This window comes from Engystomops pustulosus, chromosome 11 (genome assembly GCF_040894005.1).
Source record: "Engystomops pustulosus chromosome 11, aEngPut4.maternal, whole genome shotgun sequence".
Lineage (NCBI taxonomy): Eukaryota > Metazoa > Chordata > Amphibia > Anura > Leptodactylidae > Engystomops > Engystomops pustulosus.
This window is the reverse complement of record NC_092421.1, coordinates 46,198,975-46,343,153: the sequence shown is the minus strand read 5'-3', so window position 1 is coordinate 46,343,153 and position 144,179 is coordinate 46,198,975. Positions and strand designations below refer to the sequence as shown.

The window sequence follows — 144,179 nt, the reverse complement described above, 5'->3', positions numbered from 1 at the left end:
ATGGTTTACTTTAATATTAGGATTTTCTGCAATGGAGCGCTAGTGTGTCCTTGTATACATCCTGTTTCATATAGAAGGTCTCATTCTGTTTGATTTCATACACATTGGCCCACATTTATCAATTGTGAGACAAACAAGCGTAGATTACCTCACTAATAAAACACTAGGACCAAAAAGGATGAATTCCACCAAAACATGTATACACAATAAAACAATATTTATTTATTGTAACCGATCATAAGAACACATTTAAATTAGACACCAGAAGGATAGCCTGGCACAGTACAGTGTGGGCACAAAAGATATAAGCACGAAATATATACAAGTCATGCAAAAACAAAGGGTCTGCTAAAATTACAACAGATATATATTAATACACCTACTGGGTAGATAGATGTTTCTTATATACAGGATGTAACTCAATCAAAAGTAAAAGTATATGGACCATACTGAGACATCGTGTGGGAAATATGACTTATAAAACCTCATAGTATTCATAGTAACAATGTCACAAAGCACATATTTCCTTACCCATAGGAAAAGTCCACACACGGCCCCCAACGCACGTTTCAGCTGTCAAGCCTTCATCTGGGGGTGATGCAAGGCTGACCTGGTAGTAATATATAAACACATCAAGAGCCAATGATAAAATACATATCAGGTGGTGTACAAGGCTCAAAAATATAAAGAAAGCCTGCGACTGCGCAACAGGACAAGATCCGGCTCCGAGAGACGGAAGTGTCGCACGCAACCGACATCTCGCGAGCATGGGGCTGAATTTGAACATATGTCTCATAAGATCAAACATGATAATCTGACAAAGATTGAAAGACAGGGTCTACTTTATTTGAAGGGCCTGAAGGATGTTCTATATAAGCTGGCTGATAAGGGGGGCAATGTGGTTGTATGGTCTTCTTAGATATGTATGAAAAAGAGGCTAATCGGCAACTACGTGATCCATCTTGTTATAAGAAGCTAACATACAACCCATGGTCCTCCTTCAGCAGATTTTGAAGAGCAGTATGGATGAGGCCATTATTACTAAGAAAGTTGTGGATGCTTTATGGATACAGGAACTTACGATCTCAACTCTGTACTTATTACCCAAAATCCACAAGAATGGGTCTAACTCATGGGGTAGACCGATAGTATCGGGGTGTGGCAACTTAACCGACAATGTATGCAAATACATAGATTCTTTTCTTAGACCAATGGTGGAATCTTTGCCCTCATACCTATGGGACTCGGCAGACTTACTCCTGAAACTCGAGGGCATCCATGTGGCTGAAGACATGTTATTGGCCACCTGTGATGTTGAGTTCTAATATACAAGTATTCGACATGTCGATGGTTTAAGGGCCGTAAACTTTTTCTTTGGAATGGCTAATATGGACAATGATTTGGCTTGCTTTTTGTGTACATTGTTTGAATTTGTTCTAACCTGGAATTTTTTCACATTTAAAGGGTCCTTCTTCCTGCAGCTGCAGGGGACAGCTATGGGAGTGGCTTGCGCGACCTCGTATGCTAATCTGTTTCTGCGGCTGTGGGAGAGGGACCTTTTCCTGTCGAATCGTCTGCCATCAGTGAATCGTGTCCTGTTTTGGCCATGGTTCATCAATGACATATTCTTGATATGGCAGGGCTCCAAATTCGAGTTGGATGAGTTCATCCTTGAATAATAATGATGTCAATATCAAATTGACTTGGAAATCTGATCCACATCAGATAGAATTTTTGGTTATCCTAATTAAAAAAGATGATCAGGGTTTAATACAAACTGATTTATTTTGTAAGGAAACATCTGTAAATTCTCTTTTACTAGCATCCTCCTCTCACCCGTAGTAATTGAAGAATGCGATACCAATAGGTAAATTTTTGAGGACCAAGAGGATTTGCTCTATGAACTCGGATTTTAGAAACAATTGGGAGATCTTATGAACCGGTTTTATGAAAGAAGTTATTCAAAACGATGTGTTATTAAAGCATATTAAAGAGCCCAGGATACTCCTCGTGATGTACTCTTGCGACCCCAACCCAAAAAAACGGGTGACACTACAACAAGGTACGTGACAACCTATCACAGTAACTGGTCCACTATGTATAAGTGCTTAGAAAAGTTCTGGCCAATTTTATTGTCTAATCCCATTATTTCTCAAATTGTACCCCCATATCCGTCCTTATCAGTGAGGAGAGCCAAAAACATTCGAGATCATCTTGTCTATAGTTTTTATCCCCCTAACCGGGGTCAACCAATTTTTGGTGCATCTAGACCCAAATAAAAGTAAGTAAATACTGGTAAGTGTGTAGCGTGCACCAATGTGGAGAAAAGTACCACCTTCTCAAACTCTCAGGGGACAAAAGTGTTTGACATTACTTGGCCAATCACATGCTCTACAAGGGGAGTGATCTACTACGCAGTGTGCCCGTGCCCTAAGATCTACATTGGACTTACAACCCGTGAATTCAAAGTACGGGTGAGTGAACATGTCATTGGGATAAATAACGCTAGGAATGTCACAGAGGACCAAATTGAATCTAAAGACTATCCCTTGACATTTCTTTGAATGTCATTATTGTGATTCCAGCTTGCTGTGTTTTTGTGGTATCGATCATGTTGAAACAACCCTTCGTGGAGGCTCTCTCATGAAAAAAACTACAACAGCATGAAAATAAATGGATCTGGTGTCTTAAAACCATGCAACCTTTCGGATTAAATGAGTGTCTGTCCTTTGCAGCGATTCTGTGATTTCCGGTAGGTCACCTGGATATGGGGCTTGGGGGATAGGTTGGTCCCCGAGACCCTGTTTTAATTTCTGTTTTATATTAACTGTTCTACTTTTCAATTTTTCCTTTCCCTGCAGAGTCCTGTGGGGTTGAATATGTGAATGGGTGTATAATGTCCATCTTCTTTGTTACCCAGCATATAGTGTCAAGACTAAAGAACGACAATATTACAACATTGTTAAGACGTGGAGACCTCTACTAATATCATATGGATACAAAAATCTGTCTATAGTTTTTTGACATAATCTGATTTGATGTATCCTCTGACATTTTTTGCATAATTGCACTTCTTACTACATATTCCATATTTAGTATGTATTGAACATATGTGTTTAGGCGTTTACTTTGTCACTTGTATGTAGGTGCTTTTTGTATATATATATATATATATATATATATATATATATAGTATGAGTATATGTGTATGTATGTTTTCTACACATTTTTTTACATATATCATTGCTCACTTTTTTCTCGCCTGTGGGGTCTGCCAGATAATGGTGAACTTATTTGCACAATTGCACGTTTTTATCATCTAGTATACATATAACATATAACATTTGTGCAAACGCCATGTAATCGTAACTGGCGCAAACGCTGCATAATCGTAACTGGCGCAAACGGCGCATAATCACAACTGGCGCAAACGGTGCGTAATCGCAACTAGCGCAAACGGCGCGTAATCGCAACTGGCGCAAACGGCGCGTAATCGCAACTGGCGCAAACTGCGCGTAATCGCAACTGGCGCAAACGGTGCGTAATCGCAACTGGCGCAAACGGCGCGTAATCGCAACTGCTCCTCCTCTCTGACCAAACACTGATTACAACGGTCAAACACTGGGAATGTTATCTCCGCAACCGTGGGGGCTAGAAGGAAAATTCCAAGTGCACCTGAATCTGTGTAGCAGCCCCTACAGGATGGTATGATAATCTTCACATGTGTGAGCGGGTGAAAGGTCCTCTTTAACCCCTTAGCGCTCTGCGCTGCGCTGAGTCCCGCGAATAGCGCTCAGCGCAGTACAGCTACTGCACAGCAGCCGAACCGACATCGTTAGCCGCGGGATTTCAGCGGTAATTTACCGCTGACATCCCCGGCTAACACCCGCGGTCGGAGTGGGCTCCAATCGCGGGGTGTTTAACCCGTTAAATGCTGCGGTCAACGCGACCGCGGCATTTAACATGCCTTCTGGGGGTCTTTACCCCACGATCGCCCCCCCCAGCACCATTTTCGGGGTGGGGGGCCATTGCTGTTTTGGCACCTCTGGGGTCCGATCGGGACCCCAGAGAAGTCTGGAGGGATTGCCTTTAAGATGGCGTCTGTGACGTCATCTTAAAGGCAATGTGTCAGCCTATGCATCTGCATAGGCTGGCACTGCTAATACCCTGCAATACATTAGTTATTTTTCAATAAAAAATAACTTTATAAATCACTAAAAATGCCCATAAGCCCCAAAACATATAAAGAGACATATAACGCTCAAAAAAGTCTAAATCATAACACAAACCCCACATATATAGTATCACGATTGAACCCATATGATGAACGCCGTAAAAAAAAACGTTAAAAACCCGCCAAAAATTATGATTTTTACCTATTATATCCCACTAAAAATGCAATAAAAAGTGATCAACAAAACATATGTACTCCAGGATGATACTGTTGCAAAGAACAACATGTCCCACAAAAAAAAAAAAGCCATCAACCAGCTCTGTAGCCAAAAACGTAACAATGTTATGCCACTTGGAAGACGAAGATGCAAAAATGATAGATTTTTCCCCACATTAGGGTTTTATTTGGCAAATTTAGTAAAACATAAGAAAAAATATTCATGTCTGGTATCCCCGTAATCGTATCGACCCATAGAATAAAGGTAACATGATTATTAGGCTATACGGTGAACACAAAAAAAAAAGTAAAAAATCCAGTACAGAATTGATGCTTTTCTACTCATGACCTCAAAAAAAGTTCCTAAATTTTTAACAATAGGTGATACCAACCCCAAAATGGCAACACTGGAAAAAGCATCTCGTCCCGCAAAAAAATGCCATCACATGGCCCAAATAACGGAAAAGCGAAAATTTTATAGCCTTCAAAAGGGGGCAACGAGAAAACTAAAATCCTGGCAGCTGCAGGGTGCTCCTTCCCTTCTGCGCCTCGCTGTGCCCCCATAACACAAGTTACGGCCACGTGGGGGGGGGTCGCTGCACTCAGGAGAAATTGTAGAACAAATTTTATGGTGACTTTTCTCTTTTTTATCTTTTGGAAATGTGTAAATTTGGTGCTAACGCTAACATATAAACGACAAAATTTGACCATTCTAAATTTCACCGCCATTTTGATTCAATTACTATGAAGATCTCAAGGGGTTAACAATCTTTGTAAATGCTGTTTCTGATAGTTTGAGGGGTGCAGATTTGAAAAAATGGGTTGGTTATATAGGGGGTTTTTGTTGCTAAATATGTAAAATTTGATTTCAAACAGTATTTATCCCCAAAATAGTCAATTCTGAAAATACGGAAAATCGCTATTCGATTTGTAGGCCGCGTGACGTCAAAATAAATTATCCAAACATTTCAAAAATTATGAAAATGTAAAGTAGACAAATGGGAAATATTATTCTGCAAGTTATTTAGGTGGTAAATCGATCTGCCTGAAAACGCGGTGATTTTGAATTTCGAAAATGGCAAATTTTTCTAAAAATTCATAATTTTTTTCTTTTTTTTTAAATAAACGCAAAACTTATCAGCCAAAATTTACCACTAAAACGAAGTACAACATGTGGGGAAAAAACAATCTCAGAATCGCTTTGATAAGTAACAGTGTTCAAAAGTTATAACCATATAACTCGCAGGTCAGAATCTAAAAAATGGGACTGAGCCTTAAGCTGTAAAATGGCTGCGTTCTTAAGGGGTTAAGGGTACACACATGCATTTTTCCTTGTATATGTATCATCCAATAGGTTTTTAATAAAAAAATAAATTTTTATATTTCTCACTTTAATTTCATTTCATCTTTGCTGTTTCTCACTTTTTTGCACCATTTTGTTTCACTAATATTAGGTGGAGATCACATTCACTTTTTATCACAGAGTAATATACTCTATAAGTATATACATTGTTTTGTGATATGTAGTTTGGGTAGATGTTTGTGAATAAGTGTTTTATCTTGTGTTGGGTAAAACGACGTCTATGCCAGTTTAAAATGGCCATTCACGACTATTATATAATAACAGTATTCAGTTTTAACATAGGGCTCTGCAGGGTACATGTTTTTATACTTACCCATACAGTGTGGTGTTCTTTAAAGGTGATTATGCGTGCTGCATGCACAGGCTGAATGGCGAACAAACCGGAGGTGCTGCCGATCGTCTGGCATCTCGTAACTATGGAGATGCTCCATGCTTGTGAGATGTCGGCCGCGTTCGACACTCCCGTCTCTTGGAGCCGGATCTTGTCTGTTGCGCATGCGCCACTAATCAGTCGCAGGCTTTCTTTATATTTCGAACCTTGTACACCACCTGATTTTATCATTGGCTCTTGATGTGTTTATATACTACTACCGGGATCACCCCCAGGTGAAGGCTTGACAGCTGAAACATGCGTTGGGGACGGTGTGTGGACTGGGTAAGAAAATATGTGCTTTGTGACATTGTTACTATGAATACTAGGAGGTTTTATAAGTCATATTTCCCACAGGATGTCTCAGTATGGTCCATGTACTTTTACTTTTGATTGAGTTACATCTAGAGATGAGCGAACACACTCGTCCGAGCTTGATGCTCGTTGGAGCATTAGCGTACTTGAAACTGCTTGTTGCTCGGTCGAGTATTTCGCTAGCTCGAGAAAATGCCATCTCCCGCCGTTGTGATTTTTGGCGGCCGGAAACAGAGCCAATCACAAGCCAGGAGACTCTGCACTCCACCCAGCATGACGTGGTACCCTTACACGTCAATAGCAGTGGTTGGCTGGCCTGATAAGGTGACCCTGGAATAGACTAGCTCCTGCCCGCGCTGCTCGGATCATTCTCTGTCTGGATGCCGCTAGGGAGAGAGCTAATGCTGGTCAGGGAAAGCGTTAGGGTGTTCTATTAGAATAGTGTTAGGCAGGAGTGATTCTGCAAGAACCCAACAGCCCTTCTTAGGGCTACAATAACGTTATATTTTTTTTTAATTATTTGCTTGTGGCTGGGCTTGTTGGCACTAGTAGTGCAGCTAGTACCATATTGTGAGGAATTTGCAGGGAGACTTGCGACCGTTGTGTTTAGCTCTTAGTGACACACATATCCATCTCAAACACCTAAGTGGGACAATTTATTAGGGGTTTGATTTGAATTAGGCACAGTCTGCTGATTTATTTTTTTTTACATTTATTTTTTTTTAGAACTCAAAATAATCTGGCAAAGCAGTGTGCTTTCAGTGTAGGCTAGAAAATAGCCATAGGAGAACCCCAACGGCTTACTTAGGCCTACAATAGCGTTATATTTTACTTTTTTTGGTTTGCTTGTGGCTGGGCTTGCTGGCACTAGTAGTGCAGCTAGTACCATATTGTGAGGAATTTGCAGGGAGACTTGCGACCGTTGTGTTTAGCTCTTAGTGACACACATATCCATCTCAAACACCTAAGTGGGACAATTTATTAGGGGTTTGATTTGAATTAGGCGCAGTCTGCTGATTTATTTTCTTTTACGTTTATTTTTTTTTATAACTCAAAGTAATCTGGCAAAGCAGTGTGCTTTCAGTGTAGGCTAGAAAATAGCCATAGGAGAACCCCAACGGCTTACTCAGGCCTACAATAGTGTTATAATTTACTTTTTTGTGGTTTGCTTGTGGCTGGGCTTGCTGGCACTAGTAGTGCAGCTAGTACCATATTGTGAGGAATTTGCAGGGAGACTTGCGACCGTTGTGTTTAGCTCTTAGTGACACACATATCCATCTCAAACACCTAAGTGGGACAATTTATTAGGGGTTTGATTTGAATTAGGCACAGTCTGCTGATTTATTTTTTTTTACATTTATGTTTTTTTAGAACTCAAAATAATCTGGCAAAGCAGTGTGCTTTCAGTGTAGGCTAGAAAATAGCCATAGGAGAACCCCAACGGCTTACTTAGGCCCACAATAGCGTTATATTTTACTTTTTTTGGTTTGCTTGTGGCTGGGCTTGCTGGCACTAGTAGTGCAGCTAGTACCATATTGTGAGGAATTTGCAGGGAGACTTGCGACCGTTGTGTTTAGCTCTTAGTGACACACATATCCACCTCAAACACCGAAGTGGGACAATTTATTAGGGGTTTGATTTGAATTAGCCACAGTCTGCTGATTTATTTTTTTTTACGTTTATTTACTTTTATAACTCAAAGTCATCAGGCACAGCACAAAATCCAGTTGTGTGCTGTCAGTGTAGGTTAGAAACTAGCCATAGCAATAGGATAGCATCGTTTTGTTTAAAAAAAAAAAAAAAGCACAAAAAAACAAACAAAAAAAAAAAAATGTACAGTTTACACTTTAATTTTGAAAATGTTTAACCCGAGGGCTAGGGGTTGAGGACGAGGGCGTGGACGTGGGCGTCCAACTACTGCAGGGGTCAGAGGTCGTGGTCCTGGGCGAAGTGAGACACCACCTGCTGATGAGGGAGCAGGGGAACGCCGCAGAGCTACACTCCCTAGGTTCATCATGTCTCAAGTTACTGGGACTCGTGGTAGAGCACTGTTGAGGCCAGAACAGTGCGAACAGGTGATGTCGTGGATTGCGGACAATGCTTCTAGCCATTTGTACACCAGTCAGTCTTCCACGCAGTCCACCCATGTCACCGAAATCAGCACTCCCCCAGCTCCTCCACCTCAGCCTCCTTCCCCCCAGTCTGCCCCCTCCCAGGAAAATTTGGCATTTGAACCGGCATACTCTGAGGAACTTTTTTCTGGATCCTTCCCAGAGTCACAAACCACTTGTCCTAGTTGCTGCTGAGCTATTTTCCGATGCCCAGGTTTTCCACTGGTCGCAGTCTGTGGGTGATGATGACATTATTGACGTAGTGGAAGAAGTGTGTAAAGAGGTGTCGGACGATGAGGAGACACGGTTGTCAGACAGTGGTGAAGTTGTTGTCAGGGCAGGAAGTCTAAGGGGGGAGCAGACTGAGGGATCGGAGGATGATGAGGTGACAGACTCAAGCTGGGTTGATAGGCCGGGTGAACACAGTGCTTCTGAGTCCTATACCAGGACAGGTTGGAAGAGGCAGTGGTGGGGCCAGACGGAGAGGCAGGGCCAGAGCTGGTGCATTAGCGCCAAATGTTTCCCGTAGTCAATCTCCCGTGGCGAGGGCTAGATTTTCAGAAGTCTGGAGGTTCTTTAAAGAAACACCGGATGACCGAGGGGCTGTGGTGTGCAACCTGTGCCAAACCAGGATCAGCAGGGGTTCCACCACTACTATATATACAAAAAGTCCTCCAGCTCACCTGAATCATGCGGCAACTTAGTCCGCTAGCACGGATCCACCCCGCTGCTGGGCGATGTAGTCCACAAAAAAGAAATTTCCGGATCCCGCTAGGTGTAGATTAAAATCGCCTTTATTCCATTTTCAGGGCATCCATCAGATAAAATAAAGGTGGCATGGTATAATCGTCAACGCGTTTCTAGCACATACAAGTGCTCTTAAACATGACTGAGGAGTGTGGTAGACCTGTTTGTTAAATAACCCATCGGCCACTCCTCCCCCTTCAGATTCCACCAATCACATGTGATAACAATAAAACATGTCAATCTTTGCAAAACTTAGTACAAAATTCCAATTCAAGGCATTATAGGTGCAAGAATTATACATAATAATCATGTTTGTTATAAAAATTAACCCCTACGGGACACAGCATCTTTTGGCCTAAAGGACGCGGACCCATTTTTCAAATCTGCCCTGTGTCACTATAAGTGGTTATAGCGTGGGAACGCTATGAGAAATCCAGGGGATTTTGAGATTGTTTTCTCGTGACACATTGTACTTCAAATTAGTTTAAAAATTTGGATGAAATCTTTTGCGTTTAGTTATGAAAAAAAACAAAATTTGGCAAAAAATTGGAAAAATTCTATATTTTCAACGTTCTAAATTCTCTACTTTTGATGCAGATAGTCATAGCACCCAAATAAATTCATAACTTACATTTCCCAAATGTCTGCTTTATGTTGGCATGGTTTTTTAAGATTCCACATATTTTACTAGAATGTTATGAGGCTCAGAATTTAGGTATCATTTTTCAAATTTTTTGTAAAATCACCAAAACCTGTATTTAGATGGACCTGCTCAACTTCTAATTGACACTGAGAGGCCTAAATAATAGCTAGACTCATAAATTACCCCATTGTGGAAACTACACACCTCAACGTATGAAAAACCACTTTTAAGAAGTTTGTTAACCCTTTAGGTGTTTTATAGGGGTTAAAACAAAACGGAGGTGCAGTCTGAAAATTGTAATATTTTTTCACAATACACTCATTTTGGGTGGAAAATTAAACATTTACAATGGATTAAATTAAAAAAGGCTCCACAAAGTTTGATACCCAATTTCTCCCGAGTACACCGATACCCTATATGTGGTGGTAACCTGCTGTATGGGCGCACGGCTGGGCATAGGAGGGAAGGAGGCGCCATCCAGATCCGATTTGCTATGTCACATTGTACAGGCTATAATTTTTTTCTTTTTTTATTGAGGACCTATAGGGGCTTATTTCTTTTGCCACATGAGATGCACTTTTCTGGTACATAATTTTGGGGCATCTATAGCTAATTGGTGAGATTTAATTAAAGCTTTGTTGGTGGAGGAAATGAAAATCGTCAATTTTTAGGAACATTTTTATGTGTTTTTTTTTTGGCCGTTAACCATACCATAAAAATAGTATATTATTTTTATTCTATGGGTCGCCACGATTACAAAAATACTTCATTTATATAGATTTTTTATTTTTTCCCATTTTTACTGAATAAAAAGTAATTTGGCAAAATTGTTGTTAATTTTAGCATCACCGTCTTTCATATGCATAACTTTTTTATTTTTCACCTCACAAATCTGTTTAAGGGCTTATTTTTTGCGAGAAGGATTGTTCTTTTTAGTGGTCTTATTTTAGATTGCGTAACTTTTTTAAATCACTTTTTAGAGCATTTTTAAAGGGCATTAATAAAAAATCATCTTTTTTTCAGAGAGAGTTTTTTGAGGTTGTTTTTTACGGGGTTCACTTTGCGGATCTAATAACGATTCTGTTTTATTATGCAGATTGTTTACGGACGCAGCAATACCAAATATGTGGGGGTTTTGTGTATTTTATTCAATTGTACTGAATAAAAACTAATTTGGAGAAAATCTTATTCATTTTAGTATCACCATCTTTTCATATGCAGAACTTTTTTATTTTTTGGCTGACAAATCTGGTTAGGGGCTTATTTTTTGCGAGAACAGTTGTTCTTTTTAGTGGGCTTATTTTAGAGTGCATAAAATTTTTTAAATCACTTTTTAGAGCATTTTTTATAGGGTATTAATTAAAAATTATCTTTTTTTCGGAACGTTTTTTGCGTTTTTTTCCTCCGGCGTTTACCGTGCGGGTCCAGTAATGATTCTGTTTTATTATGCAGATTGTTACGGACGCGGCAATACCAAACATGCGGGGGTTTTTTGTGTTTTTATGTTTTTTATACTTTATTAAGTGTTTTTATGGGACAGTGACATTTTAGGGGCTTATATTTTTATGTATTTATTTTTTATTTATTATAATATGTAGTGTTAAGTGTTTTTGCATAATTTTACTTCTACATACTTGAACTTAAACCAGTGATACTCTGATCACTGGTTTAAGTTCAATACACTGCTCTACAATACTATTTTATTGTAGAGCAGTGTAAACTGTCTAAGCATGCTTGCGCATGCTCAGACAGTTTGCAGTCAGACCCGGAAGGGTTCTGGCTGCCATGGAAACCGGGCAGCTCCGGGGCACATGCCAGTCCTCGGAGCTGCCCAGGAGAGGATCGGATCCCCCGGTAAGCGGCACGGGGGATCCGATCCATAGGGGGAAGACCCTTACACGCCGCGGTCATGCTTGACCGCGGCGTGTAAGGGGTTAACACCCGCGATCGGAGTCGGCTCCGATCGCGAGTGTTAGCGCAGGCTGTCAGCTGTACTAGACAGCTGACAGCCGCTGCTTCTGGTACCGGCTCCGTTCGTGAGCCGGTGCCAGAAGCAGGACGTTATAGTGCGTCCTGGTGCGCTAAGTATCTAGCCACCGGGACGTACTATAACGTCCTGGTGCGCCTAGGGGTTAAACTTAAATAATACAGAGGCAATGTTTTTCTTTGTGTTCCGTGGTTCCTTTCAGCTGTTACCAAGGGAACTCCACACTGATCTGGTATCTGCGGTCATGTGACTTGTCACCTGGTACAGCAACCGGTGAACAGCCGGAATACATTCAATAGCAAGACATTCAGTGGCGCCTTGAATTCATAAAGGTAAGTGTATATACCGGTGCATCGAGGACCAACCAGCCTGGCATATCTCACGGTCGTTGGGGAACACTTTGTGTTAATAATATTATCCACAAGGTACCATCGGTTGGTCGGTCGATCGATGGATACCGATTAGCCCAGTAACTAAATACAAAGAGTAAGACACAAATATTAAAATATTATATTTTTTTAAAAAAAACAATGAGTAAATATAAAACCACATAAGTAGTGACTGTAAACATGCATTAATATGTAAACATGTAAACATTAGACTTGTGAACATTAGACATGTAAAGATATGTTAACATGTAAACATGTAAACTGTAAAGTGTTAACATGTAAACTTTTTATGTTGGCATATGTTAACAAGTAAACGTGTAAACATTAAACATGTAAACATGCATTAAGCAAATTAAGTGGGATATGCAATGGATTTCTTTCCATCCCTAAAAAGTGTGTACGGAAGTGTCTGGGCATTCGATCCGAGTAACACATCCTTGTACACACTTGTTACTACACACCTAAGAAAAAAAAAAAATTAAAAAAGGGAGAAAAAACCCAAAAACTGAGTTTTGGCTATTAAACACATAGAAAGGCATAACACAACACTATCTAGCAGATGACACTCAGCACATTCAGTAGTGGTGCATAAATTCGTTCTTATAGTTCATCTCTGATGGAAACATTGTTTTGAGCTTAAATTGCCAATAGGCTTCCCTGTTTTTTAATAAAGTGCTTATATTGCCCCCTCGTATAGGTAGCCTGATCTTCTCAAATGCATGTGCTCTCAGACTGGCAGTTTTTCCCTCATGTACCATCACAAAGTGTCTAGATATCCCTGACAAATTTTTCCCTGCTGGATTTTTGATATCTTTTAGATGTTCCAAGAGTCTAGTCTTGAACTTTCTGCTTGTTTGGCCTATATACTGTAAATGGCATTCATCACAATACACAGTATATATTACATTGGTACTGTTGCAATTTAGGAAACTATCTATGGTGAATTTGATGTCACCGGTATTGTTTGTGATCGTTTTTGTATTCCTTACGTAATTACATGTTTTACAAGGGAAAGTGCCACATTTAAAAAATCCAGTTGTGTTCAACCATGTTTTATTTGTATTGTTGGATGAACTTGTTATCAGGGAGGGGGATAGAGTGTTCCCTATGGTTTTATTTCTACGGGATACTATTCCATATCCCCCCTTCAGTATTTGCTCTAAAATCGGATTCTCATTGAGGAGAGGTAAATGTTTCAGAACAATATTTTTAATGGTTTGGAATTGGGGACTATAATTAACCCCTAGGCGCACCAGGACGTTATAGTACGTCCCCGGGGCTAGATGCTTAGCGCACGGGGACGTTCTATAACGTCCTGCTTCTGGCACCGGCTCACGAACGGAGCCGGTACCAGAAGCAGCGGCTGTCAGCTGTCTAGTACAGCTGACAGCCTGCGCTAACACCCGCGATCGGAGCCGGCTCCGATCGCGGGTGTTAACCCCTTACACGCCGCGGTCAAACATGACTGCGGCGTGTAAGTGTGTTTGAGCTGTGGATCGGATCCCCCGTGCCGCTTACCGGGGGATCCGATCCACTTCTGGGCAGCTCCGAGGACTGGCATGTGCCCCGGAGCTGCCCGGTCTCCATGGCAGCCAGACCCCTTCCGGGTCTGGCTGTAAACTGTCTGAGCATGCGCAAGCTTGCTCAGACAGTTTACACTGCTCTACAATAAAATAGTATTGTAGAGCAGTGTATTGAACTTAAACCAGTGATCAGAGCATCACTGGTTTAAGTTCAAGTATATATGCAAGTAAAAATATGCAAAAACACTTAACACTACACATTATAATACATAAAAAATAAATACATAAAAATATAAGCCCCTAAAATGTCACTTTCCCATAAAAAAACTTAATAAAGTATAAAAAACATAAAAACACAAAAAAACCCTGCATATTTGGTATTGCCGCGTCCGTAACAATCTGCATAATAAAACAGAATTGTTACTGGACCCGCACGGTAAACGCCGGAGGAAAAAAACGCAAAAAACATTCCGAAAAAAGATAATTTTTAATTAATACCCTATAAAAAATGCTCTAAAAAGTGATGAAAAAATGTTATGCACTCCAAAATAAGCCCACTAAAAAGAACAACTGTTCTTGCAAAAAATAAGCCCCTAACAAGATTTATCTGCCAAAAAATAAAAAAGTTATGCATATAAAAAGATGGTGATGCTAAAATGAATAAGACTTTCTCCAAATTAGTTTTTATTCAGTACAATTGAATAAAATACACAAAACCCCCACATATTTGGTATCCCTGCGTCCGTAACAATCTGCATAATAAAACAGAATCGTTATTAGATCCGCAAAGTTAACCCCGTAAAAAACAAAACAAAAAAAAGCTCCAGAAAAAAGATCATTTTCAATTAATACCCTATAAAAATGCTCTAAAAAGGGATTTAAAAAATGTTATGCACTCTAAAATAAGACCACTAAAAAGAACAATCCTTCTCGTAAAAAAATAAGCCCTTAAACAGATTTGTGAGGCGAAAAATAAAAAAGTTATGCATATGAAAGACGGTGATGCTAAAAGTAACAACATTTTTGCCAAATTACTTTTTATGCACTAAAAATGGGAAAAAAATAAAAAATCTATATAAATGAGGTCTTTTTGTAATCGTGGCGACCCATAGAATAAAAATAATATACTATTTTTATGGTATGGTAAACAGCCAAAAAAAAAACCCCATAAAAATCTTCCTGAAAAGTGATGATTTTCATTTCCTCCACCAACAAAGAGTTAATAAAATCTCACCAATTAGCCTATAGATTCCCCCAAATTACGTACCAGAAAAGTGCATCTCATGTGGCAAAAGAAATAAGCCCTTATAGGTCCACATTAAAAAAAGAAAAAAATTATAGCCTGTACAATGTGACATAGCAAATCTGATCTGGATGGCGCCTCCTTCCCTTCTATGCCCGGCCGTGTGCCCATACAGCAGGTTACCACCACATATAGAGTATCCGTGTACTCGGGAGAAATTGGGTAACAAACTTTGTGGAGCCTTTATTCATTTAATCCATTGTAAATGTTTAATTTTCCACCCAAAATGAGTGTATTGTGAAAAAATATTACAATTTGCAGACTGCACCTCCATTTTGTTTTAACCCCTATAAAACACGTAAAGCGTTAACAAACTTCTTAAAAGTGGTTTTTCATACGTTGAGGGGTGTAGTTTCCATAATGGGGTAATTTATGAGTCTCGCTATTATTTAGGCCTCTCAGTGTCAATTAGAAGTTGAGCAGGTCCATCTAAATACAGGTTTTGGTGATTTTACAAAAAATTTGAAAAATGATACCTAAATTCTGAGCCTCATAACATTCTAGTAAAATATGTGGAATCTTAAAAAACCATGCCAACATAAAGCAGACATTTGGGAAATGTAAGTTATGAATTTATTTGGGAGCTATGACTATCTGCATCAAAAGTAGAGAATTTAGAACATTGAAAATAAAGAATTTTTCCAAATTTTTGCCAAATTTAGTTTTTTTTCATAACTAAACACAAATAGATTTGGATATCATCCAAATTTTTAAACTAATTTGAAGTACAATGTGTCATGAGAAAACAATCTCAAAATCCCCTGGATATCTCATAGCGTTCCAAAACTATAACCACTTATAGTGACACAGGTCAGATTTGAAGAATGGGGCCGCGTCCTTAAGGCCAAAATAGGCTGTGTCCCCTAGGGGTTAAAGGAAACCTACCATTTCAAATGGTAGGTTTAAGCTGTAAACACCGAGCACCAGCTCACGGTGAGCTGGTGCCGGTGCTTAGTTTCGTTAGTGTTAAAACCGCGGTATCGCGGTTTTAACACTTTTTTAACTTTATAGCAGAAGCCGCTTCGGCGCTGCGCGCGACCGTGCGCGCGCAACGCCTGCGGCATTTCCTATGTAGGCGTGCGCACGCAGCGCCGAAGCAGTTTATGCTATAAAGTTTAAAAAGTGTTAAAACCGCGATACCGCGGTTTTAACACTAACGAAACTAAGCACCGGCACCAGCTCACCCTGAGCTGGTGCTCGGTGTTTACAGCTTTAACCTACCATTTGAAATGGTAGGTTTCCTTTAAGTACCAATGTTGGTTTTTGTTACTGTCGGTTTTTGATGTTATATTCCTATTACCCGTATTCCGATTTGTGGGCAGCAATGCCTCTCTCGATTTTTTGTCTGTAATACTTTTTTAATCTACCCGAAATCTTCCTCACCTCATCCTCATAATCCAGATCTGTACTACAATTACGTCGGGCTCTTGTCATTTCTCCCACAGGGATTGATTTGACTGTATGTTGTGGATGTTGGCTACTGGCCAACAGAATAGTATTACCCGCCGTAGGTTTCCTGTAAGTACTTGTTTTAATGATATTCCCCGGTGTGCCTTCCTGGCTCAGATCAAGGAACACCATAGTTTTGGGATCAACACAATGGGTAAATTGTAACCCACATTCGTTGCTGTTCAAGTAATCCACGAAGAGTGGTATGGCAGACACATCGGCTCCCCATATAATGAGCAGGTCGTCGGATCCATCAATGAGAACCTCTGTGGATGGTTAGACCACCACCTTCAACCATTGACAATTATACCATGCCACCTGTATTTTATCTGATGGATGCCCTGAAAATCGAATAAAGGCGATTTTAATCTGCACCTAGCTGGATCCGGAAATTTCTTTTTTGTGTTCCACCACTACTAGCTTAACTACCACCAGTATGCGCAGGCATATGAATGCTAAACACCCCACTCAATGGCACCAAGCCCATTCACCTCCGGCCGGGCACACCACTGCTCCTTCCCCTGTGTCATCTGCTAGTCAGCCCCCTGCCCAGGACCCCGGCCCAAACACCTCCCGTGCGAAAACCCCATCTTCGCCTCCACGATCCTCCACAGCATCCACCAGCGTTCAGCTCTCCATACCCCAGACGCTGGAGCGCAAAAGGAAGTATAGTGCAACCCACCCACACGCCCAAGCCCTCAACATCCACATCTCCAAACTGCTTAGCCTGGAGATGCTGCCCTATAGGCTGGTAGGGACCGAGGCCTCATAGCCGCCCCTCGGTATTTGGTCCCCAGCCACCACTACTTTTCCCGATGTGCCGTCCCAGCCCTGCACAAGCACGTGTCAGACAACATCATCCATGCCCTGACCAATGCCGTTTCTGACAAGGTCCACCCCATTCGACCCAGGTGCTTTTAAATTAGCAGGAGACTGCATATAGGGGCTGCCTTCTTCTTCTCAGCTAGCCCCTGACACTACATGGAACAGTGAGTATTCAACACCTGTTCACACTGGTGAGCCCTTTTCCTGTTCACATGGTGCAGTGTTGCATGGAGTCCGCTGCTTCTGTGGTACGGTGCTGGTGGGGGCCCAGGCCCGGAGCCATGGGGGCTATGCCTGCCAGTATGGGTACTGGGGGGCAACCGGGTCTTGGTCCCTGCCGGCGCTGTGCTGCGGCGGTGGTGGACGCCATGTGATGCTGCACATAATAGCAAACCCACCATAAAGAGGTCACCGTGAAGTGGTTGGTGGGCTTATACAATTTGATCAAAATGTAACTAAGAACCTCGAGTTCATTGTATAATGTAGCCTAGCGGCAGTAGATCATTGTGTGATGTGTGGATGTGCGGTCCAGTTCTTTTTCTCTACCCATGTTGGTTTAGTATATTCTATCCCTTCATTTATTTAGTTTTTCCTGGTACCAGCACTCCGCCCCATTCGACCCAGGTGTTTTTAAAATTAGCAGGAGACTGCATATAGGGGCCGCCTACTTCCTCTCAGCCAGTGTCTGAGACCACATGGAACAGTGAGTATTCAACACCTGTTCACGCATGGTGAGCCTTTTCTCCTGTTCACATGGTGCGGTGTTGCATGGCGTCCGCCACTTCTGTGGTGGGGGCCCGGGCCCGGAGCCATGGGGGCTATGCCTGCCAGGATGGGTACTGGGGGGCAACCGGGTCTTGGTCCCTGCCGGCACTATGCTGCGGCGGTGGTGGACGCCATGTGATGCTGCACATAATAGCAAACCCACCATAAAGAGGTCACCGTGAAGTCGTTGGTGGACTTATACAGTTTGATCAAAATGTAACTAAGAACCTCGAGTTTGTTATATAATGTAGCCTAGCGGCAGTAGATCATTGTGTGATGTGTGGATGTGCGGTCCAGTTCTTTTTCTCTCCCCATGTTGATCCCGCTGCTTTGCCTGTGGAAAAACTCTCTGGTCAGCATGAAGTCGGAAGCTTTGCGCTCGTCACAAGAGACGGGGGAAGAAGATTCCCTTGTTGATAGCCAAAGCACCCTCAGGTCTGTTTCTCAGCGCATATCGGAGGAGGAGGATGAGGAGGAAGAGGAGGAGAATGTTGGCGAGACAGAAGAGGGGAGCATTGTTCAGTCCTTCACTGTTCAGTGTTTATGGGCAGAAGAAGAGGAGTTGGAGGAGGAGGAAATGGAGAGTCAGGCCAGTGAGGGGAGTGAATTCTTGCGGATTGGTACTCTGGCGCATATGGCAGATTTCATGCTAGGCTGCCTATCCCGTGACCCTCGCGTTCAAAGAATTTATTCCAGCACCGATTACTGGGTATTCACTCTCCTGGACCCACGCAGGGGCGCACCTGCCATGAGGCGAGTTGAGATTCTCGCCTCAGGCGGCGCGCTTCCTGCTACACTAGGGGGCGGCGTTGGGCTCCCGCCCGCCGGAATGTGTTCCGGACGGTACATCACCCCGACCCGCCGCACATTCCGCCGCCCATCACATCCACCCGCCCGCGGCCGGCACATGTAGCTGCGCGCCGGCCGTCACTTCCCCCCACAGCCCACCCATCCATTCGATGCGCGCACGCGGCTGGCACTTCCCCCTGCGCGCCCACTGACACTTCCCCCTGCGCGCCCTCTGACACTTCCCCCTGCGCGCCCTCTGACACTTCCCCCTGCGCGCCCTCTGACACTTCCCCCTGCGCGCCCTCTGACATTTCCCCCTGCGCGCCCACTGACACTTCCCCCTGCGCGCCCTCTGTCACTTCCCCCCCCCCCCCTGCAGCCCGCCTATCTCATCCACCTGCCCAGCACAAGTAGCACTCCCCACCCCAATGTCTGCGCTGGTCCCCCCCTTCACGCTCCGATTCCGCCCCCACACTCCGTTTTCGCACCCCCCTCGGTCCGTCACTGCCTCCGTAGCACCCGATCCCCCCCCCCCCGCTCTGACATCCCCGGTAACAACCCCCCCCCACCAGAGGACAAGGCCAAAGAGAAAAGAAGAAAAGAGTAAAGGTAACTTCTATGTATGTATGTATGTATATGTGTGTGTGTGTATGTATAGATGTGTCTGTGGTATTTGTATGTGTATATATATATATCTGTATATTTGCTGTATATACTGTATGTATATGTATGTATTATATGGTATATGGTTATATGGTAAATATATGTATGTATTATATGGTATATGGAGGCACGCTGTATGTATTATATGGCATATGGGGGCACGCTGTATGTATTATATGGTATATGGCGGCACGCTGTATGTATTATATGGTATATGGGGCACACTGTATGTATTATATGGTATATGGCGGCACACTGTATGTATTATATGGTATATGGAGGCACGCTGTATGTATTATATGGTATATGGCGGCACACTGTATGTATTATATGGTATATGGCGGCACACTGTATGTATTATATGGTAAATGGAGGCACGCTGTATGTATTATATGGCATATGGCGGCACACTGTATGTATTATATGGTATATGGCGGCACACTGTATGTATTATATGGTATATGGCGGCACACTGTATGTATTATATGGTATATGGAGGCACGCTGTATGTATTATATGGCATATGGGGGCACGCTGTATGTATTATATGGTATATGGCGGCACGCTGTATGTATTATATGGTATATGGCGGCACGCTGTATGTATTATATGGTATATGGCGACACACTGTATGTATTATATGGTATATGGCGGCACGCTGTATGTATTATATGGTATATGGGGGCACGCTATGTATTATATGGTATATGGCGGCACGCTGTATGTATTATATGGTATATGGCGGCACACTGTATGTATTATATGGTATATGGCGGCACGCTGTATGTATTATATGGTATATGGCGGCACGCTGTATGTATTATATGGTATATGGCGGCATGCTGTATGTATTATATGGTATATGGGGGCACGCTGTATGTATTATATGGTATATGGTGGCACGCTGTATGTAATATATGGTATATGGCGGCATGCTGTATGTATTATATGGTATATGGCGGCATGCTGTATGTATTATATGGTATATGGTGGCACGCTGTATGTATTATATGGTATATGGGGGCACGCTGTATGTATTATATGGTATATGGCGGCACGCTGTATGTATTATATGGTATATGGCGGCACGTTGTATGTATTATATGGTATATGGCGGCACGCTGTATGTATTATATGGTATATGGAGGCACGGTGTATGTATTATATGGCGGCACACTGTATGTATTATATGGTAAATGGAGGCACGCTGTATGTATTATATGGTATATGGCGGCACACTGTATGTATTATATGGTATATGGCGGCACACTGTATGTATTATATGGTATATGGAGGCACGCTGTATGTATTATATGGCATATGGGGGCACGCTGTATGTATTATATGGTATATGGCGGCACGCTGTATGTATTATATGGTATATGGCGGCACGCTGTATGTATTATATGGTATATGGCGACACACTGTATGTATTATATGGTATATGGCGGCATGCTGTATGTATTATATGGTATATGGGGGCACGCTGTATGTATTATATGGTATATGGTGGCACGCTGTATGTAATATATGGTATATGGCGGCATGCTGTATGTATTATATGGTATATGGCGGCATGCTGTATGTATTATATGGTATATGGTGGCACGCTGTATGTATTATATGGTATATGGGGGCACGCTGTATGTATTATATGGTATATGGCGGCACGCTGTATGTATTATATGGTATATGGCGGCACGTTGTATGTATTATATGGTATATGGCGGCACGCTGTATGTATTATATGGTATATGGCGGCACGCTGTATGTATTATATGGCGGCACACTGTATGTATTATATGGTAAATGGAGGCACGCTGTATGTATTATATGGTATATGGCGGCACACTGTATGTATTATATGGTATATGGCGGCACACTGTATGTATTATATGGTATATGGAGGCACGCTGTATGTATTATATGGCATATGGGGGCACGCTGTATGTATTATATGGTATATGGCGGCACGCTGTATGTATTATATGGTATATGGCGGCACGCTGTATGTATTATATGGTATATGGCGACACACTGTATGTATTATATGGTATATGGCGGCACGCTGTATGTATTATATGGTATATGGGGGCGCGCTATGTATTATATGGTATATGGCGGCACGCTGTATGTATTATATGGTATACCATATACGCATATATGGCATATATGGTATGCCATATACCATATAATACATACAGCGTGCCGCCATATACCAATATGGCGGCACGCTGTATGTATTATATGGTATATGGCGGCACGCTGTATGTATTATATGGTATATGGCGGCATGCTGTATGTATTATATGGTATATGGGGGCACGCTGTATGTATTATATGGTATATGGTGGCACGCTGTATGTATTATATGGTATATGGCGGCATGCTGTATGTATTATATGGTATATGGCGGCATGCTGTATGTATTATATGGTATATGGTGGCACGCTGTATGTATTATATGGTATATGGGGGCACGCTGTATGTATTATATGGTATATGGCGGCACGCTGTATGTATTATATGGTATATGGCGGCACGTTGTATGTATTATATGGTATATGGCGGCACGCTGTATGTATTATATGGTATATGGAGGCACGGTGTATGTATTATATGGTATATGGGGGCACGCTGTATGTATTATATGGTATATGGCGGTACGCTGTATGTATTATATGGTATATGGCGGCACGCTGTATGTATTATATGGTATATGGCGGCACGCTGTATGTATTGTATGGTATATGGAGGCACGCTGTATGTATTGTATGGTATATGGAGGCACGCTGTATGTATTATATGGTATATGGAGGCACGCTGTATGTATTATATGGTATATGGCGGCACGCTGTATGTATTATATGGTGGCACACTGTATGTATTATATGGTATGTGGCGGCACGCTGTATGTATTATATGGTATATGGTGGCACACTGTATGTATTATATGGTATATGGGGCACACTGTATGTATTATATGGTATATGGCGGCACACTGTATGTATTATATGGTATATGGCGGCATGCTGTACTGATTTTATATTATATGGCGGATTGTGTTATGTATATTGTTCTTTGTGGTAGCTCGCTGTGTGTATTATATAGTTCATGGAGGGAAGCTTTATGTATTTTGCATTGCTTTATTTTCACATTTTACCAATATGATTGGGTCTGGTCCTGACACTCCTTGATATTTTACATGTATAGAGGGGGGGGGGGGCGTTTTTCTAAAGTTCGCCTCAGGCAGCAGAAAGGCTAGGTGCACCCCTGGACCCACGGTACAAGCAAAATCCTTCCACTCTCATCCCTGGAGAGGAAAGGAGTGTGAGAATGCATGAATACCAGCAGGCCCTGGTGCACAAGCTGAAACAGTATTTCCCTTCTGACAGCGCTAGCGGCAGAGGGCTTACTTCTGCGGGACAAGTAGCGAGGGAGAGTAGGCGAGCAGGCAGCTTGTCCAGCACTGGCAGGGGTACGCTTTACAAGGCCTTTGCCAGTTTTATGTCACCCCAGCAAGACACTGTCACCTGTCCCCAGTCTCGGCAGAGTAGGGCTGATATTTACAGAAAGATGGTGAGGGAGTACGTAGCTGACCATACCATTGTCCTAAATGATCACACAGCTCCCTACAACTACTGGGTTTCAAAGCTGGACATGTGGCACAAACTGGCGCTGTACGCCTTGGAGGTTCTTGCCTGCCCTGCCGCTAGCGTGTTGTCCGAGCGGGTTTTCAGTCCAGCTGGTGGCATCATCACCGATAAGCGTACACGCCTGTCGACTGACAGCGCTGACAGGTTGACGCTTATCAAGATGAATAAAGCCTGGATTTCTCAGGATTTCCATTCTCCACCAGGTGAAGGAAGCTCAACCTGAATAATTTATGCACTCCTCCTCCTCATTTTCCTCCTTCTCCTCCTCTTTGTACACTGAAGCAGAAGAAACTGGCTATTTTTTGCCAGGGCCAACTGGCTCTAGCTATAGTACTCTGTATTTAATTTTTCTGGAGGGCCACCTACCCGGTCCTCTGTTTTAAACAATTTTTGGGAGTGCCACATACAGGCACTATCCAAATTAAATTGTCTCCATAGCAGCCTCCACACGTCATCTTTTTAGCTGCCTCCACATGTTGTCTCCATTGCTACCTCCACATGTCATCGCCATAGCTGCCTCCAAAAGTCGTCCATATAGCTGCCTCTATACATCGTCCCCTTATCAAACGAGCTGTGTCAGGCAGAATTTTGGGTTGTTTTCATGGCTTACACATCAAACTTGTTAACTTTGTCGCCACCCTGCTGTGATATCCACAAAATATACTGGCAAACTTTTATCATTTACCGATATTATTTCAGCGCTTCTTGCGCATCAGTTTACATTCCCCTCACCCGCCATAACCCAAACTTATAAGAACACTACTACACTTGATCTTATACAAAAGGTTCTTAGAAGTGCTGTTTGGGGAGTAGCCGAGAGACAGGGGCTTGGATAGGCGAAAGCTCGCCTGGCAGCGGAGCGCCAGCTCGATCCCAAGATCCAACTAACATAGTTTTCCGTATAATACTTTTTATTGAACATTTTTTCAAAATTACAATAACAAGCGCTTCAAATACTTTACGAATGCATAGGTACATGTATACAGCCTTGATTTTGTTGCAATATATATCACTTTCTTAATACATTTTCCATTATATAGTTTGGTTATCTATCAAGGTCTACAGTAGCTGTATTCCCTCTTGCTTTCTTCTATTAGTTGCTCTATCATCAAAAACAATATAACAAGAAGAACAAAAAGAACAACAAATTAAATAACATTTGTCACAGGTTTCAGTTGCTCCTTTTCCTTATTCCGGTTTTGCTAGTATTACAGATTATCCAAAATTCAATCCTCCTGTCAGGCATTTTCTAAAGTTGTCATAAGGGTGTTTTAAGAATAAGAGTGTTTTAGGATTAAAGTTACAAAGGTGTGCAGTATTCCTGCCATGGTTGCCAGATTTTTTCAATTGGTTGGTGTTTCAAAAAACCGTACGCTAGTGCTTTTTCAAAGTTATATACCTTGGAGATCTCCCCCTCTACTTCTTTTATTGTGGGGCAGGTGGGAGACTTCCAATATCTAGCTATTACTATCCGAGTTATTGTGCATATCTTTACTATTAGTGTTTTCTGTTTTGGAGGTATGCCAGTCATATCAAGGTGTAATAAGGCTTGCGCTGGACCTTTGTTAGGGACAGGTCCTATCAAATTACCTAACAGCTCATACACTTTGCGCCATATGGGTTCTATTATTGGACATTCCCACAGAATGTGACTTAAGTTGCCTCTTGCCCCGCACTCTCTCCAACACATGGGTGAGGATGTAGGGTATGCCTTGTGTATACGGTCTGGTGTGTAGTACCATCTTAGCATTACTTTTATTGTATTTTCGATGTGTGCTGTGCTTTTTAGGGCCTTATATGTAGTTTTTATTGCTTTTCCCCAATCTGATGGTAGTATTGTTCTATTAAGGTCCCTCTCCCATTGTTTTAATGCATAGTTTTTCTCGAATTGCATACATTCAGTTAGGTGCCTATATATCAGACTTAGTCCTTTCCTCTTGGAGTACACTAATCTCTTTAGCTGTGTGTCATGATATTGCGGAGTTTTTATTTTCTCTTCAATAAAATGTTTTAGTCGCAGATACGTGAAAATTTCAGAGCTGGGAACCTGGAACTTCTCTCTAATACAGGTATAAGGGAGTACCTTACCCCCTATCATTATTTGCGATATTTGTTTAATTCCTGCATCTGTCCATTTTTTCAAATTTAAATCCGCTGTGATGTTCTCAACCATGTTCAATTGCAATTCAGCTATTTGTACCTCTTTCATGTGTGTATTTATTTTGGAATGTCCCGATATCCACACTTTTATGAGGTTGTGGGTTAGCGGCAACATGTGTTTATGTATTAATGGCCCATATAGGCTGGATTTCAGTAGAGAGTCTAAAGAAGAGATAGAGGCTATCTTTTCCTCTATTTCCATCCAAGGGAGCTTATTTTTAGTGTTAAGCCACTGGGAGGCTTGTTGTAGAACTGATGCTTGATAGTATCCCTTTAGGTTTGGCACACCCAACCCTCCTGACGATTTATGTTTGATAAGTTGTTTCTGCGCTAATCTCGGCTTATTACGTTTCCATATATATAAATTGAGCAATTGGTTTACTTTAGCGAAAAATTTCTCTGGCAACTCTATTGGCAAAGTACGGTATAGATAGAGCAGTCTGGGTAGCAGTAGCATTTTGAAGGCTGCTACTCTTCCCATCCAAGAGACTTCCCTGTGTTCCATATTATTGATTTCTTTCCTCAATGTAGCTATAAGAGCTTCATAGTTTAAAGAGTATAATTTAGAAGCTGTTTTTGGTATTTGCACCCCTAAATATTGTATGCTCAATGAGCACCAGTCAAATGGGTATTTGGCTTGCAAAAATGAAGTAGTTTCTGGTTTGATATTTATGGGCATAGCCTGAGTTTTAGTTGTATTCAGTTTATAGTATGCTACATTCCCAAAATTCCTTATTACCTCCATGGCAATTTCTACGGAGTCCTCTGGGTCTGACAATGTGAGAATTATATCATCAGCGTAAAGCGAGATGATATGTTCAGTTGATCCTATTTTTATGCCTCTTATCCCCTCTTTATTTAGTAATGCGCATGTAAGAGGTTCTAGTGATAAAATAAATATTAGCGGAGACAAGGGGCACCCTTGGCGGGTTCCGTTGGTTATTTGGAAAGGGTCTGATAAGGTATTATTGGAGTACACTTTTGCCGATGGTGCCGAGTATAGTGCTCGAATCGCTTGTAGTATTTCCCCCTGAAAACCCATTTTTTCCAGGGCCGAGAAGGCATACAACCAATGGATTCGGTCGAACGCCTTCTCGGCATCCAACGCTAGCATGATCGCCTCCATTTTTTTGGAGTCTATGTAGTGGAGTAAGTCCACTACCTTTCTAGTGTTATCTGATGCTTGTCGGCTTTTTACAAATCCAACTTGGTTAGTGCTAATAAGTTCTGGCAAAATCTCCATTATTCTTGTCGCCAATACTTTGGCATATATTTTAGTGTCTACGTTTAATAACGAGATTGGCCTAAAATTTTGCGGTGTATCAGCTGGCTTTCCGGGTTTAGGTAGTGTAATTATTAGGGCTTCTTGATTTTCTTCTGGCATGTTACCCTTCACCATAGCCTGGTTTAACATATTCATTAAGTATGGGACCAGTTCCTCTGTATGTGTTTTGTAGTACTCCCCTATGATTCCATCTGGTCCCGGGGCTTTATGTGATGGAAGCGTTTTAATAGCTTTAGATACCTCTTCTATGGTTATAGGTTGGTTAAGATTTTTAAGCTGGGTCTGAGAAAGACTTTTCAATTCAAGGCTTTCCAAGAAGTCATCAATTTCCTTTATGGAAGGTTGATATGTAAAGGGATCACTATTTAGATTATATAGGGAGGCATAGTATTCTTTAAATCTATTTGCTATGCTGACCGGTGTAATAAGTTTGCCAGACTTATCTGCGTTGTATAGAAATGGGATTTTAGCCCTTAATTGTCTGTTTTTGAAGCGGTTAGCTAGGATCTTCCCCGCCTTATCTCCTTGTGAATAAAATCTAGCCCCTGTTTTAAGTAGCCTTTTTTCATACGTATGGATCAGCAGAAGTCTAAGTTTTTCCCTTAGTTGGTTTAACGCTTCTAAGTTTGTTCTAGAGGGGTTTGTTTTGTTTGATACTTCTATATGTTGTATCTTGTCCATTACTTCTGTTATCTCTACTAGGCGTTGCTTTTTATCTCTAATTCCCAGTTGGATGAAGATGCCTCTTATAAATACTTTATGTGCGTTCCATAAAAGTGATGGGTCAGTTACTGAATGGGGGTTAAAACGGAAATAATCCTTTATGTCTCTCAACAGAATTTCCTTATATTTAGGTTGTTGAAGAATATATTCATTACATCTCCAAATATAGGTTGGAGATTGATCATATATGTCGGATATTTCCATTTTAATTGCCGCATGATCTGACCATGTGATCATTTCGATAGTAGACGACCCTATGCGATTGAGTAGTGGTCTGTTAACCAAAAATAAATCTATCCTAGTGTACGTGTTATGCACTAGTGAATGGAAGGTATAGTCCCTCTCTGTATTGTGTTGAGCCCTCCACACATCATATAGGTCATTCCGCCAAAATTCTTCTCCCAGTCCCTTTTGGTGTCTATTGCTGCTTGCCGAGCAATCTATTGCTGGGTCAGGGGTAATGTTAAAATCTCCTCCCAATATGATATTGCCCTGAGCGTGTTTTTTAACCAGTCTGAATATTTTCCTAGCGAAATGAATTTGTCTCTTATTAGGTGCATATATCGTACCTAAGGTATAAGTTTCATTATTAATCTCACATATCAGTAATACATAACGGCCCATTGGATCTCGTATCACTTTAGTCTCCTGGAAAGCACAGGTGCTCCTAATTGCCAAAAGCACGCCTCTACTTTTTGTTTTAGTGTGCTTGATACACATTTGGGTAGGCTGGGTGGCTCATTCGTGGTGCATCCACTTCTTTCAAATGTGTCTCCTGTACATATAAGACGTCACATGATGCTGAGCATGCGTCTTGCCACACCTGTGATCTCTTATAAGGATTATTTAATCCTTTAGCATTAATGGAAAGTAATTTTACACTCATTTTGATCAGTATTAAATATATAGCCTGATCTCACCCTCTTTCTCTCTCCTTTCGCCCTCCAGGATACTCGTGGACCAGATCCTTTGGTTGTTATGGAATGAACCTGTGACAATAAGAACAATAACACTAAACCAAACATTAAACCTTTTTGTTGCAGTCATAGCTGCCAATAAAGAAAACATTGCAGTGTGTCTAATACACTGCCCTGTGGGGGTGAAATACCAGTTCAGATAAAGGATACCAGTCCTGTGGGTATACCCTTCAATATTACCGGCTATTCGCCTCAGCTCTCATCTATGATGGTTGCCCTTGGACCCGACGGTTTGCCATTCTTTTTCCATTCTGCTGGGGCCTTGGTTGTCTCGTGGCTGAATTTCTGAGATAGGAATCCCCCATCTCTTTAATACCTGCAGGCCTTCCTCCGGACTTCTTATCAGAGTAGTAGTGCCATTTCTCGCCACTATCAACTTCATTGGGAAACCCCACTTGTATGGAATTTGTTTCTCTCTTAGCTTGGAGGTGATTGGAATGAGTTGTCTCCTCAGACGTAGAGTCGTCGCCGATAGATCCGCATAGATTGAAATGCCTTCATATGGGGCTGGAAGAGCTCCTTTCTTTCTGGATGTGTCCATTAGTCTTTCTTTAATTGTGTAGAAATGTATCCTCGCTAAAACATCTCTTGGCACTGTCTCCTCTAGGTGTCTCGGTCTTGGTAAGCGATGTGCTCTGTCTATGATTAATTCTTGCTCGTTGCATTCTGGGAGTAAAGCCTTGATCAATCTTTGTAGGTATTTGGTCAGCTCTCCTTGAGTTACTATTTCCAGAATCCCTCTGAATTTCACGTTATTACGTCTTGATCTGTCTTCTATATCCGCAAGCTTTACTTGCATATTTTTAACCTCTTCCTCTAAAACGTAATGTGCATCAATCAATTCGTTGTGCGAGGGGACCAATTCCCCCATTTTTTGCTCCACGTGGTGTATTCGATCATCCATAGCATGTATCTCTGCTTTCACTGGTTTGAGCATAGTAGATATGTCCCCTTGGAATGATCGGCGCCATACTGTCATCATGTGTTTCATAGTCGCTTCTGTTAACCCTTTGTCTGTGGCGGGAAGGAGCTCAAATGGGTCTGACTGTTCTGTATCATTTGTTAGCCCATTATCTATCAAATCCCCGATACTTTCTGCAGAAAGTCTCGGCCTTTGTTTGGCTGGGCTCTGGCTCTGTGAGTGAGTTAGTGGCGGCCATGTTGCCGAGTTACTACGTCTCATAGGCTCTGCCTGTTTGATTACGCTCCCCTCCGGGGATCTCTCACCTCTGCTCCTTAAGTCCTGTCGGCTTACAGAGTTTGGAGTGGACGGCGCTGAGCACGATCTTCGGCTGATGGGTGAGCTTGCACCACTCTCTTCCTCTCTCAAAGCCTGTTGTGCGCGTTCAGCTCGCGTGTCTGTGTGTTCGGCGCCATCTTGGCTTTGCTCCGTGCCCGCTCTTGTATAAAAGTCTGTTAATTTGCGGGGACGGGAGACGTTTTTCCGCCTCTTAGTCATCCCTCTGGACTTCTCCGTGCTGTCTGGGCTACGGATGGTCGGGTCTGTGCTGTGTAACGTCGCTGATGTTGGAGCTGTCAGCGGAGACGGTTTAGCGTGCGACTGTCTCGCTCGGCATCCAGGCCACGCCCCCTTACAACTAACATAGTTTTAACTGCAGCACCTTTAATCTACTACTACTTCACTGCCTCCATACATCGTCCCCTTATCAAACGAGCTTTGTCAGGAAGAATTTTCAGGTGTTTCACCAGATACATAGTGGAACTCGGCCCATCTCTCGCCGCCATGCTGGAGACCTGAAGTTGCAATCATAGCAGCGCAATATGGATGCCCCATACTGTCGCTCTTAATCATGGAACCATTTCTGAAAAAACAATTAAAAATAGAACCACTATGCTATTCCATTATTCCTAGGTGAAATATTCAAACGACCTGGCCTGCTTTGAAAATTATACTTTTTTCAAAGTAAACGCTTCTGGCCCCCAGGCCCATTTTGGGTGGGGAGGAGCCAAGAGACAGGGGCTTGGACAGGCAAAAGCTCGCCTGGCAGCGGACCGCCAGCTCCATCCCAAGATTAGGCAGCCTCAGAGGCATCCATGCATGCTGCCCCTGCTAGTTCCTGTCCATTTTGCCTCCACGATCCTCCACAGCGTCCACCAATATCTCCATGCGCAACTTTCAACTCTCTATACCCCAGACGCTGGAGCACGAGAGGATATGCAGCACATCATCCCCTTATCAAATGAGCTGTGTCAGGCAGAATTTTCAGGTGTTTCACCAGATACATAGTGGAACTCGGCCCATCTGCTGGAGACCTGAAGTTGCAATCATAGCAGCGTAATATGGATGCCCCATACTGTCGCTCTTAATCATGGAAGTCGTCTCCATGGCTGCCTCCACATGTCGTCCCCTTAGCAAACGAGCTGTGTCAGGCTAATTTTTCGGGTGTTTCACCAGATACGTTATGGAACTTGGTCACTATGTCGCCACCATGCTGTGTTATCGACTAAATATACCGTCAAGCTTTTGTTGACATAGGAAATCATTTCAGCGCTTCTTACTCACCTCCTTTGGTTCCTCTCTGCCACCCATTGTTTTAAAGCCTGAGTCCATTTAGGGTATGTCGCCATGACACTCTCTAGCCTGCCGCTGCCTCTGCATGCCATCCCCTATAGTGTCAGGGTCAATTATTGCATGTTTTAGATGCTATCTAGCCTCATTCGGTCACTCTGTCATGGCCATGCTGTTGCCCATAATTTTGACATAATGGTGCGATTAAGCAGCCTCAGAGGCATCCATGCATGCTGCCCCTGCTGTTTCCTGTCCATTTCCGTGGTGTTTGCATTCTTTTCTGAGGTTCCCAGGTGTTTGGCCAAGCTTCCCTGTGCAGAGCCTTGGTCCCCTTGAAAAATGCTCGAGTCTCCCATTGACTTCAATGGGGCTCATTATTCGAGACGAGCACTCGAGCATCGGGAAAAGTTCATCTCGAATAACGAGCACCCGAGCATTTTAGTGCTCGCTCATCTCTAGTTACATCCTGTATATAAGAAACATCTATCTACCCAGTAGGTGTATTAATATATATCTGTATCTATATAGCAGACCTTTCGTCTTTGCATGAGTTGTATATATTTCGTGCTTATATCTTTTGTGCCCACACTGTACTGTGCCAGGCTATCCTTCCTGTGCACTGGTGTCTAATTTAAATTTGTTCTTATGATTGGTTACAATTAGAGATGAGCGAACATACTCGTCCGAGCTTGATGCTCGTTCGAGCATTAGCGTACTCGAAACTGCTCGTTGCTCGGATGAATACTTCGCCCGCTCGAGAAAATGGCAGCTCCCGCCGTTTTGCTTTTTGGCGGCCAGAAACAGAGCCAATCACAAGCCAGGAGACTCTGCACTCCACCCAGCATGACGTGGTACCCTTACACATCGATAGCAGTGGTTGGCTGGCCAGATCAGGTGACCCTGGGATAGACTAGCCGCTGCCCGCGCTGCTCGGATCATTCTGTGTCTGGATGCCGCTAGGGAGAGAGCTGCTGCTGGTCAGGGAAAGCGTTAGGGTGTTCTATTAGAATAGTGTTAGGCAGGAGTGATTCAACAAGAACCCAACAGCCCTTCTTAGGGCTACAATAACGTTATACTTTTTTTTTTTTTTTGTTTGCTTGTGGCTGGGCTTGCTGGCACTAGTAGTGCAGCTAGTACCATATTGTGAGGAATTTGCAGGGGGACTTGCTACCGTTGTGTTTAGCTCTTAGTGACACACATATCCACCTCAAACACCAAAGTGGGAAAATTTATTAGGGGTTTGATTTCAATTAGGCACAGTCTGGCAGTTTCTTTTTATTTTACGTTTATTTTTTCATAACTCAGCGTCATCTCATCAGTGTGCTTTCATACTTGGCTAGAAAATAGCCAAAGGAGAATCCAAATGGCTTACTTACGCCTACAATAGCGTTATATATATTTTATTTCTGGTTGATCTGCTGGTGGCTGTCCTTGCTGCAGTGCATATACTAGCCAATTGTGAGGAATTTGGAGTGAGACTTGCGACCGCTGTGTTTAGCGCTTAGTGACGCACATATCCATCGCAAAGACCGAAGTGGGAAAATTTATTAGGGGTTGGATTTCAATTAGGCACAGTCTGGCAGTTTCTTTTTATTTTACGTTTATTTTTTCATAACTCAGCGTCATCTCATCTGGCATAGCAGTGTGCTTTCATACTTGGCTAGAAAATAGCCATAGCAATAGGATAGCATCGTTTGGTTTTAAAAACTAAAAAACACAAAAAAAACCTAAAAAACACAAAAAAAAGTTATAAAAAAAATTAAAGTTATAACTTTCATTTTCAAAACGTTTAACCCGAGGGCTAGGGGTAGAGGACGAGGACGAGGGCGGGGACGTGGGCGTCCAACTACTGCAGGGGTCAGAGGCCGTGGTCCTGGGTGGGGTGAGACACCACCTGCTGATGAGGGAGCAGGGGAACGCCGCAGAGCTACACTCCCTAGGTTCATGTCTGAAGTTACTGGGACTCGTGGTAGAGCACTGTTGAGGCCAGAACAGTGTGAACAGGTGATGTCGTGGATTGCCGACAATGCTTCGAGCAATTTGTCCACCAGTCAGTCTTCCACGCAGTCCACCCATGTCACCGAAATCGGCACTCCTCCAGCTCCTGCACCTCAGCCTCCTCCCCCCAGTCTGCCCCCTCCCATGAAAATTTGGCATTTGAACCAGCATACTCTGAGGAACTGTTTTCTGGACCCTTCCCACAGTCACAAACCACTTGTCCGGTTGCTGCTGAGCAATTTTCCGATGCCCAGGTTTTCCACCAGTCGCAGTCTGTGGGTGATGATGACCTTCTTGACGTAGTGGAAGAAGTGTGTAAAGAGGTGTCCGACGATGAGGAGACACGGTTGTCAGACAGTGGTGAAGTTGTTGTCAGGGCAGGAAGTCCGAGGGGGGAGCAGACTGAGGGATCGGAGGATGATGAGGTGACAGACCCAAGCTGGGTTGAGAGGCCGGGTGAACACAGTGCTTCTGAGACGGAGGAGAGTCCTCGACCAGAACAGGTTGGAAGAGGCAGTGGTGGGGCCAGACGGAGAGGCAGGGCCAGAGCAGGTGCATCAGCGCCAAATGTGTCACGTAGTGAAGCTCCCGTGGCGAGGGCTCCCGCGGCGAGGGCTAGATTTTCAGAAGTCTGGAGGTTCTTTAAGGAAACACCGGATGACCGACGGACTGTGGTGTGCAACCTTTGCCAAACCAGGATCAGCAGGGGTTCCACCACTACTAGCTTAACTACCACCAGTATGCGCAGGCATATGAATGCTAAACACCCCACTCAGTGGCACCAAGCCCGTTCACCTCCGGCCGTGCACACCACTGCTCCTTCCCCTGTTTCAGCTGATAGTCAGCCCCCTGCCCAGGACCCTGGCACAAAAACCCCATCGTCGCCTCCACGATCCTCCACAGCATCCACCAGCGTTCAGCTCTCCATACCCCAGACGCTGGAGCGGAAACGGAAATATAGTGCAACCCACCCGCACGCCCAAGCCCTTAATGTCCACATCTCCAGATTGCTTAGCCTGGAGATGCTGCCCTATAGGCTAGTAGAGATCGAGGCCTTTCGCAACCTCATGGCGGCCGCCGCCCCTCGGTATTCGGTCCCCAGCCGCCACTACTTTTCCCGATGTGCCGTCCCAGCCCTGCACCAGCACGTGTCAGACAACATCATCCGTGCCCTGACCAACGCCGTTTCTGACAAGGTCCACCTGACCACGGACACGTGGACGAGTGCTGCCGGGCAGGGCCACTACATATCGCTGACGGCACATTGGGTTAACTTGGTGGAGGCTGGGACCGAGTCTGACCCTGCGGCTGGTCATATACTGCCGACGCCGAGGATTGCGGGGCCTACCTCGGTCCAGGTATTTCAGGCCTACTATGCCTCCTCCTCCTCCCACCCCTCCTCCACCTCCTCCTCCGAACTACCATCCGTGGGCATGGCACCATCAGTCGGTAGCTCTAGCCACAGGAGCAGTGCCGTCGCTAAGCGACAGCAGGCGGTGCTCAAACTGCTGAGCCTAGGCGATAAAAGGCACACCGCCCAAGTGCTATTACAGGGCATCACGGTGCAGACTGATCTGTGGCTGGCACCGCTGAACCTGAAGCCAGGCATGGTTGTGTGTGACAACGGCCGTAACCTGGTGGCGGCTCTGCAACTCGGCAGACTGACACATGTGCCATGCCGGGCCCATGTGTTAAATCTGATAGTTCAGCGTTTCCTCAAGACATACCCCAATCTGTCTGATTTGCTCACGAAGGTGCGCCGCATCTGTGCGCATTTCAGGAAGTCCAGCACAGATGCTGCCACTCTCAGGGCAGCGCAGCGCTGCCTCCAACTGCCCGCTCACCAACTGTTGTGCGACGTGCCCACGAGGTGGAATTTAACATTAACCATGTTATCCAGAGTTTACCAGCAGCGCAGAGCGATTGTAGACTGCCAGATGTCAACTTCCACCAGAACTGGTAGTCAGGTCAGTCAGCTTCCTCAAGTCCACAATGAGGAGTGGACGTGGATGTCTGATATCTGTCAGGTGCTGAGTAACTTTGAGGAGTCAACACAGATGGTCAGTGGCGATGCCGCCATCATCAGCCTCACCATCCCGCTGCTTGGCCTGTTGAAAAACTCTCTGATCAGCATGAAGTCGGAAGCTTTGCGCTCGTCACAAGAGACGGGGGAAGAAGATTCCCTTGTTGATAGCCAAAGATCCCTTAGGTCTGTTTCTCAGCGCATATCGGAGGAGGTGGAGGAGGATGAGGAGGAGAATGTTGGCGAGACACAAGAGGGGACCATTGTTGAGTCCTTCACTGTTCAGCGTGTATGGGCAGAAGAAGAGGAGTTGGAGGAGTTGGAGGAGGAGGAAATGGACAGTCAGGCCAGTGAGGGGAGTGAATTCTTACGGATTGGTACTCTGGCGCATATGGCAGATTTCATGCTAGGCTGCCTATCCCGTGACCCTCGCGTTCAAAGAATTTATTCCAGCACCGATTACTGGGTATTCACTCTCCTGGACCCACGGTACAAGCAAAATCTTTCCACTCTCATCCCTGGAGAGGAAAGGAGTGTGAGAATGCATGAATACCAGCTGGCCCTGGTGCACAAGCTGAAACACTATTTCCCTTCTGACAGCGCTAGCGGCAGAGTGCGTAGTTCTGCGGGACAAGTAGCGAGGGAGAGTAGGCGAGCAGGCAGCTTGTCCAGCACTGGCAAGGGTACGCTTTACAAGGCTTTTGCCAGCTTTATGTCACCCCAGCAAGACACTGTCACCTGTCCCCAGTCTCGGCAGAGTAGGGCTGATCTTTACAGAAAGATGGTGAGGGAGTATGTAGCTGACCATACCATCGTCCTAAATGATCACACAGCTCCCTACAACTACTGGGTTTCAAAGCTGGACATGTGGCACGAACTGGCGCTGTACGCCTTGGAGGTTCTTGCCTGCCCTGCCGCTAGCGTGTTGTCCGAGCGGGTTTTCAGTGCAGCTGGTGGCATCATCACCGATAAGCGTACACGCCTGTTGACTGACAGCGCTGACAGGCTGACGCTTATTAAGATGAATAAAGCCTGGATTTCTCATAATTTCCAATCTCCACCAGCTGAAGGAAGCTCAACCTGAATAATTTATCCACTCCTCCTCCTCCTCCTCCTCATTTTCCTCCTTCTCCTCCTCTTTGTACACTAAAGCAGAGGAAACTGGCTATTTTTTGACAGGGCCCACTGGCTCTAGCTATAGTACTTTATGCATTTAATTTTTCTGGAGGGCCACCTACCCGGTCCTCTGTTTTAAACAATTTTTGGGAGTGCCACATACAGGCACTCAATCTATTCAATTTTTCTGGAGGGCCACCTACCTGCTCCTCTGGTTTGAAAACTTTTTTGGACTGCCACATACAGGCACTATCCAAATTAAATTGTCTCCATAGCAGCCTCCACACGTTGTCTCCATTGCTACCTCCAAAAGTCGTCCATATAGCTGCCTCCATACATCGTCCCCTTTTTAAACGAGGTGTGTCAGGCAGAAATTTGGGTTGTTTTCATGGATTCCACATCAAAGTTGTTAACTTTGTCGCCACCCTGCTGTGTTATCCACAAAATATACTGGCAAACTTTTACCATTTACGGATATTATTTCAGCGCTTCTTGCGCATCTGTTTACATTCCCCTCACCCGCCATATCCCAAACTTATAAGAACGCTACTACACTTAACTTGGTGCAGGCTGGGACCGAGTCTGACCCTGGGGCTGGTCATATACTGCCGACGCAGAGGATTGCGGGGCCTACCTCGGTCCAGGTCTCAAAGGCCTACTATACCTCCTCCTCCTCCCACCCCTCCTCCACCTCCTCCTCCTCCGAATTACCATCCGTGGGCATGGCGCCATCAGTCGGTAGCTCTAGGCACAGCAGCAGTGCCGTCGCTAAGCGACAGCAGGCGGTGCTCAAACTGCTGAGCCTAGGCGATAAAAGGCACACCGCCCAAGAGCTATTACAGGCCATTCCACATCAAACTTGTTAACTTTGTCGCCACCCTGCTGTGTAATCCACAAAATATACTGGCAAACTTTTATCATGTACCGATATTATTTGAGCGCTTCTTGCTCACCTCCTTTGGTTCCTCTCTGCCACCCATTGGTTTGAAGCCTGAGTCCATTTAGGGTATGTCGCCATGCCACTCTCTAGCCTGCCGCTGCTGCCGCTGCCTCTGCATGAAGTCCCCTATAGTGTCAGGGTCAATTATTGGATGTTTTAGATGCTATCTAGCTTCATTCTGTCACTCTGTCATGGCCATGCTGTTGCCCATAATTTTGGCATAATGGTGCGATTAAGCAGCCTCAGAGGCATCCATGCATGCTGCCCCTGCTGTTTCCTGTCCATTTCCGTGGTGTTTCCATCCTTTTCTGAGGTTCCCAGGTGTTTGGCCAAGCTTCCCTGTGCAGAGCCTTGGTCCCCTTGAAAAATGCTCGAGTCTCCCATTGACTTCAATGGGGCTCGTTATTCGAGACGAGCACTCGAGCATCGGGAAAAGTTTGTCTCGAATAACGAGTACCCGAGCATTTTAGTGCTCGCTCATCTCTAGTTACAATAAATAAATATTATTTTATTGTGTATACATGTTTTGGTGGAATTCATCCTTTTGGTCCTAGTGTTTTGTGCGCATTCCACATGCTTTGGATACCTTTGTTTTGACTACAAGCATTCAGCAATTGTCTCTTTTTTTGGTTTGCTTACCTCACTAATGTAAAGAGTGGGACAGATTATTGAACAATCTGGTGCTCTCTGCATGAGTCAATAGTCTATAAATTGAGTGCAGCAGTTTTTATCTGGTAAGTCTTGCCGACATAAACGTGGAGGCTGGTGCAAATGCGCACCAGAACGCTCCTTAAGGTGCACAGTATCGTGTTGCGGAGGACACATTGCAGCAGTGATACTGGCTCACAAGCTTCATAAGTATATTTGCAAGCAGTTTGCACATGTATTAATGTGGAAAGACTGTCAGAATACTGGTGCCGAGCATTTAATAAATGTGGCCAAATTGTGTGCTTTTTTATTCTAAAAACATTTACCATTATAAGTTATACAATTTACCTGTGTTAGCTGTAATTTAGTTGGCTTATTAAAAATTCACAAAAACTTTCTAACAATTATGTTTAATGAAAAATAGTGTTGTTGTCTTGGTCCTTTGACACTGGTCACAACAGGTTCCCGGTTATTGTTTAGCTCAATGACATGTAGATTATAATTGGGTTGGAAAATAAGCTGTACCGGTTATAATATATATTTTTTCACATTCACTTTATATCTATATGCTATCTTGTAGTTTTACAGGCTCGTGAAGTTGAATGGAGCATTTTCAACACTATAGTGGAACCCACAGCCAACAAAGTCACTAAAATTTCCAACGAATTAATCAATTTACATGAGGCCATTACTGGACTTTGGTGGAACATTCGTACTTTAGAGGAATATGTAAAGCTCAAGATTAGAGATGAGCGAACTGCTCATTGCTCGGACGAATATTTCGCCAGCTCGAGAAAATGGTATCTCCCGCCTTTTTGATTTTTGGCCGCCATAAACAGAGCCAATCACAAGCCAGGAGACTCTGCAGTACACCCAGCATCATGTGGTAAACTTACATGCCTATAGCAGTGGTTGGCTGGCCTGATCAGGTGACCCTGGAATATACTAGCCACTGCCCGTGTTGCTCGGATCATTCTCTGCCTGGATGCCGTTAAGGATAGAGCTGCAGCTGGTCAGGGATTGCGTTAGGGTGTTCTATTAGATTAGTGTTAGGCAGGAGTTATTCTACAAGAACCCAACAGCCCTTGTTAGGGCTACAATAGTACTTTTTTATTTATTTTTTATTTGCTTGTGACTGGGCTTGCTGGCACTACTAGTGCAGCTACTACCATATTGTGACGAATTTGCAAGGTGACTTGCGAACATTATTTTTGGCTCTTAGTGACACACATATCCATATCTGACAGCTAAGTGGGACAATTTATTGGGGGTTTGATTGAATTAGGCACAGTCTGACGATTTTTTTTTTTTCAAAAGTGAAAGTGAAAGTCACAGCACAAAATCCTTTTGTGTGCTGTCAGTGGTGCAAATGCAATTTCATCTAGCTTAGTCGGCCTGCTACTGTTTAGCAAGCTAGTCTCCAGAAATCCCAATCCACATTCTCTCTGCCGGTGAAGCATACTGTATGTCACGTGTGGCGTAATCTAATACGGTTTTTTGTTCACATTAGTACCGGGACATTCAGCAATCCACATTTCAGTTTGCTTTCTGATTTCATTCATAAAGAAATTTAAAAGAATCCAAAAAAAGTTATAAAAAAGAAAAAAACAAAAAAAAACATTTCTCTTTTAATTTTTTTTGGGGGTGGGAAATCTCCGTTATAGCAAACAAATTTTGTCTACTATAGTTGAACGGTTGTGCCTGCTACTGTTTAGCGAGCTAGTCTCCAGAAATCCCAATCCACATTCTCTTTGCCGGTGAAGCGTACTGTACGCGTAATGAAATACGGTCACATCAATACCGGGACATTTAAAAAAAAATTGTCTGTGTTGTTTAGAAACTAGCCATAGCAATCATCTTCTGAGGTTGCTGTCTGGTTACTTCTGCACGTTTTGTTCTTCTATAAATCCAAAAAAAAAAACAAACATAAAAAAAAATTAACAAAAAAAATTTACAGTTTATATTTCTCTACTGTCTATAAAATAGACTTTTATTTGGAAAATGTTGAACCCGAGGGCTAAGAGTAGAGGACAAGGGCCTCGCCATGGGCATCGAATTACTGCAGGGGTCACATGCCGTGGTCCTAGGCTGGGTGAGACACTACCTGCTGATGAGGGAGCAGGGGAACGCCGCAGAGCTTCATGTCTCAACTTACTGATAAAGCACTGTTGACGCCACAACAGTGCGAACAGGTGATGTCGTGGATTGCGGACAATGCTTCAAGTAATTTTTCCACCAGTCAGTCTTCCACATAGTCCACCCATGTTACCCAAGTGAGCACTCCTCCACCTCAACCTCCTTCCCCCCAGTCTGCCCCCTCACAGGAAAATTTGGAATTTGATCCAGGATACTCTGAGGAACTGTTTTCTGGACCCTTTCCAAAGTCACAAACCACTTGTCAGGTTGCTGCTGAGCTCTATCCTGATGCCCAGGTTTTCCAACAGTCGCAGTCTGTGGGTGATGATAACATTGTTAACGTAGTGGAAGAAATGTGTGGGACGATGTGAAGACCCGGTTGTCAGACAGTGGTGAAGTTGTTGTCAGGGCAGGAAGTCCTAGGGAGGAGCAGACTGAGGGATCGGAGGATGATGAGGTGACAGACCCAAGTTGGGTTGATAGGCCGGGTGAAGACAGTGCTTCTGAGACGGAGGCGAGTCCTATACCAGAACAACTTGGAAGAGGCAGTGGTGGGGCGAGACGGATAGGCAGGGCCAGAGCTGGTGCATCAGCGCCAAATGTTTCACGTAGTGAAGCTCCCGTGGCGAAGGCTAGATGTTCTCAAGTCTGGAGGTTCTTTAAAGAAACAGTGGATGACCGACGGACTGTGGTGTGCAACCTGTGCCACACCAGGATCAGCAGGGGTTCCACCAGTATGCGCAGGCATATGAGTGCTACACACCCCACTCAATGGAACCAAGGCCATTCAACTCTGGCCGGGCCCACCACTACTCCTTCCCAGGTGTCATTTGCTGCCTTTGCTAGTCAGCCCCCTGCCCAGGACCCCGGCACAAACACCTCCTGCTCGAAAACCACAGCTTCGCCTCTGAGATCCTCCACAGCATCCACCAATGTCTCCATGCGCACCGTTCAGCTGTCTATACCCCAGACGCTGGAGCGCATGAGGAAATACAGTTCCACCCACCCACATGCCCAAACCCTCAACGTCCACATCTCCAAATTGCTGAGCCTGGAGATGCTGCACTGTAGGTTGGTAGAGACCAAGGCCTTTCACAACCTCATGGCGGCGGCCACCCCTCGGTATTCGGTCCCCAGCTGCCACTACTTTTCCTGATGTGTTGTGCCAGCCCTGCACCAGCAAGTGTCAGACAACATCATCCGTGCCCTGACCAACGCCGTTTCTGACAAGGTCCACCTAACCACGGACACGTGGACGAGTGCTGCCAGGCAGGGCCACTATGTATTGCTGACGGCACATTGGGTTAACTTGGTGGAGGCTGGGACCGAGTCTGACCCTGGGGTTGCTCATATACTGCCGACGCTAGGATTGCGGGGCCTACCTCGGTCACAGTCTCTCAGGCCTACTATGCCTCCTCCTCCTCCCACCCCTTCTCCACCTCCTCCTCCGAATTACCATCCATGGTCATGGCGCCATCAGTTGGTAGCTCTAGGCGCAGCAGTGCCATCGCTAAGCAACAGCAGGTGGAGCTCAAACTGCTGAGCCTAGGCGATAAAAGGCACACCGCCCAAGAGCTATTACAGGGCATCACGGCGCAGACCAATCTGTGGCTGGCACCGCTGAACCTGAAGCCAGGCATGGTTGTGTGTGTGAACGGCCGTAACCTGGTGGCAGCTCTGCAACTCGGCAGACTGACACATGTGCCATGCTTGGCCCATGTGTTAAGAGCGGTTCCTCAAGACTTACCCCAATTTGTCTGAATTGCTCACGAAGGTGCGCCGCATCTGTGCGCATTTCAGAAAGTCGACCACAGATGCTGCCACTCTCAGAGCAGCGCAGCGCCGCCTCCAACTGCCCGTTTACCGACTGTTGTGCGAGGTGGAATTCCACATTAACCATGTTATCCAGAGTTTACCAGCAGCGCAGAGCCATTGTAGACTGACAGATGTCAACTTCCACCAGAACTGGTACTCAGGTCAGTCAGCTTCCTCAAGTCTACAATGAGGAGTGGACATGGATGTCTGATATCTGTCAGGTGCTGAGTAACTTTGAGGAGTCAACACAGATGGTCAGTGGCGATACCGCCATCATCAGCCTCGCCATCCCGCTGCTCGGCATGTTGTATAACTCTCTGGTCAGCATGAAGTGGGAAGCTTTGAGCTCATCACAAGAGACGGGGGAAGAAGATTCCCTTGTTGATAGCTAGAGCACCCTCCGGTCTGTTTCTCAGCACGTATCAGAGGAGGTGGAGGAGGAGAATGTCGGCGAGACAGAAAAGGGGACCATTGCTTAGTCTTTATTAACTGTTCAGGGTGTATGGGCAGAAGAAGAGGAGTTGGAGGAGGAGGAGGAAATGGAGAGTCAGGCCAGTGATGGGAGTGAATTCTTGCGCGTTGGGACTCTGGCGCATATGGCAGATTTCATGCTAGGCTGTTTATCCCGTGACCCTCGCTTTCAAAGAATTTTTTCCAGCACTGATTACTGGGTATTCACTCTCCTGGACCCACGGTACAAGCAAAATCTTTCCACTCTCATCCCTGTAGAGGAAAGGATTGTGAGAATGCATGAATACCAGCAGGCCCTGGTGCACAAGCTGAAACAGTCTTTCCCATCTGACACCGCTAGTGGCAAGGGAGAGTAGGTGAGCAGGCAGCTTGTCCAGCACTTGCAGGGGTACGCTTTACAAGGCCTTTGCCAGTTTTGCCATCAAGACACTGTCACCTGTCCCCAGTCTCTGCAGAGTAGTGTTGATCTTTACAGAAAGATGGTGAGGGATTACGTATCTGACCATACCATCGTCTTAAAATGATCACACAGCTCCCTACAACTACTGGGTTTCATAGCTCGACATCTGGCCCCAATTGGTGCTGTACGCCTTGGAGGTTTTTGCCTGCACTGCCGCTAGCGTGTTCTCAGAGCGGGGTTTCAGTGCAGCTGGTGGCATCATCACCAATAAGCGTACACGCCTGTCGACTGACAGTGCTGACAGGCTGACGCTTATCAAGCTGAATAAAGCATGGATTTCTTATGATTTCCATTCTCCACCAGGTGAAAGCAGCTCAACCGGAATAATTTTCATGCATGCACTCCTCCTCCTCATTCTCCTCCTTCTCCTCCTCTTTGTACACTAAAGCAGAGGCAACTGGCAATTTTTTGCCAGGGCCAACTGGCTTTAGCTATAGTACTGTATGTATTACAGTTTTATGGAGGTTCACATTCACGGTCCTCAGTATTGCAAATGTTTTGGGATTGCCACATACAGGTACTCTATGTATTTCATTTTTCAGGATGGCCACCTACCCGGTCCTCAGTTTTGAAAACTTTTTTTGGACTGCCACATACAGGCACTATCCAAATTTAATTGCCTCCATAGCAGCCTCCACACGCCTGTCGTCTGTATAGCTGCCTCCACACGTCATCCTATTAGGAAATGAGCTGTGTCAGGCTACTTTTTTGGGAGGTTTTACCGGTTGTGATTTTCTGGCGCTTTATGTGGGTCACTCATTTTCACAATGCATGCAAAGCTGGATGACTGAGTGCGCTTCTTTCCCCCACATGCCTCCACACATCATCCCCATAGCTGCCTCCAAACGTCATCCCCTTAGCAAACGAGCTGTGTCCGGCAAAATTTTGGGTTGTTTTAACGGCTTCCACATCAAACTTGTTAACTTTGTCGCCACCCTGCTGTGTTATCCACAAAATATATATGAAAGATATTTTTTCAGCGCTACTTGCGCATCTCTTTACATTCCCCTCCGCCATAACCAGGCCAAGTTCTTATAAGAACAGTGTTACACTTGATCGTACACAAAAGGTTTTTAGAATTGCTGTTTGCTGCCTCCACACGTTGTCCATATAGCTACCTCCATACATCGTCGCCTTAGCAAACGAGCTGTGTCAGGCAGAAATTTTCGGGTGTTTCACCAGATAGGATAAGAACTCGGCCCATCTGTCGCCGCCATGCTGGAGACCTGAAGTTTCAATCATAGCGGCGCAATATGGATGCCCCATACTGTCTCTCTTAATCATGGAAACATTTCCGAAAAAAAATATAAAATAGAACCGCAATGCTATTCCATTATTCAAACGACCCCACCTGATTTGAAAATGAGAATTTTTTCAAAGTAAATGCTCCGGGCCCCCAGGTCCATTTTGGGTGGGGAGGAGCCGAGAGGCAGGGGCTTGGACAGGCGAAAGCTCACCTGGCAGTGGACCGTCAGTTTCATCCCAAGATCCAACTAACATCGTTTTAACTGCAGCAACTTTAATCTAGTACTATAACCTTTTACCTCTAAAATCTATCTTTTCACTCCTCTTTTCTCACCTCTTTACGTTCACCTCGGGTGCCATAACCGCCCCCACTGCCTCTACACGTCGTCTTCATAGCAGCATCCACACATCGTCTCGATAGCTCCCATCACACGTCGTATGGATAGCTGCCTCCACACTTCGTCCCCTTAGCAACGAGCTGTGTCAGGCTACATTTTCGGGTGTTTTACTGGCTGTGATTTTCTGGTGTTTTATATGGGTCACTCATTTTGACAATGGATGCAAAGCTGTATGACTGAGTGCGCGTCCCCCCCTTACATGCCTCCACATGTCATCTCCACAGCAGCCTCCACATGCCGTATCCATAGCTGCCTCCAAAAGTCGTCTCCATAGCTGCTTCCACATGTCGTCCCCTTAGCAAACGAGCTGTGTCAGGCTAATTTTTTGCGTGTTTCACCAGATACGTTATGGAACTTGGTCCCTCTGTCGCCGCCATGCTGTGTTATCGACTGAATATACCGTCAACCTTTTGTTCACATAGGAAATCATTTCAGTGCTTCTTGCTCACCTCCTTTGGTTCCTCTCTGCCGCCATAACCAGGCCAAATACTGTGCTACACGTTATCCTCGCCAAAAGGAATTTTTTAATTTGGTTTGAAGCCTGGGTCCATATGGGGTATGTCGCAATGCCACTCTCTAGACTGCCGCTGCTTCCTCATGCTGTCCCCAATAGTGTCAGAGTCAATTATTGGGTGTTTTAGATGCTATCTCACCTCACTCTGTCATTGCCATGCTGTTGCCCATAATTTTGTCAAAATGCCTCAGAGGCATCCATGCATGCTTCCCCTGCTGTTTCCTGTCCATTTCCGTGGTGTTTCCAGGTTTTTGGCCAAGCTTCCCTGTGCAGAGCCTTGGTCCCCTTGAAAAATGCTTGAGTCTCCCATTGACTTCAATGGGGTTCGTTATTCGAAACGAGCACTCAAGCATCGAAAACAGTTTGACTCGAATAACGAGCACTCAAGCATTTTAGTGCTCGCTCATCTCTACTCAAGATGTTTCCACGAAGCTTGAGGGTACAAATCTTCCCATCATGGGAGGTAGATTCTGATGAAAGGACCAACTGTAAGAAAGGTCTATCTCAATGTTCATTAGTATTGGTTGACATGCTTTTGAATCGTGATTTCGGAATATGCTACAAGAAATGATTGAGGAGTATGAAAAAAATATAATACAAAATAAACAAAACAAGTTCAAGAGAGAAAAAAAAAGACTACGAGAGAGGTAAGGCCATTGGACCCACAGGGACAACAGACAACGTTTTCACTCTAAAATCACACAGAAGAAACCTTTAGATTTCAGTGAATCCGAAAATTCTCAAGATGACCCAACTCCTATCCAACGGAATACCATAAAACGAGGTCCGAAACATCGTGATTGGTCTCCAAGCTATAAACTGGGTGAATCCAATAGGAGGAAAAAGGCCTCGACTAACTGTAATTCTTCTGATTTAAAAATTATCAATCTGTCGTCTTACTAATTAACAAATGCTGAATTATGTGCTTTAAAGAAGGGTCTCTCATTCTCTTCCATGAATAGACTTGACAAGTTTGAACTTACCAAGGACTTGTATTTATTTTGCAGTCTATTAGCCTTTAAATTGCTTTATCATCAACCTTCCTTACTTGACTCAATCCCTGATGAAGACAGACAGACATTCAGGGATCTTTTGGACCCCCTAAATGAAAATTCAACGAAACAAGGTAGGGGAAAATTTACCTTTCCAAGGCACACCCAGTTTCAGACTATTTCCTGCCCTACAGATTTTCTATGAGTCCACCTTGAGGGACATAAGGGCCTTGAAGGGGGACAATAATAAAATGGAAAATCTTTCCTTTTAAGGAAGCGTACAAGGGTGGCAATATTGTGATATGGCCCCTTGAACTTTATTTGGAAGAGGCGAAAAGACAGTTTGGTAATTCCCAGTTTTACACTATCTTGCCCTCAGACCTTACATCAATATTTAAAGAAAAGATCGATAGACTACTCACAGCAGCACTACGCATTAGCATTCTGGACAAGGGTGAAGCTAAATTGTTTACATCATAAAAACCGACAATCCCTACTTTCTACATGTTACCAAAGGTACATAAGTATTTGGAAAGACCACCCCGGACGCCCGGGATAGGAGGTCTAAATGAGAATCTCTGTACTTACTTGGATTTTTTCCTCCAACCTGTGGTCCTTTACTGACATCCTATGTTTGTGACACCACACATCTCATTCAGAGGATAGAAGAATTTGAATCTTCCACCACAATTCTACTAGTGACCCTAGACGTTGAGGCCCTGTATACCATCATAGAGCACAAGGTAGGCATTAAAGCCATCTCTTATTTTCTTGACAAGGAATGGTCGTTAGACAGGAGAAATGACTCCTTCTTATTGGATCTGTTATATTTGGTGTTACATCAATACTACTTTGTATTTGTCTTTTACAAACAAGTCTCCGGCACAGCCATGGGGGCAAAGTGTGCACCTTCTTATGCAAACCTTTTTTTGGGAGGAGAATGTGGATTACCGATTAGACACCTTTAAGAACTGAGTGGCAGGATGGTTTCGATATAGTGATGACATTCTCCTCCTGTGGACAGGTACTGTCAGAACCTCATTGACTACTTAAACAATAACCCTTGGCACATCAAGTTGACTTCACACTTCATACTGGACGTCAGTATCAGGTATGTATTTCCCAACCTTAACACTTGTCTTCTTCATAAAGAGACAGCCACCAACAATCTCTTGAATTTTTTCAGCTTCCACCCCTCTAACCTCAAAAATGGAATACTGACGGGACAGTTCTTACGGGTCAAACGCAATTCCAGCAATGAACTTCAAAAAACATGCACGGGAATTCACCGCCCGATTCAAAAATAGGGGGTACCCACATGGGATTATCTCCAAAGCATTTATTCATGCCAACAAAAGTGAACCACATAATCTACTCCAAGCAAAAACTTGCCCTGTAGATACAAGACCTAGGCTAATTACAACCTTCAATAACCAATGACCGACATACAGATGATCTTGGAAAGACCATAGACTTACTACTTTTCTTATAGAAAGACCTCTCATAACAGCCAGACGGGCCAAGAATCTAAAGGATGTTCTTACCAGCAGCCATTTTCAGCGACCTACCCTTTTTCTTGGACATGGGACCCGCCTACAGGGTTCTTTTCCCTGTGGCGACTGTTCTATTTGCCACCATGTACTACTCACCATGGAATTCAAAGACCCAGTGCACCGTGGCAACTATAAGATCAGGGACTACATCCATTGCAAAACCAAAGGCATTTATTTATGTTCTCATCTGTCCCTGCCCGAAAGTATATGTAGGACAAACCACACCGGAACTACGAAAGAGATGCCAGCAACAAATATCCACAATACGTACAGCCGCTGTCGACCAACAAAAAGGTAGTGCAGAACATGGGGGGGGCATTCTCCCCCAATTGCTTCGTATCAAATCCATATGGATCTATACACTGGACAGTATTGCGCCCAAGGGGCTCAATAAAGAACTTTTATTTACGGGCCACTACAACAAATGATTAACATGGAAGGATTAAACCTGACGCATTCTTTCTGATTTCATCTTTATTTCTCTACCTCCCGTTCTATGTTTTTTTCCCCTCATTTTTCTCTTTTCACTTTCCATTTTTTGGAATTTTAGCACTCTAATCCAAGATATTCTTGTGCATTCTTAATTAACTTTCTAACTTTACCTTCAAAGATTTTCTTTTAGGACGCCTTACAGTGTATTTATCTGGGTCATGAGTCCCCTATAACTTCAAAAAGTTTTTTAGACATTTTTTTGCACTCCTTAATTGTTGTCTGTTAAGTCCTAGATATCACTATGCCCTGCCTGCGGGAGGATTTGAGGATCATCATGAATTTCCGCTCACCTAAGAATAGACCGTATGGCTTTATGCTACATACTTACTATTTCATTTTTAACTACATTTTCATCCATCTCTGCACATCCTGCATGAATTCCTCCTGTCCCTCAGTGCTTGGACCTGCCATTCGGATGGTTTAAACCTTGTGTTTGATTGCTTCAATGATGGCTCATTCTTGTCCGACCGTGAAGTGAACATGAATTCCTTGTATGAAATTTCTTGTGATCATGAATTTATAGCTGTTACATTGCATTACCCTTTTTACATTTTTACATTTTTACCCTTTTTTTCATTGTTTTGGTGTTATATTAATTATGAATTTTTGACACTTTGGTGGGACGCAGCCTCCCATTGTGGGCCGTAATCGCCTGGTTTATTTATTATTACTCTCCACTCTGTGTTTTATATCTTGCTTTCCCATATTTTCCCTTTTCAATTTGGGTATGATCTAGCACTCAGCACTTTTTTACCACAGTCCCCTGTCGTTGTCTTCACTTTTTATAGTGGTGTAATAATGCTCTACTTTTTACACAGTTGGACACATTGGATAGTATAGATATAAAAATCCATAAGGCCTTTTGGGCAAAGATACAGACACCCTTTATATCCTATTGAATTACTAATTGTTTATGGACATCGTTATCTCTTTTGGTTCAACTATATATTTCACAGTATAAGCAGTTTTAACTCAGATGCATCTATTATTATTGTTGTCGGGTTCATCCACTCTAATTATTTCTATTTTTAATTTTGTTTGGGCAATCTTTACCATTTTTTAGGGCTTACTTTGTTTTTGGAACATATGTGCGGTATGTTACAAAATTAATTATTCACCCTTCTTTGCGCTAACTTATTATAATGAACCCTATGGTTATAGCTTTAGGGCGTAGCTCCAGTTTGCTGCAATATCGTCTATATCATTACTCTTATTGGCTTATATTTGTCATAGTTGTGTGTTTTCCGACATAATTAAAAAGTCCAATGAATCGTATGTATATATATTTTTTTTTTTACATTCTGTGCAATAGTTATGTAATATTTAAGATCTGAGACGTGATACTACATCTGGTCTATATTGTGGGTTTTGGACTGATTCTTTGCCTTAACATTGTCACTCAGCCATGTTCTCCATTAGTTTATCTTGTAGCAATATCCATACACACTTGTGTTCTCCAATTTCTGCGCCAACCCATGAATTTTACTTTTTGTACTCACTTTATATTGGTTTATCTTGCTATGTTTATTTATTTATCTATTATGGACTAGTTATAACTTATAAAATCGAGATCAATTATTTACCATGTTTGCACCGACTTATGATAATGAATTTTATGTTTGCAGCTTCAGGATATATATCTAGTTTTCCTCAATTTCGTTAATATTATCATGTCTATTGGTCTATATATTTACCACAGCCTTGGTGTCCTCCTACACTATTCATTGGATTTCTTTATTTAATTTTTTAGCTCTCTTTCTATATACAATATTTGTGCAATTTCAGGTTCTTTATTTTAGCGAAGCTACACTTCACCAATTTTAGGTTTTGGACAGACTTTTTGCATTAACGTGGCACTCAGCCATGTTCTCCATTTGCTCATTTCATAGCAACATCTATATGCACTTTTGCTTTCTCCTTTTTGTACCGATTTATGAATTTTTAGTCTTTGTATTCATGTTATAATAGAACTGTCTTTCATTTTGTCATTTGTATATATTTACTTACTGTTGATAAGCTAAAACTTATGTTTTTGAGTGCTCTCAAGGATGGTTCCTGGTTTTGGATCGCACACACACTTCATTCCCTGGTTATACCCTGGGTTGTGACATACTTCCAGTCTCCGGACCGGAAGTCTTGGCCGGAGTCGACAGCATGACGGGGGATGCGTCTCATCAGAGCGGCTTTAGGTATTTAAGGTCTGCACACACAGTGTACTGATACTCATGGGGCTTTGTGTCCTCCCCTACCAAAACCATTTGGCTAACATTTACCTTTCTCTCTATTTTTCACGTATTGTGACCTTCAGCTATCCCGGTCATAATATATATTTTTTTCACATTCACTTTATATCTATATGCTATCTTGTGGTCTCGATTAGGGAAGACTTTGTTAAGTTTTTAACGATTGTCTGTATATTTAACCCCTTCACGCTCCGTGACGGATATATCCGCCATGGAGCTATGAAGGGTGTATGAAGAGGGCTCACGGGCTGAACCCTCTTCATACAGAGATGGGCTTTGCTGCGTATCGCAGCAAAGACCCTTCGCTAACACCCTCAGTCGGTGCTTGTACCGATCGCGGGTGTTAACCTGTTTTTTGCCGCCGGCAAATTCGCCGCCGGCACTTCAATTGTGGGGGCGCCGCCATCTTAACTCTGATTGTCGATTGTGAACCTCCGATCATCGTTCCCCCGAATGTCATGGGGGGGGCGATGCTCGGTTGCCATGGTAGCCTCTGGTCTTGGTCAGAGCCAAGGCTGCATGGCTTTTGAGGATTCATTACAATGAGCCAGCGGCTTTAACATATCCAAGTGATTTTGAAATTGTTTTCTCGTGACACATTGTACTTCATGTTAGTTTAAAAATGTTGTTGGTATGTTTTGCATTTATTTATTAGAAAATAAGATATTTGGTGAAAATTTGGAAAAATTTGGGAAATTCAAAATGTTCTACTTTTTACACACATAGCCATAACAGCAAAAAACTTAATAAATAACATTCACCGAATGTGTACTTTATGCCTCTGTGGTTTTTTTACACTCTCATTTTTGTAAGATGTTATGGGATTTTCAAAACGCAAAGTACTGCTATTGAGGAACCTGCTCAGGTTTGAAGTCACTTTGAGAGGCCTTAATAAAAGTAAAACCCCATAAATTACCCCATTATAGAAACTGTACCCCTCAACGTAAGTAAAACAACTTTTATAAAGCTTGTTAACCCTTTTACAGGGGTTAAAACAAAATCAGATGCAATTTAAAAATTTTTTTTTTTTTGGCTAAATGAATGTGTTTTTCATAAAATGTACAAATTCTCAGTGGATAAAATACCAAAATGCTCCACAAAGATTGATATCCAATCTCTCCCGCGTATAACAATCCCCCATATGTGGGGGTAACCTGCTGTATGGGCACACGCCAGGACATCTATCTGCGCCATTCAGAGCAGATTATTCATTGTCACTTTATTATGGCTATACAATCTTTATTTTTTGGAAATTTGGACACATAAGGGCTTATTTTTTGTGACTTAAAATGCAGTTTACAAACACTTCATTTTAGCGGGTCTGTAGCTTTTTGATGAGATTTTATTAACTCTTTAATTTATGGAGGAAAAGAAAATTGTCAATTTCGGGTTTCTTTTTTCTTTTTTTTGTATCTTTTTGGGGTCATACCCTAAAAATACTATAATATATTTATTCTATAGGTCACTACAATTAAGGTGATACCTCATTTATATAGTTTTTTATATATTTTTACAATTTTCCTGGAAAAAAATGAAAATCTCATTTGTTTTTGCATCGCCATATTTTTAGAGATATAACTTTAATAGTTTTTGATTGACAGAGCTGGTTTAGGGCTTATTTTTGACGTGTTGAGTTGTTCTGTCAATGGTACCATTTTGGTGCACATAACTTTTTTTGATCACTTTTTGGAACATTTTTGTTAAGGGATTTTATGAAAAATTTACATTTTTGGCTAGTTTTTCAGGTTTTGTTTTTACAGCCTTCACCATACGGGTCCAATAATGTTTCTGACTTATTGTACAGATTGTTATGAACGCGGCGATACCAAATATGTGGGGGGTTTTGGTGATTTTCAGGTTTTTTTTTAACTTTATTAGATGTGTAGGGAATGTTTGTGTTTAGGGGACTTTAACTTCTTTTTATTAAAAAAATTGTTTAATTAGTGTTTTTAACTTTTTTCTTTGCTTTCACAGGTTGGCTTGAACAAGCGATCCTCTGATTGCTTGTTCAAGCTATTCTTCACCTAATACAGTGTAATACCGATGTATTACACTGTATTATGTGACACACTGAGCATGCTGCACTCCGGTAAGCGTCGTAGGGCGGTCCGTTCCCAGTTAAATGCCCCTGACACTCCACGGTCAGCGCGACTGTTGCGTGTTAGGGGTTAACACCTACGATCGGAGAAATGTCCAATAGCGGGTGTTTAGAGGCGGGTGTCAGCTATAATACCGCCATGCAGTAATACTACGTCAAATGTCAGGAAATGGGTTATTATTGTATTCATGAATAGTACTTAGCAGGGCAATTGCTCATGAACAGTTAGAAATCACATGACCCTCGCACTGGAGAGAGCACCTTCGGCATCAAAACACATCGGACAGTTGTGATCAAGTTAAGTTATCCTTTATTTTATTCTTTAACAGAATAGAACAATAGACCCCACTACCACCACTACCTACTTCTAGCCTAAAATAATGGAAGAAAAATGATTCTGCTCACAGAATACCAGTCAGGTAGAACACAGAAAGAGTTAAAACTCAATGGGGGACATTTACATAAATTGTTGGTGTCTGCATTGGCTTGGTTACCGACTTGCTCATGGAAAGGAGATACATATTTATTATTGTGGAGTGTGCACATACATTTCTGGCACCAAGATCAGTTTCTGTCCCTGGGACCAAAATCTGTCCAGAGCTCCACAAATGTGTCTAGAAGTGGGTGCTGCACAATGCATTGGTGGCTGACCTCATCTGACACCTTGTCCAGTCTGAATTGGATGCCAGAAGGACAGGCAGCAGACACCCTAATGGGGTGAGTGTTTTTCCAGGTACACTTGTGTAATATGAGTGCAGTAGCACCGTTTTGTGTCCCTGCTAGACCAAATCTCTTTTGGTCTACTTTGCAGCAGCCAAAAATGGCTACAACACATATTAATTGGAAGACAAAGGTCCACATTTATCAGTAGTGACTACATGCAGTTTCCAGAGTGTGCTAGATTACTGAAGACTGACCTATGGTCAGGACCGGATTATTAGGGGGGGGGGGGGGGGAGGTTAAGCGCCCCCACCACTTTGCCCTGAAAGGGGCCCCCACCAAATGTGGGTGATGCAGGTGGTCATGTGAATTGCCCATAATGTATTTAAGTCTTTGCTCCTCGGGCCGGGCACCAACTTCAGTCTATGGCAGAGCGAGTGAACAATAAGTTCCCTGCTCTGACATAGACGATCAGAGGTATACAAAGAGGGCGCCAGTATCTTGAAATACCTTCGATACCCACTAGTATCTTGACACTGCAAGGGAAGGGAAGGAGGTTGGCACGTATCGGGGAAGCAATGGAAGGTGAGTACAATTTTATTATTTTATATAGTTATAAAATATGTATATAGTTATAAAAATACATCTGTATATAGTTATTATAAAGGGACTGTATATATTAATTATAGGAAGGCTGTATATAGTTATTATAGGGGGTTATATATAGATAATGCTGTGGGACTGAATATGGGTAATGTTGGAGGGGATGTATATAGTGATTACTGGGGGAGCTGTATATACTGATTGCTGGGGCAGCTGTGTATAGTGATTGTGGGGGAGCTATATATAGTAATTGCTGTGGGAGCTGATTGCTGGGGTAGATGTATATAGTTATAGGGGGGCTGTATATAGTTATTATTGGAGGCTGTATATAGTTGTTATAGGGGCTGTATATAGTTAATGCTGTGGGACTGTATATGGGTAATTTTGGGGGGCTGTATATATTTATTACTGGGGGCTTTATATATTTATTACTGCGGGATGTATACAGTGATTACAGCTGTATATAGTGATTGCTGAGGAGCTGTATATAGTGACTATTGGAAGTTTGTATATAATGATTGCTAGTGGAGCTGTATATAGTGATTGCTGGGAGAGCTTTATATAGTGATTACTGGGGAGGCTGCATATAGCGAATGCTGTTCCCTGTATGGACCACATTCAATGGGGGCCCCCACCAACCTTAATCTGGCCCTGCGCATGGTCTTCAATAATCTGTTACACCCTGCATGCACGTGATCGTGCAAAAAATGCACGTGAAAAAACTGTGAAAAAATGTGGGCAAATATCTGTTACTATGGAATGCACCTTACAAACTAAGCAGTTTTTCTTCATAAAGTGTAATAGAAAAATGTTCAAAACAATCAGACACCACATAAAAATTTAACTTGGTTAGGCTTGAATATTTCAAATTTGTTGTTAGATTTAGTAAATAACTTCATAGTATCATAGTCTATAGGGTTGAAAAAAGACAAAAAGTTCAACCAAGGAAGGGATACTTGATTTGTATTTTTAGCAAAACAGTAGATTTGGTTATCCAACATGTTAATGTTTACTGGTCCTTTTGAAGTTCATTACACAAGGTTTTTCTATTGCATAATGACACACAAAATATGTTATCTAAACACACATATTGATGATGGATTTTTGGATTTTGCACCAGAAACAGTTTCACCTATATTAATGATTAATGAAATACCAAATTATTTCAATTATTTTACTCAATACATGCACCTTTTAAATGTACAATTTGTTTTTGTCTAGTCCTGCTTTGTGAGCCATAACTTTTTAATTTTTTTTTCTGTCATGTAATAGCTGTTGTAGTTTTTTATGTCATTTGAAGTACATGACATTTATATTCTATTTTTTAAGACACTGCGGCTGCCTTCCAAAGCATGAAAAGGTCACAATCTCTGGCACACACAGAAAGGAAATTGCAACTTTTTGGCCTTTTGCGCCGCACACATCACCTGAAAAAAATTGGTGAAAATGGGCATTAGAGCAAGGCGATCAAGTACAGTAATGAAGGACAGGTTTTAATAAATTGGCAAAATGTTTTGTTTTTAATATCCTTGCGGTGTATTTCATTTATTAACTTTATACTGTAGACCAGTGATGGCTAACCTATGGCACTGGTGCCAGAGGTGGCACTCAGAGCCCTTTCTGTGGGCACCCAGGCCATCACCAGAGATGACTCCAGATATCTTCCTGCAGTCACAGACAGCCCAGGACTTCCTGTGCACAGAGCTATTTTAAAGTGACAGCTCTACCTGTGACTATTTTCTGCTTTATTGGTGTCCTCAGGTGCTGGTATCAATGAAAGCTGTGACAGAGAAGGGAGTATAAATCACAAATTAAATTTCTGTGTTGGCACTTTGCGATAAATAAGCGGGTCTTTGTTGTAGTTTGGGCACTCGGTCTCTAAAAGGTTTGCCATCACTGCTGTAGACTATAAAATCTACAATTAGACCTTATTTACATATTATTTGTTTTATTTTGTATCCTTGACACTATGTGGATTATTTTTTTTTTACAATAAAGCTGTAAATTATTTTGTGCTATAATCTTAATAATCATTTATGCAAAAGTTTCCACTTTTACCTTGACTTCAGTCTCATATCTCAAGATATGTGGAGCCAAAGGAATGTGAAAATACAAAGAAAAACTATGACTTCTATTATTTTTTCTTATATTTCGCTTTTAATAACTGTATGTATTACCTTAAAGGACATTTACCATCAGTTTTAGTGATGGTAGATGTGTCCTACTAAGATATTTCTGAGGAACTATGTTCCCCAGGACTGCTTTTATATTATTCTACACACTGTGATTGCTGCAATTTAGAGTTATAACAATGATTCAAATTTGCCTCATCATTGAATTTACCCACATTCTGTCCTGCCCGGTCCTGTCTGCCACCTCCTCTATGCACGGACAGGAACGGGTGGGACTTGTATAGGAAATGGAGGATGAATAAACAAAAAGACTAGGTGACAAAGCTGGAGCGCCTCAGGCTAAAAGAGTTATAATAAAATAAGTCCTGTAGAACATCGAACATCTTAATAGGACACATTTACCATCAGTAACTGATAGTACAGGTAGATGTTCTTTAAGGCATTTACTGTGTAAGGTGAATAAAAGTAGGTTGAATAACTGGTAACTGGTCAACTAATAATACTGGTCACTAGAGACGTGGTGATAGCATTTTTATAAGTTTTAGAATTTTTTCATCTTTACATAAAGCAGGCTACCCACAAGCGAGTTTGGTATGATTTCCTAGACGGAACCTTGTGTCACTGTACCAGACTCAGAATGTCAGTTCAGTCAGTTATACATGGTTCATTCAAGGTAGGCTAATTTGACATTACGTTTTACATATACGCTTAGCATATACATTGTGAAAGCTCCTGAGGATGACGCTGACCACTATATGTTGGATTTGCCAAGAGGTCTGCTCTCTCCTGCAGAGCGGAGTATGCGCTAAGCAGAGGTAATAGAAGGCTATAGGGATATGCCACTCACCAGGAGTGGAGATATGATGATGTCACTGCTCATATTAGGACAGTGACGTCACTGGGGAAACACCCCATATTTTGGCAGCAGCCAATCACCAGCTGCTGCCAAAGTAGTCTCCTCCCCCTGCATTCATTGGGGGAGAAGGGGTCCAGGGCAACTTATCCCACTGTATAAGCTTATACAGTGGAATACGCCTGTCTTATACATTAGTAAGTATGATATATGGCCAAAGGTACAACATATGGCTAAACATGATGTGAACCCAGCCTTAGACCCACTTTTAGCACTTTATTGCTTGTATGATACAATGCAAACCTGTTGTAGCAATACCATGACAGGTAAAATGTTAGGCCCTTTTGCTTCTGTTTGTTCCAGATAAATGTAGTAAGGGCAAATTCACATGGCCGTCTGCGGGGATGTACATGCGGGCGCACATTTGCGGCTGCATGTACATCCCCATAGACGGCAATAGCGGCGCGGCACAGATACGGTGCCACACTGTGTGTGCGGCCGTGCGCCGCTATTCTCTATGGAGGGAGGAGGGGCCGCCTCCTCCTCCTCTCCAGCACACGGCGGTATGTCCGCACGGCGGGCATACTGCTGTGTGAATGTACCCTAAGATGAAAAAATCAGTGGCAATTATTAAGCTCTCAGATGCTAAAGAACGAATTAGCGCTACACAAGGGCCTCACACGGGGAAAAGGGGCATAGGAAGAACTCCCTACCTTCTGTAAACAGATTAGCTAAAGTCAGTATTGACATGGCAGTAAAGGTAGTAAAGTTGTATAAGCATTATAACCTATCCCAGCCTGGGGCAGATTAAGAATGGGTTCTGGGCTGAATGAATATTATAGCCCCTACAAGTCATGACTTCACTTTCTACACATGGTACCAGAAACAAGTTTCTTGGAGAATGGAGAATGAAAACATGCAGTAGGGAAACAATTTGTGATTTCAGGAAGGTCTTCCAAGGGTCCTAAATGGCTCTTGTGCACATGTGTATTGAGAGCAGGAGCAGATGTATGAGGTTTTCATGGTGAAAGCCCCTTCATGTATAAAATTTGCATGGTGGTTTGGGTGGCTTTGTGCTCCCTAGAATCCTTGGGCCCAAACCGCCTATATTATAAGTCACTACTAGAGATGAGCGAACATGCTCGTCCGAGCTTGATGCTCGGTCGAGCATTAGGGTACTCGAAACTGCTCGTTGCTCGGACGAATACTTCGCCCGCTCGAGAAAATGGCAGCTCCCGCCGTTTTGCTTTTTGGCGGCCAGAAACAGAGCCAATCACAAGCCAGGAGACTCTGCACTCCACCCAGCATGACGTGGTACCCTTACACGTCGATAGCAGTGGTTGGCTGGCCTGATCAGGTGACCCTGGGATAGACTAGCCGCTGCCCGCGCTGCTCGGATCATTCTGTGTCTGGATGCCGCTAGGGAGAGAGCTGCTGCTGGTCAGGGAAAGCGTTAGGGTGTTCTATTAGCTTACTGTTAGGCAGGAGTGATTCTCAAAGAACCCAACAGCCCTTCTTAGGGCTACAATAACGTTCTACTTTTTTTATTTTAATTTGCATCTAGTACCATTTTGTGAGGAATTAGCAGGGGGACTTGCTACCGTTGTGTTTAGCTCTTAGTGGCACACATATCCATAGCAAAGACCGAAGTGGGAAAATTTAGTAGGGGTTGGATTTCAATTAGGCACTAACTCAGTGTCATCTCATCTGACAGTAGTGTGCTTTGATACTTGGCTAGAAAATAGCCATAGGAGAATACAAAGAGCTTACTTACGCATACAGTAGCGTTCTATATATTTGATTTCTGGTTGATCTGCTGGTGGCTGTACTTTCTGCAGTGCATGTACTAGCCAATTCTGAGCAATTTGTAGTGAGACTTGCGACCGCTGTGTTCTGCGCTTAGTGACGCACATATCCATAGCAAAGACCGAAGTGGGAAAATTTAGTAGGGGTTGGATTTCAATTAGGCACTAACTCAGTGTCATCTCATCTGACAGTAGTGTGCTTTGATACTTGGCTAGAAAATAGCCATAGGAGAATACAAAGAGCTTACTTACGCATACAGTAGCGTTCTATATATTTGATTTCTGGTTGATCTGCTGGTGGCTGTACTTTCTGCAGTGCATGTACTAGCCAATTCTGAGCAATTTGTAGTGAGACTTGCGACCGCTGTGTTCTGCGCTTAGTGACGCACATATCCATAGCAAAGACCGAAGTGGGAAAATTTAGTAGGGGTTGGATTTCAATTAGGCACTAACTCAGTGTCATCTCATCTGACAGTAGTGTGCTTTGATACTTGGCTAGAAAATAGCCATAGGAGAATACAAAGAGCTTACTTACGCATACAGTAGCGTTCTATATATTTGATTTCTGGTTGATCTGCTGGTGGCTGTACTTTCTGCAGTGCATGTACTAGCCAATTCTGAGCAATTTGTAGTGAGACTTGCAACCGCTGTGTTCTGCGCTTAGTGACACACATATCCATAGCAAAGACCGAAGTGGGAAAATTTAGTAGGGGTTGGATTTCAATTAGGCACTAACTCAGTGTCATCTCATCTGACAGTAGTGTGCTTTGATACTTGGCTAGAAAATAGCCATAGGAGAATACAAAGAGCTTACTTACGCATACAGTAGCGTTCTATATATTTGATTTCTGGTTGATCTGCTGGTGGCTGTACTTTCTGCAGTGCATGTACTAGCCAATTCTGAGCAATTTGTAGTGAGACTTGCGACCGCTGTGTTCTGCGCTTAGTGACGCACATATCCATAGCAAAGACCGAAGTGGGAAAATTTAGTAGGGGTTGGATTTCAATTAGGCACTAACTCAGTGTCATCTCATCTGGCATAGTAGTGTGCTTTGATACTTGGCTAGAAAATAGCCATAGGAGAATACAAAGAGCTTACTTACGCATACAGTAGCGTTCTATATATTTGATTTCTGGTTGATCTGCTGGTGGCTGTACTTTCTGCAGTGCATGTACTAGCCAATTCTGAGCAATTTGTAGTGAGACTTGCGACCGCTGTGTTCTGCGCTTAGTGACGCACATATCCATAGCAAAGACCGAAGTGGGAAAATTTAGTAGGGGTTGGATTTCAATTAGGCACTAACTCAGTGTCATCTCATCTGGCATAGTAGTGTGCTTTGATACTTGGCTAGAAAATAGCCATAGCAATAGGATAGCATTGTTTGGTTTTAAAAACTCAAAAAAAAACAAAAAACACAAAAAAAAAAAAACACACAAAAAAAAACAAAAAAAAGTAAAAAAAAAAATAAAGTTATAACTCTCATTTTAAAAATGTTTAACCCGAGGGCTAGGGGTAGAGGACGAGGGCGGGGACGTGGGCGTCCAACTACTGCAGGGGTCAGAGGCCGTGGTCCTGGGCGGGGTGAGACACCACCTGCTGATGAGGGAGCAGGGGAACGCCGCAGAGCTACACTCCCTAGGTTCATGTCTGAAGTTACTGGGACTCGTGGTAGAGCACTGTTGAGGCCAGAACAGTGCGAACAGGTGATGTCGTGGATTGCTGACAATGCTTCGAGCAATTTGTCCACCACCAGTCAGTCTTCCACGCAGTCCACCCATGTCACCGAAATCGCCACTCCTCCAGCTCCTGCACCTCAGCCTCCTCCCCCCCAGTCTGCCCCCTCCCAGGAAAATTTGGCATTTGAACCGGCATACTCTGAGGAACTGTTTTCTGGACCCTTCCCACAGTCACAAACCACTTGTCCGGTTGCTGCTGAGCAATTTTCCGATGCCCAGGTTTTCCAACAGTCACAGTCTGTGGGTGATGATGACCTTCTTGACGTAGTGGAAGTGTGTAAAGAGGTGTCCGACGATGAGGAGACACGGTTGTCAGACAGTGGGGAAGTTGTTGTCAGGGCAGGAAGTCCGAGGGGGGAGCAGACTGAGGGATCGGAGGATGATGAGGTGACAGACCCAAGCTGGGTTGAGAGGCCGGGTGAACACAGTGCTTCTGAGACGGAGGAGAGTCCTCGACCAGAACAGGTTGGAAGAGGCAGTGGTGGGGCCAGACGGAGAGGCAGGGCCAGAGCTGGTGCATCAGCGCCAAATGTGTCAACTAGTGAAGCTCCCGTGGCGAGGGCTCCTGCGGCGAGGGCTAGATCTTCAGAAGTCTGGAGGTTCTTTAAGGAAACACCGGATGACCGACGGACTGTGGTGTGCAACATTTGCCAAACCAGGCTCAGCAGGGGTTCCACCACTACTAGCTTAACTACCACCAGTATGCGCAGGCATATGAATGCTAAACACCCCACTCAGTGGCAACAAGCCCGTTCACCTCCGGCCGTGCACACCACTGCTCCTTCCCCTGTGTCAGCTGCTAGTCAGCCCCCTGCCCAGGACCCTGCCACAAAAACCCCATCGTCGCCTCCACGATCCTCCACAGCATCCACCAGCGTTCAGCTCTCCATACCCCAGACGCTGGAGCGGAAACGCAAATATAGTGCAACCCACCCGCACGCCCAAGCCCTTAATGTGCACATCTCCAGATTGCTTAGCCTGGAGATGCTGCCCTATAGGCTAGTAGAGACCGAGGCCTTTCGCAACCTCATGGCGGCGGCCGCCCCTCGGTATTCGGTCCCCAGCCGCCACTACTTTTCCCGATGTGCCGTCCCAGCCCTGCACCAGCACGTGTCAGACAACATCATCCGTGCCCTGACCAACGCCGTTTCTGACAAGGTCCACCTGACCACGGACACGTGGACGAGTGCTGCCGGGCAGGGCCACTATATATCGCTGACGGCACATTGGGTTAACTTGGTGGAGGCTGGGACCGAGCCTGACACTGGGGCTGCTCATATACTGCCGACGCCGAGGATTGCGGGGCCTACCTCGGTCCAGGTGTTTCAGGCCTACTATGCCTCCTCCTCCTCCCACCCCTCCTCCACCTCCTCCTCCGAACTACCATCCGTGGGCACGGCGCCATCAGTCGGTAGCTCTAGGCACAGCAGCAGTGCCGTCGCTAAGCGACAGCAGGCGGTGCTCAAACTGCTGAGCCTAGGCGACAAAAGGCACACCGCCCAAGAGCTATTACAGGGCATCACGGCGCAGACTGATCTGTGGCTGGCACCGCTGAACCTCAAGCCGGGAATGGTTGTGTGTGACAACGGCCGTAACCTGGTGGCGGCTCTGCAACTCGGCAGACTGACACATGTGCCATGCCGGGCCCATGTGTTAAATCTGATAGTTCAGCGTTTCCTCAAGACATACCCCAATCTGTCTGATTTGCTCACGAAGGTGCGCCGCATCTGTGCGCATTTCAGGAAGTCCAGCCCAGATGCTGCCACTCTCAGGGCAGCGCAGCGCCGCCTCCAACTGCCCGCTCACCGACTGTTGTGCGACGTGCCCACGAGGTGGAATTCAACACTGACCATGTTATCCAGAGTTTACCAGCAGCGCAGAGCGATTGTAGACTGCCAGATGTCAACTTCCACCAGAACTGGTAGTCAGGTCAGTCAGCTTCCTCAAGTCTACAATGAGGAGTGGACGTGGATGTCTGATATCTGTCAGGTGCTGAGTAACTTTGAGGAGTCAACACAGATGGTCAGTGGCGATGCCGCCATCATCAGCCTCAGCATCCCGCTGCTTGGCCTGTTGAAAAACTCTCTGGTCAGCATGAAGTCGGAAGCTTTGCGCTCGTCACAAGAGACAGGGGAAGAATATTCCCTTGTTGATAGCCAAAGCACCCTCAGGTCTGTTTCTCAGCGCATATCGGAGGAGGTGGAGGTGGAGGAGGATGAGGAGGAAGAGGAGGAGAATGTTGGTGAGACACAAGAGGGGACCATTGTTGAGTCCTTTACTGTTCAGCGTGTATGGGCAGAAGAAGAGGAGTTGGAGGAGTTGGAGGAGGAGGAAATGGACAGTCAGGCCAGTGAGGGGAGTGAATTCTTACGCGTTGGTACTCTGGCGCATATGGCAGATTTCATGCTAGGCTGCCTATCCCGTGACCCTCGCGTTCAAAGAATTTATTCCAGCACCGATTACTGGGTGTTCACTCTCCTGGACCCACGGTACAAGCAAAATCTTTCCACTCTCATCCCTGCAGAGGAAAGGAGTGTGAGAATGCATGAATACCAGCAGGCCCTGGTGCACAAGCTGAAACAGTATTTCCCTTCTGACAGCGCTAGCGGCAGAGTGCGTAGTTCTGCGGGACAAGTAGCGAGGGAGAGTAGGCGAGCAGGCAGCTTGTCCAGCACTGGCAAGGGTACGCTTTACAAGGCTTTTGCCAGCTTTATGTCACCCCAGCAAGACACTGTCACCTGTCCCCAGTCTCGGCAGAGTAGGGCTGATCTTTACAGAAAGATGGTGAGGGAGTACGTAGCTGACCATACCATCGTCCTAAATGATCACACAGCTCCCTACAACTACTGGGTTTCAAAGCTGGACATGTGGCACGAACTGGCGCTGTACGCCTTGGAGGTTCTTGCCTGCCCTGCCGCTAGCGTCTTGTCCGAGCGGGTTTTCAGTGCAGCTGGTGGCATCATCACCGATAAGCGTACACGCCTGTCGACTGACAGCGCTGACAGGCTGACGCTTATTAAAATGAATAAAGGCTGGATTTCTCAGAATTTCCAATCTCCACCAGGTGAAGGAAGCTCAACCTGAATAATTGATCCACTCCTCCTCCTCCTCATTTTCCTCCTTCTCCTCCTCTTTGTACAGTAAAGCAGAGGAAAATGGCTATTTTTTGACAGGGCCCACTGGCTCTTGCTATAGTACTTCATGCATTTAATTTTTCTGGAGGGCCACCTACCCGGTCCTCTGTTTGAAACAATTTTTGTGAGTGCCACATACAGGCACTCAATCTATTCCATTTTACTGGAGGGCCACCTACCTGCTCCTCTGGTTTGAAAAAATTTTGGGACTGCCACATACAGGCACTCAATCTATTCCATTTTACTGCAGGGCCACCTACCTGCTCCTCTGGTTTGAAACATTTTTGGGACTGCCACATACAGGCACTCAATCTATTCCATTTTACTGGAGGGCCACCTACCTGCTCCTCTGGTTTGAAAAATTTTTGGGACTGCCACATACAGGCACTCAATCTATTCCATTTTACTGCAGGGCCACCTACCTGCTCCTCTGGTTTGAAACATTTTTGGGACTGCCACATACAGGCACTCAATCTATTCCATTTTACTGCAGGGCCACCTACCTGCTCCTCTGGTTTGAAACATTTTTGGGACTGCCACATACAGGCACTCAATCTATTCCATTTTACTGCAGGGCCACCTACCTGCTCCTCTGGTTTGAAACATTTTTGGGACTGCCACATACAGGCACTCAATCTATTCCATTTTACTGGAGGGCCACCTACCTGCTCCTCTGGTTTGAAAAATTTTTGGGACTGCCACATACAGGCACTCAATCTATTCCATTTTACTGCAGGGCCACCTACCTGCTCCTCTGGTTTGAAACATTTTTGGGACTGCCACATACAGGCACTCAATCTATTCCATTTTACTGGAGGGCCACCTACCTGCTCCTCTGGTTTGAAAAATGTTTGGGACTGCCACATACAGGCACTATCCAAATTAAATTGTCTCCATAGCAGCCTCCACACGTTGTCTCCATTGCTACCTCCAAAAGTCGTCCATATAGCTGCCTCCATACATCGTCCCTTTATCAAACGAGGTGTGTCAGGCAGAAATTTGGGTTGTTTTCATGGATTACACATCAAAGTTGTTAACTTTGTCGCCACCCTGCTGTGTTATCCACAAAATATACTGGCAAACTTTTACCATTTAGGGATATTATTTCAGCGCTTCTTGCGCATCTGTTTACATTCCCCTCACCCGCCATATCCTAAACTTATAAGAACGCTACTACACTTGATCTTATACAAAAGGTTCTTAGAAGTGCTGTTTGGGGAGTAGCCTAGAGACAGGGGCTTGAATTGGCGAAAGCTCGCCTGGCAGCGGAGCGCCAGCTCCATGCGCATCATGCGCTTCTTGCGCATCTGTTTACATTCCCCTCACCCGCCATATCCCAAACTTATAAGAACGCTACTACACTTAACTTGGTGCAGGCTGGGACCGAGTCTGACCCTGGGGCTGGTCATATACTGCTGACGCAGAGAATTGCGGGGCCTACCTCGGTCCAGGTCTCAAAGGCCTACTATACCTCCTCCCACCCCTCCTCCACCTCCTCCTCCTCCTCCTCCGAATTACCATCCGTGGGCATGGCGCCATCAGTCGGTAGCTCTAGGCACAGCAGCAGTGCCGTCGCTAAGCGACAGCAGGCGGTGCTGAAACTGCTGAGCCTAGGCGATAAAAGGCACACCGCCCAAGAGCTATTACAGGGCATTCCACATCAAAGTTGTTAACTTTGTCGCCACCCTGCTGTGTAATCCACAAAATATACTTGCAAACTTTTACCATTTAGGGATATTATTTCAGCGCTTCTTGCGCATCTGTTTACATTCCCCTCACCCGCCATATCCTAAACTTATAAGAACGCTACTACACTTGATCTTATACAAAAGGTTCTTAGAAGTGCTGTTTGGGGAGTAGCCTAGAGACAGGGGCTTGGATTGGCAAAAGCTCGCCTGGCTGCAGAGCGCCAGCTCCATCCCAAGATCCAACTAACATAGTTGCAGCACCTTTAATCTACTACTAGTTCACTGCCTCCATAATAATAATAATAATAATCTTTATTTATATAGCGCCATCATATTCCGTAGCGCTTTACAAATCATAGGAAACAAATACAAATGTATTGTAACAGAGCACAACATTTGTATGGAACAACAGGAGTGAGGTCCCTGCTCGCCAGAGCTTACGGTTTATGAAGATGATGGGGTAACACGAGGTAAAAGAATATTTAACGGTCAAGCCATTCTTCTTAGGGAATAGAACAAAATATAATAAATGGAATTGCTGTCGCTTGAACCACTCAGCCGTCATCTTATATACCAGGTCCAGGGTGAATGGGACTGCAGAGAAGTCTGGTGCCTGTTGGTTGCTGGATAACAGATGGGAGGACGACACAGGACGGGTTAGTAGAAGAGTTAAAACTTCATGCAGTTAATGAGTGTTATAGGCTTGCCTAAAGAAATGGGTTTTAAGAGCACGTTTGAAACTTTGGAGGTTAGGTATTAGTCTGATAGTCCAGGGCAGAGCATTCCATAGAATTGGTGCAGCTCTAGAGAAGTCTTGGAGACGCGAGTGGGAGGTCCGCACTAGGGTAGAGGTTAATCTAAGATCACTGGCGGATCTAAGAGCACGGGTTGGGCGATAGACTGAGATAAGAGAGGAGAGGTAGGGGGGTGCAGCATTATACAGAGCTTTATGGATGAGGGTTATTATTATTTTAAACTGTATTCGAAAGGAGACTGGCAGCCAGTGCAGCGACTGGCATGAACTGTAAGCATACATGGTCCCCTTATCAAACGAGCTGTGTCAGGCAGAATTTTGGGTTGTTTTCATGGCTTCCATGTTAACTTTGTCGCCACCCTGCTGTGTAATCCACAAAATATACTGGCAAACTTTTATCATGTACCGATATTATTTGAGCGCTTCTTGCTCACCTCCTTTGGTTCCTCTCTGACACCCATTGGTTTGAAGCCTGAGTCCAATTAGGGTATGTCGCCATGCCACTCTCTAGCCTGCTGCCGCTGCCTCTGCCTCTGCATGCCGTCCCCTATAGTGTCAGGGTCAATTATTGGATGTTTTACATGCTATCTAGCTTCATTCTGTCACTCTGTCATGGCCATGCTGTTGCCCATAATTTCGGCATAATGGTGCGATTAAGCAGCCTCAGAGGCATCCATGCATGCTGCCCCTGCTGTTTCCTGTCCATTTCCGTGGTGTTTCCATCCTTTTCTGAGGTTCCCAGGTGTTTGGCCAAGCTTCCCTGTGCAGAGCCTTGGTCCCCTTGAAAAATGCTCGAGTCTCCCATTGACTTCAATGGGGTTCGTTATTCGAGACGAGCACTCGAGCATCGGGAAAAGTTCGTCTCGAATAACGAGTACCCGAGCATTTTAGTGTTCGCTCATCTCTAGTCACTACTGATCCCAGTCAGGGTAGAAGGTTGTTAGCTGTAATATATAGATGATAGCAGAGAACACACTACAAACCCCAATGCTGCATCTTTGCAGCAGATGTTGAGAAGGGTTTAAATACAAAGTGTTATTACAATGATATTAATATCTCTGCTAGAAATCACATTCCAACCTTTATTGTTATTGTTATGCATGAGTGGACTTGATAATGCGTAATATGTGAGCCTAATAGTGGATTCACACTTTCAGTGTCGGTTCGTGAACCTCACTGCTGGAGACTGAACTCTGTCCATAATATTGATAAATGATGCGTAGAGGTCTTGTTTCCCCGACATTGTAATGTTGGCTCTGCAGCATATCAGGAAAACAAGAAATCTCTGCATCACACATCATTATATATATAATATTATGCAAGGATTTCAGTCCCTAGCAGAGTGATCAGCCCATGACATAGCCCTTTTCAGATTCCGAGGGGGCCTAAAAAAAGACAAAAAGAAAACTTAGTAAGGATACTACTAAATAAAAGCAGACAGAATACCTGAAAACTATAATGAATGCATAGCTGGTTAGAAGATTTTCCAAATACTAAAATGGATCATAATGTTTTCTATATGTAAGCTGAAATGTATCCCAAGATAAGGCTCGACATTGTCAAAAGCAAAAATAAAGTAAAAAAGGTTGTCAAAGAGACAAAATTTCCAGTTATTAATGACATGAAACAAAGTTATATTGTTAGGTCACGTGGTGCAGTTCTTAAGACATAACCCTGCTAGAAATCTATGCCTTGACTATTTTCACATATTACATATATGTGTTAACAGTAGACAGGCACAGAACAAATTACACAAGTGTATCTGTTTTAGTTTCACGTCCAGAAGATTCATTCTTTGCTATTGTATTGTGATGTTTTCCCAGTGCCATAACGAATGTTAATGAATGTTTAGGTAGGAATTCCTGAAGGTGAATTATGTCCTATTTTATCTCATTTCCTGTATTATCAGTTCCTGTGTCTGTGGTTAAAACACCAGTTTCTTTGGTACTTCCCAAGGAAATCCATCTCTGCCAAAATGCCCATAACATGCAGTCATCTGGTATATTGGCTTCTTCAAATCAAGATCCCTGTAAAAGGATATAAAATGATGTTATATCTTCATTTATTAGTACACTACAATTACTGTCTTAAAGACTCTCTGTACCTTGTGTGGCTGAACAAAAGGGACCATATCAAAGGGGCAGATGCAACATTGTACACACTAACTTACCTAGATATAAGGCAATACTGGTAAATCTGCCACAATTAATTTATAGCTCATTCTCCTGTTCCATAAAACCCCCGTTGAAACAGCAGAGTACATAATCTCTCCCTCTGTCTCTGTCTCTCTCTCATGCCTAATGGCAGTTTTTAATATAGAATCAGAAAAAAATATCATGGTGTACTCAGCATCAGGATATATGCACAATCCAATAAAGGAAAATATCTCCATACACAAAACACATGTCAAAACTTTATATAGTCTGTGCAGCGTTGTGGTATGAAGCCTTCAACTCCCAAGAGCAGGGATACTGATCTGTATTTCATGAACTACACCCACACATATGAGGTGAGAACATAAGAGACACAATTGTATCTCTCACTCTATGAGAAATAAGCATTTGATGGTGAATCTTAGTGTTATGTCATAACTGGGCTCTGTGATCACTGTGCTCGGCTATCTCCTTCATTCCCAGATAACAGAAAGGACTGGCGGTGTCCCAGCAGTTTTACCGTTTTTGCCTCACTCTGCAAAGTATATGTTTTGTACTGTGCAAATACACAGGATGGAAAGATGAAGCAAGGTTTGTCTTTCCATCTGGCTACTTCCTGTTCAGTGACATATACACTCAGTGGAGGCCATTGGAGGTAATAGGGGGCAGATGCAGTTTAATGCATCTGAGTGTATGCTCAGAGAGGTCCTCTGAGATGTCACTGTCCTTAAAAGGATAGTGATATAACTTGGGATAACACCCTGAACATAGGCAGCAGTCAATACATTCACATTGAGAAAGTTATGGATAGATATTCATAGATATTCACATTTTAAACTCCTAAAACATAGTGCTAATGTATAGAGAACCTGACATAACAGTTCATTAACCCTTAGGCTTTGAGAGGTAGAATGTTCATGTGAGATATCTAGCATTGGGTGTGGCTGATGAAAGTTTATAAAAGGGACCACCACTTAGCCATGTGCTCAGTCTCAGGCCTCATGCACACGACCGTATGGTCTTTAGTGTTCTGTATATGTGGCCGTTTAAATGGCGCCTCAGTCTGTGGGTCACAGTGTAGAGATTACACAGTATTCAAGGATCTACTGGGAGTGTCAGTCACACACAACAGTATAAGCAGCCTAACAGACAGCCCATAACATTGGAAAGCAGCTCACAATGAGAAAGATTAATAGGACCACACCAAGTTAAAGGATCAAGGACCCACAAGTCAGACTATCTCCAGAAACAGTTGATTGGTGTGCATGCTAGGGATCTATCTTTCTGTATATCCCCATACTTTTCACACATAGGGCAGCTTCAGCCTAAAACTATCTGCACAAATTGTGGTTTTTATGTGTGTTTGTATTTTTGTCTATTTAGTATTGTGTTTTTTGTGAGGATTTTCCATATGTGTTTTTTTCCCTCATTTTTTCACGTCCCTTTTGGCTGAGGGAATTCTGCTTGAAAACAGCACGTTGATGCAGATTGTCACTCTCCCATTGACTGCCATGTAAAAAAAATATGCACAAAAGTAACATGCTCATTATTTTATTTTCCGCACTGAGCTACAATTTCCGCAAGGAAAAAAAGGGGGCGTTTACATTACTTTTTCTAAACCACTTTAGCTCTAATGCTTCTCTATTCCGCTGCACCAAAATCTGTGCATTAAATCTGCACAGAAATCTCATTGTGCACAGATAGACTTAAAAGTAAAGCACTGTAATTGCAATAATTGCATGTTCCCCAATTTTATGGACATTTGTTTCTGCAAAGTTGTAAGTAAATTGAGCAGTGATGTGCTCACCTCTCCTGCCTCCTGGCCATTGTGTATATAAGCACCAAGGGGACTCGAAATCACTATGTGTGTGCCAGGAAATTACACACAAGCTAGGTGTTTGCCTTGTGGGTAACAAACCCTTAGGGCACTTCACATTTTGTATTCTGTTTGCGTTTACATAGCGTTTTGTAAATGCAAGCATTAACAGTAATGTAATTAGGCAAACCACCTCTCCTCAGATGTTGTAATGTGTTTCAAAATGCAACGTAAATGCAAACAATGTGTGAACGTGGCCTTACAACCACCTTTTCACTATAAAGACCAATAGAATTAATATGCTAACCATCATGACTAGAGATGAGCGAGCACTAAAATGCTCGGGTACTCGTTATTCGAGATGAACTTTTCCCGATGCTCGAGTGCTCGTCTCGAATAACGAGCCCCATTGAAGTCAATGGGAGACTCGAGCATTTTTCAAGGGGACCAAGGCTCTGCACAGGGAAGCTTGGCCAAACACCTGGGAACCTCAGAAAAGGATGGAAACACCACGGAAATGGACAGGAAACAGCAGGGGCAGCATGCATGGATGCCTCTGAGGCTGCTTAATCGCACCATTATGCCAAAATTATGGGCAACAGCATGGCCATGACAGAGTGACCGAATGAGGCTACAGAAGCATCTAAAACATGCAATAATTGACCCTGACACTATAGGGGACGGCATGCAGAGGCAGCGGCAGCAGTGGCAGGCTAGAGAGTCTCATGGCGACATACCCTAAATGGACTCAGGTTTCACCAAACGGTATATTTAGTCGATAACACAGCATGGTGGCGACATAGTGACCAAGTTCCATAACGTATCTGGTGAAACACCCTAAAAATGAGCCTGACACAGCTCTTTTGATAAGGGGACAACATGTGGAGGCAGCCATGGAGATGACTTCCATGATTAAGAGCGACAGTATGGGGCATTCATATTGCACTGCTATGATTGCAACTTCAGGTCTCCAGCATGGCGGCGACAGATGGGCCGAGTTCCACTATGTATCTGGTGAAACACCTGAAAATTCTGCCTGACACAGCTCGTTTGATAAGGGGATGATATGCTGCATATCCTCTCGTGCTGCAGCGTCTGGGGTATAGAGAGTTGAAATGAGACATTGGTGGACGCTGTGGAGGATTGTGGAGGCAAAATGGACAGGAAACAGCAGGGGCAGCATGCATGGATGCCTCTGAGGCTGCCTAATCTTGGGATGGAGCTGGCGGTCCAGTGCCAGGCGAGATTTCGCCTGTCCAAGCCCCTGTCTCTCGGCTCCTCCCCACCCAAAATGGGCCTGTGGGCCAGAAGCGTTTACTTTGAAAAAATTATAATTTTCAAAGCAGGCCGGGTCGTTTGAATATTTCACCTAGGAATAATGGAATAGCATAGTGGTTCTATTTTTAATTGTTTTTACGGAAATGGTTCCATGATTAAGAGCAACAGTATGGGGCATCCATATTGCACTGCTATGATTGCAACTTCAGGTCTCCAGCATGGCGGCGACAGATGGGCCGCGTTCCACTATGTATCTAGTGAAACACCTGAAATTTCTGCCTGAAACAGCTCGTTTGATAAGGGGACGATGTATGGAGGCAGTGAACTAGTAGTAGATTAAAGGTGCTGCAGTTAAAACTATGTTAGTTGGATCTTGAGATGGAGCTGGCGCTCCGCTGCCAGGCGAGCTTTCGCCAATCCAAGCCCCTGTCTCTAGGCTACTCCCCAAACAGCACTTCTAAGAACCTTTTGTATAAGATCAAGTGTAGTAGCGTTCTTATAAGTTTAGGATATGGCGGGTGAGGGGAATGTAAACAGATGCGCAAGAAGCGCTGAAATAAAAATTGGTAAATGATAAAAGTTTGCCAGTATATTTTGTGGATTACACAGCAGGGTGGCGACAAAGTTAACAAGTTTTATGTGGAAGCCATGAAAACAACCCAAAATTCTGCCCGACACAGCTCGTTTGATAAGGGGACGATGTATGGAGGCAGTGAACTAGTAGTAGATTAAAGGTGCTGCAGTTAAAACTATGTTAGTTGGATCTTGAGATGGAGCTGGCGCTCCGCAGCCAGGCGAGCTTTCGCCAATCCAAGCCCCTGTCTCTAGGCTACTCCCCAAATAGCACTTCTAAGAACCTTTTGTATAAGATCAAGTGTAGTAGCGTTCTTATAAGTTTAGGATATGGCGGGTGAGGGGAATGTAAACAAATGCCCAAGAAGCGCTGAAATAATATTGGTAAATGATAAAAGTTTGCCAGTATATTTTGTGGATTACACAGCAGGGTGGCGACAAAGTTAACAAGTTTGATGTGGAAGCCATGAAAACAACCCAAAATTCTGCTTGACACAGCTCGTTTGATAAGGGGACGATGTATGGAGGCAGTGAACTAGTAGTAGATTAAAGGTGCTGCAGTTAAAACTATGTTAGTTGGATCTTGAGATGGAGCTGGTGCTCCGCAGCCAGGCGAGCTTTCGCCAATCCAAGCCCGTGTCTCTAGGCTACTCCCCAAACAGCACTTCTAAGAACCTTTTGTATAAGATCAAGTGTAGTAGTGTTCTTATAAGTTTAGGATATGGCGGGTGAGGGGAATGTAAACAGATGCGCAAGAAGCGCTGAAATAATATTGGTAAATGATAAAAGTTTGCCAGTATATTTGGTGGATTACACAGCAGGGTGGCGACAAAGTTAACAAGTTTGATGTGGAAGCCATGAAAACAACCCAAAATTCTCCCTGACACAGTTCGTTTGATAAGGGGACGATGTATGGAGGCAGTGAACTAGTAGTAGATTAAAGGTGCTGCAGTTAAAACTATGTTAGTCGGATCTTGAGATGGAACTGGCGCTCCGCAGCCAGGCGAGCTTTCGCCAATCCAAGCCCCTGTCTCTAGGCTACTCCCCAAACAGCACTTCTAAGAACCTTTTGTATAAGATCAAGTGTAGTAGCGTTCTTATAAGTTTAGGATATGGTGGGTGAAGGGAATGTAAATAGATGCGCAAGAAGCGCTGAAATAATATTGGTAAATTATAAAAGTTTGCCAGTATATTTTGAGGATTACACAGCAGGGTGGCGACAAAGTTAACAAGTTTGATGTGGAATCCATGAAAACAACCCAAAATTCTGCTTGACACAGTTCGTTTGATAAGGAGACCATGTATGGAGGCAGCTATATGGACGACTTTTGGAGGCAGCTGTGGCGATGACGTGTGGAGGTAGCAATGGAGACAACGTGTGGAGCCAGCTAAAAAGACGACATGTGGAGGCTGCTATGGAGACAATTTAATTTGGATAGTGCCTGTATGTGGCAGTCCAAATAAGTTTTCAAACCAGAGGAGCAGGTAGGTGGTCCTCCAGAAAAATTAAATAGATTTAGTGCCTGTATGTGGCACTCCCAAAAATTGCTTAAAACAGAGGACCGGGTAGGTGGCCCTCCAGAAAAATTAAATACATAGAGTACTATAGCTAGAGCCAGTTGGCCCTGGCAAAAAATAGCCAGTTTCCTATGCTTTAGTGTACAAAGAGGAGGAGAAGGAGGACAATGAGGAGGAGGAGTGCATACATTATTCAGGTTGAGCTTCTTTCACCTGTTGGAGAATGAAAATCCGGAGAAATCCAGGCTTTATTCATCTTGATAAGCGTCAGCCTGTCAGCGCTGTCAGTCGACAGGCGTGTACGCTTATCGGTGATGATGCCACCAGCTGCACTGAAAACCCGCTCGGACAACACGCTAGCGGCAGGGCAGGCAAGAACCTCCAAGGCGTACAGCGCCAGTTCGTGCCACATGTCCAGCTTTGAAACCCAGTAGTTGTAGGGAGTTGTGTGATCATTTAGGACGATGGTATGGTCAGCTACGTACTCCCTCACCATCTTTCTGTAAAGATCAGCCCTACTCTGCCGAGACTGGGGACAGGTGACAGTGTCTTGCTGGGGTGACATAAAACTGGCAAAGGCCTTGTAAAGCGTACCCCTGCCAGTGCTGGACAAGCTGCCTGCTCGCCTACTCTCCCTCGCTACTTGTCCCGCAGAAGTACGCCCTCTGCCGCTAGCGCTGTCAGAAGGGAAATACTGTTTCAGCTTGTGCACCAGGGCCTGCTGGTATTCATGCATTCTCACACTCCTTTCCTCTCCAGGGATGAGAGTGGAAAGATTTTGCTTGTACCGTGGGTCCAGGAGAGTGAATACCCAGTAATCGGTGCTGGAATAAATTCTTTGAACGCGAGGGTCACGGGATAGGCAGCCTAGCATGAAATCTGCCATATGCGCCAGAGTCCCAACGCGCAAAAATTCACTCCCCTCACTGGCCTGACTCTCCATTTCCTCCTCCTCCAACTCCTCTTCTTCTGCCCATACACGCTGAACAGTGAAGGACTGAACAATGGTCCCCTCTTCTGTCTCGCCAACATTCTCCTCCTCTTCCTCCTCATCCTCCTCCACCTCCTCCGATATGCGCTGAGAAACAGACCTAAGGGTGCTTTGGCTATCAACAAGGGAATCTTCTTCCCCCGTCTCTTGTGACGAGCGCAAAGCTTCCGACTTCATGCTGACCAGAGAGTTTTTCAACAGGCCAAGCAGCGGGATAGTGAGGCTGATGATGGCGGCATCGCCACTGACCATCTGTGTTGACTCCTCGAAGTTACTCAGCACCTGACAGATATCAGACATCCACGTCCACTCCTCATTGTAGACTTGAGGAAGCTGACTGACCTGACTACCAGTTCTGGTGGAAGTTGACATCTGGCAGTCTACAATCGCTCTGCGCTGCTGGTAAACTCTGGATAACATGGTTAATGTTGAATTACACCTCGTGGGCACGTCGCACAACAGTCGGTGAGCGGGCAGTTGGAGGCGGCGCTGCGCTGCCCTGAGAGTGGCAGCATCTGTGCTGGACTTCCTGAAATGCGCACAGAGGCGGCGCACCTTTGTGAGCAAATCAGACAGATTGGGGTATGTCTTGAGGAAATGCTGAACTATGAGATTTAACACATGGGCCAGGCATGGCACATGTGTCAGTCTGCCGAGTTGCAGAGCCGCCACCAGGTTACGGCCGTTGTCACACACATCCATGCCTGGCTTCAGGTTCAGCGGTGCCAGCCACAGATCAGTCTGCGCCGTGATGCCCTGTAATAGCTCTTGGGCGGTGTGCCTTTTATCGCCTAGGCTCAGCAGGTACCGCCTGCTGTCGCTTAGCAATGGCACTGCTGCTGTGCCTAGAGCTACCGACTGATGGCGCCATGCCCACGGATGGTAATTCGGAGGAGGAGGAGGTGGAGGGATGGGAGGAGGAGGAGGCATAGTAGGCCTTTGAGACCTGGACCGAGGTAGGCCCCGCAATCCTCGGCGTTGGCAGTATATGAGCAGCCCCAGGGTCAGACTCGGTCCCAGCCTCCACCAAGTTAACTTAATGTGCCGTCAGCGACATATAGTGGCCCTGCCCGGCAGCACTCGTCCACGTGTCCGTGGTCAGGTGGACCTTGTCAGAAACGGCGTTGGTCAGGGCACGGATGATGTTCTCTGACACGTGCTTGTGCAGGGCTGGGACGTCACATCGGGAAAAGTAGTGGCGGCTGGGGACCGAATACCGAGGGGCGGCCGCCGCCATGAGGTTTCGAAAGGCCTCGGTCTCTACCAGCCTATAGGGCAGCATCTCCAGGATAAGCAACTTGGAGATGTGGACGTTGAGGGCTTGGGCGTGTGGGTGGGTTGCACTATACTTCCTTTTGCGCTCCAGCGTCTGGGGTATGGAGAGCTGAACGCTGGTGGATGCTGTGGAGGATCGTGGAGGCGAAGATGGGGTTTTCGCACGGGAGGTGTTTGGGCCGTGGTCCTGGGCAGGGGGCTGACTAGCAGATGACACAGGGGAAGGAGCAGTGGTGTGCCCGGCCGGAGGTGAACGGGCTTGGTGCCATTGAGTGGGGTGTTTAGCATTCATATGCATGCGCATACTGGTGGTAGTTAAGCTAGTAGTGGTGGAACCCCTGCTGATCCTGGTTTGGCAAAGGTTGCACATCACAGTCCGTCGGTCATCCGGTGCTTCTTTAAAGAACCTCCAGACTTCTGAAAATCTAGCCCTCGCCACGGGAGCTTGACTACGGGCAACATTTGGCGCTGATGCACCAGCTCTGGCCCTGCCTCTCCGTCTGGCCCCACCACTGCCTCTTCCAACCTGTTCTGCTATAGGACTCGCCTCCGTCTCAGAAGCACTGTGTTCACCCGGCCTATCAACCCAGCTTGGGTCTGTCACCTCATCATCCCCTGATCCCTCAGTCTGCTCCCCCCTCGGACTTCCTGCCCTGACAACAACTTCACCACTGTCTGACAACCGTGTCTCCTCATCGTCCGACACCTCTTTACACACTTCTTCCACTACGTCAATAATGTCATCATCACCCATAGACTGCGACTGGTGGAAAACCTGGGCATCGGAAAATTGCTCAGCAGCAACTGGACAAGTGGTTTGTGACTGTGGGAAGGGTCCAGAAAAAAGTTCCTCAGAGTATGCCGCTTCAAATGCCAAATTTTGCTGGCAGGGGGCAGACTGGGGGGAAGGAGGCTGAGGTGGAGGAGCCGGAGGAGTGCTGATTTCGGTGACATGGGTGGACTGCGTGGAAGACTGACTGGTGGACAAATGGCTAGAAGCATTGTCCGCAATCCCCGACATCACCTCTTCGCACTGTTCTGGCCTCAACAGTGCTCTACCACGAGTCCCAGTAACTTGAGACCTGATGAACCTAGGGAGTGTAGCTCTGCGGCGTTCCCCTGCTCCCTCATCAACAGGTGGTGTCTCACCCCGCCCAGGACCACGGCCTCTGACCCCTGCAGTAGTTGGACGCCGACGTCCACGCCCTCGTCCTCTACCCCTAGCCCTCGGGTTAAACATTTTCCAAATTAAAGTGTAAACTTTTCATTTTTTTTTTTTTGTGTTTATTTTTTTTTTTTTTATTTCTTTTTTAACAAAACGATGCTTTCCTATTGCTATGGCTAGTTTCTAACCTACACTGACAGCACACAACTGGATTTTGTGCTGTGCCTGATGAGTTTGAGCTATAAAATGAAATAAAGGTAAAAAAAATAAATAAATCAGCAGACTCTGCATAATTCTAATCAAACCCCTAATAAATTGTCCCACTTCGGTGTTTGAGGTGGATATGCGTGTCACTAAGAGCTAAACACAACTGTCGCAGGTCTCCCAGCAAATTCCTCACAATATGGTACTAGCTGCACTACTAATGCCAGCAAGCCCAGCCACAAGCAAACAAAAAAAAGGAAAATATAACGCTATTGTAGGCCTAAGTAAGCCGTTGGGGTTCTCCTATGGCTATTTTGTAGCCGACACTGAAAGCACACTGCTTTGCAAGATGAGTTTGAGCTATAAAATGAAATAAAGGTAAAAAAAAAAAAATCAGCAGACTCTGCCTAATTCTAATCAAACCCCTAATAAATTGTCCCACTTTGGTGTTTGAGGTGGATATGCGTGTCACTAAGAGCTAAACACAACGGTCGCAGGTCTCCCAGCAAATTCATCACAATATGGTACTAGCTGCACTACTAATGCCAGCAAGCCCAGCCACAAGCAAACAAAAAAAAGGAAAATATAACGCTATTGTAGGCCTAAGTAAGCCGTTGGGGTTCTCCTATGGCTATTTTGTAGCCGACACTGAAAGCACACTGCTTTGCAAGATGAGTTTGAGCTATAAAATGAAATAAAGAAAAAAAAAAAAAAATCAGCAGACTCTGCCTAATTCTAATCAAACCCCTAATAAATTGTCACACTTCGGTGTTTGAGGTGGATATGCGTGTCACTAAGAGCTAAACACAACGGTCGCAGGTCTCCCAGCAAATTCCTCACAATATGGTACTAGCTGCACTACTAATGCCAGCAAGCCCAGCCACAAGCAAACAAAAAAAAAGGAAAATATAACGCTATTGTAGGCCTAAGCAAGCCGTTGGGGTTCTCCTATGGCTATTTTGTAGGCGACACTGAAAGCACACTGCTTTGCAAGATGAGTTTGAGCTATAAAATGAAATAAAGGTAAAAAAAAATAAATCAGCAGACTCTGCCTAATTCTAATCAAACCCCTAATAAATTGTCCCACTTTGGTGTTTGAGGTGGATATGCGTGTCACTAAGAGCTAAACACAACGGTAGCAAGTCCCCCTGCAAATTCCTCACAATATGGTACTAGCTGCACTACTAGTGCCAGCAAGCCCAGCCACAAGCAAATAAAAAAAAAAAATGTATAACGTTATTGTAGCCCTAAGAAGGGCTGTTGGGTTCTTGTAGAATCACTCCTGCCTAACACTATTCTAATAGAACAGCCTAACGCTTTCCCTGACCAGCAGCAGCTCTCTCCCTAGCGGCATCCAGACACAGAATGATCCGAGCAGCACGGGCAGGGGCTAGTCTATTCCAGGGTCACCTGATCTGGCCAGCCAACCACTGCTATCGACGTGTAAGGGTACCACGTCATGCTGGGTGGAGTGCAGAGTCTCCTGGCTTGTGATTGGCTCTGTTTCTGGCCGCCAAAAAGCAAAACGGCGGGAGATGCCATTTTCTCGAGCGGGCGAAGTATTCGTCCGAGCAACGAGCAGTTTCGAGTACGCTAATGCTCGAACGAGCATCAAGCTCGGACGAGTATGTTCGCTCATCTCTAATCATGACCCAAGATCTAACCAGGCACCTAAGACTTCTTTATGAAGCAAGACTGCTGCCAAAGTCTGTAAGCACACAGCTGGGTGAAGAAGAGTGGAAGGAAAAGCCGAGAAAGCCCCACAAATTGTAAGACATGTCCCATGTCACGGCATTTTCTGTCTATCTGAGTGGAGTGCCAAATTTTTTAATACGCACTAAATAAAGAAGCTTTCGGTGTCTGGAGCCTGGCTGGACCGTGTATTCCTTTTCTTTCGCCATGTCCCATGTTTTACCTAGTGGCCACTTGGCCAGGTCAAGATGCGATGAGACACAGAGTGATCAATATACCTGTGCATGAGACCTTATTGATATATTCAATTATGCCTTACATATTTTACCTGACAATGACTCCAGGTCTCAGATCAAAGTTTTTATTGACAATTTCCAATAGTTCTTTCTCGGTTTTCTCAGAGGTCCCATAAGTGAACAGTGAAACAGATAATGGGAAGGCCACACCAATGGCATATGAAACCTAGTAAAGCAAGGTAAAAATTCCTTATTTTTACAGGTAGTTCCTTTGATAAATATTAATGCGTCTCTTGGAATAAAATTTAACTTCACCTGAACCAAGACACGATGGCAGAGTTTCGCATGCACCAAAGATTTTGCAACCCAGCGAGCAGCATAGGCAGCGGAACGATCTACTTTTGTATAGTCCTTGCCTGAAAAAGCTCCTCCACCATGGGCACCCCATCCTCCGTAAGTATCTACAATAATCTTACGGCCAGTAACACCGGCATCACCCTGTAACATATCAAAAACCATTCAATTTTAAAGAACAGGTAAGGGTGAAAATAAGTGAAAGGGTGAAATAAATGAATTTAAGTGTTATATACGTATATATGAGTCACCTGAGGACCACCAATGACAAAACGACCACTTGGTTGTAGATGGTATACAGTCTTCTCATCCAGATACTTGGCAGGTACAACAGCTTTTATAACTTTTTCTCTTAAAGCATCCTGCATGTCACTCAAAGAGATGGTCTCGTCATGCTGAACTGATATAACAATGGTGTGGACCCTCACAGGAATAACCGCGCCATTCTGCTGAATGTACTTCACTGTGACCTTAAACAAATAATTTTTAGAATTATCAGTATCTGATACTTTCCCAATTTGAATATAAATTTGTATGTATGTAAACATCTATATGGTTCATATTTTTAACAATAAAGGGGTATGAAGGGCTGCAGCTTCACTGGATGTTACACTGTGCAGGAGCACTGCCCCCTACCCACGGTGTTCTCACAGTGTTCTTACAGCAGACAATCTGGCTCATTAGCATGATTTTATATATAAAGTTGATATTATATGGAAGGAGGCAATGGAAAACACATATAAGATTACCACAGTCACAGTGTCCGGATCTATGAGTAATTCCTACTACTTTAAGTCCTACTAAAAGTACAGAACGTACAGAAAATACATTTCTGAAAATGTGGTGTCCTCCTTAAAGGAAACCTACCATTTCAGATCGTCGGTGTAAGCTGTAAACACCGAGCACCAGCTCAGGGTGAGCTGGTGCCGGTGCTTAGTTTCGTTAGTGTTATAAACCGCGGTATCGCGGTTTTAACACTTTTTAAACTTTATACCAGAAGCCGCTTCGGCGCTGCGCGCAACCGTGCGCGCGCAACGCCTGCGGCATTTCCTATGTAGGCACTCGCACGATCGTGCGCACGCAGCGCCAAAGCAGTTTCTGCTATAAAGTTTAAAAAGTGTTAAAACCGCGATACCGCGGTTTATAACACTAACGAAACTAAGCACCGGCACCAGCTCACCCTGAGCTGGTGCTCGGTGTTTACAGCTTACACCGACGATCTGAAATGGTAGGTTTCCTTTAAACTTCTTTAAGTATAATTCTGTGAAGTAGATTCCAGAATTACTCTTTGTGCTTTTCGTTGTGTATATGACCATTTCTCTAATTCAGTATGACAGCAAGATGAACACACATAACTTAAAGTTTCTGTTCTACATGTAGTTTGTACACTCACCGGCCACTTTATTAGGTACACCTGTCCAACTGCTTGTTAACACTTAATTTCTAATCAGCCAATCACATGGTGGCAACTCAGTGCATTTAGGCATGTAGACATGGTCAAGACAATCTCCTGCAGTTCAAACCGAGCTTCAGTATGGGGAAGAAAGGTGATTTGAGTGCCTTTGACTGTAGCATGGTTGTTGGTGCCAGAAGGGCTGGTCTGAGTATTTATGAAACTGCTGATCTACTGGGATTTTCACGCACAACCATCTCTAGGGTTTACAGAGAATGGTCCGAAAAAGAAAAAACATCCAGTGAGCGGCAGTTCTGTGGGCAGAAATGCCATGTTGATGCCAGAGGTCAGAGGAGAATGGGCAGACTGGTTCGAACTGATAGAAAAGCAACAGTGACTCAAATCGCCACCCGTTACAACCAAGGTAGGCAGAAGAGCATCTCTGAACGCACAGTACGTCGAACTTTGAGGCAGATGGGCTACAGCAGCAGAAGACCACACCGGGTGCCACTCCTTTCAGCTAAGAACAGGAAACTGAGGCTACAATTTGCACAAGCTCATCGAAATTGGACAGTAGAAGATTGGAAAAACGTTGCCCGGTCTGATGAGTCTCGATTTCTGCTGCGACATTCGGATGGTAGGGTCAGAATTTGGCGTCAACAACATGAAAGCATGGATCCATCCTGCCTTGTATCAACGGTTCAGGCTGGTGGTGGTGGTGTCATGGTGTGGGGAATATTTTCTTGGCACTCTTTGGACCCCTTGGTACCAATTGAGCATCGTTGCAACGCCACAGCCTACCTGAGTATTGTTGCTGACCATGTCCATCCCTTTATGACCACAATGTACCCTGTAACATTTGATGGCTACTTTCAGCAGGATAATGCGCCATGTCATAAAGCTGGAATCATCTCAGACTGGTTTCTTGAACATGACAATGAGTTCACTGGACTCAAATGGCCTCCACAGTCACCAGATCTCAATCCAATAGGGCATCTTTGGGATGTGGTGGAACGGGAGATTCGCATCATGGATGTGCAGCCGACAAATCTGCGGCAACTGTGTGATGCCATCATGTCAATATGGACCAAAATCTCTGAGGAATGCTTCCAGCACCTTGTTGAATCTATGCCACGAAGAATTGAGGCAGTTCTGAAGGCAAAAGGGGGTCCAACCCGTTACTAGCATGGTGTACCTAATAAAGTGGCCGGTGAGTGTATATGCTCAGTATATTATGTAAAGAATAATTACTGTGACTTTTCAGTGAATCCACAGAAGGAGAAATCATAACAGAAGGAGGAATCAATTGATCTACATAAGCACAAGTTCCCAATGCATAAAACTGCATAAAAAAGGTTTGTGGAAATGTGGAGCAACAGGTGTTGGTAGTACACAGAGTTTGGTTAGGGAAATATTGCTGCTACAGATTTCAAGGAAGCAAACACATACTACAAGTAAACTGATATAGACATCTGCAGGTAATATACTCTATAATGTCAAGTTCTCAAGCTAGTCAGTTTAGTTCCCTGAAAATAAAATAGTTTTGAGGCAGATAAAATAATTTGCCTTACATGTCACTTTATTTTTGTAGAAAATTTTTTGTAAAACAAATGTACCTTTTTTCAATCTCCATTTGACGATGGACCTAAATAGGTTTGAAACATTTAAATACAGGCAGTCGCCTACTTAAGAATACCTGATTTACAGAAGACCCCTAGCTACAAACAGCCCTCTGGATGTTGGTAATTTACTGTATTTTAGTGCCAGGCTACAATGATGAACTGTAAGAATTATCAAAAGTGTCTGCAATTAAGAATTATTGTTAATCCCGGTTCTTACGACAACCCCACATTTTTAAAATCCAATTGCCACAGAGACCAAAAATTTTTGGCCGGGGTTACAATTATAAAATAAACAGTTCCGGCTTACATACAAATTCAACTTGAGAACAATCCTGCAGAACTTATATTGTTGTCAGGATAGGTGGTAGTGGAACCTCTGTACAACCGTGGACAATGACGTAAGCAGACACCTTGGACTGGAGTCTAAGTGTTACCTGGTTTTCACCAGAGCCTGCCGCAAAGCGGGTTGGACTTGTTGCGACGTGGTACCACCAGGTCGTTCCACAGGCACGACTTTGTCCGCGGTGGGAGCCAAGGCGTAACACAGAATCGTCAGGCAAAGTCGTGGTCAGGGACAGGCAGGAGCTCGAGACAAGCAGCACGGAATCGGAGTCGGGAACGGTATCAAGGTCACAATGGGAAATCAGGATAATCAGTGAGGGCTTGGTAAATAGCTCTTTCTCAGGCATGGAAGCACAAAGATCCGGCAGGAGACATACCAAGGGACTGGAATTTATAATGACAAGCAGCTGGTCAGCGGCAATTAGTGGTGCACTGGCCCTTAAAATTTCTAGAGCCGACGCGCCCTAGGACACGGGAGCGTGCGTGCCGCAGCGTGGACATCGCGGGGATCGCCACTGGAGTCGAGAGAGGAGAACGAGAGGTCGGGGCACACGGGGGCGCCTGTGACCTGGGACATGGGTCGCAGGGGCACCCGTGACAATTGTAAATAATTGACCTGCTGATTAAAATTCTACACCTTTTATGAATATCATCAGTGCTAAAAGATTCTAGGATGTCTTGGAATATATTTAGGCAACCATACACAATTGAATAAATCTTAGATAATAGAAAGGTTGCACTACAAAGTATAATGTGATTGTAGTTATGTTGAAAGGTATTAAAATCAGATGCATTAACTCAGCGTCATGGTGGAACAAGTAGAAATAATAATAAAAATAATGTAAGAAATCAATAAAAATGCCCATAATCCTCATAACATAAAAAGAGACATATAACGCAAAAAAAAGTGTAAATCATAACACAAACCCCACATATCCGTAACAACCCATAGAATAACAGTCAATAATATTGAACCCGCACAATGAACACTGTTAAAAAAATTGTTATAAACCCTCCAAAAATTATGATTTTTACCTATTCAATCCCACAAAAAATGCAATTAAAAGTGATCAAAAAAACATATGTACTCCAGTATGATACTGGTGCAAAGTACAACATGTCCCACAAAAAAAGAAGCCATTAATCAGCTCCGCAGCCAAAAAAGTAAAAATGTTATGCCACTTGGAATACGGCAATGCAAAAATGATCGATTTTTCCCCACGTTACGTTTTACTAAATTTGTCGAATAAAAGAAAAAATATTCATGTCTGGTATCCCTGTAATCATACTGACCCATAGAGTAAAGATAACATGATTATTAGGCTATACGGTGAACACAGAAAAAAAAGTAAAATATCCAGTACAGAATTGATTCTTTTCTACTCCTGCCCTCAAAAAAGTTCCTAAATTTTCAACAATAGGGTAACCAACCCCAAAATGGTAACACTGGAAAAAGCATCTAATCTCGCAAAAATACCATCACATGGCCCCAATAACGAAAAACCTAAAATTTTATAACCTACAAAAGGGACCAATGAGGAAACTAAAATCCTGGCAGCTGCAGGGTGTTCCTTCCCTTCTGCGCCTCGCTGTGCACCCATAAAACAAGTAATGGCCACATGTGGGGGTCTCTGTACTCAGGAGAAATTGTAGAACAAATTGTATGGTGGGTTTTCTCTTTTTTTGTTTGGAAATGTGTAAATTTTAAGGCTGAATGATGATAACCAACAAAATATGACCATTCTAAATTTCACCTCCATTTTGATTCAATTACTATGAAGATCTCAAGGGGTTAACAATCTTCCTAAAAGCTGTTTCTAATAGCTGGAGGGGTGCAGATTTGAAAATGGGTTGATTATATAGGGGGTTTTGATGCTAAATATGTAAAATTTCATTCAAAACTATATCCCCAAAATAGTCAATTCTGAAAATCCGGAAAATCGCTATTCAAGTTTGTAAGCCACGTGACGTCAAAATAAATTATCCAGACATTTAAAAAATGATGAAAATGTAAAGTAGACATATGGGAAATGTTATTCGGCAATTTATTTAGGTGGCAAATCTATCTGCCTGAAAACGCAATGATTTCGAATTTTGAAAAATTGCAAATTTTAAAAAAAATTAATCATTTTTCTTTTTTTTTTTTGTAAATAAACGCAAAACTTATCAGCCAAAATGTACCAATAAAATGAAGTGCAACATGTGGGGAAAAAAACTATCTCAGAATCACTTTAATAAATAACAGTGTTCAAAAGTTATAACCATATAAAGCAACACAAGTCAGAATCCAAAAAATGAGGCTGAGCCTTAAGCTAAAAAATGGCTGCATCCTTAAGGGGGTTAAATGAATCTTCAAAAAGCATTGTGCTCTCCTTAACGCTATTACCATTAGAACAATATCTAGTTTATGTAAAGAGAAAAGCAAATACAAAATGTTTTGCTGATACCCAAAACATGTAAGATTTTGGCCTCTTAGTGAATATAGGCAACAACTGCACCAGTTCTGAATTTTAGAACAGATCGGAACTAGTAGAGTTTGCTGTTATAGCATATGCCGGCTTTCCCATAGTGGGGTGCGGGTCTGCAGGAATGTCATTTTTAGCCTTTGCTATGGTGATATTAAAGAGTAACTGTAAATGTTTTTTTTCACAAATCAATAGCTCTTGGGAGTTAAAACAACTTTGCCTATTATCTTTATCACCTATGCCCTATGTTTACATTTTATTTATGGTTGGATTCATGGGAGAGGGGGAGCTGCTGCTCCCTGCTCACAGAAGAGGAGGTCATGAGGGAATGTAGCAGAGCTGGAAGTGTACAGAACAGAGAATGAAGATGTCTCCTGCACAGAATAGTGAGGTACAAGCATGCCCAATTCCCTATCAGTCCCTCCATCCCAGTCTGTGATACTACAGAACTTTTTTGGTCTTTCTCTGCTCTTCTTACTGCTCACTTCCCACACCTTGTCATCGGAAGTATCAGCTCTGTCCAGATAAGCTATTACCCCTTAGTGCGCACACAGCACAGGCTATAGACTGCATGTAACTAGATTACTTATGATTGCTACCACTTATAACATGCCCCGGAAGAAGCCTGAATAGGCGAAACCTGGGTCGGGCGAGGTGTTTTAGGCGTCTTATGCTTTTACTATATGCGCGCTTTTAAATTGGAATGTGTGAGCATATACAATAAATACTATTTCCTTTTTGAACCTGGCAATCTGCACTATCCTTTCGCATACCTCCTGATGTAGGATTGGGAAAACACCGCGGACACGGTAACAAGACGAGGATTGTGTTTCAACCCACTAAAGGAGGACGATTGGCGATGCAAGGAGTCGGGGATAGCTTTTATTTCCAGTCCATGAAGAGGTGGTGAGAGGCTCTCGCCATTTGATAAACAGTATAAGGAGTAGAGCACTAATTTTATATCTTTGACTCTGTCACTTATAACATGTGATGGAAGCCGCCAGGCAGTCACAATATATTTCATGTATGTGCATTGTGCAGTGTGCAGTGGATTTACATGTGGGAAACTAAATGGATTTAATGCTAAATTACTTTGAGAGAGAACACAAGGCATCATGGGATCTGTGGGCAAGCTAGCTTGATTCAGCTTGAGGGCATAGACAGACTGACACTGGTCTCCCCCCACTTTTTCTCCTCTGGTGAGAAAGATTTTTGTCAAACACTGTCAAAATCATTATAGTTTTACAATTACTTTAAGAATGCATCTGTCAGCATTCATAATCACTTCAGTAGTTTATAATAGTTTATTTCACATTACCTGGCTCCCTACCAGGTACTGAGTCCCGGTGATGTGGGAGGACAGCTACAGCTGTCTGTGTGCTCATGCATTCTTCCTCTCGGCCACACCACCCCCTCCCTTCCCTGCCTGCTCAATGCACATGACAGGAAGTGGGGCGGGAACAAACACATACAGGCTGCAGCTCCCTTCCCCATGGACTTACCACATGCTGCTGGCAGTGAGCCAGGTAATGTAAACTAAACTATATAAACTACTGAAAGGATTCAGAATGCTGAAAATAGGCATCTTTAAAATTAGTATTGGAACCTGTCCTTATAGCAAAGGACTGGTAACAGTTTTGCTTTAAGGTCCCTTTTACAAAAGCATTTTAAACATGTGCACACTGCCCATGAAACTGAACAAACTCTGAAAAACTGTTTGAACTCTTAAAGAAAATGATTTTTTTTTCACTGATCCAACCCTGATTGCACTCTGATCAGACTCTGATGAAGCTCTGTCAAGTGTGAAAAGGGCCTTAGAGTGGTGAAATATGAGATGACATGAATTGATTTTTAACTATTTTTTTACCTGTGTTTTGGAATCTGGCCTTAGCCAGGGAAGGTCCCCAGTGCGTCTTAATTCTGCTAATTTAGCATTTAGTTTGTGAGCAAGTACAATAGTCAGAGGCATGCACTCTTCTGTCTCATCAGTGGCATAGCCGAACATCAGTCCCTGTCGAGGAAATAAAAAGGCATAAAAATGTAAGTAATTCAAATTACATATCATTTCCTTTTCATGACCAAGCTATCTCTGGGATTTAGGGTCAGACAAACCTTTAGGAAATTCCATATTGGGAAAAAAGGGATGTACCTGTCAGTCATGTACAATGTACCTGTCAGTCAGGGACCTAAAGATGACCTACTCTTTTAACCATTCCATAATTATTTAGTTTATACAGGAACATGTTAGGATATATGTTGGTTTGTAACTTATTCGATAACATTTTCACATTTAGGCACACAGCTACTTAACTGTACGCCATGGTGGTTAGTATATTATCACACACAACATAAAGTTATGTTGTAATGCTTTAACCCCTACAGGACTAAGCCTTTTTTGGCCTTTAGGACACGGTCCCATTTTTCAAATCTGCCATCTTTCACTATAAGTGTATTTTGAGATTGTTTTCTCATGACACATTGTACTTCAAATTAGTTTAAAATATGATTGATATCTTTTGTGTTTAGTTATGAAAAAAAGAATTTGGCATAAATTTGGAAAATTTCTTTATTTTCAAAGTTCTAAATTCTCTACTTTTGATGCAGATAGTCATAGCACACAAATAAATTCATAACTTACATTTCCCAAATGTCTGCCTTATGTTGTTTTTTTAAGATTTCACATATTTTACTAGAATGTTATGAGGCTCAGAATTTGGGTGCCATTTTTAAAATTTTTGGGAATATCTCCAAAACTAATATTTAGATGGACCTGCTCAACTTTTAATTGACTGTGAGAGGCCTAAATAATAATGTTACACACCTCAACGTATGAAAAATTACAAATTGTAATATTTTTTGACAATACATTCATTTTGGGTAGAAAATTAAACATTTGTAATGGGTTAAATGAAAAAAGGCTCCACAAAGTTTGATACCCAATTCCTCCCGAGTACACTGATGCCCCTGCTGCATGGGCGCACGGCCGGGCATAGAAGGGAAGGAGGCCCATCCAGATCAGATTTGCTATGTCACATTGTACAGGCTATAATTTTTTTTGTTTTTTATTGTGGACCTTTAGGGGCTTATTTTTCTGCCACATGAGATGCACTTTTCTGGTACATAATTCTGGGGCATCTATAGCTAATTGGTGAGATTTTATTAACTTTTTGTTGGTGGAGGAAATGAAAATCATCAATTTTTAGGAACACTTTTTTGTGTTTTGTTTTTGGCCGTTCACCATACTATAAAAATAGTATATTATTTTTTTTCTGTGGGTCTCACTTTTTAGAGCATTTTTTAAAGGGTATTACTTTGCAGGTCCAATAATGATTCTGTTTTATAATGCAGATTGTCACAGACCAAATATGTGGGGGTTTTGTGTATTTTATTAAATGTTAATGAATAAAAACTAATTTGGAGAAAATTTTGTTCATTTTAGCTTCACCATCTTTTCATATGCAGAACTTTTTTATTTTTCGGCTGACAAATCTGGTAAGGGGCTTATTTTTTGCGAGAAGAGTGCGTAATATTTTTTTGTCACTAAAGACTTTCAATATATAGTATTGTTTCAATTTATAATTGTCTTATTAATAAACACATTTCATTATTTCCCCTGCATTTGTAAAAATTCAACATCTTCCCTCCAAAAATTTGTATTAGGCAAGGTTGAAATCGTACTGACCCACAGAATGAAGGTAACGTGATTTATGCTATATGGTGAATGCAAAGTTTAACAAATTTAAAAATAATTACATATTTTATACTCTCCAGGACAGTTAGAGCTTTTAGAACTCAACAGGAAAAAGAAAAAAAACTTTGTTCCATGTTGTTATATAGGATTACAAGCATAAAAACCCAGGTAGCCAGGTCAAATACACACACACACGGGGCCCAGCGATTGGACTGATACCAGTAAGTCAGCATTCCCACGGCGAGTGCTTGCCTGGAGCAGATTCTGGGCAAGCACAGGACTGGGAGGAAGAGGTCAGGGGGAGGGGCGGTTGAGTGCCCTTCATTACTCCTCCCAAATGAAAATAATTTTGTGTAAAAATCATGACATTTCTTAGAATCAGTAGTGAATTATAATAGAAGCTGTTTTGGTGGTAGCCCTGGGCAATATCCTATTAGGGGACCCTGAGCCAACCAACCAAATGGTACACTGAGATTGACCATCAACAATGAAGATGAAGGTGAACATCTGTTCCTTCTCTCAATACACATGTAGACAGGAGCCATTTCAGGACCTTTAATGGGCCTCCAAAGGTCCTGAAACCACAGCTTGAAAGCAAGCAGAAGGGATGCATCCTCCATTGCCTAATAAGCTAGTAACATATGTAGGAAGTGAATTCCAGACTTGTAGGAGCTATAATATTCATACAGCCATGGACCCATGGCATTCTTAAACCGACCACTTCATAGAATGTAACATTTTGTACACATGAATTGTGTACAAAATTTGTACACATGAAACACAAAATTGTTGGTACCCCTAATTTAATGAAAGAAAACCCCACAATGGTCACAGGAATAACTTGAATCTCACAAAAGTGTAAAAGTAAATTAAATTTCTATGAAAATTAAAAAAATGAAGGACAGACATTGCCTTTAAACCTAGCTTCAACAGAATTTTTTAAAAATAAAACTCATAAAACATTTTGTCCACTCCTCATGAGCAAACTGCTCCATTGTGTTCTCCTTGGTTGTCTCCCATTGGCTCAAATGATGATGGATGGTGCAATCTGACACAGATGTTCCTTGAGATTGAAGTTCTATTCGTTTCTTTGATTTGTCATCAATTTTCCTCCTGCGGCCACATCCAGGGAGGTTCGCTACAGTCCCATAGATCTTAAATTTATGAATAATATGTGTAACTGTAATCATAGGAACTTCAAGCTGCTTGGATTTGGTCTTATAATATTTACCTTTTAACATGTTTGTCTAATTTTATTTTCTTCTAAGCTCTTGAGGAACTCTTTCATTTTCTACCTCTGGTCCATGTACACACTATTTCACCACACAGCACAGTGAGTAGCTGTAGCCCTATATACAACATAGAGTGTAGCTGTAGCCTATATACAGCACCATGAATAGCTGTATATACAGGGCACTGACTGATTACAAGATTGTACTTACACAACTTTGATGTTGATTAGTGGACACACTTTGATTTAAGATGTCGCTTTGCTCAATTTTTTTCAGGAGAACTATCATTTCTGTTCAGGCCTGAGTTTTATTTTTTTTTAATTCTATTGAAGTATGGCTGAAAAGCAATGTCTGCTTTTGATTTGTTTATTCTCATAGAAATGTTATTTATTTTTACTTTTGTCAGATTCAAGTAATTTCTTTTATTAAACGAAAGGTACCGACAATTTTGTCCACATGTGTAAATCTTACCTGATCACCAGCTCCGATATCCTCCTCTTTTCGGTCTAAATGAACACCTTGGGCGATATCAGGAGATTGTTGTTCCAGGGCTACAAGAACATTGCAGGTTTTATAGTCAAAACCTGAATCAAAAGCAAAAACATGCAGTGAGAATTCAACAGATGTCAACTACAGTTAACAATATGGTAAAGATGACTAAAATCTGTTAATTTTACTTTGTCAACCAACCTTTTTCTGAATCATCATAACCAATGTATTTAATGGTGTCACGAACCACCTTCTGATAATCCACAACTGCTCTGGATGTTATTTCACCACAAAGAAGAACCATGCCAGTTTTGCAAACTGTTTCTGGAAAATAAATGATTGCCTTTAACAGCATTTCATCTCTATCTCCATAGTTAAAGGAAACCTACCATTTAGAATGGCAGGGGTAAGCTGTAAGTACCGAGCACCAACTCAGGGTGAGCTGGTGCCGGTACTTACTTTTGTTAGTGTTATAAACCGCGGTATCGCGGTTTTAACACTTTTTAAACTTTAGAGCAGGAGAGGCTTCGGCGCTGCACGCGACCGTGCGCGCGCAACATCTCCGGTATTTCCTATGTAGGCGCAGCGCCGAAGCCTCTCCTGCTCTAAAGTTTAAAAAGTGTTAAAACCGCGATACCGCGGTTTATAACACTAACGAAAGTAAGTACCGGCACCAGCTCACCCTGAGCTGGTGCTCGGTACTTACAGCTTACCCCTGCCATTCTAAATGGTAGGTTTCCTTTAATTTCATAGGATTACGACTGTAGAAAAGAATTCTAATCAAACCATTGCCATGGGAAATTTGGGTAGTTGATTAAATGGGTAAAAATCTTTTCCTATGGATAATTGCAATTAATTCAGGAGCTCTTGAAAATGGGTTCTAAAACATTGAGACATACAAAAAGAGGTATTAATATATTTTATAAACTTTACTGAAGCAAACAGAATAAAAGACAAATTGTGCACTAAGGGATAAGTATAATAAGTATTCCATGCTTAACCAATGCTCCTTACCACATGCAACCTTGGCATCAGGATCTTGTTTTATATGGGCATCTAGGACAGCATCACTTATCTGATCACAGATCTTGTCTGCAAGAGAAGAGAAGAAAAATGAATACTCTTACTGGCCCAGGACAACCTCAGTTGTAGTGTTGGAGTCTCCTGATGAAAAGTAGGGCAGCACGGTGGCTGAGTGGGTAGCACTTCTGTCTTGCAGCACTGGGGTCCTGGGTTCAAGTCCCACCCAGGTCAACATCTGCAAAGAGTTTGCATGCATGGGTTTCCCCCAGGTCCTCCCACAATCCAAAAGAAAACATACTGGTAGGTTGTTTAGATTGTGAGCCCCATGGGGACAGGAACCAATTTGGCATGCTTAGAACTGCGTAATCTGTAGGCGCTATGTAAAAATAAAGAACTATTAATTATTACAGTATGAGAATTTTAAAACAGAGTGTCCCTGATGGTAGAACAAAAAGACCAGGACATGTAGGATTGGCTCAGTTTACCTGGCAAGGAAGGGGTTACAATATTTTCATAAAATGTGGGCACGGTTTTTGTTGTCATGTTGACTCTAATGCCCGTCTGGCTCAAATGTGATGACACCACATCCGGTGTCCCATTCCACTTTCCAAAAATGTAAACCTTGGGCACTTCAACAATTCTCTATCCTTCAAAGCACCTAGGACTCATGATCTGCTTCTCCGTTGGGTAAAAATAAAGTTGGCACCTGGTTTCTCACCATTTGCAGGCAGAAGTTCTTCAGTTTCTCATGTTCTGTTATATGACTCTTTTAGCTTGTTGCTCATGCTATGGGGGTGTTTACAGCATGTAAACAGTCTCTCTCCCTTGCAGCTTCTAGCTCAACTGTTGCTCTCTTGTTGATGGATCAAAATTTACCAACTCTGACAACAGCTTCTACTATTCTGAACCAGGGTGGGTAAGCCATTTTTACTCTCCAATTTACCAGAACTTTGGAGTAACATCTCCATGTATGTGATGTAGGTTTTCAATAGTAGAAAACATAATATACTGTATAAATCAAAATTAAATATACATTATGGCAAAGTGCAAATTTTAAAAGGTGGGGCCCAAAATCTTAAATATGTGGAAACTAACTCATGCAAAGGATTGGTGCTGTATTGTGAATGTTTTCTTAATCTTAACTAAACCCTGTCAGTAGTTTAAGAAACTGATATATGTAACATGTACGGTATGTTTCTACAAAGATTTAAGTAGTACATACTAACAGTTCCTATAATTATTTTGATAACAAAATGTTCCTATTTTCTTTGACAACATGATAGATTGGTAAAGCAATGTTGATCCAGGTGTCTTCTTTCCCTAGAGTACCTGAAACCTCTGGAAGAGGTTATCAAATGGAACATTTCTATGAAAGAGAAGGAGAACTAGATCTATTTTTAAGCCCATCTCTTTTTACAAAACCGTCAGTACCAACTACTCATCATATCATATTCATCTCATCATATAGGTCACACTACATGCTAAAATAATCGTTACTGGTTTCAATGAAACATAAGAGAGTCAAATGAGGGCACATGGCTGGGTTTACGATTGCTTTGTGTATGTGGTTTGTAGTTTTTCATCTTGGGTTTATCCTATTAAATTCAAGGGCATTAAGATAAATCTTAATTTGATTTGGATTAAAAAAAAATATAAAAATAAATGATGCAAACTAAATTCAAGTACTTATTGCCAGTCTTTCTTACTTTGTACACTTGTAATGAAAAAAGGACATATTTAGACTTTAATAATGAAACGATTAATAACTAAACAGCATGTTTCGGTAATCAATATTAACTCTAGAAGTATTAATATTTAATGCTCTTTACTTCAGAGCATGCAACTAGGAGCTGATATATCACCAATGCAACCCAAGAAATAGTGTTGAGAAGAGAGAAAAGAGTGTTGAGAAGCTGACCTGCAGCCTCTGGATGTGTACTTTAAAGTGTTCTTCACTGGACATTGATGCAATTTAAATCTATGTGACACTCCCTACCATTCAAGCTGAGCGGTCCATAAAAAGGAAGACAGGTAGTCCCTGACTTAAAGGACATTTACCACCAGGATCAAGGAATGTAAAACAAGCACACTGACATATTTCTGTATGGCCCCTCTGCCATAATCTGCTAATTTTTCAGCTTGTTATATCCAGTTTTTTTTTTAAAGGCTTTTAAAATTATGCTAATGAGCCTGAGGAGCTCCGAGCTTCAAAGGTGTTGATGAGAATATAAGTGTTATTGAGCCCTTCATTTGCATAACCTTTGAAGCCTTTTTTTCTTAAAAACAAAGGCATAAGAATCTGAAAGAAGAGCAGATCCTGCCAGAGGGGACACACACCAGCATGTCTGTGTGCTTGGTGTACAGTCCTTGATCCTGGTGATAGAAGATGGACCTCTCTGCACAATGAGACCACTAGCGAAGCTTTCTGGGCTGCAATAATCAGCTGTGAGGTATTACATTATAGTACATTATAAAGGTATTGTGTATTACAGTTTTATTGAGGATTCTTATTCCCATGATAACAAATAAATTTGAAAATAAAAAGTGTAACTGTGACAAATATTCTTTTGTCTGGAGCTGCAATAATAAAATATACCAGTTCCAACTTACATACAAATTCAACTTAAGAACAAACATAAAGAACCTAGCCTGTACGTAACCCGGGAACTGCCTGTACTTGAGGTACCAGAAATTGCAGATCATGCCCCTATAGCGCCTTAAATAATCCATATCCATTTATTTGTTAATGAGGCACTGGGGACCTCCAGCTGCAACTCAATCCAATATCCACAGTAAAAAATAACAATATAATAATATATTCCTAAAGACCAAGAGCACTACAGGATCCACCACTATTGATGAAAAGATGTAAAGTATACATAAACATAGGGCTTTTGGTGTAAAATTATAGGGGGAGATTTATCTCGAGCACCGGATTATGATAAAATCCCTGCCCCTCTGGTGCCACTGGAAAAATTAAGATTAGAGATGGGCAAATTTGGTAAAATTCGGTTCGTCCCGATTCGCCGAATTTTTCGAAAAAAATTTGATTCGGTCCAAATCGAATCATGACGAATCACGTTAAAAAACAGGTATTTCCTGCCTGCAGAGAGCCTGAAGGGTATTGTAGAACGTTGTACAATGCTTAAATATGCATAGGGAACATGGTTTGGTCTTCAAACAATGCTGTGTTTTAGTATGACACACACATGACAGCCGCCACTCTTAGAATCGCTTGACTCTTCACTTCTAAGTGCACTTACATAGGCCAACTTCACCAAATAGCGGGAACACAGCCTGACAATGTAACGTGTGTGCCAGCTCAAAAGGACTGAGCTGAGAGCCCAGATCCCACCGTAACATCAAAGTGTGCACTCTTTTTACACTGACATCAACTGATTCCATACATTAAGACAGAACCTGTTCTGTAAACGCTTATACATGTAGAAACCCCCCTAAAGAGTGGAGAGGGTATAGGCAGTAATTTTGCATTGACGTCACTGATCATTGTGCCCTTCTTTTCACCCGTCAGTGTCCTCTTTTAATCGGTCAATAATCCATCATTATTGCTAAAGGCAAAAACAAACAGCAGTTGATCCAGAATATGATCCAGAGATGAGCAGCAAATGGGATAATTGCATGTCCTGTGTGTTCTGTATCCACTCCTGCTTTTGGCTATCAATCCTGAAGCTCTTCATCCTTCTGGCAGATGAAATGAAGGGGAAAACCAAACAGTGGCAACGTCATAGAGTGGTGGAGGGTGAAAACAGCATTATGGAAATCACAGGGTGTTCCAGGGAGACATCAGTCAGTTGGCAGCAGCATGAGTAGGCAGCAGGGTGGCACAATTACAAATTATGGAGGTGGCGGAAACATGGTAGGCCACAAATTGGCACAATGATAAGAGTGTGGAGGTGGCGGCAGCAGCAGCAGTAACAGGAGGCCACAGGTGTCAGCAACATGGAAAGCCACAGAGTGGTCCAATGACAGAGTGGGGAGGTGGCGGCGGCAGCAGCAGCATCAGCAGTGGAAACAGGAGGCCACAAAGTGGCACAGTGATAAGATTGTGGAGGTCACGGCAGCAGCAGGAGCCCACAGGTGTCAGCAACATAGTGGCAGCAACAGGGAAAGCCACAGGGTGGCACAATGATATAGTGTGGAGGTGGCATCAGTAGCAGCAGATTGGAGACGCCACATCCATAATACATTACAGTTTTCTTGAAAATATCAGGCCTTTGACAAAAAAGAACTCCAAAGGTGGCACCAGCAGCAGCAGCATGAGGTCAGAGAGTGGGAAGGTGGCGGCAACATGGCAGGTCAAGTGGCACAATGATAAAGTGTGGTGGTGGCATCAGTAGCAGCAAGAGCCCGGAGGGTGTCACAGTGTTATAGTGTGAAGGTGGCATCAGTGGCAGCAGCAGCAGGAGCCCGCAGACTGGCGCAATTATATAGTGTGAATGCAGCACAAGTAGCAGCAGCAGCAGGAGCCCGCAAGTGGCACAATGATATCATGTGTTGGTGGCATCAGTAGCAGCAGCAGCCTGCAGAGTGGCACCATGATATAGTGTGGAGGTGCCGGACAATTCCAGTAAAGATGATAGGAGGCAGATTAAGCAACTGGCAGCAGATGTGTGGCATCAGGCGGGTGGCAGCATCAGAATAGTGGCTGAGGCAGGTGGTTAGAACCCAGACTCATTTCTCAACTTTTGGAGGAGGTGTCATGGCTGATCTAATATGATGCATTAAGCATTGGCAGGTTGAAATCCTGGCCGATCCAAGTCTGATTCATCTTGGCAAAGGTCAGTCTCTCCACATTACGGGTGGACAAGCGGGTTCTCCTTGGGGTAATGATAGCCCCCGCCGCACTGAACACCCACTCTGATGCCACACTACTGGCCAGGCAGGACAGCTTCTCTACTGCAAACTCCGCAATTTGCAGCCACACATCAAGTTTGGCTGCCCTCCTCTACCTGAGGTGGTAAAGTGCTGTCCAAGTAGGCCACCTGGATCTGCTCCATGTCCTGCTGCTACTGCCGCTGGTGGCGGCTACCCTCATCATTAGGCGGGTGAAGGAAGTTGCTCAATAAGGGATCCAGACTTAAGCTGCAGCTGATGGAGCTGCTACTGCTCCCCCCCCCCAGCTCCCCACAGCAGAGAGACTTGACAGAGGATGGACAATGGCGCACATAGGCAGCGGCCAACTGTGTGCACAGTATTTCTTTATAGTATGCCAGTTGTTTCTCCCTCTCAGCAGCTGGAAAAAAGTCACCCATTTTTGCCCTGTAGCGAGGGTCCAAGAGGGTGGAGAGCCAAAAGTCATCCATATGGCGAATGTTGACTATTCGGCTGTCACTAGTTAGGCAAAGTAGTATCTGCGCAAGTAATTCTGAGGGACTCCCGGCCTCAATCTCAACAGTATACTGCCACGGTGCTTCTGGGTCATCTGCCTCGTCTTCTACCACCTCCAGATGCTCCTGCTCCTCCTCTCTTTCACTTCCACTCACCTGAGTGGAAAAACCAAAGGCAGTGCCTTTTTGGAAAAAAAATTGCGGCTTGGAACTCTCCACCTCAGTTCGGCACAAGCCATTAGTTCTCTGAAGGGTGCAGAGTCCACGACTTGGAAAGGGAGAGACTGCAGTACCAACAACTTCGACAAGAGCACTGTCAGCTTCTGCACAATTGGATAGCGGGACGCATAGAGTTGTCTCTTTGTAATCGCCTCGCTCAACGACTGCTGGCGCCATGCGCAGCGAGGAGCAGGAGCATCTGGACCTGGAGATGATGTCAACACGTCCGTGCTGCCGTGCAACTTGGAAGAAACTGATAAGCTCAAGGACTGGCCCACCTTCTGTTGTACATAATGGTGAAGGGTGTCTTTTTGGAAAAAAAATTGCGGCTTGGAACTCTCCACCTCGGTTCGGCACAAGCCATTAGTTCTCTGAAGGGTGCAGAGTCCACGACTTGGAAAGGGAGAGACTGCAGTACCAACAACTTCAACGAGAGCACGGTCAGCTTCTGCACAATTGGATTGCGGGACGCATAGAGTTGTCTCTTTGTAATCGCCTCGCTCAATGACTGCTGGCGCCATGCGTACCGAGGAGCATCTGGACCTGGAGATGATGTCAAAGACAAACAGCTACCTTCAGCAGAGGTCCTGGAGCCTTGATTTGCTGAAACAACATGTCTGAGGTGCTGCTGCTGTTGCTTCGCCTGCAGGATGGACCACATCTGACACCCGTTTCTCCCAGGCCACTGGATGGTGATGCTGCATGTGTTGGTGGAGGGACCTGGTGCCAAGGTTTGCTCCCTGACCACGCTTCTCTTTCTGCCCACAGATACGACATATAATCACATCAAACTGGTGTGGGAGTGGAAGATAAGGGCAGCTAGTTTGAGTGCCACTGTTAAATCCTGTGCCCCGATAATATCAAATCCAAACAATAAAGATCATCAGTTCATTCATAAACACTTTTTATGAATATTCAATAAATTTTATTCGGGATAAAGGATGTGCACTGTGCAGCCCCGACATGTGTTTCGCCGACTGGCTTTCTCAAGGGGAGTCATTTCTCCCCTTGAGAAAGCCAGTTGGCGAAACACGTGTCGGGGCTGCACAGTGCACACCGTTTATCCCGGTATGGTAACGTCCTTTAACTCTCACTGAGACTATTTACTCTAAGGCTAGGCTTGTATTCTACTGTTCTTTGGTTTAAATGACTTTATCATGAATTCCATGCTGAGCTCTCTTCCTCTAGGCACCTTGCCTTTTAATTATATGGCTGTGCAATGTTTTTAACTATATGTTATAGTTATAACTAGCCCTTTATGTATGTTTGTGATTATTTCTCTGTGAAGAAACTAATAAAATTTATTGAATATTCATAAAAAGTGTTTATGAATGAACTGATGATCTTTATTGTTTGGATTTGATATTATCGGGGCACAGGATTGCCCAAAAAGGTATGGCAATGTGCGTTATACAGATACCCCACAACTGACAGTTTATACAGTGATTTTCGCAGATATTACACTATGTGGATTTGACACGTGAATCTGGCTGTAAACTATAGCCCCAAAAAGGTATGGCAATGTGCGTTATACAGATACCCCACAACTGACAGTGTAATATCTGTGAAAATCACTGTATAAACTATGTGGATTTGACACGTAAATCTGGCTGTAAACTATAGCCTCAAAAAGGTATGGCAATATGCGTTATACAGATACCCTACAATTGACACCCAGTGAGAGGTCCACAAATCACTACAGCAGCTGCATAAAGAAATCGCTACTGCAGATGCATGAAAGTCAAACAGATTTGTACCTTTTCGATTTTGTCACTAAATAGAACTGCTATGTCACCAGGGTCGGACAAATAACATTGATTGTTATGTTATATAGAATTGTTTCCCCTAAATCCCTTCCTCATCCAATCCTTTCCCTTCCTTGGTTGAACTTGATGGACAAGTGTCTTTTTTCAACCGTATAAACTAAGAAAATATGAAACTATGTCACCAGGGTCGGACTGGCCCACCAGTGAAACCACCAGGAAATATTTTAGGGAACAGGTGACTGTTTAAGTTTCTGAATTGTTAATGCTGCCATGTGAGTTCACTGCAAAAGGATCCAACTTGTCAGGCTCAAGGGTTAGTGGACCCACTGGACCACCATGGACGATGATGTAAGCCGACACCTGGGACCGGAGTCTAAGTGGCACCCGTTTTTCACCAGAGCCCGCAGCAAAGTGGGTTGCAAGTAGGTCATTCCACTGGTGCGACTTTGTACGTGGTGGCAGCCAAGGCGAGGTACAGAAACGGAAGGCAGGTTCGTTGACGGGGACAGGCAGGAGGTCAGGATGGGCAGCATGGAATCAGAGTCAGGGACATAGCAACAGGTCAAGGCAGGCAGCAGAGGAGCGTAGTCAGGAACGGAATCAAGGTCACAATGGGAAATCAATGAAAAGGACATGGAAACAAGCTTTATCTAAAGCTTTGAGGCACAAAGATCCTGCAGGTAAGGCAAGAAGGGTTTTTTTTTTTGTTTAACTGTATTTTGTATTTACATTTTTTTCATACATGAAAGGTAAAGAACTTTACAATTTTTACCGGAATTCCGGTCATAAAACTTAAATATTATTAAAAAAAAAAATCGTAACTGCAATAAATTCGTTACAAACATTTGTATCTACCAACATAGTTGCAATAAGGAAGAGAAAAAAAAAAAATAAAAAAAAAAAATGTACAAACAATTAAGTCTGTTCCACTCTAAGTAAAATATTTTGCATCATCATCTGCTTTAAACATATAATTGTATAAGAACACAAAACATTCCAAACACAAGACAGACAGTTCAGGGAGGGAAGGGTGGGCGGGGGGGGTTGACTCTCAATTACCCGAATCCAGATAAAGTATAGTCCTACCGGTGGCTGGGTAATTGCCCTATGAGATTGTTGCCCAGTACATATCCCATGGGCCCCATACTTTATCGAAAAGATCCATTTTGTTATTCATGGAGGCCGTCATGGTCTCCATACTCCGGACTTCTCTTACCCTTGTTAACAACTGAGTGTGGGTTGGAGGGGTTTGCCGTTTCCAGTGTTGTGCAATCAGACATCGAGCGGCAGTAAGAATATGTAGACAGAGCTTCCTAGTAGCTTTAGTCATGGGCAGATCAGTGATATTCAGCAGGTAAAATAGCGGAGTCAACGGGACATCCACATTAATGACCTCCTTAACCAGTTTCCTTACATTCTCCCAGAACGATTGTATAAGAGTGCATGTCCAGAAGATGTGTTGCAGGGATCCCCTTTCTATCCTACATCTCCAACATCTGTCTGATACATTAGGAAATATTTGATGCAGGAAAGCAGGGGTGTGATACCAGTGGAACAACAATTTGTATTGGTTTTCCTTGTATGTTGTACACAAGGAAGTCTGAGCTGCATATTGCCATATTCGTTTGCCAAGTCTCTTGTGACATTGGGGCCCCCACTATCTCCTCCCACTTAGCCATATATGGGTGAGTTGGAAAATTCTTTGGGTCAGGATGTAGCAGTAACAAATATATAGCGGAGATTAGTCCTGCAGTATGTGTCATCGTTTTGCATATATATTCGAATTCCGTAGGTTTGGAGACCTTATCTGTTTTACTTACTGCTTGTAGGAAGTGGCGTATTTGGAGGTATTGGAGGTGAGAGGATTGCGGGATGCTATATTTATCTTGAAGCTGCTTGAAGGAGAGAATTTTTAGGGTCATGTGGTCTACTATATCCGCAAATCGGAACAGGCATTTCTCATGCCATGGTTTCACAACCCTCCCTGTCATAAAGTCCTCTGTTTCCGGGTTATAAAGAAAAGATTGCAATGAGGAGACCTGTGATGTGAGTGGAAATTTGGCTTTACAAGTGTTCCATATGTTTAGTGTGAACGCTATAGGGCCTAACATCTGGGTATTAGGGGAGATATGTTTCTGGGACCATAAATACGAGTTGGGGTGAAATGGGGTGAGCCATAATTTTTCGATTTCCATCCATTTTGAATAGGCCCAAAGTTGCGACCAAGCTGGAATGCGCCTCAGGTGCGCCGCCCAGTAGTATTTGATGAGGTCAGGCATAGATAGTCCTCCCTTCGACTTATGTGATAGTAAGACAGATTTGGCTACTCTGTGCCGTTTCTGCGCCCATACAAAGCGGATAAGGGAGGCTTGCAGAGATTTAAGCACCTTCATGGGTACCGGAATTGGGAGAGTTTCAAAGAGGTACATCAATTTGGGTAGCACCGTCATTTTGACAGATGCTATTCTACCAAATAAAGATATTGGTAGTGCATTCCACCTAGTTAGTAGAGAACGGATCTCATGAAACAACTTTGGGAAATTCTGCTCGTATAATGTTTTATAAGAGGAGGTAAGATTTATACCCAAGTATTTCAACGCGGTTGTTTTCCAGGAAAATTTATAATTAGATTTTAATAAGGTTACCAAATCTGCCGGGATGTTAATGGGTAAAGCTTCAGTTTTAGAAGGGTTTACTTTATATCCTGAGAGGGCTCCAAATTGTCGCAGTCGTGACGTTAAGTTGGGTAAGGATGTTAAGGGTCTCGTCAAAGTTAGGAGTATGTCATCTGCAAATAATGATAGTTTAAACTCTTTATTTCTAATATGGATACCCTGTATGTCTGGATCTTGACGGATTATAGCCGCTAGCGGCTCTATGCACAGGACAAAGATTAGGGGGGATAAAGGACATCCCTGCCGTGTGCCGTTCCGAATCTGCATGGGTGGGGAAGAGGCGTGTGGTAATTTTATGGACGCCGTCGGGTTCGTATATAATCCTTGTACTGCTCGCAAGTAGGACCCTTGTATCCCTACATGTTTTAGGACCTGAAACATAAAAGACCAGTTCAGCCTATCAAAGGCCTTTTCAGCGTCTAGGCTAAGTAGCAGGGCCTGTTCATCCATTTTGTTCACTGCATCTATAAGGTCTATCGTTCTCCTTGTGTTATCCCCACCTTGACGGCCTGGGATAAATCCTACCTGATCCTTGTGGATCAGTTGTGGTAGCCACTGTATCAACCTGTTGGCTAGGATTTTTGTGTAGATCTTGAGATCGGTGTTGAGGAGAGCGATAGGTCTATAGCTGGCACAATCTACTAAATCTTTTCCTGGCTTAGGGACTAGGGTGATGAATGAGCGAGTTGCAGATTGTGGTGGTGACTCGTCTGTCATGTATGCATTGAATACTTTCACCATATGTGGTAAAAGGACTTGTAAGAATGTCTGGTAGTAAAGATATGTCAAGCCGTCAGGCCCTGGTGCTTTTCCATTCGGTAGGTCCGTTACTACTCCCTCTATTTCCTCATCTGTTATAGGGTCATTAAGTAATTTAACGGCGTCCGCCGGTAGTCGGGGCAGGGAACAGGAGTCTAGAAACTCGTTTAACAATTTCTCCCTTTCTATTTCCGATCGGGGTAAAGAGTCTGGTAAGGAATATAGGTTGGAAAAGAACTTATGAAACTGTCCTGCTATCTCTGTCGGGTCATGTCGTAAGGCTCCCTTGTTATCCCTAATGACGTGTGGGGCTTGGTGGATTCTCTTTTCTTGTAACTGTCGCGCCAGTAGTGTGTGGGCTTTATTGCCCCTTTCATAAAATCGTTGTCTAGAAAATGTCAGCAATTTTTCTACCTGTTTGAGTTGGAGTTCCCTGAGTAATTCTCTAAGCTCTATTAATTTCCTCAGTCTCCCCAAAGAGGGTTTAGCGGTCAAGTTTGCCTCTGCCAACACTACCTCCTTTCTTAATTCCAGCTCTTGTCTCATCCTGTCTTTTTTTGTCCTTGCCCCGTGGTCTATACAATGTCCTCGCATCACTGCCTTATGTGCTTCCCATAAGGTTGATTGTAATGGGACTGAGTCTACATTGAATTGGAAATATTCCTTAAGCGCCACAATGAGAGCTTCTTTAGTGTGTGGGGTTTTCAATAACGCTTCATTTAGTCTCCAATGACATGTGCGTGTATGGTGGAAGTCATCCCTCAGTCGTAATGTCACCGGTGCGTGGTCCGACCATGAGATAGAACCCACCTCCGCGTCATGTACCATGCGTAAAATTTGGGTATCCCCGAAAAAATAATCAATGCGGGTGTGGGTGCCGTGTGGGGGCGAGAAAAATGTGTACGCCTTGTCTGTAGGCCTACAAACACGCCATAGATCGTATAAAGCATAACGCCTTATCAGTTTGCGGAACATCATAGCCCCATCCTTTTGGGACCTACTCACCGGGGCATTTGCTAGAGCTAGTCTATCCATTGTTTCAGAGAAAATAAGATTAAAATCACCTCCTACCAATAGAGGTGCAGATGGTAGTTTTGAGATTTTATTCAGGACCCTGTTTAAAAATCGTATTTGGGAAGAGTTCGGGGCATATATATTACAGAGGTGTATTGGATTTCCGTTAAGCTTACCCTGCAGTATGATATATCTACCCATAGGGTCTGAGACTGATGAAATCCCCTGTACCGGGCATGTGGCAGACAGGAGGATCGCCACTCCTGCCTTCTTGCTGTCGTGTGATGCTACATATGACACAGGATACAAGTGGTTGGCAAAGGCAAATGTACCCTTAGAATCATAATGGGTCTCCTGCAGGAAGACTATATCCGCTTTCTGCAGTTTAAGTTCTTTAAGCAGTAGTCTTCTCTTTGCAGGAGAGTTCAGCCCCTTGACGTTAAGTGTGAGGATCTTTACCATGTTGTAAGAGTTGCTAAAGCCTTACCCCTAATGAAAAGGACACCAATGTGGACTGGCTCAAGCTTTTGGAGTCACAGCAACTTAAACCTCAGGTATAAGTATTCTCCCGAAGATGATAGTTTCCCTTTCTGTTATCTGTGCTAGAAGCTTGGAACTAATGAGAGAAGAGAAAAAAAAAAAAAGGGGGGGGGGGAAGAATAAGGGGTGGGGAATCACAAGACAAATTCGACAAATAATACAATACTGACTTAGTATATACACTCAAGGGCAGAGACTACCTTCTCACCCTTGGGTAGGGTTCTATACCAACCGCACCTGTTGCCAAGGCCCAGGAGTAAAGCCGGTTGGCCCAGGCCTCCCTACGGTCACCAAAGAAGCCTAGGTACAACCCTTTGTATGGGGGGTTATGCGGTCTAAGCCCCGTCTTAAGATTCTATTAACAAGAAAACCGTTTTCTTTCTAACTAACTTGTTAACCTGTTAACAACAAACCAACAATGTCCCGATCCCCGGCACCTTTAGGTAAGTAGTAAAGGCACCAGTATGTGGCTTTAATGCTCCATACATGGAACATAGTCTCTGAGGAAGAAAAATTGCAAAGGATACTATTTTAGTTATAGAGTGTCCTTAGGGTGGTGGTCCTCTCTGGTAGCCCCCTGATGGCCTTCTCCTTCTCTTCTTCTGGACAGTGTCCCATACTGGTGGCAGCGTGGGGGGTGGGTACGCAATTTCCCAGTCCTCAATATTTGCAACTGGAATGTCCCACGTGTTACAGAAGTTCTCCAGGTCGAAATAGGAACTTAGAGTGGCAGATCTTCCATCCTTAGTTGCTGTGAGAGCGAATGGAAACCCCCATTTGTAGATTATATTGTGCTGCCTCAGAATATCCAGTAGAGGGCGCAGGTGTCTTCTTTTCTGTAGTGTTATCCAGGATAAATCTTGGAATAGCTGTACTTTTGCTCCTTTAAAGATCACATCTCTGTGCTTTCTGGCTGCATACATGATGCGTTCTTTAAGTTCAAAATCTTGCAGGCAACATATAATGTCTCTGGGGTTAGCAGTTGACGTCTTTGGTTTGAGTGCCCTATGGGCTCTTTCGAATTTGATCTGAACTGAGTCGTCACCAAGGACTGTAGCGAACAAGGATGTCAGGGTAGCTTTCACGTCTTCTCTCCCATTCACTTCGGGGACGCCTCGCACTCTTATATTGCTCCGTCTACCCCGATTATCCAGATCCTCCAGATGCCTGGTCATGTCCCTCAGGACGTCCGTGTGGGATGCTACCGTCATCTGAACTTGTGACATAATTCGCCGGTTATCATCGGTAGTTGTTTCTAAGACTTCTATGCGGCCTGTCATGTGCTGCAGGACTTGGCGCACTTCAGTGATTTCAGCTTTAAAAGCATCTTTCACTTCTGTAAGAAGCATCTTGAAATCCTCTTTAGTTGGAAGATTCTGTAGATAGGCTTGTAGAGATGTCATCTCTTGTATTGGGGAAGTTTTCCCTTCAAAGCCTGGTTGTGATTCAGGGGACGAGGCCCATACAGGAGATGGGTCTTGATATCTAGTGAAGGATGGAGTAGCTCCTATGTCCTCATCTTGCATGTCTTCTGAGTCCCACTGTGGGGGTTCCCGGGTGAGGGATGTTTTTACTGCTCTTTGAGGCTTTGGCAGGTGGGGGGAAGTAGGATGGGTCACTGGTGGGTGTATGGCCTGTGCAGCTGCACTGTAGGTTTTCCCCCTTGCGATAGCATGCTGTTTAGGGGAGGCTTGCAGTGTGAGGTGGCTATCCTGAGTCATGCCCTCTCCCCTTAGAGTGTTTGGGGATCTGGGGGAGCTGCCCCCTTGCAGGGCTCTTGTCTGCCCCTCTGAGGCTATCTGCCCCCGTACTGCCGTTGCAGCTTTAACTGTTGGCGGCTGTTTCGCCGACTCACCCTTTCCCCTCGGTGGTGGTGGGTTAGTGGAGCTGGAGCGCCCGGACGCTGCCGTGGGCGACATGCCTGCCGTCCCCTTTATGGTGCCGCAGTTCACTCTCACCTCCGGCTCTCCTCGTGGCGCGGAAGATGGCGGCTGCACGTGTGACGATTCAGCCGGCGGGGAGATCGGTCGCAAGTAGCGGTCCAGGGGCCGAGGTACGCTCCGGTTCCGCTTCTGTTGTGGAGCAGGAGGTTTCTGCTCCTTCCCGGAGCGTTTCCTTAGCTTCGGTGCCAGCGTGTGCTCTTGCTTTTCAGCGTAATTGGCGCCAGGGATCAGGAGCTCTGAGTTCACGCTGCCATCTCAGACGCTGGCTAGCCACGCCCCTCAGGCAAGAAGGGGTTGAGAATGAATCAGAATTGGCAGCCGGCCAGTGCGAATTATTGGCACACTGGCCCTTTAAATCTCCGGAAGCGCCGGAGCCAGCGCTGGATAGTGGATAGGTGAGAGCCGTGACTGGGGACCGGGACACTTGGACTGGATGAATTTCTGTATAAGACCACGGTCCAAGATGTTATCCTCCTGCTCCCAGGATATCTCCTCTGGCCCGAACCTCTTCCAGTCGAGAAGATAGAATCGCTTCCCTCTGACCATCTTAATATCAAGGATTTCTTTTACCTCAAAGATGTCAGTAGCATCGGCTTCAGGAGCAGGTTCTTGCCAGGAGAAGCAAGTTTCAGCAGGGAGACATTGAAGGAATTCGGGATACGCATGGTGGGAAGATGCAACATGTAAGCCACAGGTTTAATGCGTTTCAACACCTCGAATGGACCCAGGAAGCGAGGACCGAGCTTGTAGCTTGGAATCTTCAGCCAAACATACTTGGATGAAAGCCACACTTTATCCCCTGGAGAGAAAATCGGAGATGACCTGTGCTTTTTGTCCACCTGAGTTTTGGTTCGGGCAGATGGCTGAAGTAGGGTGAGACGAGTCTTCTCCCAGATGGACTTAAGATCTCTGACCAATTCCTCCACAGCAGGAACGTCGGACATAACAGACAGAGGGAGAGGTGGATGAGGATGCTGTCCATAGACAATGAAGAAGGGGCCGGAGGCGGAAGATTGCCCACTGCAACAGAGCGGACCAATCGTCTTGATGGGAAGAAACAAAACGATTGAGGTAACATCCCAGAGTCTGGTTAACCATCTCTACTTGTCCATTGGACCGAGGGTGGTACACTGAGGAGAAATACAACTTTACTTGTAGTTGACTGCAGATAGAATGCCAAAATAAACTGGACCCCTGATCAGAGACGATGTGCTCAGGAAGTCCATGTAGCCGGAAGATGTGGGAAGAAGCGGAAGATGTGGGAAGAACAGGCTGGCAAGATAGGGGCTGACAGCAAACCTGACAGAGGCACAAAATGGGACACCTTGGAGAAGTGGTCTGTGACCACCCAGATGATGGTATTCCCAGAGGAAGATGGAAGTGATGAAGTCCATGATGAAGTCGATTGCCACATGAGACCATGGGCAGCTGGGTATTGGTTATAGCAGTAGTACACCAGCTGGTTTGAGGCAAGATGGTTTATTATGAGCACAGGAAGTGCAGGAGCCCACAAAATCCCGTACAGATCAGGCCCAACCACACGAGAGCAGTGTCCCCAAGCCAATATCCTCTTTCAAAGTGCAGGTTGGACATAGGTCTTGCCAGGAGGCAGCTGCTGAAGTACGTGGGACCGATGGGATTCAAGGTCCACAGAGAACACCAGTATATCGTCAAGATAAACCTTGACACAGGGATATAGCAAATCTCTGAAGATGTTGTTGACAGACTCCTGAAAGACAGATGGTGCATTACAAACTCCAAACGGCATAACCAGGTCCTCACAGTGCCCATCGTGAGTGTTCTTCCACTCGTCAACCTTGCAGATACTGATAAGGTTGTAGGCCCCACAAAGGTCCAATTAGGAGAAGACTTAGGCTCCACAAAGGTGGTCAAACAGCTCGGTGATCCTCGCAAAGGATAGCGGTTCTCAACGGTGACCTTGTTAAGACTGCAGAAGTTGATGGTCAGAGTGACCCATCCTTTTTGGTCACAAAGAAGAAGCCTGTACCAGTCCCGGGAAGAAGGCTGACCATGAAAGCCACCTTAGCCTGTTCTGTGACAAATTTAGATGACATAATTTCAATGGGCATGGAGCACTGGGTGATAAAACCCCTGCACAACTTTTATCGGCAGGCAGGCTAACCAGAGAGGCAGGAGGAGCCCCAGGATCTTGATGCTCTTTCTGAGTAGCCATCAGTTGCTGCAACATGGCTGTGACTTGGCGGTGAAATGACCAAGCTGTTCACCCTGCGCGGCAATCTGCTGGGACTGCTGGACCACAACGGTGGTAAGATCAACCAGTTTAGACAGTGGAACCTTGGCCCTTGGTACAAGGCCGGATCTTACTGTAAGGCCCCAGTGGTTTTGGACCCACTGGACCATTGTGGACGATTACATAAGCCGACTCTTGGGACCAGAGTTTAAGTTGCATCCAGTTTTCGCCAGAGCCCGACATAAAGAGGGTTGGACTTGCTGCAGCACAGTAACACCAGGTCATTCCACAGGTGGCAGCCAAGGTACAGAAATGGAAGGCAGGTTCGTGGTCGGACAGGCTGGAGGTCAGGACGGGCAGCACAGATTAAGAGTTGGGGGGACATAGCAACAGGTCAAGGCAGGCAGCAGAGGAGCCTAGGAAGAGTCAGTGCCGGATCGTGGAGAGGTGAGAGCCATGGTGGGGACAGGGGGCACACATTCACGACACACAAGGATCGCAGGAGCACCCTTGACACCACTGAGGCTCTGTCCCCTAGTGGCCTACTGAAACCTGGACCCTGCCCTGTTTGCAATCACTATAAAAGCAGAGAAATGGAGATGTGCTGTTTTACATTATATGTAGCACACTCTCCTCAGGCTGCAACAACTTCCAGGTCAGTGAGGAGAGATGGGGGAAAGCTCCCTGCACAGCTTTCAGAACAGCATAAGAACATGAAGTGTATAGCATGCACCATGTGCTGTGTACTGACCTCCTGCTCATGTCAACTTGTTATAATCCTGTCGTACTTCCATGTGCTCAAGTGTGGATTCTTCTCTGCTGTCCTGCGATTGAGCATTGGGATGGCATGTTTATGACTGCCTGCATGTCACATGTAAGTGCATGTATGAGCGCACACATGTAGAGCTTTCTGCAAGACAGATCAACTGTTCAGAAGCTGGCAGCAACATATGTGATACTTTTTTATAAAAAAAAAAAAAAGGTCATTTTATAAAAAAAAATCTCCCCTAATGTTGGTATCGTCCAACACTGAGCGAGATTTGTTTATTTGTGCACGACAGAATTCTGTCGTACTTTGCACTAAAAAACTGTCTTCATCACATTTATAAAGGGTTTTAGAAAGTATTCTGGCTCTCCTACGACTAACTCAACAAAAGGTGCATGGAAATGGGCATGATCTCACACCAAAAAGGTTTGTGCACCAAAAATACTGCTGACCCAACAGAATTTTGTCCTAGTTTTCTGGCGTAAAGTAAGCCAACTAATTGCAGGTGCCGAGTACGACTAGACAATCTTATACTAGGACAGATTTATCATCCAGCATTAGACACTTATATGAGTCCGGTGCAGAATAAGACTGTCCAGTCTAACTCTGCACTGTCTAACCTTTGGACACTTTTTATAAATTCGTCCCATAGTCTCACCTGGCATTCAGATGACCAGTGCAGAGTAAGGCCTCATGCACCTGACTGTGTAATCAGTTTATGAGCTAGCGTTTTTTTGGAAGACTAACTCACAGCCCCATTACTTTTTATTGTGCTCTGTCAATGTGCGGTGTATACACTGTGCCGTAGATGATCTGTCTGCACTGCAAATGCTTGCGGAGTAACTGTTGCTGCGCTCTTTGTATCACAGGTAATCCCTTCTGTCACTGGTGCCCTTGCAACCCATGTCTTGGGTCACAGGCGCACCCGTGTTCCTCCGTTTGCCCCTCCACACCAGTGGCAGTCTCACTCACCTATACACGTTCCAGTGGCAGGCCATGTGCTCCGGCATGCACGTTCCCACCTCCTAGGGTGCACACAACCGCTAAAGGTCCAGCGAGCTGACGATTGCTGCTGGCCGGCTGCTTGCCCTGATAAATTTCTGGCCCCTTCATGTGTCCTGAGAAACCTCGATTCCTGTTCTGTGCCACCTGTCCTGACCTTCTGCCTTGTTGCCGACTCCATTCCGTGCAGGGCCAACAACTTGGTCAGCTCAGCACCATTGTGCAGCAATTGTTGTCTGCCGAACAGCAGCGTCCAGTTCCTGGGGCACCTCCCGCTACAGCAGCCACACTTTCTACTGCAGTACCCAGACTGTTATTATCCGTGCCCTCCAAATATGACAGAGATGCCAAGTTGTGCAGAGGCTTCATCACTTACAGTTCCCTGCATGTCAAATTAATACCTACACAGTTCTCCACAGAACAATCTAAGCTGGCATTCGTGATCAGTCTTCTCTCCGGGAAAGCCCTGGCATGGGAACGACCCAGTCATGAAACAGTCTCAGTGTTTTTTTCTGCTGAATTCTTCTGCTGAATCCACCCTGCTGAATCTACGTCAGGGGGACTCTACTGTTGGTGACTATGCGGTTCAATTCTGCACCCTTGCCTCCAAGCTCTCTTGGATTGAAGTGGCCTTGGTTGCCACCTTTAAGAAAGGTTTGACCTGTTGTATTAAAGACGCTCTGTCTGAAAGCGACCTGCTGTCCTCGTTGAGTGACCTTATCTTCCTAGCCACTCGGATCAATATCTAGTTCTCTGAGTGTTTGGAGGAGCAGCGTCTTGAGCAAGCGCAAATCAGGACCCTTCGACTGCCCAGCTTGGCTCCAGTCTTCCAAATACCACCTCTGCCGCCCTCTGTGTCTGGGACAGAGGATACACAGAAAAGTGGATAAAGCTCACCTGACACCCCAAGAGCATGCCAGACAAAGTCAGGGAAATCTTCCTCATGACTTGTCCACTCAATCCACAGCTCTCAGGAAAGGCAAGAACCTAGGGTTCTTGGGAGAAGTGCCCCTAGGTGAGAGCAAAGCTTCCCAACACCTGAACATACCTGTGACATTCAGCTCTGCAACATGTAGCCAGTTTCTTGTTTCGGCCTTCCTGGATTCCAACTCTGCAGGAAACTTCTAGAATGCTTCTAGAATGCTTTTGGCATCGTCTTCCTGTGGTCCACTCAAGAAGCCACTGGTCATCTCATGGGCAGAAGCTCTGTGACCCGGTCCGTTACCGCACCTGTGACCCTGTGCCTGCAAATTGGGGCAGGAAAGGAAAGACTGTCATTCTATGTGCTACCTTGGTCTACATCTTTTGTTTTGCTGGGTCTTCTGTGGCTGCAACATCATGTTCCTGTGCTCAAATGGCAGCCTGGTGAGTTTCTTTGCTAGGGACCGGAATGCCAGTCACGCTGTTTGGTGGCACCTCATCCCGTATCCATCATGGCTTCTTCCGTGTCCTCCAAGCCTCTGATGGGTCTCCCTGCTCCATATATGGACTTGTTGGATGTCTTCCCAGAGAAGCAAGCGGAGACTCTGCCACCACACCATCCCTACATCTGGCCTATAAACCTGTTGCCGAACAAGTCTCCTCCATGGGGTTGGCTATGTCTACATGAAGGAGAACCCACAGAAGGGGTTCATACGCAAGTCCTCTTCTCCTGTCTTTTTTTTGGTCAAAAAGGAAAAATGCAACTCTGTCCATGCATAGACTATTGTGGTCTAAAAAAAATGTTGGCCTTCATGGTCTTTAATAAACTAGATCTACATAGGGCGTATGACTTAATACGCGAAGGTAATTAGTGGAAGACCACGTTCAATACTTGTGATGGGCATTTTGAGTACCTAGTCATGCCATGAGGACTCTGAAATGCCCCAGCCATATTTCACGAGTTTGTCAGAGACTTGCTACCTGGACAATATCCTGGTGTTTTCTATGGAACTTGAGTTCCATTGGGCCTATGTACAAGTTCTAAGGCGCCTCAGTGCCAATTGACTATATGCCAAACTCGAGTATTGCCAGTTCCACCAAAAGAGTCTTCCTTTCCTCGGATATATCATCTCTGACAAGGGACTACAGATGGATCCCACAAAGTTGTCTGCACTACTTCAGTGGCCTCACCCAGTAGGACTTTGTGCTATCCAGAGATTCCTGGGCTTTGATAATTACTACTGGCAGTTCATACCGCATGTATCCTACCTCGTGTTTCCCATTGTGGAGCTGACCAAGAAAAACGCTAATCCTAAACTCTGGCCTCCGGCAGCTGAATAAGCTTTCTCCAAGATAAAGTCTGCCTTTGTCAGTTTCAGGCTGTGTGAGAACGGAAGTAGAGGCAAACTGTTCCTGCTGGAGGTTGATGCCTCTTCGGTTGGTGCTGGAGCCATTCTCGTCCAGAAAGGGCCCAAAGGTCAAACTCTCAAGTGTGGCTTCTTCTCCAAAACCTTCTCAGCTGCAGAGAGGAATTACTCCATGGGTGATTGGGAACTTCTGGCCATAAAGCTTGCTTTGGAAGAGTGGCGTTATCTTCTGGAAGGAGCTTGTCATCCGGTCTGTATCTACACGGATCACAAAAATCTCCTATAACCCCATACTGCTCAGCACCTCAATCCACGTCAGGCTCGTTGGTCCCTCTTCTTTTCTAGTTTTAACTTCCCGATCCATTTCTGTCCAGCAGAGAAGAAGTTTAAGGCTGATGCCCTCTCTCGTGCCTCTGACGTAATTAGGGAAGAACCAGATCCTTGACATATCGCTCCTCCTGAACGGCTTGTTGTTGCCGCTCCTACGGCAGATTCCTCTCAGCAAGACCTATGCCTGACCTGCTCTTCAAAAGAGGATATTAACCTGGGGACGTTGCTCTGATGTGGCTGGACACCCTGGGGTGCAGCTGTCTGTCGATCTCATCCTCGTTTCTACTAGTCGCCAGGTCTGGTCAAGGGACTTTGTGAGTTTCTGCACTTTCTGTGCCCAAAATAAGTCCTCATGTCTCAAGCCAGCAGGTCTGCTCCTGCCACTGCCGATACCTAGCTGCCCGTAGACTCACGTGGCCATGGACGTCATCTGGGTGGTCACTAGGATGTCCCACTTTGTTCCTCTGCCGGGTCTCCCGTCAGCTCCTTGTCTTGCCAGCCAGTTCTTCCTCCACATCTTCTGGCTTCATGGACTTCTTCAACACATTGTTTGGGTCCAGTTTGTTTCCAGGTTCTGACGTTCCTTGAGCAGCCAACTGCAAGTTAAGCTGTACTTCTCATCTGTATATCATCTGCAGACTAATGGGCAAGTGGAGAGGGTCAACCAGACTCTGTGCTACTATCTATACAACTTTGTCTCCGCTCGTCAGGAAAATTGGTCGACCCTCTTACCTTGAGTGGAATTCTCATATAATTCTCTGGAATCTCATCCTCAACATACTCGCCCATACTATATGTCACTGTAGTGAACGTATTGTTCATGGAGACCACCTAGTCTATTCCTATATAGAGGGTTGCCTTATTTCAGGCTCCACAATGATTCTAGTTAACCCTCACTAGATTTATATACAGTTCATTACCCTATCCTATGAATTGTCTGCTGCTCTATTAAAATTCAAACGTGTCGCTCAACCAAGCCCACCCAACATGTTTCGCCGAACTGGCGTCATCAGGGGTTTGGGGCTGACTGCTACATGATCGGCGTGCAATGAAAGCTTTTATAAACTATCGGTTCCTAGCTCATCATACTGCGCCGCTCATCTGAGGGGACATTATCCTATGAATGCAATTCTTACAAAGGATTAGAGCTTGGGACTCTGTTAGGGGCTTAGAGATAGGCTAGTAAGCCCCAACGTTTCATACCTCAGACCGGATGTTGATAAATTATTGTCCAATCAGGAGTTGTGAAAAAAGTCGCTCCCGATCCACATCAGAATACGTCATCCCCTATATTGGTAAATCACTGCTTGCTGTTCGCGCATGCTTGGTAAGAAGTCCCAAAGGATGAAAGCAAAGGAGAAAGAGGAAGAAGAAAGAAAGCAAGAAGAGTGAGTATTTTCAATGCTGTTTAAGATATGTTAGGACGGGAGTCCTTAAAAAGGGAAATATATAATATGTAGAATGGGAGACACTTATGGGTTAGGGGAAAGAGAGGGGGTGTGTGTAAAGGCAGAATGCGGATTGGTGCATCCCTATTTTGTTATGTCCGCTCTTATAGTGCTATTTAAGAGAAATTAGGTATATGCGTAGGAAAATTCAAAGGAAATTAAGTATATACATAGGAAACGATAAGTAAATAAATTGATAAGGTGCATAATGAGGTGATAATCAGTTTATATGGATTCACAAATACAGGAGGCTGGCAAATAATGTCACTACCTTGTTCCAACCACTTCAACCAATGAGTGACCCGCTTGGACCAGGAAAGGTCTTGTGGTCCAAATGCCACTACTGCTCTGGTCGCCACTAATGGATTACAACAGTCCACTACAATTAGAAACAAACTGTCTGATTCACACTGCATGTGGGTATTGGAAGTCAGCTAACCTCCTTATACAATATACCATCTTTTCATTTAGCAGTTTGTGGGCCCTAGGCCTGTCCCAGTCTATACCTGCATGTCAAAGCAACCTATTAGTTTCTATTAATTCTGTCATCACTAGCTACTATGTATACCATGCAGTGATATCCTGAAATGCTTTGATCATGCCAAGGGTTTTGCAAACAAAGTGGCCATATTAATCTAACCTGAATCCCAAATGGAAAAAGGAGTCTGAATAATGATCCATACTTCTTGAAGGGGAAATCCAGGAAATTCTTTATCTCTTATCTCTTATTAATGGAGCAGAACAAACATGCATGCCAATATTCTATTAGTCATTTTATTTTCCTCCTTTAATTATTGCTTTGATATCTACAAAACCCATACAGCTCTACATACTAAAATTGAACATAGTCTATACTAGGTCTAGTCTTTAATGGAGACATGTAGAGGCAGATCCTTCTAAAAAGTAACAAGGAACAGAGGGAAATGTTCTGTACATTTCACAAACTATATGGCCTTCACTGTAGCTGCTAATTTCTACACTATGTATTTACCTTTTGATGCAGAATTCAGATAGTTTAGTCCTGATAACTAACCTACATACAAGACCTTTGTATGTGCACTGTGTGCAGTAGCAAAAGTAGTTAAATTCCAGGTCAAAGTCCCAAAAACACCTACAGAGCATGTATTAATAGAGCCTTACTCTCAATAATGCTATGGCTTAGAATTTTTATTATTTCAAATAGTCAGTAACACTATGGCAGCACTGTAAAGCTTTGTGGACAAATGTCCTCCAGCCTTAAAGTGGTCAACCTCTTTGCACAGAGATGCTACCAGTGTATGAAAAGGTCTCATGGGGTGAGCCCTTGTCATACAGAGGTGGGGTTTGCTGTATATAGTAATGGAATATAGTAGTAATGCAGTATATGGTAGGAGAAATCAGTCCATACAGGATTAAACTACACTAGAGTGTAGTGTAGAGTGTAGAGTGTTGAATCCCAAAATGTAAAAACAACAGAAAATAGCAGCCAAATATACAAAACAATACTTTTATAGTGCAGAGCGTGAAGGTGTTAAGAGCCCTATCTGAGTTCTTCCTACATGTGTATAAAATATTCGGACTGCAGGAAAGGAGAAAAGCGCAAGTATAGTTCTCCATTTCCTAGTCATCCTATGCAGCAGCACACAAACAAGGGGATGTAGCAAGATTAAATAGGTAGTATCACAAAGAAGACAGAGCCACTTGTCCAAAAGCTGCCGCCTCCTCCTCCACATCCTGCTGGTCTGATGAAAGTATGGACCTGAGACCAGGGTGCTGCACCACATATTCTTTACACCAGAGATCTTTCTCTCTCTGCCCAAGTCTGCTAATCCGTTCTTGTGATCAACCTTTTTGAATGTGTTAAGATCTAAAATAAATTTTCAATTTTTTGGCATACATTTTGTGTTGCTTTCTTTGTAGATTAATCATGTAAGGGCTCATTCACATGGCCAGGAACATGGATCCCAGCTGAGCACAGGGCCCGGAGGAGGATTCAGGTTGACCATGCTTTGCGGCATGGTCACCCGGTTTAGTCACAGTGTGGTGAAGCACTGTGTGCTCCCAGATGGAGGTTTTGGCACAACAATCTGTAATGAAAATCACACCCTCTGTAGCCACAAAAGGCAATATCATGAAGGATCTTTTCTCTAGAATCTTTAATACCCTAAAGAACATCGGCACAGGAGAGAATATGTAGACCAGGCTGAAGTCTCATGAATTCAATAAGGCATCCAGAGCTATTGGTCTGTGTAGGTGAGATAGGGAACCAAAAACTGCCATTTTTCTGTTAGCTCTGGTAGCCATCAGATTATATGTGTTATATGGTAAAAAAAAAAAAAAAACCTCCTGATTTATTTCAGTATGGGGCACATTTACTAAGGGGCTGCACACCGCATTTTTGCCGGGTTTCCCGACTATTTCCGATTTGTGCCGCATTTAACTGGGGTTTGTGGCGCACGCGATCGGATGACTTTCATGCGACACAAATCGGGGGGCATTGCCGTCGAACAACCCGACTGATTCGGACTTAGTCGCGGGATTCAAAATTCAAATTGTGTCGCAAAGACATGCACTCACATACACTGGGAAGAAGAAGGTGAACTCCGGCAGACCTCAGCAGGGAAGTGACACATGCAGGATATCGGGCGCACGATCTTAGTTAATCGCACCGGACTTCATCCTTGTCAGACAACCCACCTCAGGGATCGCGACAGGACCGGGTAAGTAAATGTGCTCCATTGTCTTTGGATGGCCTGGTGATGCCTAAATCTATCTGTTGATAGATATCATTGTTGATTCCTTTGATATAGATGGCCTTTAGATAGGCTTTTTCTTCCATCAAGTGTAGGTTCCTTTTCTGTTTGGGTAACTAATGGTTACCATGTTATCTGACTGCACTTCCACATCTTTGGCTTTTAACATTTTTTGAAAAGGTTTCAAGGCCTTCAAGGTTACTGCATTTAGTTCCAGAAGATTAAAGGAAAAAGTCTTCACCTGGCTTTCTATATTACATAAGGCAGTCTTGGACTTTGTAAGTAATCCACAGCTTAAGACATACAGATCTGATGCTTGCTACAGAGCCATACTTTTTTGCCACCAATCTCACATCTTGATTGGAGACATCACATAAGAATTCACTGGCCAATGAAATATATCTAAACGCCTCTAGGAATCCATCTGGACCCCTCCTGTATATCATCTTTGAACTGATTCAGGTAAATTTTGAGAGATTTTGCTTCTAAATCTTCTAAAGGATGTATGTGTCTTGTGGTCTTAATACCTCATTTAAACTGGAACCATCTTCTACTGGAACTAATGTTTAACCCTTTCAGGACCTGGCCCTTTTTTGTTTTTTCATTTTCATTTTTTACTCCCCATGATCAAAAATCCATAACTTTTTTATTTTTCCATGTACAGAGCTGTGTGACGGCTTATTTTCTGCGTAACAAATTGCACTTCATAGTGATGGTATTGAATATTCCATGCCGTGTACTAGGAAGCGGGAAAAAAATTCCAAATGCAGTGAAATTGGTAAAAAAACGCATTTGTGCCGCCTTCTTGTGGGCTTGGATCTTACGGATTTCACTGTGCGCCCCAAATGACATGTCTACTTTATTCTTTGGGTCAGCACGATTACGGGGATACCAAATTTGTATAGGTTTTATAACGTTTTCATACATTTAAAAAAATTAAAACCTCCTGTACAAAATTTTTTTGGGGATTTTGCCATCTTCTGGCGCTAATAACTTTTTAATACTTTGGTGTACTGAGCTGTGGGTGGTGTCGTTTTTTGCGGATTTTGATGTCGTTTACAATGTTATCAATTTTAGGACTGTTCGACCTTGTGATCAATTTTTATAGAATTTTTTCATTTTTTTAAATGACAAAAAAAGTGCCATTTTCGACTTTGGGCGCGATTTTCCGTTACGGGATTAAATGCAGTGAAAAACCGTTATCATATTTTGATAGATCGGGCATTTTCGGACGCGGCGATACCTAATGTGTTTATGATTTTTACTGTTTATTTATATTTATATCAGTTCTAGGGAAAGGGGGGTGATTTGAGTTTTTAGGGTTTTTTATTATAATTTTTTTTTTTTTAACTTTTTTTTATTTTTATTTTTAGTACTTTTCAGACTCCCTAGGGTACTTTAACCCTAGGGGGTCTGCACGATCATATCATATACTGCCATACTACAGTATGGCAGTATATGGGGATTTTACTACTCATACATTACAATGTGCTGATAGCACATTGTAATGCATGGGTTAACCTGAAGTAGCCTCGGGTCTTCGCGAGACCCGAGGTTACCATGGCGACGGATCGCCGCTCCCCGATGACGTCATGGGGAGCGGCGATCCTCGAAAAGATGGCGGCGCCCACGCGCCGCCATCCTTCTGAAGCCGCCGGCAGCATTGCCGGCGGCGATCGAGGTGTAAACACCCGCGATCGGTGCTAGCACCGATCGCGGGTGTTACCGGTAAGCCTTTGCTGCAATATGCAGCAAAGACTTACCGGCTATGGAGAGGGCTCAGCGCGTGAGCCCTCTCCATGCACCCGCGGCCGACCCGTGACGTGCTATTACGTCACGGGTCGTGAAAGGGTTAATGTTTAATTTTGCTGTCACATCCATACTGGGAAGAGATTTGTAATATTTAATATCACCTTAAACCAATTAATAAGGGAGGGGGATGCTTCTGCAATTTTCATATAACATATGAATCTATTTTTTTCACAAATGTGCATGTGTCTGCACAAACAGTTAGAAACTGGCTCAAAGAGGACGGTATGAGGGCCCGACATACACAGATGGGGGTTGTGCTCACAGTTCGACAGTGTAAAAAACATCAGGATTGGAAAATTTGCTAGTGGCATCTTGTGCTCTTCACAGATGAAAGCAGGTTCACACTGAGCACATGTGACAGACATGACAGGATCTCGAGATGCCGTGGAGACGCCTGACTGCCATTAGGTACAAGGATAAAATCCTTAGGTCCTTTCTACACTTGCGTTTTCCACGTGCGTGTTCTGCGCATGCTTTTGACGTGCAGAACTTGCATTGCACTCTGACCCATTATAATCTACAGGCTTTTTTAGACTTGCATTTTTTTTCATGCACACACGCACATTTTTTAATGCGCATTTAAATTTCAGCATGCTCTACTTTTGCAAGTCACGCGCGTGAAAAACACACCATACAAGTCTATGGAGATGCATCAAAAATCACATTGCACTCTGAGACACATGCAAGTCCAATGCAAGTGCAATGCGTTTTTCACGCATCAATTGCCATAGAAAAGATAGAGCTGAGTCTTGAGTCCTTTTTAGGCGGGTTAAAAATGCATTGAAATTGCATTGAAAATGTGTGTGAAAAACTGAGACACTGTACAAACTCTGATGCAAAATGTCAGTTTTTCACTGACCAAACCTTGATTGAACTCTGATCCAAAATGTCAGATTTTCACTGACCAAACCCTGATGGCACCATGATTAGACTCTGACCTGATCTGCAATGCAAGTGTGGAAGGGCCCCCTTTCAAAACCATATTCTGGTGCGGTTGGCCATGGGTTCCTCCTAATGCTGGACAATGCTAGATCTCATGCGGCTGGAGTGTGTCAGCAGTTTCTACAGGATGAAGGCATTGAAGCTATGGAATGGCTTGCTCGTTCCCCAGACCGGAATCTGGGACATCATGTCTCCCCTATCCTGGAGTTGGCAGATACAGGTCTAGTAGGAGATCCCTTAGGAGACCATCTGCAACCTCCTCTTAAGGAGCATGCCAAGGCATTGTAGAGAGGTCATACTGGCAGGTGAAGGCCGCAAACAATACTGAACTTCATTTTAACTTGTTTAAAGGAAATCAGATCAAAGTTGGATCGGCCTGTAGTGTGTTTTTCCACTTTAATTTTGTGGGCTACTCCAAATCCAAGTCTCCATATGATTATTTTGTGATTTTGTTGTCAGCACATTCAACTTTGTACAGAACAAAGTATTCAATGAGAATATTTCATTTATTCAGATCTATTTAAGTGTTCCTTTTTTTTAACTGTGTATAATAAGACAATACAGAGCACAAACATAGTTATAGGGAACAATAGGAGGGCCTTGCAAGAGCTAACAGTCTATGAGGATGGAGGGATGACACAAGAAATATAAGAGTGTGTGTAATGATCCATCCATTCTTTAAAAGGGAATGGGATAGTTATAAATTGATAAATAAAAATAATGCTGTGTGAACCAGCAGTCACCTGTCCTCTTATATACAAAGTGCAAGGTCAAATAGACTGCTGGTGTTTGCTGGATAACGAGAGGAGTACACAGGATGGGATAGTTGAGAGATTTGAAGTTTCATGCAGTTAGCTAGTGTGATAGGCTTGCTTAAAGAGATGGGTTTTAAGAGCATGTTTGAAGCTTTGGAGGTTGGGTATTAGACTGGGCGAAAAACTGAGATGAGAGAGGAGTGTTAGGGAGGTCTGGCATTGTGTAGAGCTTTGTGGGTGAGGGTGAAGGAGACAGGCAACCAGTGCAGTGACTGGCACAAACTTGTGGCATCTGTGTAGCATTTGGTCAGCAACAAGTCTGGGTGCAGCACTAAGAGGAGATTGCAGAGGAGATCATTTAGGTAGTGTTTAGGGAGTTACAACAGTCTAGTAGAGAGTGAATCAGGGCCATAATAAGCATTTATTTTAGTTTCAATTGTAAGAAATGGGTGGATTCCAGAAATATTTTGTAGGACTAAAAGAAAATAGAAAAGGAGAACTGCATAGTAGTACCAGTAGGAAAGAAGAATGCATTCATTTGGGACTCAGATATCAGATCTCATAGATCAGATCTTATAGATAGAGATGGGCGAATCGATTTTAAACGATTCTAAATTCATTTAGAATTTCAGGAAAACTTTGATTCGTCACAAATCTGAAGTTTACAGTGATTCGTGGGAACAAATTTCGAATCCCCCCCCTTTATTACCAAAATGGCCACGAGCACAACGTGTTACATGGGGCAAAAACTCTGGGAAGAAGAAAGGAACATGGTGGTACTGTTCCTCACTGCATGGTGGTAGTGTTCCTCACTGTATGGCAGTAGTATTCCTCACTGTATGGCGGTAGTGTTCCTCACTGTATGGCGGTAGTGTCGCTCACTGTATGGCGGTAGTGTCGCTAGTGAGTGGTATGGCGGTAGTGTTCCTCACTGTATGGGGGTAGTGTTCCTCATTGTATGGCTGTAATCTGTCACGGCCTTACCCACGATCCTTTGTACGGATCATGCGTACACCAGTGCCCTCCTACGTGGCGCGTTGCCCCCCCAGCCCCAGCTCTGCTCGGGTCCCGGCGTGTAAGCCACACGCCACCTTCTCTCCAGGCAATGCGCTCCCACTGCTAGGGCGTGAACGCCGACTTCTCAGGACTTTAAGGGCCAGCGTCCTCCTGATTGGAGTTCGCTAATCCAGCCTCGCCCTTATAATCCGGCACCTCCCTTCCTTCCTTGCCGGATCGTCAGCATTCTAATGGAACTTCCAAGGTTTCCACACCTCGCTTCCCACAGCAGTTCCTGTTGAAGTGACTGCCCACCAGCATTCCCACACGCTCCTGTCTTCCAGCGTTTCCAGATGTCTCCGTGTTCATCCAGCGTTTCCAGATGTCTCCGTGTTCATCCAGCGTTTCCAGATGCCTCCATGTTCATCCTGCGTTTCCAGGCGCCTCCATGTTCTTCCAGCGTTTCCAGACACCTCCGTGTTCTTCCAGAGTTTCAAGGTGCCTCGGTGTTTCCTGTCTCCAGCGTTCCCATACGCTCCTGGTGGTTCCCGCATTCCCAGACACCTCCAAGCCACCAACTCTCCTCCAAGGACCTCTCCGTTACTGCCCTCCTGGGTCCTGTGCCAACTGCTGCCTGCCATGAGTTCCAGCTCATCCTTCCAAGCCGCATTCCTGCTGTCATCCCAGGCTCAGACTGTGTCCTACATCCATGGCTGCCAACGCGGGTTTAGTCGCACCCGTGGAACGACCTGGTGGCACCCCGCCGCAGCAATACCATCCCGCTTTGCAGCGGGCTCTGGTGAAGACCAGGGTGCCACTTAGACTCCGGTCCCAGGTTGCTGCTAGTACTCTCTCCATCTCCTGCGGTGGTTTGGAGGGTCCACTGGTCCACAGTGTTCCTCACTGTATGGCGGTAGAGATACCAAATTTGTATAGGTTTTATAATGTTTTCATACATTTACAAAAATTAAAACCTCCTGTACAATTTTTTTTTTTATTTTGCCATCTTCTGGCGCTAATACATTTTTATACTTTGGTGAACGGAACTGTGGGTGGTGTCATTTTTTGCAACTTTTGATGCCATTGGCAAAAAAAAGTGCCATTTTTTACTTTGGGCGCTATTTTCTGTTACAGGGTTAAACACAGTGAAAAAACGTTATTATATTTTGATAGATCAGGCTTTTCTGGATGCGGCGATAGCTAATGTGTTTATGATTTTTACTGTTTATGTTTATATCAGTTCTAGGGAAAGGGGGGATTAGAATTTTTAGCTTTTTTTATTATAATTTTTCTTTAAACTGTTTTTATTGTTACTATTTTTCAGACTCCCTAGGGTACTTTAATTGGTCCTATCATATACTGCCATAATACATTATGGCATTATATGGGGATTTCCCTCCTCATTCCTTAGAATGTGCTGATCACACCTTGTAACGAAGGGGTTAAACCGAGGCAGCCTTTGGTCTTCGGAAGACGGCCTCTGTCATAGCGACGAGACGCCGCTCCCCGACACGGGGAGTGACACACGGCCAGCTGCCAATGATCTGCGGGTTAACAAAGACTTACCAGCTATAGAGAGGGCTCAGCCCGTGAGCCCTCTCCATGCATCTGCACCTGGCATGTGACATTCCGTTACGTCACATGCCGTGACTTAATTCGGTTAAAAGCGAATTTTCTCAGAAAATTTGGCGAACCGGGTCGAATCAAATTTACATTCGCCCATCTCTACTTATAGGCCTTGTAATAAGCTTAAAGGGGTTGACCACCTTTTTAGTAAAATTTGAATAATGCTATCGTGTATTGTCCATAATTATGTAAATGCAGATGAAAATTTCACGAAAAGTAGCAATCGTGGTGCTGGCACCTACAAGAAAAAACCTTTGGTCCTTCATCCGTCCATAAAATGAACGTTGCTGGGGAGTTAATTGCTTTCTAATGAGTGCGGTCACGATGTATGATCCCCGCACCAAACATCCTTCACACAAGTGCAGTTCAAGTGCACTGAAGAAACGAGGGTGCACATGGGCAGACATCACCCTTCTATGTCAGGGGAGCAGAGCACAGCAGATCAACAGTTCGTGCTCCCACTCCCAATTATTTCCATAATTACCATATATACTTATATATGGTAATTATGGAAATGTTATTATATTAAAGGTTTTGGCCACCTTTCCACTAAAATTTTAAGTCTTGTCACCTGTCCTGCCAGTTGCAGGGAAGTAACCTATGTGTTTGTGTGCTCTTGAAGGATGACCAGAGATTTTTTTTTCTCAATTGGAAAAGATATTAAAAGAAATAATTGGCTGCATAAAGTTTACGATTTAAAGATATAGAGAATATGATTGACTTCATAAAGTTAGTTTATTAAGGGATACATGTCAGGGGTATTTGGCCCACTAAGGGTATCTACACAATTTGCATATTATGTGCACATTTTCTGCTCAGCATTTGGGGGCTGTAAATCTTCAGCCTAAGGCGATTTCATCAAAGTGTGTGGGATTTGTGACCATCCCAAACACATATTGCGGAAAAAATTGCAGCAGAAATGTCTTTCCAATACAGATTTCTGATCCACGGCAAAAAAGGGACATATCATTTCAATGCAAAGGTTGAGCTCTGCCCTATGTTGTGGAAAACAACCCCAGCATTACCGCTAGGGTACATCCTCTAGCCATTACTCAAAAATAAAAACACCCTAGGCACCAACTCGGTATGTGTTATGTGTTCTCAAAAGAGAGAGTTCAATGAGCCATGGTGCAATTGGAGGTAACCATTTTCCCCGAGAAGAAAGAAATGGGTATGTAACTGCTCAATCTTATTCATATCCTTTCATAGAGCTAAATGTTCCAGCACTGATAATGATAAAAGAAAACATATGACATTGAGGAATGCCGGTGCATAGAACATCTCCATTCAATGGCTAGTGTTACTTCATGATACATCACCATAGTCAAAGGAGAAAAAAGCAGAACAAACTAATCAAAACATAACTGCTATCTGCGCATCACTTCAACCAAATTATATAGAAGACTCAGGCCTTGTTATTTCCATTTTGTATTTGAAGTTGTTTATAATTTTATATGGTTATATGGTAGTATACCTTGAAGTAGTTGTCCCTGAGTGTGGGACCTTGTAAATAAGATTACAGTGCACTGACAACCATAATGTGCTTACCAACTCACAATCTTAGTTCAATGCTTAAAACTTCTAGATGACTGTGATAAAAGCTATGAATAGTCCCTGTCTCTGCTTTCTTTGAATGTATCAGGGTCATGAGTGAATGGCTCCTAGGAATTCCACATGCTGTTCATAGCAGAGGCAGACAACATAATTGGGCAGTGAGCCAATGGCTTAAGTGTCATAGTTCATTAAAGTTCTAAAAATTCATATGTGGCGGTTATAGTAGATATGTATGTACACATGTGTAAGACGCTAGTCAAAATACATATAAACAGTTGTTAGAATACAACCTTTGGTGATATGAGACTCAAATGATGAGAATGAATATAATTTAATATTTAAAACTAGACTATTATTAGGTTAGATGAAAGAGGTCACTTTACCAAATAGTAGAATCACCAATGCACCCAGTGTAAGAATATTGTACTTCATAACTGTAGTTTTCTCCAGTTATGCTATTTTTATCATTTTTAATTTTTAAATATTTCTTAAACTAACCTATTGTCACATCTGAACACAATGTATTTTACCTACCTGGATGTCCTTCTCCTACAGATTCAGAAGTGAACATAAATGCTCCAACATCTTCCACTTGTTGGTCACCTAAGCCATCTACTGGTCCATTCATGGTTTGGCTTCAAATTAAGAAGTCCGAAGAATAAATTTTTAAAAATGGTCTACGGAGCACTTGTGCAGATCTGACAGCTGATGGACTTTTTTTTTTTTTTAACTCAGCAAGGCTGCAAGATCTAGTTACTGCTAGTAGCTCAGTAACTTGGCTGTGTGTGTTTAAGACTAAACCCGCCTATCCCTGTGTCACAGTTCAGTTTTGCTGTCAATCAGACAAGTTCTCCAATACATGGGAAATCTTTCAAATGACTGGGTCACCCCAAAAACATTATTCGTAAAAATAGAGAGGTTGTGGACAACAAAAAGAGGGAGGAACTTTTGGAGAGTAAAACTAAAAGAGGGTCGGGTGGGAGGATCCCATTTTTTACTACTTACAATGACAATGTTCATAAAAAAACATTGGTCGATTTTGAAAACTAATAGAACAGATATTGTTGAATTCAATAATCCCTGCTTATTTCTAATAGGGAATCCAAAAATATTAAGGACATTCTAGTCAAGGCTGATGTGGGCCCATTGAAGACCCACCTACAGAAAGGCCTATGGGGCAAGAGGCGCACTGGAAGCTTTCTGTGCAGAACATGCGTCAATTGCTAAAAGGAGAAACCTTTACACATAACAACAAGGAATTTAAAATCAGACATTATTTGGACTGTAATAGCAATCATGTGATTTATTTGTTAAAATGCCCATGTGACCTAGCATACATAGGAGAGACCACATTAGATTTCAAAACTAGGTTCACCCAACACCTTGCACAGTCTTTAAAAAACAACTTGACTTACCCGTATCTAGGCACTTCGCAGAAAAGGGACACATTGAGGGCCAACTTAAGTGTGTACTCATAGACCATATATCACTCCTGAGAGGTGGAGGTAATCGTGAAAAGCTATTGAGAGCTAAAATGGATCTTCTGTTTAAATACCCTACAACCCAATGGGTTGAACATGGACTTCAATTTGGGGAGTTTAATTTGGAGAGTATTCTTTAAAATTATGCAGCACCTATGCATGATATTGGAGATTTTCCTTATATTCTGTATTCCTCAACGTAAGACAAGTGTTTATCTTAATTCTTATTGGACACTAATTGGAATCTCTTTTTTTGCAGATCATACATCTATACAGGCCACAGAACACTCTTTGGGGTGGATGTTCTCTCCTTCATGGACTTGCATCTTCACTTTTCAATCATTTGTATATATTTGCCATGTTGGAATTTTTGGATGTGTGACCACCATTTGACAATAAATATTCATATTTGTATTACGTTTTCGCTACTGATCTTGTTGATACTTTTGCTCCACTTGTGGGTCAATATTTTGACTTGGGTGTTTCTATGTCCAATAGTATGTAACCAGTCTTTAGGTTGACTTTGTGCTGGTAGCATGACCATCATAAATGGTCTGCGACAAGCACTGGAGTCACCATCTTTGGGGATACATCACAGTCCCCTTAAATGGTCTCACACTTCACACATTCATATGTGTACACACCCACACAAATAGTGGTTTGCATTATTTGGCTCTTCAGGATGGGGTACTTCCCCTTTAAGAGCAACTTATTCTGTGAAGTGCATGTGCAGTTTAGCCCTCAATAAGTGTTGCACATGCATTTTATATATTTCTATGCACTTTAACTTAATTTTTTATAAACGCTCTGTTAATTTCAGTATCATGTATTCCCCTTTAATAGCAATGGAGTGATATGTTTGCGAGGTGAATTTACATTGTATATCTTGCAGTGTACCTTTTATATATTTCCTATGGATTTTCCTGTCAAACAGTGGCCACATGTATACTTTTTATTATTTTCAAGACACTATATGGTGTTGCCCTTTACAAACATGGCGCCAAGGGTCTCTGGATCGCAGTGCACAAATCTTTGGCGCGGGTGCATTGGGACTGCAGAGAAGCCGATACATGTGATCCACTGGAGTGGAATGTAAAACAAATGGAGACACACTCTGACTCAATAGAGGTTTTTTAAACACCTATTCACACTTGATACAAAATGTCCCAGTATGTATATAATTTTATATGTATAAATCTAATTTTATGTAAATCATGCACTTTAAGACACACCCAATTGTATTCACTGTTGTACCATGTATTTCCTATACTGTATAAACCCGAATGGTTTCACTTGTTAAATTGCTTGATGAAGGTGGTACATACCGAAACGTCGCCACTGTTTCAATAAACTTCACCCTTTGGAATTTTGTATTTTTGGAGTGCTGCCTACACTTTTTCTAACTGTAGTTTTCTTCAGTTATGCTATTTTTAACATTTTTAATTTTTTAAATATTTCTTGAACTAATCTGAACACAATGTATTTTACCTACCTGGATGTCCTTCTCCTACAGATTCAGAAGTGAACATAAAAGCTCCAACATCTTCCACATGGTGGTCACCTAAGCCATCTACTGGACCATTCATGGTTTCCCTTCAAATTAAGAAGTCTGAAGAATAACTTTAAAAAATGGTCTATGGAGCACTTGTGCAGATCTGACAGCTGATGGACTTTTTTTTTTAACTCAGCAAGGCTGCAAGATCTAGTTACTGCTAGTTTCTCAGTAACTTGGCTGTGTGTGTTTAAGACTAAACCCGCCTATCCCTACGTCACAGTTCAGTTTTGCTGTCAAACAGACACGTTCTTTCAAATGACCATGTGAAAAAGTTGGAAGAAACATTTGTCTCTCAGGAAAAAACAACGGGTTCCTAAGTGTTGGCATGTCAACTAAATAACAGTTGTAGTGGAGAGAAAGTTGTGGAGAGAAATCCTAGCCAATGATCTTCATGGTTGTACAGTTACTTACCTGTCCGAGGAGTTCACCCGAAGTGCATTCTTCTAACGATAATTCACAGTGGCGTAATTCGCTAAGATCGTGCACCCGATATCCGGCATCTGTCGCTTCCCCACTCAGGTCCGCTGGAGTTTACCTTTTTGTTCCCAGAGTATGTAAGTGCATGTCTTGCGAAACAATTTTAAAGTTAAATCCCTGAGTTTGCCATTAACCAGAGTCTGCTGTTAACTGAAGCCTGCTGACTGAGGTTTTTTGTTTTGGAACCCATTTGCCTGGGGCGGACTGGTTGAGGACCTGTTTTGGGGTCTGCTGTCTGGGGTTTCCCAGGGGAAACTTGCCGTTTGGGTTTTGCTGTATGGGGTCTGCGCTGGGGTTTGCCGACTGGGTCTGCGATCTCGGTTGTGCCGGCTAGGCCTAGTCTGGCTCAGCCTGTTGGCTTGGTCCCCCCTGGGTTGACTCCGCTGGTGTGGCTTGATTGGCTTGCTCTTGCTAGTTGGTATTTGAGGCCATGGTGCCATCAATTTTGTGGAATGACTGGTACAGATCTATGGACAATGGGCTAATTGATCAGTCACAATAGACTCTTGGTTAAATGGACTTTTTTGCTTGGTGACTGAGGTATTACTTGCTGGGCTGCTTATCTATTTCACACTGTTTAAGTACAGTTCCATGGTCATAGTTATATTAGGATTTGGGAATTTACCTGGGTTTATGTTTGATAACTCTTGATGTAATTTACTCCTATATTTACTGTTAGTGGGGGTTCCTGGCACTGAAGGGGTATCACCAGAAGTATTTGTAAAATGCTGGCTAAGAATCAGGGCGAATAAGGGAAATTCATCCTCCAAATTAGAAAAATTATGGAGTTCCCCATTGGTTAAAACACACCATACTTTGAAACATCCTGCTATTGCCTCACAAATAGATAAAGAAGGGGGGAGGTGGCGGACACAGACACGGGAGGCGGAGAAGTTACCAACCCTATATGGATGGAAATACTTGCTACAGTGCAGAAAACAGGGGCCAAAGTTGAATCTTTGGTTACTCAGGTTGGCTCACTTTCCCCTGATTTGGGGATGTTAAGAGAAGATATGTTAAAATTCGTTAGAAGGTATCAAACACTTCTTCTCAGGTAAAGACGTTAGAGGCAGAGGTAAAGAGTCTTAAAAAAGAAATGCAGGGAATTTCAAAAGAAAGTGAGCTTCTTAAAGAGAAGTTGACCATAGAATAGTCCCTGGCAAACCCCGACCAGTAATATCGGCACCCAGAGCAATTGTGGCTAAAACTTTTGTTGTTTCAGGATAGGGAGACAATTATCAGACATTTCCGTACAAACCAGGATATAGTTCATAACGGAACAAAATTTTTGTTTTTCCTGATTATAAAACAAAAGAGAGTTAGATTCAAGGAGGTTAAAAAAAAGAATTTGGTATGAAATATTCACTACTATATCCTGCAAAGCTGAGGGTGTTTTAAGGACTCTGTTATATTTTTTGAAGATGCAGAGAGTGCGTCAGAATGGCTGGAGAATGTGGACCATGAAATTAAATTCGGGATGATTTCTTCATCCTGAGTTATGCTGATAATTTTGAGTTTAGGAGGGGAGGAGGAGCAACGTAGGAGTCGTGGACACCTGTATACGAAGAAGCTTACAGGCCAGGTAGGGGGAGGGTAGTCCTCGTCTGATAGGGTCCCTTTATTTTTTTTCTCTCTCCTTTGAATGGCCTCCCAGATTGTAACTTGGAACGTTAGAGGCCTCAATGATCCTAAAAAGCGCTGCATGGTGCTGGATTTGATCACGTGTCATCTTCCTGGGATTATTTGTTTAATTGAAACTCATTTCAACTCAGACTCCTTGAGATGGTTGGATAAGAGATGGGCAGCCATTAGACTGCATTCATATGGTTCAGCATATTCTCAAGGAGTCTCAGTGTTAGTGCACAATAAGGTGGATCTTCATAGATAGATAAAGAGGGAAGATTCATCTTTATTTTCGGTTTTCTTAATAAAAAAAAATTATTTTGGCATTTGCATATATCCCCCCACCATTCTCATGGCCCAGTGGTGATTAATGGAAATTTTAACGTTTGTTTTGATGGGGCTCTGGATCGAATTAACCTGATTAATGCTGGGGCCCACTTAACTCCAGGGGCACCCGTACTGATTGATTTTTGTGAGGACTGGGCGTTGAGGGATGGATGGAGATTGTTCTATAAGGACAAACAGGTATTTTCCTGTTGCAGTCAAACACATTCAACAATGTCAAGGATAGATCTGTGTATTGCTAATGATCAGTTTTTAGGTTATATTAAAAAATAAAATATGAAGCTATTACAATTTCTGATCATGCCCCTTTAACAAAAGAAATAAGTATGGATAATGAATTGTCTAATTCAATTAAATTTTTCAGGTTAAACCCCCATTGGCTAAAGATTCTTGAGAATGCCGATAGTGTCTCTCACACTTGATCGAGTAGTACTGGGCACTGAATCAGGACTCTGGATCCTCTGGTCTTGTGGGATTCACTAAAAGCATATGTAAGGGGGATTGCCAGGAAAAAATGGTTATTTAGATAAGAAGAACGTAGGCTAGAAAAGGAGGTTGGGATAAAACAGCAGGAGGTGGTGGGACGGTTGTGCTAAAAGGAAGATTTATATGCTGCTCAAGAGGCTTTTAAAATCTTTTTGAATGAAAAAGCACAGCATAAAATATTCTTTGCAGGACAAAATAATTAAATGGAAAGAGGAAGAGCTGGGAAATTATTGGCTAGTATTGTGGAGGGGGATAAGCAGAGGAAAGGAGTAAACATGATAGGAATTAGAAGAGTTCCTGGATGGAATTACATTTCCTCAGTTATCAGAGACTCAAATTAAGACAGCTGAAGTGGAAATTTCTATGCAAGAAATAAATGACTCTCTGGAATCCTTCTCTGGGGATTCCGCATGAGGTTTAGATGGACTCCCTTTCTCTTTCTATTAAAGGCAGTTAGAAACATATAGAGAGATCTTGAGTGGTGGACGGATAAGGGTGATGCGACACATGGCGTTTTTTGGTCCGTTTTTAAACATCCATTTTCAGTCAGTTTTTGGCCATTTATCATGCGTTTGGCTGCTTACCTGTTTATCTATTAAAATAATTGGGAAAAACGGACTAAAAACGGACCAAAAACATCATGTGTGGAATCACCCTAACTGGATCGATGTCATAGGCCGCAATGGCAGTAATTTTAAAAAAAGAGAAGGATCCTTTGGAAATAGGCTCTTATAGACCTAAATACTGATGTGAAAACCCTTGCAAAAATTTTAGCTTTTAAGGAGATTGAGTGGTATCATAGTATCAATAGTCCATCCAGAACAGAAATCTGAGTGCTATTTTTCGGGTTTAAAAATAAATTGGGAGAAAACTTTGCTGCTGCCCCTCCATGGTGGGATGGGAATCAGTATAAACTCTCTTATGGTCTTAGAAAAAAATGCAGTATTCAGGTATTTAGGAGTTTTTGTATCAGCTGATGTGAGGCGATTCCTAGACCTAAATTTACTTACTTTGATAGAAAAAATAAGGTCAAGAATACAGAGTTGGCTAAGGATGCCTTTATCGAGGGCAGAAAGACTCACCTTATTGAATATGGTCATCCTTTCCCAATTACTTTTTGTCCTGGTTTGATAAAATAGAAGGCATGATGAGAGATTTGATCTGGGGGAAAAAGAATGCCAGAGTGAAATTGACACGGTTGTACTGTCCGCTGGAAAAAGGGGGTTTGAATATTCCTTGGATGTTTAGATATTTTATTGCTTCCCAGGCAGCATTCTTAGTGTCCCGGAGGAACTGTAGTGCCTTTATTAGATTGTTGAATCTTAGTGTAGAGGATAGGGACACTATGGGTGAGTTATTAGAAAGTGGGGAATTGATTAAACTCCACATTACCAATAGCTACACTATTGAATAATTGTTGGAAATCACTGAGATATATTTTGAGCAAAACAGGAATTTTCTCTTGAAAACCAATTTTGAATTATTTTAATTTTGAAGATTTAAGGTCTATTCCTGATAACAAATATTGGCTGAATAGGGGTATTAAGTATTGTAATCAGATATCTAGTAATGGTCAATTATATGAGTTTGAGGAGATAAGGAGGAGGTATAGGATTCCGGAGTCAGGGATATTTAGATTTTTTCAACTTTATCACAGGTTTTGTGCTGTTGATAAAAAAAGGTTAATTGAGGAAACTCACGAGTGTATAGAATTTATTAGGTTTTTGGGCACGATTAATAAGATTATTTCAAGGATTTATAAATTCCTGATCGAGGCATGGAGTCAAAAGGAGTCCTCCAGTACACGACAGAAATGGAGGGAAGTGGTGGAAGATTGGGACCTGGTGAAGTGCAAAGAATCCCGCAAGGGAATTAGATCATCATCAATCTCATGGAATCATAGAATGGTGCAAGTTAATATCATTAATCAGTTGCAGTATATCACACTCTGGTATTACTTCATAGAATTAAGATCAGAAGAGACTCAAGGTGTAATAGATGTTTGATTTTTTTGCATGTTATCTGGGAATGCAATAAAATAAAAAAATATTTTTGTCTTTATTGAAGAAGCCCTGGCAGTGGTCTGGTTAAAAGGTTTGAAAAAAATCTCGGCCATGGGAAAGAATACATTGAGAAAGTGGGCTAGAACATGGGAGATAGGCTATTACAGATTTCAGAAGTTGCAATTAAAGAAAGGTAAAGTGTAGAATATAAAGATATTGTTAAAGACTTTTTTTTCACTGCGTTTAACCCCGTAACGGAAAATAGCGCCAAAAGTCGCAAATGACACTTTTTTGCCATTAAAAAAAAAAAAAATTATATAAAAAGTGATTAACCCATTCCCGACGCGCGCCGGGTCCTGGTGCATGGAGAGGGCTCGCGGGCCGAGCCCTCTCCATAGCCGGAAAGTCTTTGCTGCATATGGCAGCAAAGGCTTACCGGTAACATCGGGTGTTTTAACCTCGATCGTCGCCGGCAATGCTTGGACGCCGCCATCTTGCTGCGGATCGTCGCTCCCCGATGATGTCACGGGGAGCGGCGATCCATCGCCATGGTAGCCTTGGGTGTTCCGAATACTCGAGGCTGCTTCATTTTAACCCATGCATTACAATGTGCTAGTTGCACATTGTAATGAATGGGGAGTAAAATCCACATAAACTGCCATACAGTAGTGTAGAAGGGGAAAACCTCTTTAAAAACATGCAACGTACTAAAAGTATTACTTGTATCGATATTTTAGGTCACACTTCATAGTATCCAATGTATGGGGACACTTTATTAGATGACCATGTATGGGACATCATTATTAGTTGTTAATTGTTGCGCCTACTGCCAGCTTTAGATGGCGGAGCCAGTGGTGTAACTAGGAGAGACAAGGCCCCCTAGCAGCATACTGCATGGGGCTCCCCTTTCCACTTAAAAAATATACATATTAGTATACTCACACATGCAAGTTACAATCACATAAAAATACACTCATGTGCATATACACAATGTGCCATATGCAACATACTCACATACAGTGTATATAGACACCATATACACATCACAGATACTGCATATATGCATCACTGTATATGTTATATACATATTATGCTGTACATGTGCGGTACAATATAGATACACTGCGGGCCCCATAGCAGCTGCTATGGCTGCTACTGCTGTGCTGCTACTGCTGGGCGGAGCACAGCCTGATCTTCCTTCCCTCTGCTATGGAGGACTGAGAAGGACAAAAGAGCGCAGCAACACAAAGCCTTGTTGCTGCGCTAAGTTCTTAAGGGCTGCACTCACTGCCAGCTTTGGCTGTTCCCTTATATGGACGGCAGAGGCCCTTAAGGCAACCCTCCTCCATAAGCAGAGATGCCGGCACCCTTGAGGGTGTGTAATATGCAGGCTATGCTGTGAAAGGTCTTAAAGGAAACCTACCATTTAGAATGGTAGGGGTAAGCTGTAAGTACCGAGCACCAGCTCAGGGTGAGCTGGTACCGGTACTTACTTTCGTTAGTGTTATAAACCGCGGTATCGCGGTTTTAACACTTTTTAAACTTTAGAGCAGAAGACGCTTTGGCGCTGCGTGCGCGTGCCTCCATAGGAAATAGCGGAGATGTTGCGCGCGCACGGTCGCGTGCAGCGCCGAAGCCCCTTCTGCTCTAAAGTTTAAAAAGTGTTAAAACCGCGATACCGCGGTTTATAAGACTAACGAAAGTAAGTACCGGCACCAGCTCACCCTGAGCTGGTGCTCGGTACTTACAGCTTACCCCTACCATTCTAAATGGTAGGTTTCCTTTAACTTCAGTTTCCAAGGAACTTTGACAGTTTCAGATAGATCTTTATTAATCGATCAGGAAAATAGCATTGAGGAAACTGTTTGACAAGGTCAATCCTAGGGATAATTGTGATAAGATAATAAGATAAGGCTAGAAGGAGAAATACTCTGCATAGGTCCATTAGGTTTTCATATTGACAATCCCCCGGAGGAGATAGACCTAATCTGTCTAGACGCACTATTTTATCTGATGACAGATAATAAAGATCTTAAATATGACACATCAGTACCTAAAGATTCACTACTGAATTTAGAGGTGGCAATCAATCCACTTTTTGCCCTCCCCCTTGCTAGCTGGTTCATCTATTGATATATTTTTTGAGCAGGTCTGTAGGCATGTCAAAACTTTATGTCTACTGAAGAATGGAAGACGTTGCAAAAACTGAAAAAGAGAAATCCCTTATAATAAAACCAGCCGACAAGGGGGGCAATATAGTGGTCATGTCTAGAAATTACTACTTGGAAGAATCCGAAAGGCAACTCAATGATACCTCCACATATGCACATTTACCGAGTGACCCTACAACTAAATATGTTTCCCAGTTACATACAGTTTTGAGACGGTCAGTAGAAAATAGAGTTCTGTTGGCAAATACAGTGGAAAAACTCCTTTCCATGTTTTATGGTACTTCCTCCCTAAATTTCACAAGTCACCCAGCTGACCCCCCGGCCGTCCCATAGTTGCGGGGATCGGCTCAGTGACTGAATCTTTATTGCAGTTTTTAGACTGGCAGTTGGGACCCATTTCGATGGATATTCCATCATGCTTGAAGGATAACAATTTATTTTTATGGACTGTTGAATGTATTCCAAGGAGCGAGGACCTCAAGCTTGTGTCAATAGACGTAGAGAGCCTCTATATGAGGTTCGTGAGGCCCTTATGTTCATCTTGACCAACAATGATTTTCTGTTCAATAATCAATGGTTTAATCAGATCACAGGCATGGCCATGGGCACACAGGTCGCATGTACCTTCGCCAATATATTCTTGGCAGTATTAGAGAGTAGGTTCATTCTCAATACTAATTATCCATTCATTAAACATACACACTTACTTCAGGTACATCGACAATGTGTTCATGGCCTGGTCCGGATCTGAACAAGAATTTTGTGACTTTGTTAATTTTTTTAATTAGGGCAACCAGATAAACATGCGCTTCACGAGCAATTTTGGTGATAAGCATCTAGCGTTCTTGGATGTTCAACTGGATATTACCACCGATCATATCCAAGTAAGCGGGTTTTGTAAACCAACTGCCACAAATCCGTTACTTCATTACAATAGTGCCCATCCTGACCATGTGAAGGAAGCCGCACCATACGGCCAATTTCTCTGCGGTACAGAAACAGAAAAAAGAAAAACTAATAGTATACTCAGCAATAATAAGATCACTTGGCTAGACAGTGAGATCCCAAAAGGCAATTTTGCATATCAGTGTAATTTTTGTAGGTTTCATTTGAGAACAAAAATCCTCCAGATGGGGGGCATCACCGTATCAGTGAAACACTATATACATTGTAAAACTGACTATGTAGTTTATGTGATTTTTTGCCCCTGTAGACTGTTCTACAGAGGCAAAACAATTAGACCCTTGTACATCAGATTCAGAGAACACCATCGTTCTGTGCCTACAGGTAAGGGTTCCCAAAAACTAATACAACATATACGCACAGTCAGGGTCGGACTGGGGTGCCTGGGGCCCACCAGAGAAATTTATCCTGAGGGCCCACCATACTGCTACCTGGAAATATTCCATATTTCACAGGAGTTAACAGTGGCCAAGGCATAAATATTAGGGATGTAATCGTCAGTGCTCAGCACTAACTTACCAATAAGAATAACCCTTCATCTTTCCCGTATCCTCGCTGCACCACATAAAGAAGGATAGGCACTGACACTAAGGAAATAGTGTAGATAGTCAGTAATTACAGTCATTAGACTAAGAAGTGGGATTCATTACCTCACATGTCACACATCTTCTTTGGGTACTGAACTGCAGGACAACTTCTCCCTTTTTTTACTTATCTTCAGATATCTTTCGCTCCGTATGGTACATCTCCACACTGGGCAACTAAAAGTATCACAGTCACTACAATATAAAGTCACCTGAATAACAACTGTGCTCCTAAATGATATTTACCCATCACAACACAACTGACCACTTGGTGCCCCCCACAAATATCAAATATACCCCCATAACAAAACCATACTGCCCCCTCTCTATAAATCAAATATTACATTGCAACTTCTCAGTATATTACAATACACACTATAGCCCTTGAGTAAATAATACTGTACACCTAATAAATTAAATTGGACATCACTCCCATAAATAATGACATAATATATCATTTCCAATTAATCATTTATACAGTCTTATAGGGCTCCTACTTATTATGTTTTATATAATGCCCTCCTTAGTTATTCTTCTTCTATTGTGTTCTTCTTGAAATATTTCAATAATTGTAATACTCCTATACTAATTGTAATACTCCTATTCTGTATATATGGGACCAGCACAGTACTACTGCCCCTATCCTGTATATATCATTATAGTAGACTACTACTACTCCTATCCTGTATATATGAGACCAGCACAGTACTACTACTCCTATCCTGTTAATATCGGTACAGTACAATACTACTACTCCTAGCCTGTATATATTATACATACTACTATTCCTATCCTGTACATATGGGCACAGTACTACTACTACTACTATCCTGTATATATGGGCACAGTACTACTACTCCTATCCTGCACATATGGGCACAGTACTACTACTACTCCTATCCTGTATATATGAGACCAGCACAGTACTACTACTCCTATCCTGTATATATGAGACCAGCACAGTACTACTGCTCCTATACTGTATATATGAGACCAGCACAGTACTACTACTCCTATCCTGTATATATGAGATCAACACAATACTACTACTCCTATCCTGTTAATATCGGTACAGTACACTACTACTACTCCTATGCTGTATATATTGGTACAGTACATACTACTACTCCTATCCTGTACATATGGGCACAGCACAGTACTACTACTCCTATCCTGTATATATGGGAGCAGCACAGTACTACTACTCATATCCTGTATATATGGACAAAGCACAGTACTACTACTCCTATTCAGTAAATATTGACACAGCACAGTACTACTACTTCTATCCTGTATATATGGGCACAGCACAGTACTACTACTCCTATATATATATGAGCACAGCACAGTACTACTACTCCTATTCTATATATATGGGCACAGCTCAGTACTACTACTCCTATGCTGTATATATGGACACAGCACAGTACTACTACTCCTATCCTGCATATATGGGCACAGCACAGTACTACTACTCCTATCCTGTATATATGGACACAGCACAGTACTACTACTCCTATCCTGTATATATGGATACAGCACAGAACTACCACCCCTATCCTGTATATATGGACACATCACAGTACTACTACTCCTATCTTGTTTGTATGGACACAGCACTGTACTACTACTCCTATCCTGTATATATGGACAAAGCACAGTACTACTACTCCTATCCTGTATATATGGACACAGCACAGTACTACTACTCCTATCCTGTATATATGGACACAGCACAGTACTACTACTCCTATTCAGTAAATATTGACACAGCACAGTACTACTACTCCTATCCTGTATATATAGGCACAGCACAGTACTACTACTCCTATCCTGTATATATGGACACAGCACAGTACTACTACCCCTATCCTGTATATAGGAGCACAGTACTACTACTCCTATCCTGTATATATGGGCACAGCACAGTACTACTACTCCTATTCTATATATATGGGCACAGCTCAGTACTACTACTCCTATCCTGTATATATGGGCACAGCACTGTACTACTACTCCTATCCTGTATATATGGGCACAGCACAGTACTACTACTCCTATTCTATATATATATGGGCACATCTCAGTACTACTACTCCTATCCTGTATATATGGACACAGCACAGTTCTACTACTCCTATCCTGTATATATGGACACAGCACAGTACTACTACTCCTATCCTGTATATATGGACACAGCACAGTACTACTACTCCTATCCTGTATATATGGGCACAGCTCAGTACTACTACTCTTATCCTGTATATATGGGCACAGCTCAGTACTACTACTCTTATCCTGTATATATGGGCACAGCTCAGTACTACTACTCCTATCCTGTATATATGGGCACAGCACAGTACTACTACTCCTATCCTGTATATATGGGCACTGCACAGTACTACTACTCCTATCCTGTATATATGGGCACGGCACAGTACTACTACTCCTATCCTGTATATATGTGCACAGCACAGTACTACTACTACTATCCTGTATATATGAGCACTGAACAGTACTACTACTCCTATCCTGTATATATGGGCACAGCACAGTACTACTACTTCTATCCTGTAGATATGGGCACAGGACAGTACTACTACTCCTATCCTGTATATATGGACACAGCACAGTACTACTACTCCTATCCTGTATATATGGGCACAGCTCAGTACTACTACTCCTATCCTGTATATATGGGCACAGCACAGTACTACTACTCCTATCCTGTATATATGAGCACAGCACAGTACTACTACTCCTATCCTGTATATATGAGCACTGAACAGTACTACTACTCCTATCCTGTATATATGGGCACAGCACAGTACTACTACTCCTATCCTGTAGATATGGGCACAGCACAGTACTACTACTCCTATCCTGTATATATGGACACAGCACAGTACTACTACTCCTATCCTGTATATATGGGCACAGCTCAGTACTACTACTCCTATCCTGTATATATGGGCACAGCACAGTACTACTACTCCTATCCTGTATATATGAGCACAGCACAGTACTACTACTCCTATCCTGTATATATGAGCACTGAACAGTACTACTACTCCTATCCTGTATATATGGGCACAGCACAGTACTACTACTCCTATCCTGTAGATATGGGCACAGCACAGTACTACTACTCCTATCCTGTATATATGGACACAGCACAGTACTACTACTCCTATCCTGTATATATGGGCACAGCACAGTACTACTACTCCTATCCTGTATATATGAGCACAGCACAGTACTACTACTCCTATCCTGTATATATGAGCACTGAACAGTACTACTACTCCTATCCTGTATATATGGGCACAGCACAGTACTACTACTCCTATCCTGTAGATATGGGCACATCACAGTACTACTACTCCTATCCTGTATATATGGGCACAGCTCAGTACTACTACTCCTATCCTGTATATATGGGCACAGCACAGTAGTACTACTCCTATCCTGTATATATGAGCACAGCACAGTACTACTACTCCTATCCTGTATATATGAGCACTGAACAGTACTACTACTCCTATCCTGTATATATGGGCACAGCACAGTACTACTACTCCTATCCTGTAGATATGGGCACATCACAGTACTACTACTCCTATCCTGTATATATGGGCACAGCTCAGTACTACTACTCCTATCCTGTATATATGGGCACAGCACAGTACTACTACTCCTATCCTGTATATATGAGCACAGCACAGTACTACTACTCCTATCCTGTATATATGAGCACTGAACAGTACTACTACTCCTATCCTGTATATATGGGCACAGCACAGTACTACTACTCCTATCCTGTAGATATGGGCACGGCACAGTACTACTACTCCTATCCTGTATATATGGACACAGCACAGTACTACTACTCCTATCCTGTATATATGGGCACAGCTCAGTACTACTACTCCTATCCTGTAGATATGGGCACAGCACAGTACTACTACTCCTATCCTGTATATATGGGCACAGCTCAGTACTACTACTCCTATCCTGTAGATATGGGCACAGCACTACTACTGCTATCCTTTATATATGGACTATTATATATATTCCTCCTTAATATAAACAATCCTGCAATGGTTCCCCTTAAAATTTATAGTACTGTAGTGCCCCCCTTAGTATATATCGCCCTGTAACGACCCCCCTCATTTCATATAGTCTTCTTCTGACCCTTTATTAGTATATATACAGTCCTGCCATCCTTATCATATATTTAGTTTAGTAGCGCCCCTCTTGTAATTTTTAGTCATCATATAAAGGCCCCACATATTGGCACATTTTGAAAAGCCCCATAATATTTATTTTTGTTCCGGACTGTGACTAGTTAAAAAAATAATGAAACTCACTTACCTATAGCAGCGCTCTCGCGTCCTCTGTCTCTCTTCTCCCCGCTCCGCTTGGACTGTACACTGAACAAGACGCGCGGCAGCGCGACTGCATCATCACGCTGCCGCGCATCAGGGGTCACAGTGCGACGCGCGCTGGGGAAAGTTCCCGGCCGCGTCGCACGCACAGGGTCAATGGCAGACCGCTGTGTAACAGCAGCAATTGGACTCGCGCGGCCGCTTATGGCCGCATCGAGTACCAATTCTGTCACTGGCAGGGGCCTCCGATGGGGATGGAGGCCTCTGCTGTAGCAGAGGTACCGGGGCCCACCGGAGGATTCACCGGTGCTCCGGCGGGCCAGTCCGAGCCTGCGCACAGTGCATGCAGGTGATCCCAACACACTGTCCTTTGCAGGCATTGAAAGAATAATGGTAAATACAAATGGAGGGGCTAGACATAAAGAATTGCTCCATTGTGAGGCGAGATGAATCCGTAGAACAGAGGCAGAAGGCTCGGTAAGATTAAATGATAAGAATGATATGGCAGTTTTCCTATAAGGCATAAAAGTAAGTCACGCTTTATAAAATAGACAAATAATTATTGTACATTACTTCAGGGTCACATTGTGATTATGTTGTTGTTTTTAATGGTGCATGTTTGATTGTTTGTTTTCCTTCCCAGCTGATCGGGTCTCGTGACACCAGTTTTGTTTGATTCGGTTAATGTGGGGGGGCTGGTTGAACTTTTGAACTTAAATTTTTTGTTCATTTATTCAAAACAAAAGCAGCACAAACAAAAATTTGAGCAGCACAAACCAGCACAAACGAAGCAGAATTGTTCGGTCCCAGTTTTGTTTGATTTGGGCAATGTGGGGGGGCTGGTTGACCTCTGATGACCTCTGGAAACTTTCATTAACCCCTTCACGCTCTGCGGCGGATATATCCGCCATCGAGCGCAGTGAGTTAGCCGAAACCTGGCGGGATCGCGAGGGGACATCCCCCCTCTGACATCACAGGACCTGTCATGTCGGTCCTATGATGTTGATCGCTGCGATTGGCCCGTCTTTACAGACGGCCAATTGCAGCGATCGGAGGCTGCAGGCTGGCGGCTCCGGGGTTAATGACGTCATCCCGTCGCGAGACGGGATGACAAAACCCCGGAGCATGCTGGGATCGAGAGGGGACGTCCCCCTCTGACATCACAGGACCGATCTGATCTGACGAAGCCCGCTAGACGGGCGATACGCGCGGGGTCTCCTATCCTCCCCTGGTTTTTACTAACGGTAATGTAGCTTTATCATATGTATGAGATTGTGGTTTTTCATTATTTATAACTTGTACTGTACTGTTATTATATATTTATTTATTTATTCGCCCACCTCATCTGCTTACTATCCGTGTTATCACCATACCAACACTTCTTGGGGAGTCTTTGTGACTGTATACCCTCCTCTCTAGGGTTTTTAAATGTTTTTATTTTTGCCCTTTTTGTGATTAATAAAGTATCTTTCATATATACACATCTGCTTTCCTCTTTTATTTGTTTACTGGTCCTGTGATGTAGATCGCTGTGATTGGCCCTTCTGTACAGACTGGCCAATCACAGCGATCAGTGACTGTGGAGGGCAGACCCAAGACCCTCCATGCTCTCCAACGCCGCCATTCTGCGTTTGGTAGTGTTGGAGAGCAGAGGGTTTTAGGATCTGTCCTGTAAAAGTGAAAAAAACTACTACACCCATCCTCCATCCCCTCCCAGTGTAATCCCACTTCCCTGTACTATCCCCCCCATCATCTGTATTCCCTTTCCCCCCAAACCGCACTTTTAAGTGCGAAGTGTGTGGAGTAGGAGTTTAGTGGAGGAGAAGGCGTGTGGTGGAGAAGGCGTTTAGTGGTGGAGAAGGCGTTTAGTGGAGGAGAAGGCGTTTAGTGGAGGAGAAGGCGTGTGTGGTGGAGAAGGCGTTTAGTGGAGGAGAAGGCGTTTAGTGGAGGAGAAGGCGTGTGTGGTGGAGACGGCGTTTAGTGGAGGAGACGGCGTTTAGTGGAGGAGAAGGCGTTTAGTGGAGGAGAAGGCGTTTAGTGGAGGCAAAGGCGTTTAGTGGAGGAGAAGGCGTGTGTGGTGGAGAAGGCGTTTAGTGGTGGAGAAGGCGTTTAGTGGAGGAGAAGGCGTGTGTGGTGGAGAAGGCGTTTATTGGAGGAGAAGGCGTTTAGTGGAGGAGAAGGCGTTTAGTGGAGGAGAAGGCGTGTGTGGTGGAGAAGGCGTGTAGTGGAGGAGAAGGCATGTAGTGGAGGAGAAGGCGTTTAGTGGAGGAGAAGGCGTTTAGTGGTGGAGAAGGCGTTTAGTGGAGGAGAAGGCGTTTAGTGGAGGAGAAGGCGTTGTGAGGAGAAGGCGTTTAGTGGAGGAGAAGGCGTGTGTGGAGGAGAAGGCGTTGTGAGGAGGAGAAGGCGTTGTGAGGAGGAGAAGGCGTTTTGTGGAGGAGAAGGCGGTGTAGTAGTGGAGTGGAGTAGTTGTAGTGTAGGTTGCATACTATCCCCCCCATCATGTCCCAAAAGACGTATACGGATTTGGAGGTCTATAGTTTTATGGCCTCCGATACGGAGTCAGCTAGTGGGGACGAGTTTTATTTGTCTTCCTCGTCCTCACAAAGCGACTCAGAGGAACCCCCGAGAAGGCGCTTATGCAGTAGTGCCAGAGTGCCCGGGACTTCTGCTGGAGTGCCCGGGACTTCTGCTGGAGTGCCCGGGACTTCTGCTGGAGTGCCCGGGACTTCTGCTGGAGTGCCCGAGACTTCTGACCCCACATGGGTGACCCCCAGTAGTTATGCCCCTCAGGTCCCTGATTTTACGGCCAGCCCTGGGATACACAGAGACACGGCAGGGCTCGGACCAGTGGACTACTTTAAGTTTTTTTTTACTGAGGAGCTTATTAGTTTGATGGTGTCCCAGACTAATCTCTACGCTGCACAATGCATTGCCCACAACCCCACTTCTTTTTATGCGCAACCCTACAGGTGGACCCCTGTTAGTGCAGCAGAGATGGAGAAGTATTGGGGCATAGTACTTCTTATGGGACTCGTCAAAAAGCCCTCTATTAGGGATTATTGGAGCACAGACATTCTGTACCACACCCCGATGTTCTGCATGGCAATGAATAGGATGCGCTTTGAAGCCATCCATAGGTTTCTGCATTTTGCTGACAATTCTCAGTGCCCACCCAGAGATGACCCCAGTTATGATAGGCTATATAAGGTCCAATCCATATTAGACTACCTGAGTGCCCAATTTATGGATGTGTATACTCCAAAGAGGCACATATCAGTGGACGAGTCCCTGGTACATTTCAAAGGGAGACTTCAGTTCCGCCAGTACCTGCCCAATAAGAGGGCACGGTATGGCGTGAAGATGTATAAGCTGTGTGAAAGTGCATCAGGGTACACTTTTAGGTTCAGGGTATATGAAGGGAAGGACTCTAGGATAGTGCCCCCTGAATGCCCCCCCCCCTTCCTGGGAATAGCTGGAAAGATAGTGTGGGATTTGGTGCACCCACTATTAGACCAGGGCTACCACCTCTACCTGGATAATTTTTATATGAGTATTACCCTGTTCAAGTGCCTCGCTTCCAGACAAACTGCGGCATGTGGCACTGTTAGGAAAAATCAGAGAGGTCTCCCTAAGTCGCTGCTAGGGGAAAAGCTCAGAAGGCATGAGAGCCGAGCACTAAGCAGCGACTCAGTATTGTGTGTTAGGTACAAGGACAAGAGGGATGTCCTTGTACTAACAACAATACATGGGCACAGCATCACCCCTGCCCATGTACGAGGTACCAGTGCAGAAGCCCCCAAGCCGGACTGTATTTTGGATTATAATAAGTACATGGGAGGGGTGGATTTGTCGGACCAGGTGCTTCAGCCATACAATGCCATGCGGAAGTCGAGGGTGTGGTACAAGAAGTTGGCCGTGCACATCATGCAGATGGCATTGTATAATGCTTTTGTGCTGCATCGATATGCCGGCCAGAGGGGAACTTTCCTGGAATTTCAAGAGGTGGTAGTCAAGAAGCTGATTTTTAGAGACCAGGGGAGAGTGCTAGCACGTCTGGAAGCGAGGCCACATCACGGATTGTACCAGGGCAGCACTTTCCAGGAGAAGTTCCCCAAACAGCCAGCAAGGGAAGGAATCAAAAAAGGTGCCAGGTGTGCTCAAAAAGGGGCATAAGGAAGGAAACCATATATCAGTGTGACAAACCAGGGTTATGCATGAAGGAGTGTTTTAGGATATATCACACGTCCCTGGATGTATAATTGTACCCTGATACAGCGTGTGCCCAGCCTGTAGATTATTTCCACATATGGGGTATTGCCGTACCCGGGAGAACCCATATCATGATTTTGGGGGGTTTTGTCTCCCGTGGCAGGAGCTGGGCACAAGATGACAT

The 144,179-nt window shown here is 43.6% G+C and overlaps 1 protein-coding gene across 3 annotated transcripts; it reads right to left on the bottom strand.

Annotated features, from left to right (window-relative positions):
* Positions 1-52,398: 52,398 nt before the first annotated feature.
* Positions 52,399-126,903, bottom strand: MAT1A (methionine adenosyltransferase 1A). Of its 3 annotated transcripts, none has more exons than XM_072131142.1 (9): positions 124,245-124,570; positions 90,975-91,052; positions 90,162-90,284; positions 89,943-90,055; positions 86,416-86,559; positions 78,978-79,196; positions 78,688-78,870; positions 78,465-78,598; positions 52,399-54,795 (listed from the first exon to the last, which is right to left on the bottom strand). In XM_072131142.1, exons 1-9 carry the CDS (start codon positions 124,336-124,338, stop codon positions 54,792-54,794), a joined length of 1,092 nt encoding a protein of 363 aa, XP_071987243.1. In that variant the 5' UTR covers positions 124,339-124,570; the 3' UTR covers positions 52,399-54,791. The 3 variants fall into 3 exon arrangements, with proteins under 3 accessions (XP_071987243.1, XP_071987242.1, XP_071987241.1); XM_072131141.1 differs by lacking the exons at positions 52,399-54,795; positions 124,245-124,570 and adding exons at positions 66,540-67,498; positions 126,684-126,903; XM_072131140.1 differs by lacking the exon at positions 52,399-54,795 and adding an exon at positions 66,540-67,498 and having other exon boundaries at positions 124,245-124,567.
* Positions 126,904-144,179: the final 17,276 nt, after the last annotated feature.

Bases quoted from the DNA above. Each gene is read 5' to 3' on its own strand.
- MAT1A (XM_072131141.1), bottom strand. From the start codon at position 126,777: ATGAATGGTCCAGTAGATGGCTTAGGTGACCACCATGTGGAAGATGTT. The intron at 90,056-90,161 runs GTTGGTTGACAA...CTTTTGATTCAG, and splicing joins TTATGATGATTCAGAAAAAG to GTTTTGACTATAAAACCTGC. The intron at 79,197-86,415 runs GTAAAAAAATAG...TATTTGTTTAAG, and splicing joins GGCCAGATTCCAAAACACAG to GTCACAGTGAAGTACATTCA.